Source organism: Myotis myotis, unplaced genomic scaffold (assembly GCF_014108235.1).
Source record: "Myotis myotis isolate mMyoMyo1 unplaced genomic scaffold, mMyoMyo1.p scaffold_m19_p_17, whole genome shotgun sequence".
Lineage (NCBI taxonomy): Eukaryota > Metazoa > Chordata > Mammalia > Chiroptera > Vespertilionidae > Myotis > Myotis myotis.
The window spans coordinates 7,920,928-8,061,159 of NW_023416321.1; the positions used below are offsets into that span (position 1 = coordinate 7,920,928).

Sequence of the window (140,232 nt, forward strand, 5' to 3'; positions counted from 1 at the left end):
GGCACATACAAAAATCAGCCAATGGATGCATAAATAATTAGAACAATAACTCAATGTCTCTCTGTCTCTGTCTCTCAAATTAATAAATAAAAAATAAAATAAATTAACGTTATGGGAAGCCTAAACACACACTGGACATGAATGCACTTTGGGGCCTACATAGTACAAATGTTTGCTATGAAAAGAAAGCACTGCTATCTTTCACTAAGCACCTAAGGCAATGCCAAGTACCATGCCCCTGGAACGGGGGCTCTGGGAGAAAAGCGACTCACCTCGTTCACCGCTGACTCCCCTGAAACAGTGCCTGGCACACATCAGGCCTCCTACAGCAAGTGTTTGTGAGGAGCTTTGCCATATGTTATCTCATTGGATCTTGACAGCACGACCTAAGTACTATTATTTATCCTCCTCTGTTGGCTATGGAACTATGGGTTAGGTAATTAAGTCAATGTCCCAGTTTCCAACCATAGTAAGTGGTGAAGTGAGATTTGAAACCAAGCAATCTGGACCCAGACCCATGGTGAGGATGATAAGAATGATGACATTTGGAGCTTATGAAACCAGAGGTTTAGTCCCCTGCCTCCGCCACATGCACCAGGATAGGGTCCCCTGCCCTCCCTTTTGGTGTTTCTGCCAAACTCCTCTTCTCCCCTCAGGGATCAGGTTCCCCGGCCCACCCTGGTGCCCACCTCAGGCTGCTCAGGATGCTGACAAAATCACCACACACACACACACACACCCCTTCTGCCTGGAAGGTGGCACATCTTCCTTGGTCATCTTCCACCTAGAATCTTCCACCAGGACCTCCTTCCTTCCTCCCAAACGATAGCCCTTATTACTTAGTTTCCCCTTTCTGGTGCCGAAAGAATCCTGTTCCACTTGGCTGCCCCACTGGGAGATCGTACAAAAAGAGCCCCACTGAGCTCTAATCTGCTTCTACCACCAGCTTGTTTATGCCTCCAAGCAAGCAAGTCACAAACTCATGTAGGCCTCAGTTCCCCATCTGTGTAATGGGTGAACTCTGGTCTTCCCGGAAGTGACCTTTCCCGGCTTTTAGGCTACAGCCATTTCCCTCTCTCTCTCCATCCCACTCCCACCCGCCACCCTCCTTTCCCCCACCCCACCCCCACACACACCCTCTCCAGCCAAGATACTGCCCTGCTCTCCCCAAAGCTTCTTGTGTGGTCTCTCCTCCCACCCACCTCCCACCCCAGAAATTCAGGCTCTGTCTCCTGGCAGCCTCTGCTCTTCCCCTGCTCTGGACCTTCCCTTTACTTTGGCTTGTGCTGACCCTCTCTTCCTCTACCAGTGCCCCGAGTCCCCCACAGGCCACCAGAGTCCCGCCACAAAGCCACCATCTGCAAATAGCACAACTGGAAGCTGCCCCCCAGTTTGCAGGGCTATCTCCCCTCATTAGAGCCCCAAGAACCTCCGCTGCAGGGGTTTACAAGGCCATTTGAGTGTTAAAGGCAACCCTCCCCACACCCAAAAGAAAAAGTTTCAAAAGCTTTTAAGGTCCACTTACATATAAACCCTTCTGGGCTTATTGCCTGGGACTTGGGACTCACCCACCCCTAAATTCGAAGAAATCTCTTCTGGGGAAGGGTTTTGTTTTTACCACAGCCGCTCCCTCGTCCAGGGCTTTTGGAAGTGGGGGTGGTCACAGGTCCTGGGAGCACAGTTCGGGCTGGCCTGGCCTGACCCTTCAGGCCGCGATCAGGCCAGGGGTCACTGAGCAGTCACATGTCACTTTGAATGAGAAGCCTTGAACTGAGGCTGAGAAATGAAGTTGGGAAACAGCTCAGCCAAAAGCAATTGGGCTTTTTTTTTTCCTCTGCTTTCGTGGGGGAGTGGGGGAGAGCGGGGCGGGGGCGGGGGGGGGGCTCTATTGTCCAACTAACCTTCCACGATGCTGGAAAATTGAATTTATTTCCTGAGCAGTCTGATCCAATTTCCCCTGGGTGGGAGTGAGGTTGGGCTCCCCCCCCCCCTCCCCCCTGCTGCTCCAACTAGAAGCTTCTGGCTCTACTCAGAGACTGGACCCTGAGCCCTGGCCCAGCCAGGCAGCACCCCACCCCCAATCCGATCCCCCCTCCCACTCCTGCATGTGGGGGAAACTTTCTCAGGAGCTTCAAGTTTCCTTGTCCTTCTCACTCAGCACCCAGCTGTCTTGGCCTGTCTCCCACACACTCCAGCTTTCCGTGCATGCCCCTCTGAGTCCCCGGGGCTCCCCCCTCTGCCTCTACCCTCCAGGGCTCCAGGGCAAGCCGATAGAGAGAAGTACAGCTGTAAAGCATTTGTGCTGGCCGCCAGGCTGGCGGGGGAGCCATCTGCAGCGGGGTAGCTGCCAGGCCTGAAATGACGAGAACCTTGGGCCTCAGCCCAGCTCCAGCCAGGCCCCAGCCCTTCCACCCCAACCCTCAGCACAAGAACCTCTGTCTGCCAAGACCAAGGAGGCCAGGGGTGAGGAGAATGACCTGGAGGCCACTCCAGGAGCCAGGGGGCAGGCACAGTCAGCCCCTACTTGGCACCCTGCCGCTGAGCTTCGATGTGGGGGTAAGGAGATTGCCCTAGGCTCCAGGACTGCCCACCCAAGCCCCCAGAACAACTTGTCCTCAACTGGTCCCCACACCACTGCCACCCTCCAAGGTCAAGAGCTCCTCACCACCTCCACTTCCCCTTAGTCTGTACCCCTCCACCCTCCCGGCGAAGGACTCTGAAGGAGTGGACTGCAGAGACAGACCTCCGACCCCATCGGGCCCATCTGGTTCCAATCAGGAGAACAGGTTCCCAGATCATGGAGGGCGCATGGGGGAGGGAGGCCTCACAGCCCCATGGGCACCCCCAGAGCCCTCCCCTGAGTGCAACCCCCTCCCATTGGTCACCTTTCACCTCTCAGATGGGCCGCACACACCTGGGCCTCATACATAGCCACCAGAGGGCTAGGTGAGACAGACTATTCCAACCCAATAGTCTGTCAACATAAGAAACGTCCAAAGCTGTAAGAATTTTTGAGAGGTGTTTGTTTGTTTGTTTGTTTGTGGGTGTTTTTTAGTGAATTTGAGCCAAACTGATGGCAATTGCCGAGAAGCAAAAGCAAAGCAAGGGGGAGAAGGTGTGGAATCTCTGGGATTGGATGAAAAATAAAGCAAACAGACACTCCTTTTACATAGCTGGGTATAGGAGAGTTAACTCTGACAATTAACATGATAATGTGAGAAATGGCTCACCTGTCCAAATTTTCAAATGACGGACTAGGAAACAGAAGCATGGCGAAAATGCAGGGCGCCCATTTTACAGGAACACATGTGGGTAGACCCTCCTCCGGTTCCTCATTGGCTGAGGACTGTTTGGTCATCTATTTCCTAATAGGTCGCCTTGGCCTTCCTGTCTCCCATTGGGTTACTTTTAAAAAAAAAAAAATAGGCTGGGGCCTTCTCTAGTTGCCTACACCTCCCTTTGGCTCTAGGGCAGTGGTTCTCAACCTGTGGGTCGCGACCCCTTTGGCGGTCGAACGACCCTTTCACAGGGGTCGCCTAAGACCATCCTGCATATCAGATATTTACATGACGGTTCATAACAGTAGCAACATGACAGTGATGAAGTAGCAACGAAAATAATGTTATGGTTGGGTCACAACATGAGGAACTGTATTGAAAGGGCCAGAAGGTTGAGAACCACTGATCTAGGGGAATCTTCCTAGGACATGTGCTATCGGCCCAGATCATGGGCCCATATGGGCGTACATCTCATACCCTCCCCGCCCCACACCCTGTTTGCTCTGGGGAAATTCAGTAATGGCCTGGCCACGTGCTGTTTCTTTTCTATGAAGATAAATCAGAGGCATTTCTTACAATAACAATAACAATGAGGGGACTTGTGGTCTCTGCTCAGGTGCCGAGGTTGCCCATTGAGGGGTCTGGAGAAAAGGAAATTACTTTGATATTCCAAAGGCGTGTTATCAGGTGTGTTATAGTATGTAGATACAAAATATGTAGATCACAAAAAGACAACAGGCTCAGTTAAGGTAAAGATTGATCTTCCTTAGGGAAAAATACTGGCCTAGGACATGACTACCCACCATGAACGGCTTTTAGTTAAAAAGTTTGCATTTCAGACCACCCTCTGTGGTGACTTTCGGTCTCTGAGTTTGTAAGGCTGCCATGCGGGGCTCCCCTGAGCTTGTCGGGGTTAGTATGTCGCCCCTTTTTTGTCCATACGTCTAAGCACAGACCCCAGACATCTGTCGGTAGTTAGATGTCCAGACTGCAGAGGAGAAAAGGGAAACCGAAGGAACAGGGAGGGAGAAGAAGGGCTGCAGAGAAGCAGGGCAAGCAAAGGTCCAGGAAACCACCAGATCCCAGCAGCCCCTTGTTATGAGTGGGGTCCTAATAGCACCACTTCCTGACCTCGGCCCAGGCCCTGTTCACACGCTCTGCCCACTGGTCTTCACTCCATACATAGGAATTACCATCCCCACTTGACAGGTGGGAAAACTGAGGCTCTGACCTCAGTGAAAGTCTTACCTGCCCACCCTCACCCAGCTGGTAAGCACTCACACCCAGCAGGTGTGATTCCAGAGTCTGAGCACCAGGCTGCTCTCTGGGAAGTCAGGGCTGCCTCGGCAGCCCCATGCCCCAGGGTCCCCATCTTGCCTTCTCTGCTGTCTCCAGGCTTGGACCAGGCGGGAGCCCAGTTCTGGAGAAATCTACCCTCCTTGGCCAGGCCCTGCTCTGATTCCCCAACCCTCACCCTCCCAGACCCAACCTCTGCCTCCAGGCCCAGGGAAAAGAATACAAACCTGAAAATATAAGCCTCCCTGGTCCTGGCTTAGCGCCCGAGTTCGAATCCTGGCTCTCAATGAGCTTGGCATCTGGGCCTCAACCTCCCCATCGATAAGATGGACTGAGTTGTCTAAAAGTGGGTCGAACAGCCCAGTTGGTGTGGGCATGGTTTGGTGGTTAGGCGGCAATCTATGAACCAAGAGGTCACAATTCCATTCCAGGTCAATGTACCCTGGGTTTCGGGCTCAATCCCGTGCGGGGCATGCAGGAGGCAGCCAATCAGTGATTCTCTCTCATCATTGATGTTTCTATCTCTCTCTCCCTCTCCCTTTCTCTCTGAAATCAATAAAAATATTTTTTTTAAAATAAAAGTGGGTTGTTCAGTGAATCTGTGATTACCCAACCCCCATTCTTATCCTAAACAAACCTCGAGACTTCCCCTTGGCCTGGGTGGTCTTTACAAAGAACGTTCTGACCCCAATTTCAGAATTTAGAGCTGGCAAGGGGGCCAGGAGAACAGCCCCCGCTCCCCACCCCCTCACTCCCCCCACCCCCCACCAGCCGTGGAAGCAGCTGATCTCCGTTTCTGCCTGAGGGGACTTCACTGCCGCCTCTGCTGAAAGCAATTTGTCATGCCCTGAATTAAGTGGTTCCAAAACGGGTTTAATTTCAGTTTAATGGCTCTGTTTTTATGTGTAATTAAATACCATTGCATGGCGAAAATATGTTGTTTGCACTTCAGAGTGTGTGTGTAAGGGCCTGGGAAGCCAGCCCCACCGGGTTTCTACTCACTCCCAGGCCCCACCAGCCCCTCCCCTGGCCTGGCTGGAATTGTCTAGGTTGTGGGGAAGGGGATTAGAGATGTGGGGAAGACAGGGGGGCAGTGAGGACAGAGGCAGTCCTAGTGGTGCCTGCTGGCTCAGTAGAGCATGTTTCTAATTATCTATAGCACACACACACACCCCTACTCCCCGACCCCTGGGGCCTCAGACATAGAAGGGATAGGTCACTCTGACAGTGAAGATCTAATTAGACCCTTGGCTGGCTGGAGTGGTGTCTGCTCCCCGAGGGTGTGCCCAAAAGTGCCCCATTGTCTCTCCTCTGCTTACTGTTTCCATTAACTCCCCCTCCCCCCTGACCCTTTCCCCTGACTCACAGGCAGGGCCCCTTCGCCTCCCCTCTTCCCTGGGACCACCCAACATTCCAGCCGCCAGCCTACCTCCCAGCTCCATCCAACCACATCATCTTGACTTTCTTTAGGTCAGAGGTGACATTGACATAGGGGTCTAGAATGCAGGGGGCGTTTCTCTGGCTGGGAATGTTCCAGGGCCATTTACCACACAGCCATATCTCCTCTCCCACCCCCACGTCCCCCGACCCCCGTCTCCCCCACTCCCTCAGGACGGGGCGGGGGCAAGCAGGCGCCCCAAGTCCTGCGTGCTTCAGAACATTCCTGGAGCAGCTTGGGGGAATCTGGCCCCGAGAGCGGAGAGGCTGGTCGGAGCAGCCTTTTCCTGGAAGGAGTTGGAGCCTTGGCAGTGGCTGGAACCTTGGGGCCCTGATAGGAGGAGGGGCCGGGAGGCTTGGCCAGCTCTCCTGCAATTTCCCCACCTGAATCCAATACCAGAGTCAGTCCAAGGCTCCATTTTTTTCTTCCTGCTCCCACCCAGCCTTCTTGCCAATGGAAAACCCAGCCCCCCACCTCCAGCCCACATCAGGGCTGGATCTCCACTAATGAGCTGGGAAATGGAAAGCAAATGCCTGATGTGGCTCGGCACCTACCTATGGCCTAATCCTGGCAAGATGGCCCCCATCCTCCTGCTCCAAGCCACAGGGGGGGGGACATTTTTTGGGGGGGAAGGGGGAGCAGGACAGAGCACTGAGGGCTGTGGTTTTAAGTTATCCAGGTATGGTGGCCCCACCAGGACATAATAGTTTGGTCCTTGCCATCTCCTCCTTTCTGCCTCTGCCAGAGATGCTGATGCCCTTGTAGCACCTAGAGTGACCATTTCAAGGGTTTCTGGAATCTAGGGTGGGAGGGCCTAGTGCAAACCAGGCCGGCAAGTCCTCTCTGGAGCCCGCTTCTCCCACAGTGACACTGCCCAAACCATTCACTTTGTCCAGGGGAGTGTCCCCGTGGACACTGAGCTGCCCTTATTTCCTCCTTTTTTGACACCTAGGACCTGGCTCTTGGATCATGGGGCGAGCACCAGGGGTTGGGGTGGGGGTGTTTCTGTGAGGTGTGGAACGCCCCCACCCAAGTGCACATCCTCTAGTCTCTGATGCTAGACAGCTCCTCCCAAACCCTGCAGGGGACGCCTAATGAGCGAGGGTCATTCTTTCATAGCCAGGAGGGAAGTACACACCTGAATTTCTTATTCCCTCTCTCCTCACCTCACACACATTCATTCAGATTCATAGAGCAGCCCACATATGGACACACCACACAAATGCACTCATCCATACACACCCAGACCAGGTATATGTGCCCTGTAAAAGCCCACACTCTCACATTTCAGCTATCACTTTGCTATATTCACACACGTGTGCACGCACGCACACGCGCACACACACGCCATCAATATACATGTATCACAGAGGCACACCCCAGGCCATGTATGCAGCTACTTCCCAAGCAGACCCTGCTCTTTCCGGAGGCCCGTGAAAGGAAAAGGACCCCCTACCACCCATGGCCAAGGGTGCGAGGCTGGAGCATTTAAAGAGATACTTCAGGGATCAAAAGAGAAACTTTTCCTGCGTTTGGTTTAGGGACCTAGAACTTGATCGGCAGCCTACACCCACCTTCTACCCCAACATGCCTTGGCCTTGGCCCCACAAATAGGGGACTCTCTGAAAAGTGGTCAGGGGTGGAGAGAACAACCCTCAGCACCTGTCACTTTGTTATCTCCTGCTGCCAGGGGCCCATGGTGCCTCAGGGAGACTAGAAGGCTGAGCTAGAGAGATGAGGGGGGACTGCAGCCCCAGACTCAAAATGCAGACAGCACAGGTGCCAGCACATCAGAGGCCTGGCAGCACCTCTGGAACTGGGGAGGGCCTAGGAATCCAGGAGCTGGCCAGACAGGAGGGTGCGCCCCCAGAGGCCAGATCAGACAGGAGGGCGCTCCCCCAGAGGCCAGATCAGACAGGAGGGCGCTCCCCCAGAGTGCAGCAGCTTGGCGCACAGGGTCCCGGGCTGCCTGTGAACTCCCAGAAAGGGACCTCCACCCAAGAAATCAGTGCCTGGCCCTGGCTGGTTTGGCTCAGTGGATAGCGTGTGGGCCTCCGGACTGAAGGGTCCTGGATTCAATTCTGGCCAGGAGCACATGCCTGGGTTGCGGGCTCGATCCCCAGTGGGGGGTGTGCAGGAGGCAGCTGATCTATGATTCTCTCATCGTTGATGTTTCTCTCTCTCTCTCTCCCTTCCTCTCTGGAATCAATAAAATATATTTTTTAAAAAAGAAATCAGTGCCTGGCACAGAGGTCCGGGAGGGGAGGGACATTAGGAAATGACCAGGAATCCAATCGTATCACAAGGGCACACATTTGGGGGCTGCCACCAAAAGTCCACAGCCTGGTGTGCCCAGGACAGCAAGATCAAAGATGCCCCCACTCTTGACCCCTCGACCCATCAGAATCAAATCTCAGCACAACCCCCAATCAGGAATCCAGGCAGGCAAAGCTGTGGAATGTGGTGGAAAGTTTACCCCTTTCCCAAGCTTCAGGTCAGCGCCTCCCCCGCCCCCAAATTAATAAATCAAATCCAGATGCAAACCCAACCGGCCTGATGCCCTAGGAAATGCCCCAGTTTCACACACCAGCTGATCCCAGGAATAGTTCTGGCCCAGCAGGGCTGTCCGGCTCCCTCCCTCTGTTTGGAAGCCAGTATTTCCTCACCAGGAGTCTGAGCACAGAGCACAGACTTGAGGGGCAGGGAGGCCCCTTGGGAAGAGGCTGCAGGGAGAGGATGGTGAATTGGCTGAGTCTTAGCGTCTTTCTACCATGTAGGATAGTCCTCCCATCCCTGGTACACCCCTGTCTCTAATTTAAATAAACAAGCAAAACACAATTGTATTGTTTTTTGTTTTGTTTTGTTAAAAAAAAAAAAAAAAGAAAGACATCATGGCCAACTGGTAGGTCCCTAAGTCTCCTTCCATCCAGCAAGCCAGAAAATGCCCAGGGGGCAGGGTATGGGGCGGGAGCTGTAGGGAAGGAGGTGTGGAGCAGGAGGCAGAGGCCAAGCTGTGAGCCAGATGGAGTCATCCTGGTGATTTCACGGCTCTGACTACGAATGGAAGGAAACAGGACCCCAGGCAAGTCCCTCACTCCCCACAATCCCATTATGCTGGTCCTTTTCTCCATCAGGCACACACATTCCAATTACACATTCTTTCCTCCCACCCTGACTGCGCAGACAGGGGCCCCACCACCCCACCCCTCTGTCTTGCAGGCCTTCCTAGGACCCTCTTACCTACTCCACAGCAGGGATCCGCTGCCAAGCAATCAAGCAGATGGCATTACCCCCAACCCCCAAAATAGGCTTGTCTTGGAGGGCCTGGGGGCGAAGAGAAGAGGAGCCTGGCAGCCCTTAGCTTTGGGCCTGGTCTCCTGACCATTGAGCCATCTGCTACCCCACACCTTCCCTGTGGCCTCTGCTCTACCACTAGATTGAGGGAGGGACAATGGTCAAGGTACATGTCTACTTTCCTCCTCAGATTATGGGCATGAACTTCTCTTCTCCCACAGACTTGTGTTCACCTTGTAGGAGGTGGGCCCAATGTCCAAATCAGAGGAAGTCAGAATAAGGGTGCCCCCACCCCGGGCTGAGAACTAGAGCTGGCATGTAATATGTAGCCAGTAAATGTGTTTAGATGGCTGAATGAATAAAAGAATGAATGAATCCAGGGTCAATTTGGAAACACACCAGGGCTCCCCATTGCCACTCTGACCTCTTAGGCTATCTAAGCCCAAAGAGGACACCCCTAGGCTCCGGCTCACCCCAAGGGTACATCCATGCTCATCAACACACACACACCACACACATGCTGAGGAAAACTTCTGGGCCAGAGACAGAGCCAGGACTCAGGTCCAGGCTCCAGGTCAGCTCTGTAGCCTCCAGGGGAAGGGGGAGCAGGGGGCAGGGAGCCCCCTGCCTGCTGGTAGGGCTCACTCGTGGAAGCTGTCAGCCAACTGGTGGCAGTCCAGCTCCTCCTTCGGCTCCAGGCCCCCCGGAAGCTTCACTCCTGTCTTCCGGTCCACACACCAGCACTTGCCACGCTGCCCATCCAGGGCTGGGTGGCACTGTCAAGACAAGGGCATGAGAGGTCAGTCAGCTGGGCCCCAATCCCAGCCTGGTCCCCAAATCAGACAATTGCTCCAAGATGACCCCTGAGGCCAGACGCTCTCTCATGAGCACATATCTTCTGAGCTCGCTGGAGTAGAGAGATAACTTGGCCAAGAAGGAAAGGTCCAGAGAGTTTTCAAAGGCAGGGCCCTGAGGAAGTTCTATGGCCTTCCCAGCGGGGAGACTGGATCCATAGGATTTCGAGGTGAAGCTGGATTTGAAAGACTAAGGTACAGGTCGGAGATGTTTTGAGTGTGTTCCCATTAGGTTGGGACTTTTAAGAATGGGATTAAAGCCCGGCTAGTGTGGATCAGTGGTTGAGCATCAACCTATGAACCCGGAGTTCATGGGGTTCGATTCTTGGTCAGGGCACATGCCCAGGTTGCGGGCACCATCCCTGGTGGGGGCGTGCGGAAGGCAGCCAATCAATGATTCTCTCTCATCATTGATGTTTCTATCTCTCTCTCCTCTCCTTCCTTTCTGAAATCAATAAAAATATGTATTTTTTAAAAAGAGTAGGATTATGGGTAATAGCGGGATCCAAGTTGAAGTTAAGGTAGCATTAGGATATGAATTGCAGTTGAACTGGGAATTAGAACTAAAACTTGAGTTGGGTGAGTCTCAGAGCCCAGGTCAGAAATAGAGTTGGGATAAAGATAGAGGTCAAAGTTAGGACAACTAAAGCAGTTGGGCTCAAGTTTGGGTCAGGATTAGAACAGGAAGCGGAGGGGGGGGGGCGGGGGTGGATAGGGAAGGCAGGGGGCAAAGGTGTATTTAAGAGTCGGGATTAAAGTTGAAGTGAAGGTCATCTCAAGGGTCAGATTTAGTCTGTGGATCAAGGGTAAAGGGTCAGAACTTTCAGTAGGAAAAATAATTAGGGGAAGAAAACCCATAGAACTGTCGACACAACGAATGAAACCTAATGTAAACTATGGATTAGTTACTAATAATGTATCAGTATTAGTTCCTCAATTATAACAAATGTACCACACTAATGCAAGAGAATAATAGGGGAAACTGGGTGTGGGGGAGTAGATGAGAATTCTGCACTTCCTGCTCAATTTTCTGTAAACCTAAAACTTCTCTAACAGAGTTTATGACCGCTTTTTTAGTTAGGGAAAAAAAGATTTTAAAAATTGGGACCAAAAAACATTGGTGTTGGGGGAAAAAGATTGGAGATAGGTTTGGCATTGGTTTAAGGGGGGCCTCATTGATTCCCAACTCACGGCACACCACTCATAACATCCTCAGGCCATCCTGGGATGTGCAGACTCAGGGGCAGCCTTTCTTCTAGCGAGGCCTCTGCTGGCTGCATGGCAGTCCACTTTGAGGATTTGTCATAGAGCGTGAAGCGTGAGGATGTGTGTGTCTATGCCCACAAGGGGCTGGAGAAGGAGATCCAGGCCAGGGCTCCCCAGGGAACACCCAACACGAGGCACCCCCGTGCTCTGCCAAGATATGCCACCCTTCCATATGGGCCCAACTCTGACAGGCCAGAGATGGGGCTGGAGCAGGCCAGCCTTCTTGAACATCCTAGCTTCCTGGTGGCTTGTCAGAGGAACCCATGTTCCAAGGGTATGAGGGGCACAGAGGTTTCTACATTCATGTCTTCTCTTCTGCCTACCTCCTTCCTCTGCTTCCACCTGAAGCCCCTAACTCCAGCTGTCAGATCTGGCATCATCTCCATCCTGGCGGTACCCCAAATGGTTTGGCTACTCAACTTGGGGTAAGGGTCAGGCTGTTTCCTCCTTTCCTAACCCCTCATGACTTAGTCCCTCCATTTCCAGGGGAGACAGACATTCGAGGACGAAGGAGAACTACTCATAGGAAGGGAGTAGGGCGAGTGAGAAAGTGATGGGAGGCAGAGCTTGGCAGGAACACCAGGTGAACGTCTCAGATTGTAATCAAGAGATGAAAATAGTCCTGGATGGGGAAGCAGGATAGTTAGTCTGCCATTAACTTGTTCTGTGACTTTGGGCCTCAGCCTCCTCATCCCAAAATGAGTGATGTGGGCAAATGAGCTGAGGTCCTAAAGCTGGGGGGAAGGTTTGGGGAGGATCCTAGGGTTTGGGGACCCTCCCCTTCCTGAGACATTTATCATGCATGACCCTGTCTAATGCCCCTGGAGCTGAGGCCAGAGCCCAGCAGGAGAGAGATGGTGACCCACCTGCTTGGGGTGGAAGTTGCCGTTGCGGTCGCAGTTGGGGATGGGGATGATGTAGAGGTCCTCGTGGGTGCGGCTCTGGGAGGCGGCCAGCCGCTCCAGGGCCCGGTGCAGCTCACTCTGGCAGGCGCCCTGGGGCTGGAGGAGAGAGGGAGGATGAAACTGCTCAGCAGAAGAGAAGAGGGGCAGGAGAACCAGGAATGGGGGTCATCTCAGGACTGAAGGCCTTGAAAGGAGGGTCAAAGCCCAGAGGTCAGGGTCAGGGCCCAGGGAGGTGAAGGGAATGGCTTGGGTTCTGGAGACATTGGTGGGAAGAGTAGAGGGACATTGAAGACAGGATCTTGGGCCAAAGAGCTTCTACAAAGGAGAGGTGTGAAGTGAAGGAACCCTGGGGGGAAGGAGCTGTAGAAACCTATGGAGGAGGCCTGGAAGGGGGTGATGTCTAAGCAGGAGGGATGAATGAAATCATGCAATCAACAACTTGTAAGATCCAGGAACGGAGCCATCAGAACCATCCGTCAGACAGGACATTTGCCAGACTCCGGAACAGGGTCCCAAGGCCCCCTGCTCTGGCCAGCATTAACCCTTTAGAGATTGAGAAGGTCTCGGGTGGAGAATCCCAGAGAAGGGTCAAGAAATATCAGGAAGCTTGGGGCAACCATGAGTTACCAACCAGGATAGAAGTATTTCAGTATTTAAAAACCACTTCAGCTGTACCAATATAGAGAACTACCGAGCAGGAATGGAATTTTAAGGAAAGGAATGAGGACCCTCTGGATCCTGACAATGTATACTCTACCCCGTAGGCATCCAAAGAATGTTTACTGGATAAACATAGGCCAAGATGTGGTGGTGGTGGTGGTGGTGGTGGGGTGTCTGTGAACATGTGCATTTGAGGTCAGAGGTCCTCACCATAGGCCGGACTTCCTCCCGGGGAGCCCCGATGACCTTCATCTTGCCCCCATTGGTGTTGCGGTCTCGAATTTTGGCGAAGTGCTTCTGCAGGCACTTGCGGTCATGCGCGCTGCAGGGGCTGAAGCTGTTGTTGGGGTGGTCACCCTCATCCTTGTCTGCAATCAGGCCAATTTGGGGAGAGGTCAGCACTGGGAAAAGACCGAGCAGCACACCAACCCAGCCTCCCACCTGCTTTCTGCTTCTTGGGGGTTCTCCAGCCTGACACGGGAAGTGTGGGGGTCTAGGAACAGGAAAACATCAAGACAGCACTCCCCTCTCCTCCCCACTCCCCTGGAACTCCTCAGGACACTATTCTTCTTTAAGTCCTTGACTTGCCCCTCACCCCACCCAGTCCGGCACTCAGATGAGTCACCAGCTGCAGCTGCCCAGACAAGAGGTTCCCCTGGGCTCTGCTGGGAGGTCTGAGGCAGGCAGGGGGGCCCCCCCACCAGATCTTTTCTCCTTCTAGTCAGCTCCTCCTACCACCCCCCTTTCCATCTGCTCTCTCTTCCTGTCTCCTTTCCTGCTCTTTTCAGCGTCTGGCTGAGCCAGCCACAGGATCCCGAGGGCTGTCAGCCCTGCTGACCCTCTTGCAAATGGCCAGAATCAAAGTTTCCATGAGTGATGAGAAATCCAACCCAACAAGCTCTCCCCATTGGCTGGACGGGAGAAAAGTGAGAGTGGGTGTGTGTATGCCTGCGTGTGCAAGTGTGTGTACACTTGTGTAATGCTCTGTGTGGCCCTAGGACCAAGAGAATACCTTCCCCATCCCTTCAATCCCCTACCCTTAGACTTCAGACCCCATCCAAAGGCCATGTCTGTTGCCCAGTCAGGGCACTGGGGATCTGGAGATGGGGGTGGAAAGGCTGGGCCTGCACCCCTCCTTGGGATCTCATGAAAAGACTCTATCTGAACTCAAGAAAAACCCAATTGCAACTGCTGCTTCTCCCTCCAGGCAGCCAAATCCAGACAACAGGGCTGAGCTGGAGAAAGGGGTTACAGATCAGAGCCTCCTCCGAAATGCTCGGCTTGGCAACTCTCGGCTGGCCTGAGTGCAAAGCCCCTGCCAGCATTCCAGATGTTGGTGACCAGACAGACGGTTACATCTGGTTTGTGTCAGGATTTCTTTTCTTTTCTTTTCTTCTGAGGAGTTAGCAGGTTCCTCCAAGTATGGCAGTGGTCCCAGAGCTGCCTCTGGGTCAAATGGTATTTTTCTGCCTGGCCAGAGTGAGTCGGGGATAGAAGGGGGAGGCCAGCTCTCTTTTTATTCTCCTAGTCCTGGGAGTGTGGGGAGAGACATGCGGATAAAGGAAAACCAAGCAAGGAAGAATCGAGACCCTCAGAAAGTCTTTGTCAAGATTCCACACCAACGGCTATTTATAAAATTGAGTCACCAAGGATGGAAAGAAGGCTCTGTCACGAGTAGAGGGCTGGCTTAGAAAGAGGAATCGGAGGGAAGAAATAAATAGAGCAGAGAGATATACCCCATCCTCCAGCATTCTTAACATCCCAAGAAGGGCAGTCCAGAGGGGACTCGTTTGTAACACCAACTCGAGTGCCCTTCCAACCTGGAAGGGTTTTATTGTCTTTGCAATGATACTTATTCCGCTTGGTAAATGGGCAGAATGTTCTTAGGTTCAAGGGGGCAAGGAAGAGTTTTCTATGAATGAGGCTGTCTCAGGAGGTAGAGAGCCCCACGGCCCTAAGGTGTGGAGCGTCTGAGTGGTTGAGGCCTCAAGAATCTAGAGACATCTGGAGTAGAAGTTCAACTGCAACCAGCCTTTCCAATGCTGAAATTCTGTGAGTCGAAGTCCACCAATGACCAATGCTTGAGGGTTATTAGTGGATATTTGGAAATGTGTATACCTTAACTTGAGCGGTATCATTAAGGACAACTGGGTCCACTCACTGAAAGCTGGGGCTGCGTGGAGCCTAGAAGCATGGCTTATGTTCTTGTGTTGGGAGGGCCCCATGTCACATAGAGGTTACCTGGGGAAGATGGGCAGGCAGCATGCCTGGTCTCCCCATTTTTTGTTTCCCCACCACCCAGCACACGTGTGCCTAGCTTGTGTGTAAGCTTAGAGAAGAACACACCAAGACAGGGAGAGTAGCTCCTTAGTGTCTTTCATGGGGACATAGGTACCTGGACTATGTCCCTATCTGCCCACTCAGACACAGAGAGGCCGGAACTCAAGAATTACAAACATATGCAAACAATCACGTGTCTAGACACACACTTGTCCACGTGTGCACACCTACATGCACTCAGGCACTCTGACCCAGCCTGGACAGACACAGGCCTAGGGCAGGGCACACTGGCTATACCCGAACTTGTTGACTTTTCATTTCATCTGTAACTTTTCCTTGCCCATCACACCAAGGACCACCCCAGGGCCCACCCCAAGGCACCTGGCTTGGGAGGGTGAGTGTCATGGCGTTGAGTCTCTGAAAAAACGTGAACCGTCAAACCTCCAAAACTGGCCACCTGGCGCTGCTCACCCAGGTGGTGCCATCTGGAAAACCCCAATCCTGGTGGGCTCCCCCTCTGAGCAAGGGCTGGAGTCAGACCTAGCCCCCTGAAAGATCTGACCTCCTGAATTCCTGAAGGCTTGCTTGGGAGATGGGGTTTCCAAGGTAGACTAGGTCATGTCCTCCAGCTCCTGTTGGAGCGAGGCCAATGACACACAGCCACAGGGGAAACCTTGGTTTTTGCTCCAGCAACAGAGGAAGGGAAAGCACCCTTCCTCTGAAGAAGAGGCTTCACAGCTTTGGCACTACTGGCTGCAATGTTCATGGTCAAAGCTAGAGGATTTCCTCTTTCTTGCTGCCTGATTTCATCCCCATGATTCCTCCTCAACTCCAGCCCCTGCCCCACTCAAGACACCCAGAGTGAGACTGTGAGGTGGGTGGGCTCCAGGCATGACCTGGAAGGTCCCCCACCTGCCCTGGAAGCCCTTTTCCTTCTTCCCCTGGACTCTGGCTGGAGAAGTCAAGACCGCCATGTTGGGTACCAAACCCTTTCTTTGAGTTCTGGCTCAAGGGGTGTCTCCCTCACTGTTGTGACACACTGCTGGCCTCAAGAGTCAGAGACAAGGACAGCTGGCCTGTTCCTCCCTTGTTTACAGCAGGAAAAGGCATCAAAATCTGCCCTACCTCTCAACTCCTCTGCATGTCCCCCAGCTTTATTCCGTTGCCTACTGTCCCTCAAAATCCCAACATCAGAGGAAGATTTAAGCTTCAGGTTAAATCCATTCAGCGTCCTCTTCATCACCATCTTCATCACTGCTCCACTTTACTGAGCTCTTACTCCACGCCAGACATCCCACCCTGTGAGGCAGGTCCTATTGTAGACTGGGTGGGAGGGAAGGAGGAGGGGTTTATCTCTACTGCTCCTATGTCTTTAAACAGAAAGACTCCTGGTACCCAAGGCACCAATAATTCTCGCTTTCCCAATACTAAAAAAAAGTAATCATATTTAGCAGCTACGCTCCTCCTCCCTCCCTCCCACAAAGGCACAGAATTTCTGGGAAGGCCCTGTTCCCATGACACCACTGGGTTCCCAGTACTGCAGTAGGGGGGACAGTGTTTGCTGTGTTGACTAAAAATTAACCTGGCCTGCATGTTCCCTAACCCTGTCCCAGAGGAACTCCCCAATCCAAACGCCGATGCCACTGTCCACTCCTCCCGATTCCATGAATCCAGGGTCAGCGCTCTTATGTGGAATTGTGGATTTCTGACACACCTGTCCACCCCATCCCCACTTCTGGTGGCCTGAGTGGATTTAACCCACAACCTGTTCTGGCTCAAAAAGCTAGGACAGGAAGGTGGGGGAGCCTGGAGGTGGAGGGGGGCCTGCCCCGGGGCAAATAGTAAGCAACTGGGCCATAGTGACTGCCCTCCCTCAGTCACTTGCTGAAGCTCAGCCCCAAGAGGAAAAGGCAGAGAGAAGAGGCTTAGGTCCCCAAGCCTTGGGACCTAGGAGGGACAGTGGCCTATTGCCAGTGGGAAGCTAAAGAGAATAGTAGAGACAGGGGCCAAGCCCTGAACACATTGTCTCGCCAGAGACCTTGCAGGGCTGCTGCACAACTCTAGGGGGCGCCTTTCCCGTGGTTCTGTGCGGCCCAGGCTGTGGCAGAGGGTACTTCTGTGATGACTGGGAGGTAAGAGGGCAGGGACACAGCTTGCCAAGAAGGTGCCTAGTTTCCCCAGGGTCCCCCAGACTTAGCCTGTCCCTCTCCGGATCGTGCATGCACTGCACGGGTGGAGGACAGGCAAGGAAGGAGGGGTGGGGGTGTTAGAGACCTGGGCCCTGTAATCCAAAGGGGACCTAAAACCCTGGAAGGCGGGTTTGCATAATAGCCACAGGACAATTACACTGCTCATGCCTCTCCAAAGCTCCCAGGGACATGGGTTTTTCTCCACTACAGGATGGGGTGTTCCTTCCCAGCCAAGGAAAATGGGTGCCCAAGACCCTCTGAGGGTTCTTCTGCCCCCTGTTCAAGTTGGTGAGAGAGGAGGAGGCTACCACCCATCCTCATCAGTTGCCAGATAGCCGCTGGCTGGTGGAGGAGGGAGACACAAAGAGAATGTGGTCCTGTTAGACTCAGGGAGCCCAAGGGCTCAGCCCTCACTCCCACTCTGGTCTGGTACCAGCACCCCTCCTCTCCCACTGGCACTGGCATCTCTGCCCCCATGATCAGCGACGTATTCCCCCAAGGACTGCCCCCCTTCCCAGATGTGCTGGGTGCCAGGCTGGCATTTCTCCTAGAATGTTTTCTGCTGACCCATCTCTTTGTTGCCCAGGGGCAGGAAGGGCAGCGAGGCCTGAAGCCCAGACCCCTGGGGTCCACCTCCTTCCTGTTTTCCCTGCATCCTGCTCTCCTCCAGCTAACAAGCTGCAGAGGATTGAGGAAGTGGAGCGGTCTGGGACCCAGGGCAGGAAGTTTGGGGCCAGAGTCCCAGCATCCGGACTGCAACAATGGGAGCTTCAAACACCAGGAAAAGAGACAGACAGACAGACAGAGCGGCACAGGGAGAGCAAAACAGAGTCAGAGAGGGAACAAGATACAAAAGCAGACATACGGAAAGGCAGGCCGAGAGAGAGATTCCAAAAGTAACAGAAAGACAGGAACAAAGAAAGAGAGACAGGGACACAGGGACACAGAAAGAGGCTGAGATGAGAGTGAGAGAAGCAGGGCAACGGAAACAGAAAAGGGTAAGAAGACAGAGAATGAGAAAGAAACTGATGGTGGGCAGAAGATACTGGGGGAAGGAGAACCCCAGAAGGCTGCCTGTGAAACTAGAGCTGAAAGACACAGCAGGAAAGAACAAAGAGAAAGAAGGAAAAGAGCCTGAGAAAGATCAGAAGGAGCAACTGAGAGGCTCACTGAGAAATGGAAAAGAGAAAGGATAAGAAAGAGTTTAAGGCAAAGGGCCTCTAAGTCTGTCTCCCTCTCTCTCTTCTTTACCCTCTAGCCCACACCCGTTAGGTTTCTGCAGCTCTGGGCTGGGAGCCCAGACTTGCTTCTTTCTGCCACCTCAGATGGCACCTGCCAAGAGAAAAAAGAGGGATGCCTGTGGACCAGGGCAAGAAGAGGTGCCCAGGCCCGGCAGAGAGACCCCTGTCTTCCCAGTACCCCCCAAACGGCTAGGTGAGCTGGCCGGGGGCTTTGGGGAAGGGCAACTCCGCTGCCCCTCACCACCAAAGCCCCTCTCGTATGCATGTCGCAGTCCTCCCACCTCAATGTCAAAAGTCCAAGCTCTGGCTTTTCAGACCCCTGGGGTTTTCACCTGTGGTGAGGAGATCAGCAGCAGGAAGCTCCCCGACCCCCACCCCCACCCCGACCCCGACCCCCACCCCCATCCTCCAGTTATCTGGCTCATTTGCAGGCTGTGGGCTGGCCCAGGTCACTTAATTTTCCACTCTTGCACCAGCAGCCAAGACTACTCTTCCCAAGTAGGCATCCTTGGGAGGTTTGAGATGGAGGGATGGGACAGAGTCCTCCTTGACAGTGGCAACAGGCTGCTAGAGACTGGATAGCGGTTGGCTTGGCTGAGCCTGTCCCATGCCAGGAGGGCCCTGCCACGTACCTGCCTTCTCCTCAACTCCCGGGGGATTTTCAAGGACCTCCCGGGCCAGCCTTATTGGGAAAGGGGTTTCTGGGAGGGCCGCACACCAGGGAGGACGTGCAAGGGCCGAGGCACCTTACCGGTGGGCTGCAGGCTTTCCTGGATGGCCTCGATCTCCGCCTGTTCCATGCACACGCCTTGCCCGTGCATCAGGGTGTGCAGGGGCTTCTCCACGCCCCGGGGCGGGTAGCAGCGTAGGCCCGAGCCGCAGCGGGGGGTGTACACCCCGCAGGGCATCCCCTTGCCCAGGGCGCAAGTGGCACAACAGCCGCAGCCGGGCTCACGCACCAGCTCCTCGCAGCCCACGGGGGGGCGGCAGCGAGCCAGCTTCTCCTCGGAGCAGGTTGGGCAGTGGATGGCTTCGTCTCCCAGGCTCGGCCCGGGCCAGGCGGCCAGCAGCAGCGCGGCCACGAGGCAAAGGGGCAGCATGATCGGGCGAGGACGGGGCGCCGGCGCCAGGTGCGAGCAGAGAGCGCGGGCGCGCGGGCGGGCAGCGGGGGGCACACGGAAACAGCGCCTGAAGGGCCGGACCGGGAGAGCGTGGGGAGACGGGGCGGCCCCGCTGGCGGACAGAGAAGGAGCCGGGGAAGTTAGCAAGCGGGCTGGAGAGGAGCGATCCTGGCCACCGAGGCGCTGCGCCGCATCCTCGGCCGGGTCCAGAAGGCGGGGGGTAAGGGACAGAGCGGCGGCCTGGGACGGCTACCCCGGACTTTATAGCAGCCTCTGGCCACACCCCCAGCGCCTTCCCAGAGGTGGGGGGTCGGGCGAGGGAGGGAGGGCGAGGGGGAGCGGGAGAGGCGGCCGTTAGGGGGAGGGGGCGCTCTCCTGAGTCCCCGCCGCCGCCTCGGCTGCAGCTGAAAGTCCTTTTCTGCCCAAGAAGGAAGCGGCGCAGTTGGGAAGCCCTGATAGGCGCCGCCGAGACCGCCGCCGAACCAGAGCCCGGGAGGGGAGAGGAGGGAGATGGAGAAGCGAAGAGGCCCCCTCCCCCAACCTTGGAGGATTCATCCCGACCCACAGAGGTGGCCCCAGGCCCCCCACTGAGAGCACACCCTTGGACTCCGACTCCGGGTGGGCCCCGCGGATTCCGTCTCCCTGGCCAGTCCTTCCCACCCTACCCCAGTGCTTCCAGTCTCGACCAGTCGGGTGAGGTGAGGAGAGAGTACAGGCACACAACGAGGGGCCTAGAAGGGCCTCGTGGCCCTAAGACGTTAGTAGACTCTATTCACACTTGCCCCTTCCAACACCCTTCCTCTGCCAGTCTCCCAAGGTTCATGTGGGTGGGTCCTGGTCCCCTCTGCCTTCCCCAGTGGAATCACTGAACTGGGGAGGGAGGTGCCAGCCTCTTCCTCCCTCCCGGATATTTGCTTTTACTGCCCAGACCCACTCCTGGGAGGAGGGGTGGGAGGAGGGGCTTGGGAGATTGCCACTCTGTGTGCATACAAGTTGTGCAATGCACAACCCCAGAGGGCACCATTTCTCTTGCAGTCTTTGTAGATTTGTATAGGGTTTTGAGGAAGGGGCGCCTTTTTCTCATTCATCCAGTGTTGCTATTTGGGGTTGGCTAGGCCCTGTGTGTGATCCTATTGGTGCCTGTGTCCCTCACCCTTGCCTCAATCCTGCTGATTGGGAGGTCCACCAGGGTAACATTTGGAGCAGGGGCCCATCTCCTAGGTTCTCTCTCAGGTCCCCTGGTACTTCCCCCCACCCAACCCCCCAAACGATTCTGCTCTCTTGGAGCTGGCTTCAGGATAAGGCTCCTGCCCAAGCATAATCGGTGACCCACTGTGGATTTTTTTATTATTATTATTATTATTATTATTATTATTATTATTATTGTTAGGTCGGAGAGAGCCCAGGATCGGATACATGCAGACATGACAAGATAATGGACTTCCCCTGGAATTTCTCACAGATCAAGGTGCCAGACACAGATACCAGCTTCTTCTCCCTGAATTCACATACCCCCACACAGATAAGAACTTCGTCCTGAATATTCCGCCCATTCCCTGCAGCAGAGAATTCCTCAGCTCATGTCCCCGCCCCTCACCCAACCGCAGTATAAAAAAGCGCCCCCCTCCCTGTTGGTGTGAATCCACGTGCCCTGTCCTTGGGGTACGTGGGTCTCCCGGGGACGCAGAATAAACCTTTTCCTTTCCTTTCTTTTCTGATTCACTGGACTCTATTTCTTGCGCCGCCTCCTGAGCCACCTAACCTAACAATTATTATTATAACAGTGGGGCCTTGACTTACGAGTTCAATTCGTTCTGAGACCGAGCTCGTTAAGGAGCTCGTTAACTCAAATTTCTCTATCAACTCAATGCAAAAAATCGTAGGAGAGACAGCTGGTATCTCAAAAAACTCGTTAGTCGGGACACTCGTAAGTCAAGGCCCCACTGTATTATTCTTTTGCCTAGAAAGCTGCAGGGGCAGCCAAGCTGAAATGCAAATCAGAGACCCTCTTCCTGCTTCCTCTCCCAGAACGGGGGTCTTTCTCATGGGGATTGCACCCTCTCCTACTTGGTGCAAGTGCAGACTGTCCAGGTGATAGGAGGGAGAGAGCAACTGGAAGCTGGAACTGTAGGACAGAACCAAAAGTTGCAAACTGTCGGCACCTACTGGCAACCATCAAGACTGCAGAAGGCCTGGTGAGTTCTGGCCAGGGGCAAGAGTCTAGGAGTCTCCATTGTAATTGAAAAATAAAAATTAAAAAACAAAAAAAGCCCTAGCTGGTTTGGCTCAGTGGATAGAGCGTTGTCTATGAACTGAAGGGTCCCAGGTTTGATTCCGGCCAAGGGCACATGCCTGGGTTGCAGGCTGAACCCCCGGTTGGGGTGTGCAGGAGGCAGCCGATCAATGATTCTCTCCCATCATTGATGCTTCTATCTCTCCCTCCCTCTCCCTTCCTCTCTGAAATCAATAAAAATCTATTTTTTAAAAAAAGGTTCTAGGATTCTCTCCATGCCATTTCACAGACCAGCTGGGGTCTCTTGTGTCCCAGAGCCAGGTCCCTCAAGTCCTGGGGGGAAGCCCAGCCTGTCCCTGATTCAGAAAACTGCCCTCAGCCCTGTTCCCCTCCTACATCACACTGGGCCCAGTTCTGCCATCAACTTACTGTATGAACTTGGACACCAGCCTCCTGGAGCTTGAAAGTCCTGTAAAATGAAGACAGGCCACTTCCACTTACTCTACCTCTTAAGCGCTTATGAGAATAAAATGGGACCAGAAGGGATGGTTCTGATCGCAATGCCGGACTTGTCCTCTAGACAGCAAAGGTGCTGGGAAAGATGGCGCTGCTGAACATGAGGAAGGCGTGCAGGAGAGACTGGAGCGAGCCCAGAGAAATGCCTGGGGATGAAGCATGAGTGTGGGGGAACTGGAAAGGTTTCAGGTGAGACAGATGTTCACACCAGCCCCACCCCTCAATCCATCCTCTGATGCCCCCCTATCACTGTCTGGGATAATTCCAAGGAGGCAGGAAAATGGCCATGAGACTTTCCGATCACCTCCCATCATTCATGCAACACATATTTATCAAACAGCCATTGTGCACGGACTTTGTGCTCTATTCAGGACGTACAGGGGACTCAGAGATGGCCGTGATCACTCCTTGCTCTCAAGGAGCTCAGTGCCTAGTGAAGGGAGACAGGTACATAAATAAGTCTAAGAAGTGTGCAGGTGCCCTGGGGGCATTTCTGTGGGGCACGATGGGGACCCAGAGGCACAAGAGGTTAGTTCCACATCCAGGACATGGAGAGACTTCATGGAGGAGGTGAACTTGAGCCAAGGTGACATGGTCTTCCATGTTAGCATAAGGTGACCTGGATTCTAATCCCAGCTTTGCCACTGGACTCACTGGGGAACCTAAAACAAGTTACTTATGCTCTCTGAGCATCACAGTCCTAACCTGGAAGATGGGACTTTGCAATAAGAGAGAAAGAAGGATGGAGAGGGGAGAGAAATAGTGGCCTGGGCAAGTTACCCAGCACACAGTAGGCACTGAGCATTTGTTCCCTCCTACCCCTCTCTTCTAGAAATTCTAACTTCTCCACATGGCTGGAGATCCCTTGGTAGCAGGACTTGTGTCTCCCCCACTGGACTGAAAGCTCCTGGAGGACTGGTTTCGTGCCTTTCCCCCACCCAGGCCTGCTGGTGTCTGGGAGATGTTGTATACAAGGGCCATGGGATTTGGAGTCACAGGACCTAGGTTCAAGGTACATATGCTGGACATGGTTCTGAGTGCTTCACTCATATGCACGTCACAACAACCTCATGGAGTAAGTGCTTTTTAAGATGGAGAAATGGAGACACAGAGAGGTATGTAAGTTAACTCAAGGTCACACAGCAAGTAAGTGGAAGAGCAGGGATGGGAACCCAGGCAGAGTCTGTATGATTAGCCTCTATGTTTTACTGCCTTCCAAAATAGCTGTCATAAGCATTCCAAACAAATGCCAAGGATGAAAGACTATGGTACAGAAGCAAGCTGGCTGTAGGGGGTCAGAGCAGAGGTAGCATTAACGTGAAGGACTGGGTCCCAGGCCTCCCCATAACTTTGGCTTCCCAGCCCCTCCCTGGCTTCCCTGGACTGCCCCCTGTGCCCACACTGAAGTAGGGACCTCAGCTTCCCTCCATGTCAGCTGATATGTAGGCCCCAGGTATGGCATCCTCCAGTCAGCCCAGGTGTGTGGGCTGGACAGTGACACATTAGTACGGCTGCCTCCTTGGCCAGCAGGGCCCCACTCTTGGAGAGACCATATCAGGAGAGTGAGGATCTCCACAGAGACCCACAGAGGAATTCTGGTTCAGAGGACAGAGCCTGAGTCCTTCCCTTAGGACATTCAGCTCAAGAAGTGGACACCCAGGCAGGGGAAGGGTGGGGAGAGGAGAGTCCATCTGCAGTTGGGTTGGCCAGGATCCAGTTTCATATCTCCAGTCCCACCAGCTCTGCTCCTTGCCAGCTTTGTGGCCACTTCCCCTGCCTGAGCTTCCGTCTTACCATCTGTAAACTAGGGGAGGGGAACTCACTGAATTGTGAAGATCCTTCCAGCTTGGGCAGTTGAGGAATCTAGGTCTTCTGGAGTCCTTTTGCATGGTCCTAGGCCCCAAACCAAGATGTGGAGTAAGGAGGCTGTCATACAGAAAACAAATTTGTACAACTACTTGGAAACAACCAACCATTCCACCCCCAGGTATACACATACACCCAATAGAAATGTGTGTGTGCGTGTGTGTGTGTGTGTGTGTGTGTGTGTGTGTGTTTAAAAACAGGCAAAACTAATTTATGATTTTAGAAATCAGTATAAAGTTTACTCTTAAGGAAAAGGGTGGGAGTCGTTACTGAAAGGGGTCTTATGGGATACAGGTAATGTTTACATTTAGTTACATAGCATATTCACATAAGTGAACATTCATTAAGCTAAATATTACTTATTTCTGTACTTTTCTGTATGTTATACTTTAATTTTTTAAAGAAAAAACTTTTTGGTTTATTTTTTTAACGAGTGCTGGCTCTCATGTTTGCTCTCAAGTCACCCTGCCTGGACTAGACTCCTGGCTGTAGATTTAGGACAGGTTAGCACACTCCCTGTGCCTGAGTATCCTCATCTTTCATTTAAGTGACTATTATATAGGATGCCTGTAATGATTAAATGAATGAATCTGTATAAAAGGCTTACGATGATCCTTACTACATATTAAGTGCCCAATAAGTGTTAGTTATTAGCCATAATCAGAAAAATGAGATTAAGAGCCTGGAGTCAAAACGCCTGTACTGAATTCTGGATTTGCCATTTACTAGCTCTGTGACTTTAGCCAAGTGACATCCTCCCTCTTGTCCTTACAAGCCTTCGGTTGTAAAAGAGGGATAATGCTGCCCTGGCCAGTTTACTCCGTGGTTAGAGTGTCGGCCTGCAGACCCAAGGGTCTTGGGTTCAATTCCCAGTCAAGGGCATCTACCTCAGTTGCAGGCTTGATCCCTGGCCCTGTTGGGGTATGTGCAGGAGGCAACTAATTCATGTCTCTCTCTCACATAAATGTGTGTCTCTCTCTCCCCCTCTCTCCTCTCCCTAAAATAGAAAAAAAAAATCAATGGAAAAAAATATCCTCTGGTGAGGATTTAAAATAAATAAATAATAAAAGAGGGATAATGCCAGCTCAGTCTGATAGGGCTGTTTGAGAAACTACAGAGACAATGTGTGTAAGGCACTCAGCACAGTGCCTGGCACAGAGTAAGGCTCAATACCCATTAGTCATTATGATTACTGATCACCATGGTAACTCTACAAATACACTTTTAGATGGGACTCCAGGTAGTAAAAAGACTGGCTTCAGGTCACAAGCAACTGGGATTTAAACCCATTTGTGGGAAGACACAGAGCCTGTGCCCAGGCCCCCACTGGCACACCTTCCAACCCAGAAGTGTCTCATCCTGGGAGGTTTGTCCAAACTTAGACAGTGCCTCTTCCTCCAGCCAGGCTGCCCTTGTCAGGATTCTGTGCACCAAGAAGCTATTGTACCCTCCCTGCCTGCCCAGCTCTAGTTGTGGGAAGAGAAGGTCAAAGAGAGAAGCCACAGTGCCCCCAGCTTTCCATGCCAGGGACCCCTTGTATTGCTGTCCTAAAGGAGTAGGGGCAGTCCTAAAGACAGCTGGTGAGGGCTGGGCGAATTTGAGGGCAAAGAGACAGGGCTGAGTAGGCCCAGGAACAAGGCCCATACCGGGAGCCCCTAATCCACATAGCCCCCATCCTCTTCTCTCCTGAAGCCTGGATTCTTCCCATCCTCACCCCCTCAGCCCTTTTGGTTTCCAGAGGCTTGATGCTTGGAGCCAGTAATGCTCAGGATCTGTGTGCAGTCTGTTCCTCACCCCGACCCAGGCATGATAATCTAAAGAGCAGCAGAGGCTGGCCCCAAGCCAGCAGCCACAGTTGGGAAGAGCTTTGCCCTCAGGTTGGGGTACACAGGCTGTGGTGCAGAAGGCTGTTACAGTCAGAGCCAAGGATTCAAATCCAAGCTCTGCCTGATTAATCGTGCACTGTGGGCTTGTATATTCACCATGATGGACCTCAGTTTCTTCATCTGTAAAATGGGGAGCCAGTATCTACTTCACCCTGTTAAGGAGGATCAAATGAGCCATATAAGTGAAAGAACATACATCCCAAAAAGCCGGTTACAAATTGTAACCTTTTTTGACTCTAAAATTCTACAAATAATTTGAGGTGGAAGGAAAGAGAGAAGAGGAGAGGGTACTAGCAAAGTGATCATGAGAGGAAGAGACGAAACATGGAACACGCAGAGAAATGGAAAGGAGGAGAAGATGGATAGATATGAAATAAAGAACTTGGAAAGATAGGAGAGATTTACAGATGGAACATGAAACCAAAGCTCCCATCCAGTCTCCCCCTACGTATTCATTCTTTAGAGGAAGTAACTGCCAGGCTGGACCAGGTCTCGGAGCCTGCATCTACCCACCAGGCCTGCTCCCAGCAGCATCCAAGGCCCTCTGAAGGCAATGGACTGGAGGATGGGTCTCTGCAGCTCCAGATAGCCTCTTCCCCAATCAGACCCCTGGGCTCACAGGCCAAGGTCAGAGCTGGGGAAGCAGCTAGCTACCAGGAACGCAGTCCCCTCCCCTACTCCCACCAGGACTCTCATTAAGGAATGGGAGCTCTCCCCCAGGCTCTGGCAGATCACACAGACACCTGAGCCTCTACTCAGGTTCTCTCCACCAGCATAAAAGTAAGCAAACGTAGAGTGAGGAAGGGGAGGGGCGAGAGCCCAGAGATGACATCACCGGGACACAGATGGATGCAGGTAGAGGCACACAGCATCCCACTCCAGCCAATTCCTTTCTTTCTGGGGCCCACCCTAAAGCTTCCTTCAATTCTGACCCCAATTCTGATGTGCGGGTTTCCCAACACGATCATGTATTTCTCCAACACCAGCTGGTGTCCTACAATTTAACTCAGTTCTGACACTAACTCCCTGGAGTTGCCATCAGATTCCACAGGTTTAGGGCTCAGTCCTACAAGACTGCCCCCCACCCTTCAGATGCCAGTGGAAAGTCCAGGTTGTCACCCGGGCTTCTGACTGACCTGCTACCATTGGGAGGTTCCAATGACCCCTTCCTTGGGTTCTATTAATTTGCTAGAGTGGCTCAGAGAAACATTTTATTTACTAGATTATTGGTTTATTATAAAAGGATATAACTCAGGAACAGCCAGGTGGAAGAGCGCCATAGGACAAGGTATGGGGGAAGGGCACAGAACTTCCCTGCCCTCTCCCAGTGAGCCACTCTCCCTGCACCTCCAACCCAGCAACTCTCCGAACCTGTCCTTTTGCAGTTTTATGGGGCTTCAGTACATAGAGGCATGATTGATTAAATCATTAGCTATTGGTGATCGAACTCAATCTCCAGACCCTCTCCCTTCCTGGAGATCGGAAATCGATGGGTAAGGCCAAAATTCCAGCCGACTATTCTCTTGATGGGTTCCCTTGGCAACCAGCCCCCATCCTTAATTACCTAAGAAGGGCTTTCCAAAACTCACCATTAACATAACAAAAGAACCTTCATTGCATTCACCACTTAGGAAATTCCAAGGGTTTTAGGAGCCCCCTGTGCCAGGAATGTGGAAGAATACCAAATATGTTTCTTATTATAAATCCCAACATCACAACGCCCAAGGAGCTTATCTGGGATTTCTTCCCACTTGAGAGCTGGGGAGAAAGTGACAGGTCCTGGTAACCCCATTCCTCACACCACATTAGGGGACATTGCTGGCTTTTCTCTCTCTCTCGTTTGATACCCCATTGCAATCACCTGCAGTTACACCTCTCTCTCTGGAACTAGTTCTAATCTCTCTCTTCCATGGCAATCCAACCCTGCTCTTCACCCACCTTCTGGGTCTGCCTGCCCTGCTGAGCCTCCTGAATGTCACCTAAGTACCATTCTGGGTGAGAAATTTCAGGGACTTTGGGACCCTCTGGGGTGGCAGTGGAAGTGGGGTGGGGAACAGAAGGAAGACTGAAGAGTTGGAGTGAGACAGAAAGCCCTTCCGTCCTGGTTTGTATGTCTACGCATACCTTGTCGGCTCCAACAGGGAGAACAGGGAAGGGGAGGACCCCAGGACTGAGCCCCTGGCTTTCCTGGAGAGAAGGGACTTGTGGGGAATCCCAGGAGCCCCAGGGATCCCTGGCCTCTCAGCCCACCAGCCTCACCTTTGGAAGGAGCAGTCAGACCAGACGTGAGGGGTGGATAGCGTGTTGTTGATGGGAGGTTGATGGTAAGTAAATGTTGGGTGGCCCTAGCCGGTTTGGCTCAGTGGATAAAGCTAAGGCCTGCGGACTGAAGGGTCTTAGGTTTGATTCTGGTCAAAGGCACATGCCGGGTTGTGGGCTCGATCCCCAATAGGGGGCGTACAGGAGGGATGGATCAATGATTCTCTCTCATCATTGATATTTCTCTCTCCCTCTCCCTTCCTCTCTGAAATTAATAAAAATATATTTTTTAAAACTATTTAAATGTTGGCTGGATGAATAGGTGAATGATGGGTGGATGACATAAGGACAGCATTCTTTGGGTAGAAGGGTGGCTGAGGGTCCTCTGGGCCAGGGGTCTGGGGTAAAGGTGGCAATGGGAGTCTCAAACTAAGAACCCAGATTCCTCCTGAGGCAACTTCTATATCTATACTCAAGCACTGCAGGCTCCCCCCATATACTGAAAATCTATCTCTTTTAGAAGAAGAAAAAAAAAGCACTAAATCCCAATTGTCAGGCCAGCCTGAGGAAAATGCCTGCTTCCTGACTGATACTGTTAGCCTACTATTCTAAATGCCTTACATTTACTTCAGGTAATCCTCATACAACTTTGAGGAAATACTATTATTTTATTCCCCCTTTTTAGCAGAGGAAACAAAAGCATCATGAAGCCACCTCCATCAAGACCACATCATGGCCCGTTACCCTGCTCGGACTGAAACTCAGGGAATGCTGATTGGAAGGAGGTGGTGGCTCAGGTGGAATTAGTAGTCAGACAACTTTTTCATCCTTTTCACATTGTGGATTGACAGGAAAAAAGAAATTCACTCAAATACTTTTATATCAGAGTAATAAAAATCTCTGGTCTTTGACATTTCCACTGCACACTCCAGGGAACTTGACACAGAAGGGAGCCTCCTACTGGTAGGCTGAGCAAAAAATTAAAATAAATAAAAAATCAGCAGGTCCGCGTGGCTCAGTGGTTGAGCATAGACCTATGAATCAGGAGGTCACGGTTCGATTCCCAGGAGGGTTGCTGGCTTGAACCCCAGTGTGGGGCGTGCAGGAGGCAGCCAATCAATGATTCTCTCTCATTATTGATGTTTTTCTCTCCCTTCCTCTCTGAACTCAATAAAAGTATATATCTTTAAGTCAGCCCTAGAATGACCCCTAAACCATCCTCAGCTCCTGCGGTGGTAACTATAAATTATTCAATTGCTCAGTTGCAGCCCAATGCTGCTCTCTCTCTCGCGTGGCCTCGCTACACCCTTTCATTACATGAAAACCAAGAACCACGACTGAGGCACTTTTGTTTCTTTACAAATAAATTCTTGTAGGGAGCGTTGAGGCAGACGCCAGAACCTGCGTTGCTTAATGAAATCGCCAGGCTGCCTGTCCACCAAGCCGGCATTCGGTCCCCCTCAAGAAAATGCGGAAAGTTTCCTCAGGAAAATGGAGCTCGGATACTTCCCCTTTCGCTAAAAAAAAGACTTCGGACAGAGGGCGGATTCTAGGTTTTCGGGCCCTGAAAGAAATGAGCCGCTCCTAGGAGATGAATATACTCCTCTCTCTTCCCACCCCAGTCTGCCCCTCAGAAAATCCCTTCACGCTTCCACCGCGCGACTCCTCAGAGGTTTCTGCACAGAGAGGACAGAAGAGCCCTCCTCATTGGCCAGACACCCTGTCTGTCTCTCCTTTACGCTTCAACAAGTGCCGCCTTTGGACCATCCCCTAGTCCCGGATCCCTTACCTAATTGGTGCATTCAAACAGACCCCCGACCAACGCCGCCTTTCATTGGTAGATATAAAAAGACCAGCTACGATTGGTTTCTCAGACGAAACCTGTGAGAACGAGTCGGGATTGGCTCATCTGGTCTGGGCGGGCTAGAGGAGAGTTCAAATCGAAGCGGCGCTGCTCTCCTAACGGACGAGCGTCTGTGGAGAAGCCGCTAGCTCCGCGGTTGTCTCGTGGGTCCCGCCGGTTCAGTCGCTTGCAGGGTTCTCGAGCCCTTTCACGACCGTCACCATGGAGGTGTCACCATTGCAGGTACAGCTCGCGGAGGAGACGGGTTGTGGAGTCTGAGCGCGGCCCGCTATCTCCCTGGCTGCCGGTCAGGGGTGAGGCTCTCGGGCTGGGTTTCCTCCCGCCCCCACGGGCTGGGAGCCTGTATTCTGTGTGGAGCCCAGTCTCCTGGCTGCGTGTGATCGTGGAAAGGGGGAGACCCTTTGTGGTGCCGATACTGAAGTGTTACCGGCCGAACTGGCTTCTAGGGTGTTGTGTTTTGTGTGGTTACGGTGTCTAGGCACAGGATGCAATGGGCCCCATAGTCGCTCCGTGTTATAATGGCCCGCTTGCGACTTTCCACAGAACTAGTGGTGTTCTCTCCTACCCTCCCGTTGAAAATGGGATTGAATGGCCCTGACCTTGAAAGGTGCAGAGCAGGGCACGGTGGCCCCCCTGGGGAGCCGGCAGGCCCCGGTTGTTCAAAATGTGCCCTTCCTGTGCTCACGACGTTAACGCGGCCAGCCGATGGCCTCCCACACGGATGCTGCCGAGCCGGCATCGATTGTGCGCCTGGGACCTAGTAGGCGCTCAGTTACTATTTGCGGAGTCGATGCAAGAAGTGGGTGTATTTCATTGATAACATTTAAAACATGGGACATAGTTCCGTGTCAGATACACGTAGTGAGGTAATCCATCCATGAAAACGGACGGACACCTAGGGATGAGGTAATAAATACATCCATGAAAAAAACGGACGGACACCTAGGGATGAGGTAATAGATCCGTGAAAACGGACGGACACCTAGGGATGAGGTAATAAATACATCCGTGAAAACGGACAGACACCTAGCGATAAGGTAATACATCCGTGAAAACGGACGGACACCCAGGGATGAGGTAATACATCCATGAAAACTGACAGACACCTAGGGATGAGGTAATACATCCGTGAAAACGGACGGACACCTAGGGATGAGGTAATACATCCGTGAAAACTGACAGACACCTAGGGATGAGGTAATACATCCGTGAAAACTGACAGACACCTAGGGATGAGGTAATAAATACATCCATGAAAACGGACGGACACCTAGGGATGAGGTAATAAATACATCCATGAAAACGGACGGACACCTAGGGATGAGGTAATACATCCGTGAAAACAGACGGACACCTAGGAACCCGGCCTCAGTGACCTTAAATCGCCATGTCTGTGCAAAGAGATGTAAACTCCACCCAGGCCCACCGGAAGATTGCGATTTGTTACAGTGTGCTTAGGCATGTGGCGGTAGACGTGTTTTGTTTATAGTTTCTGATAAACCTATAATTAAACTTCACCATTTTTTTAAATTGCTAGCCTGTAAATGAGAATATGCAAATCAACAAAAAGAAAAATGAAGATGCTAAAAAAAGACTGTCTATTGAAAGAATCTATCAAAAGAAAACGCAACTGGAACATATTTTGCTCCGTCCAGACACCTACATTGGCTCCGTGGAATTAGTGACCCAGGTACAGCCAAGCCCCTTAAACGCAGTGACTACGTAGTTAAAATGTGTGCTTTTCCTGGTTAATTTTCTATACTTTCGTGTGCTTTGAGTGTCCACTGGAATTAGCCTAAAGTATTATATATGTGTGTATGTGTGTATATGTTTTTTAATCCAGAAGACCTTATAGTAATCATGATGATGAGACAGAATAAATATAGGGTAAAAATAACTATATCCCTTTGCCTTATTTCTAGCAAATGTGGGTTTACGATGAAGATATTGGCATTAACTATAGGGAAGTCACTTTTGTTCCTGGTTTGTACAAGATCTTTGATGAGATTCTAGGTGAGTAAATTCATGTATGTAAAGATCTGCTGATCAAATCCTTTATAAGAAGTTTCATTCCTAGCAAACCCTCTGTAGCCAGAGCTGTCATTTCAGTTGTTGGGAGAAGTGATGCAGTGATGTTGAATTCTTTCCTAGAAACAGTACTATGAGTAAAAATTGCTGAATTAACACCTTGTTGATGCTACTCTTTGCTTGAGATTTTTCTTTCTATATCTTATAGTTAAGGAATTTTTTAAAATAATTTTTTACAAATGTGTATTTTATTTTCTTTTAGTCAATGCTGCAGACAACAAACAAAGGGACCCAAAAATGTCTTGTATTAGAGTCACAATTGACCCGTAAGTCTCTTGTTATTAGTCTTTTGTTTCTTACAGTTCATTGTTACTGTTAGTTGTATTTTCTTGGAATTTAGTAAAGTTGACTTATTATTTATTAATCCTCACCTGAGAATATGTTTTTACTGATTTTAGAGAGGGAGGGGGGAGAGAGATGGATGGATCCACTGCCTCCCACACATGCCCTGACCGGGATCGAACCCGCAACCAGGGCATATGCCCTGAACAGGAGGTCCTGCCACGGCAGGCTGGGAGCCTGTGTTCTGCAACCTTTTTGATGTACAGGATGATACCCAACCAACTGAGCCACCCAGTTGGGGCATAAAGTTGAATTTTTAAAATAAAAGTTTCAAGAAAAAAAAAAAAATAGGACAGAATGCTAAAATGAACAACCTCTAATACCTACTATCTAGATCCAACAGTTATCAACACTGTGCCATATTTGCTTCATCTATATTTTTTCCAAATTTAAATATCAATTACAAACACTATGATGCTTCATCCCTAAATACTTCCATAACATCTCCAATAATTGCCTGAAGTATTCTGGAGTCTAGAGCTTTTGAATTTTTTCCTCCACATAATGCTATTCGAATAATAAACCAGCAGGTGGTGGTAGAGATCTAACATTTCTGATTATAAATGTTGGGTGTCTGTGGGTGGTCAGAATGCTTGTTTCACTTATTTATTTTTATCCTCACCCAAGGACACGTTTTTATTGATTTTAGAGAGAGAGGAAGGCAGGGGGAGAGAGAGAAACATGGATGTGAGAGTGAATCGATTGGTTGCCTCCACCCGGGATTGAAGTGCAACCTGGGTATATGCCCTGACCAGGAATCGAACGTTCGATCTTTTGCTGTATGGGATAATGCTCCAACCAATTGAGCCTCATTGGCCAGGGCTTCACCTTTTTATTAGCCTATTCAAAGTCCAAATAAATTCTTAGCATTTTATTGGCAAGCAGGGAAATTTACAATTGAAGTTTTTCCCTTTCATATTTGTTTTACAATGAGATTTGTTGGGTGGGAAAGCTAAGAGAGCTAGGATAGTACAGAGGATCCTCTTAAAAGCAGTATGAAAAAACAAAACAAAAACACAAAGATTTGACTTTGGGGGGTGGGCACACAGTGCAATAGACAGATCTTGTAACAGAAACCCACACCTGAAACCTGTGTGATCATATTAATCAATGTCACCCAGTAAATTTAATTTTTTTAAAAAAGAAAAAGGCAATATAGTAAGTTTCCAAATTTTGTTCTGTTCTTTCCATTGAGCATAAGTCATTTCCCTTTGTCTATCCTAACATTTTAAAATTTCATATTTTTTCAACATTATCAGTGTCAGCCCAGGTGTTGGAACAGGTTTAAATTTTTATTTTCCTCTTGGCTCCTATTTCAGGAGTATCAGGAATTAAGCACAGTGAGAAAGAGAGTTCATGCTACATTTCAGAAGAAATATATGTACAAGAGCCATAAAGAAATTAAGACTGAATTTTAGAAATAAAGGTATTTAAATATAAAACATATTTAAGCACTAGCTTAACAACCAAATTCCAATCTTCTTTTCTTAGGGAAAACAATTTAATTAGTATATGGAATAATGGAAAAGGTATTCCTGTTGTTGAACACAAAGTAGAGAAGATGTATGTCCCAGCTCTCATCTTTGGACAGCTCTTAACTTCTAGTAACTATGATGATGATGAAAAGAAAGTAACAGGTAGGGAAAAAATAAACACTGTTGCTAAAAAGCAAAACAAAATAAAATATCTTAAATGACTATCTGTGGCATAAAGTTTTAAAATCTTCATAATTGCATCACTTTACCAGTGATTAAGAAATGAAGCTGTTCATGAGATAACAAATAGTATTTATTTATTTGCCCAGGTGGTCGAAATGGCTATGGAGCCAAATTGTGTAACATATTCAGTACCAAATTTACTGTGGAAACAGCCAGTAGAGAATACAAGAAAATGTTCAAACAGGCAAGTAAATAGTTGTATATTGTACTATAGCAATTTGTGTTATTTAGTTCTAGTTTATTTGTAAGGTGACTCGAATTTTTCATCTTTTCTATTTTTTACTTCTATAGACATGGATGGATAACATGGGGAGAGCCGGTGAGATGGAACTCAAGCCCTTTAATGGAGAAGATTATACATGTATTACCTTCCAGCCCGATTTGTCTAAATTTAAAATGCAAAGCCTAGACAAAGACATTGTTGCACTAATGGTTAGAAGAGCATATGATATTGCTGGATCCACTAAAGATGTCAAAGTCTTTCTCAATGGAAATAAGCTGCCAGTAAGTGTTTTCTGGTCACGAGGCAATGTGTGGTCATTGTCAAAGGCAAAATTGGTTTTCATTCAATAACCATTTCATTCGTTTTGAAAAAATCTTTTTTTTTTTTTTTAAATATATTTTATTGATTTTTTACAGAGAGGAAGGGAGAGAGATAGAGAGTTAGAAACATCGATGAGAGAGAAACATCGATCAGCTGCCTCCTGCACATCCCCCACTGGGGAAGTGCCTGCAACCCAGGTACATGCCCTTGGCCGGAATCGAACCTGGGACCTTTCAGTCCGCAGGCCGACGCTCTATCCACTGAGCCAAACCGGTTTCGGCTTGAAAAAATCTTAGTCTATTCTTCAGTCTAATTTTTTTTTATACCATTTTAATTACTATACAGGTGAAAGGATTCCGTAGCTATGTGGATATGTATTTGAAGGATAAGGTAGATGAAACTGGCAATCCATTGAAAGTTATCCATGAACAAGTAAACCACAGGTGGGAAGTATGTTTAACAATGAGTGAAAAAGGCTTTCAACAAATTAGCTTTGTCAACAGCATTGCTACTTCCAAGGTAATTTTATTCTTGAATTATTATGATTCATATTTTCATACGTGTTCTTATTTTTAATATATATAAAATGAACTCGGATATTTGGCTACCTTGGTATAAAATAAGCTAAATTAGACTTTTATGTTTATTATAATTTTGAGGATACTGAGCTTTACAGTCTATTATTTTTCCTCATTAGGGTGGCAGACATGTTGATTATGTAACTGATCAGATTGTGACTAAACTTGTTGATGTTGTGAAGAAGAAGAACAAGGGCGGTGTTGCAGTAAAAGCACATCAGGTATTGTATTTTATCGGTTTTCTTTTTCCAAATGCAAGGAAGAAAAGACAGGCTATAAATAAAATATGAGTATGTTTTTAGTGATTTAATATCAACTTTTACTGCAGGTGAAAAATCACATGTGGATTTTTGTGAATGCCTTAATTGAAAACCCAACCTTTGACTCTCAGACAAAAGAAAACATGACTTTACAAGCCAAGAGTTTTGGATCAACATGCCAATTAAGTGAAAAATTCATCAAAGCTGTGAGTACATAGAGGGAAATAAAATAATAGAAATACCTTGCTTTATTTTCCATTACCCTTTTCAGCTCTGCAGATGATTGATAGGGAGAGAGAGAGAGATAGCATTTCATATCACCACTCAGTTTAGATCACTCCTGAATTCAGCCCATCTGCTTTCCAAACATTGAATGCCTAAAGTTGCTCTCAATCACACATTCAAAACTTAATTCCTTCTCACCATATTCAGTTTATCTCCATATAAGGAAATCCCCCACCCCAAAAAACTAAAACTATTTCCTATCTTAATAAAAAGGCCCCAACCAACCACTAGGTTGCATAAACAAGAAAGCTGGGAGCCTTCTCTTTATCTCCCCTCTCTCATCCATCAGAATTATCTCTTGGCCCTGGCCAGTGTTGTTCAGTGGTTGGAGCATTGGCCTGTGCAATGAAGGATTGTGGGTTCGATTCCCAGTCAAGGGCACATACCTCACTTATGGGTTTACTCCTCCATCCCCAGTCGGGGCTTGTGTGCAGGGCAACCAGTTGATGTTTCTCTCTCTCTCTCTCTCTCTCTCTCTCTCTCTCTCTCTCTCTCTCTCTCTCTCTCTCTCTCTCCCTCTCTCCCTCCCTCCCTCCCTCCCTCTCTCCCACACCCCCTTCCCTTCTCTCTCTGAAAAAACAGTGGAAAAATATCCTCAAGTGAGGATCATTTCTTAGATATCTCAATAGCCTTCTATTATCATTTCTTTTCTTAATAGGTTCTTAACATTCATACAATTTTAGTCATTTCTTTGTAATGCTTTTGAGTAATCTTTTATGTTAAAGCACACGTTTTGTCTTCACTCTCTTTTGGAAGTCTTTGAGTGATTTTCACTCTTAGAAAAAGTCCAAATTGCTTAATTTGGTCTACAAGACCCTGCCGTGTCCAGCCTCATCTCAGGGCACTTTTTCCTATGGCTTTAAATTACTGAAAAACTAAAACTCTTCTCCTCCTTATAACTTTTTCACATGCTTTTCTCTCTCCTTGGAATGCTTTAAATCTAGTTAACTACTTTAGGTCTTCAATGTCATTTCCTCAGGAAAGCCTTTACTTTCTACACTTCTCCCCTACTAAGTTTGTCCAGTATAACACTGACATACACTATTATATGTAGCACATTTTTTTTTCATTTATTCATAACATTCATTACACTTGTGATTTCTCATTTTATTTGTCTCTTGTCTTTGTTGTATATTAAACTCCATGAAGACAGGGACCAGTTCTAATTTTTTTAACTGCTAGATTTTCAACATGTAGCTCAGTGTCTGGCACAATATAAGTGTGTAGTCAATAAGTATTTATTGAATAAATGAACCCAGTGGAACCAGCTTCTTCAGTAGTGATAAACTGAGACAGGAAGACCTGCCACCCTCTATCCAGAAATCGTATTTCTATCTCTTTTCAATATATATATTTTTAAGTATACTTTTTTTTTTATTGATTTCAGAGAAGAAGGGAGAGAGATAGAAACATCAATGATGAGAGAATCATTGATTGGCTGCCTCCTGCATGCCCCCTACTGGGGATGAAGCCCACAACAGGGGCATGTGCCCTTGACAGGAATCAAACCCAGGACCCTTCAGTTCACAGGCTGACGCTCTATCCACTGAGCAAAACCAGCAAGGGCTCTTTTCAATCTTTAAATTATTTTTAGGGGGAGCTCATTTATATTCTACATTTATGACTGAAATCTTCTTCCTTAACATGAATCTTCTTGTTTTCAGGCAATTGGCTGTGGTATTGTAGAAAGCATACTAAACTGGGTGAAGTTTAAGGCTCAAGTCCAGTTAAACAAGAAGTGTTCAGCTGTAAAACATAACAGAATCAAGGGAATTCCCAAACTTGATGATGCCAATGATGCAGGTACACATTTAATGTTTCCAAATTTTAAATCTTATAGTTGTTATTTGTTTTATTCATTAACAGCATACCATGAGTAGTTTTTCCTTGGCAGTTAATATCAAGAGACTATTTTTACTCTTAAAAATCAATGGATTCCCTTTTATTAAACATTTAGGTAATTTCCAATTAAAATAATGTCGAGATGATTATTTTGGGATATAGAACAAGAAAGTTCCATATTGATCTATAGGAAAGGGAAAAGTTTACTTCGACTCTCTTAGGTCCCTGGCTTGGTCTGAAAATTAAACTAACAAAGACAGATTAACAGGAGGAAAGCGTACAGATTAATTTAATGTAAACTTTACATGACACAGGAGGAAATGAAGCCCCAAAAAAATAATTAAACCTAGGTATTTTTATGCCAGGTTTGATGAAGAGTAGAAAGTCATGAAAAGATATGATAAGTAAAGAGTATGAGCTAAGTGCAGTAAACTTGGGGAAGCTCAATGAGGCCTGTTTATTCAGATTCTTCTCAGTGTCCCTCAGTCCTGAAGTTAAGAATGCTCCTTTCCTCTGGGTATATGGAGGGCCCTTCTCACAATGAGAGTCTTATGACCTGCTTCAAGAGGGGTGAGGTCAGAGAAATCTTCCTACTTCTACCATTTTCTAAAATTCCTTCAGCTTAAAATATATGCCAAGATACCATATTTTGGAGTAGCATGTAATAAACACAATCGTTAACAAATATTTTTCATGTAATATGATCAAATGAATGTTCAACAGTAGCATAAAATGAAAAATTAGCCTAAGAAACTAAGACTTTTATTTACTATGAACTTTAGCTAAAATATATATCTAACTAGAGGCCCGATACATGAAGTTTGTACAAGAGTAGGCCTTCCTTCCCCCAGCTGCCGACACCAGCTTCCCTCTGGTACCCGGGACCCAGGCTTCCTTCACAGCCCCGGCTTCATCCGGAATGACATCTGGTCTAATTAGCATATTATGCTTTTATTATAAATTATTACCTCCATTTTACTCCTAAGCCACTTGTTATAAACTATAAATTACTAGAGTTTTATCACAAAGTTATTAACAGCATGTGTGAATTAATATTTGAGGTTGAACTAAATGTGCCAATAATTTGTGTATTTTTATTTTAGGGAGCCGAAATTCTACTGACTGCACACTTATTCTGACTGAAGGAGACTCAGCTAAAACCTTGGCTGTTTCAGGCCTAGGTGTGGTTGGGAGAGACAAGTACGGGGTTTTCCCTCTTAGAGGAAAAATACTCAATGTTCGAGAAGCTTCTCATAAACAGGTAGGATATAAAACTATCTTTAGAATTGCTATCTAGTTTTATAATGCAGGACTTGGTGCTTGTGTTTCATTCCCTCATTGGGCGTTTTAAAATGTATTTTAGATAGTTTTTGTTATTTTAAGAAATTGGATACATAGAACCTACAACCTATGTGTGTTCTCTGACAGGGAATTGAACCGATAACCTTTTGGTGTGTGGACAATGCTCCAACCAACTGAGCCACCTGGCCAGGGCTATATCACGTCTTTTTTTTTTTTCTTTTTTTCTTTTATATATATTTTATTGATTTTTCACAGAGAGGAAGGGAGAGGGATAGAGAGTTGGAAACATCAATGAAAGAGAAACATTGATCAGCTGCCTCCTGCACACCCCCTACTGGAGATGTGCCCGCAACCAAGGTACATGCCCTTGGCCAGAATCGAACCTGGGACCTTTCAGTCCGCAGGCCGACGCTCTATCCACTGAGCGAAACCGGTTAGGGCTATATCACGTCTTAACAGATCTTTCTGATTACTAAAGTATGGGCTAATAATAACTTAAAATACCAGAGCTCAAGAAAATCCAGGCAACATACACTGTTGTATTTTTGTTCTTTTCACATTTATAAACAATATATGTCCATTTCAGATAATGGAAAATGCTGAAATTAACAATATCATAAAGATTGTGGGTCTTCAGTACAAGAAAAACTATGAAGATGAAGATTCACTGAAGACTCTTCGTTATGGGAAGATAATGATTATGACAGATCAGGTCAGATTTGCTTTTCAGATACTTTAGATTGTTATAGTAAATTAAACATACCTTATTGTTGCATTTCTTTCCTGCAATGAAAGGAAATTACTTAACTTGGAGCTCTGGTCATTATCTCTGATCAGTATCTAAGCAGATATAGTATTATGTTTATATCATATGTACACTACATATACAGGTTAATAGTCTGGATTTGAATAGTCTTCGAATATTTTAATAGCCTTTTTTTATTAATCCCCATAGAACAGTGGTTCTCAACCTTCCTAATGCTGCAACCCTTTAATGCAGTTCCTCATGTTGTGGTGACCCCCAATTTCATTGTTACAAATTGAACATAATTAAAGCATAGTGATTAATCACAAAAAACAATATGTAATTATATATGTGTTTTCCAATGGTCTTAGGCGACCCCTGTGAAAGGGTCGTTCGACCTCCAAAGGGGTCGCAACCCACAGGTTGAGAACCGCTGCCATAGAAGAAAAAATTTGAGAAATTACCCAATATGTCAATCATAATTTTTTGAGTTCCTAAACAGTTCTATGTTTGGCCTTCCAAATATTTCTAGGACCAAGATGGTTCCCATATCAAAGGTTTGCTGATTAATTTTATCCATCACAACTGGCCCTCTCTTCTGCGACATCGTTTTCTGGAGGAATTTATCACTCCCATTGTAAAGGTATATTAACTTCTAAGATACCATAAAGGATATTTGAAGGCCCTACTTCTCAAACCTATATACACACATAACCCCAATGAAGTGTGGTGGTATGTAGGAGTACCAGCACTGTGCAAAGCCACAGCAATGTGTACTTTCCCACAGGTGTCTAAAAACAAGCAAGAAATGTCTTTCTATAGTCTTCCTGAATTTGAAGAATGGAAGAATTCTACACCAAATCATAAAAAATGGAAAGTCAAGTATTACAAAGGTTTGTAATGAAACTCATAGAATTCTCATTTTGTAATATACCATTCTATAAAAGATTATAGGGGGTAACTTGATATTCTTGGTTATGTAGGTTTGGGCACCAGCACATCAAAAGAAGCTAAAGAATACTTTGCAGATATGAAAAGACACCGTATCCAATTCAAATATTCTGGTCCTGAAGATGATGCTGCGATCAGCCTGGTGAGTTTGAATTGTATTTCATACATACATTCTAGTTTTATAAATCACTGCTTTAGCTAGTCAATTGAAACATTTTTGTACAATAGCATGTTTTCAGAAAGCATATCCCAGAGAAAGGAACCAGATATTTTTAAAAAACTGAGTTTTTGTTGTTTTAGTTTTTATACAAGAGATATTTTGGAACCTAGTAGTCCAATGACATCTTTTTCATCTCCTAATTTATAGGCCTTTAGCAAAAAACAGACAGATGATCGAAAGGAATGGTTAACTCATTTCATGGAGGACAGAAGACAACGGAAGTTACTTGGCCTTCCTGAGGTAAAAATTTTAAATATATTTAAATAAATAGTACACAAAATGTACTATTTACTGAACTTTTAGGATTGATACAACAAATTTAAGTTACTGAGTAGCTATTTCAGTAAAAAGTGTAGTAATCGATAGTTATATAAGTATTCTTATTTAGAATGCTGCATAAATGTATTGGGCATAAAAGAAATTACAAAGACAGTGCACTTTTTTTCTAATTGTGCAGCAGTTAAATTTGCTTTATCTTTAAAACAAAATTACTTCTGCCCTGCCTGGTATGGCTCAGTTGGTTGAGTGTCATCCTGTGTGCCAAAAGGTCACCGTTTCTATGCCCAGTCAGGGCACATACTCAGGTTGTGGATTCACTCTCCTGTCAGGGTGCGTATGGGAGGCGACCAATCAATGTTTCTCCCTCTCTCTCTCTCTCTCTCCCAAAAATCAATAAAAATCTATTTAAAAAACAAAATACTTCTGAAAAATATTTTTAAATACTTCTGAATTTTTAAGGGGCTTAATAACTATCCTAAAAATACTGAGAGGTTTCTTTGTTTTATTATTTTAAACTAGATCATGTAATACTCTCTTTGGTCCCTCAGGATTACTTGTATGGGCAAACTACCACATATCTGACATACAACGACTTCATAAACAAGGAACTTATCCTATTCTCAAATTCTGATAACGAGAGATCTATCCCATCTATGGTGGATGGTGAGTTCCAATTTTTTAGTCTGTTTTTGTCATAACATAGAAATCAGTGCCCAGAAATGGTTAAATTGAGGATACTAATATTTGCACTTCTTTCCTTTTGAAGGTTTGAAACCAGGTCAGAGAAAGGTTTTGTTTACGTGTTTCAAACGGAATGACAAGCGAGAGGTGAAGGTTGCTCAATTAGCTGGGTCAGTGGCTGAGATGTCTTCTTATCATCATGGTGAGGTAAACACACGATCTATGTTTCTGGAAAGCATTATAGTAGAAATACCTGCAAAATTATTCTCCAAACACTTAGTGAAAATATAAGCCTGGTACATTTGTAGTAGAGAACAATTTAGTGAAATCTGCCAGACTAGATATGTGCTTACACTTTGGCCTAACAAATCTATTTCTGAAAATATTCCTATAAGGATATCATAAATCTGCAAGGATCTGTGTTCAAAGATGTTTATTATAACTTTGATGTTTAATTTAGACATCAAAAGTGTCCAATGACTGGGAAATTGTTATAAATTGTGACACATCTATGCATAGAACCATTGATATAACTGAAGTAAACCTGTCTATACTAACATTGAAGAATGTCTGTGTCCTGTTGTCAGCTGGGGAAAAAAGAGGCAGAACAATACTTAAAGCAAAACATCTAGAACAATATATTCCAAATTATTGACTTTTATTATCCCTGGAAATTAAAAAGGGCAATATTCCAATTTGTTATATATATCTGAATTGTTTGACTTTACACAAACATACATTCATTTTTTATTTTGTAATTGAATTGCTTTTTTAAAGAACTAGATTGCCATAAGTTTCTAGAACTTCAAATGTAATGCTTGTCTTACTTGTTGCTTTCATTAAAATATAGTGGTAGCCTTGGCCAGTGTGGCTTAAGTTGGTTGGGCGTTGTCCCGTGCACTGAGGTTGCTGGTTTGAGTCTGGTAGGGGCACATACCTGGGTTGTGGGCTCCATCCCCGGTAGGGGGCATGCAGGAGGCAGCTGATTGATGTTAGGCTCTCACGTCAATGTTTCTTCTCCCTTCCTCTCCCTAAAAATCAATAAAACTATTATTTTAAAAAAATAAAATATAGTGGGTACCTAGTAAATGATCGTGATTTGTTAAATGCTTACCATGCACCAGGTACAAAAGATAAGACAAATATGTATCTTACTTCAAGGTATAATCACAGTTTAACCAAGAAGGATAACACACACACACACAACTATAGAATAAAGTTATACATGCTAGAGTAGAAATGAGCGAAATATTGTAACTTGAAGAAGTAATTCTTTATTCTGCTCTGAGTGAAGAAAGGAGCTATGCCTTTTTTTATTGAAATTATTGGAAGGCAAGAGCCCTGAACTTGGAGTCCTAAGTCTGGGGTTAAAGCACTACATCTGCCATGTACACTTATCTGGGAAAAATCAGTAAACATCTATATCTCATAAACCCTTACAGGATTATAGTAAGGCTTAGGCATAATAATGGATATGTATTATTAAAAGTCTACAGATCAGATTAATGAATCTTTTCCTTCCCCAGATGTCACTAATGATGACGATTATCAATTTGGCTCAGAATTTTGTGGGTAGCAATAATCTGAACCTCTTGCAGCCCATTGGTCAGTTTGGTACCAGGCTGCATGGTGGCAAGGATTCTGCTAGTCCTCGATACATCTTCACAATGCTCAGGTGGGTAATGCTTTCAATTTCTAGTGAATTGCCATTTCCAATTTTGAAATAATATGAGATTTAGTAGACAAAAATAAATAAAAATTCAATCAGAAAATATACTTGTGATGCAGATGCTTAGAATATTAATTTTTTAAAAACTACTCATTAAAGCTTAATTATGCTATTTTTTGTAATGAGCAGAAAGACAAAATATTCTATTTCAGTTTGATAGCCATACCCTTTGTATCCTTAGAAGTATTATTTCCTTGTGAAAATATAAATGTTTTTACTTCCATTTCTTATATTTTCTTTTCTTTATATAGAGAGTGGTTCTCAACCAGGAGATATTTTGCCACCCAGGTGACACGTAGCAATGTCTGGATACATTTTTGATTGTCATAACTAGGAGAGCCACGCTACTGGCACCTAGTGGGCAGCGGCTAAGAATACTACTAAACACCCTCCAAAGCACAGGACAGCCCCCCACAACAAAGAATTATCTGACCCAAAATCTCAGTAGTGCCAAGTTTGAGAGACCCTGCTGCAGAATTTGCGTCAGAGTAAAGGGCTTGATTCTTCCTAAATACCACAGCTGAAATCGTACTTCCTTTACAATTCTATGGAAAGTCTACTATGAATGGTCAGTTTTCAGCTATCATCATATTTAACCTTTCAGCAACACTTAATAGAGTTAATCACTCCATCATCCTTAAAACTCTTTATTTTGGCCTCCAAAACACCAGACTTGTTTCTCCTCCTTATTAGTCTTCTCTTTGTTGGGTGTTCTACTCATCTTCCCAACCTCTAGATGCTGGCCTGCCTCAAAGCTCCATCAGATCTTTTTCCATTAGCTATTCTCAGTTCCCATCCATAATGATACCTCATCCATACAGTCTCATAACTCCAGCCCTGAATTTTAAACTTTTCTATGTCCAATTATCTGCTTATCATTTATCACTTGGATATCTAGCAAGTATCTCAAACACAAGTTCAAAACAAAATCCTGTCTCAATAAATAGAATGCCATCCTTCTAATTTTCAGGCTAAAAACCTTGAAGTCACTTAGGGAAGCCAATTTTTTAAAAATAGGTCACTGGTGCAGAACCTTCCAACTGCTTCATTTAGAGTAAAATCTAAAGCCCTATCAGTGGTCAGCAAACTGCAGCTCAGCAAACCGCAGCTCACGAGCCACATGGAACTCTCTGGCCCCTTGAGTGTGGCTCTTCCACAAAATACCGACTTCTGCGCAAGGGCCACGAAGTTTCCATTGCACTGTACGTGCGTGCCCGCACGTGGTATTTTGTGAAAGAGCCACAGTCAAGGGGCCAAAGAGCCGCATGTGGCTCGCGAGCCGCGGTTTGCCGACTACAGCCCTAGTTTATTTTTAACTAACCAGACCTCACATGATCTATGCACCCACTCCCCATAGCTTTTTACTCCATCTCATATTATCTCTGCTTAAAACACCTGGCTCTTTGTCTATACATGCCAGGCATACTCCCTCTTTCAGGGCCTTTTGCTTTACTGGTCCATCTTGCTGGCAATACTCTTTCTGCAGATAACCTCCGGGCTGATTCTCTCGATTTCTTTTCTTCTCAAACATTATCCTATCAGAAAGTGCCTACCATTTCTTAGCACCCCTTCAGTCACTCTTACCTACTTTATTTTTCTTCTTAGCATTTATTGCACCCCTGACAAAGTCTAAGTTCATGTCTAGCTCCTATATTAGAATGTGAGCTCCTTGGAAGCTGAGGCTTAAGTCTATAGTGCCTGGCACAAAGAAAGTGCTCAATAAATATTGTTAAGCGAACATTAGCAAGTAAAGCTGAGGTAAATCCATGTATTGATATGAGATAACATATGTCCTTTTCATGAAGTTAAATATCAAAGCCAGTATTTTTGTAAAATAACATTCTTTGATTGTTTCCTTTAGTCCTTTGGCTCGGTTGTTATTTCCACCAAAAGATGATCACACATTAAAGTTCTTATATGATGACAACCAACGTGTGGAGCCTGAATGGTATATTCCTATCATACCCATGGTGCTGATAAATGGTGCTGAAGGAATTGGTACTGGGTGGTCCTGCAAAATCCCCAACTTTGATATTCGTGAAGTTGTGAATAACATCAGGCGTTTGATGGATGGAGAAGAACCTTTGCCAATGGTAACTATTTTGTATATATTAGGAACATTAATTTTCTTCTGGTTTCAATTCAGTAGACTATATGGTTAAAGAGGCTATAAGTATACAATTTATTTCGCACTTAAATGTTAGATTTATTGTTTGATGCTACTGTGATTTCTGTTTTTAGTGTCACATTTAGAAAACATTCTTTTTTTAAATACCAATTTAGCTTCCAAGTTATAAGAACTTCAAGGGTACTATTGAAGAGCTGGCTTCAAATCAATATGTGATTAGTGGTGAAGTGGCTATTCTTAATTCCACAACCATTGAAATCTCAGAGCTTCCCATCAGAACATGGACCCAGGTAAGTAATGGGGGAGTGGTGTGTGTATGTGTGTGGATCAGCCAAAACACTTTTTGTAATGCTTGTTAACTATTCAGGAGCCAGTGTTTCAGATACTTACAAAAGGATTATTTCTTTAGACATACAAAGAACAAGTGCTAGAACCCATGTTGAATGGCACTGAGAAGACGCCACCTCTCATAACAGATTATAGGGAATATCATACAGATACCACTGTGAAGTTTGTTGTGAAGATGACTGAAGAAAAACTGGCTGAGGCTGAGAGAGTTGGACTACACAAAGTCTTCAAACTCCAAACTAGTCTCACATGCAACTCTATGGTATGTCTTATCTCATACAATTTATACTAAGAAGATAATATAAATTTTAAATGGAAATCATAGGCTACTTTTATATTTTGAAAGAATAAAGTCATTTCTCTAAAACCATTGAAGTTTAGCCAACTTAGCTATTCTTGGCTCTACTCTTGTTTGTTTTTTTCCAGGTGCTTTTTGACCATGTAGGCTGTCTAAAGAAATATGACACGGTGCTTGATATTCTAAGAGACTTCTATGAACTCAGGCTTAAATATTATGGATTAAGAAAAGAATGGCTTCTAGGAATGCTTGGTGCTGAATCTGCTAAACTGAACAATCAGGCCCGCTTTATCTTAGAGAAAATAGATGGCAAAATAATCATTGGTATGTTTTTTGGATAATGACTGTCTGTACTAAACTACAATTGTGCCAAACTTACTTTAAACATTTTTGGAGAAAGTAATGGTGGGGAGGGAAGGCAAATCCATTTAGTTCAGTTGGCTACTTAAATGAGCATTTCTTTGAAATACTTAATTAGGTATCTTATAGTTTGAAAGACATAGTTTTTACTAGATTGACCATCTTGAGAAATCAAAATTTAGTTGACATTTAGATAGAAAAGAGCTAGAAGAGGTTCCTATATAAACTACTTGATCAAGAGAAAAGTCTTATAGGAAACTGGAGGCCCGGTGCATGAAATTTGTGCATTGGGGGGTGGGGGAGGGTCCCTTAGCCTGGCAGTTGGACATCCCTCTCGCAGTCTGGGACCCCTCGCTCCTTACCACCCACCTGCTTGCTGCTCCTTAGCGCTGCCTCAGAGGTGGGAGAGGCTCCTGCCACTGCTACTGTGCTTGCCAGCTGTAAGCCTGGCTTCTGGCTGAGCAGTGCTCCCCCTGTGGAAGTGCACTGACCACCAGGGGGAAGCTCCTGCATTGAGCATCTGCCCACTAGTGGTCAGTACACATCATAGCAACCAGTTGTTCCACTGTTCGGTTGATTTGCATATTAGGCTTTTTTTATTATCTACTAGAGGCCCAGTGCACAAAATTTGTGCGGGGCGGGGGGGGGGGTCCCCTCAGCCTGGCCTGCACCCTCTCCAATCCAGGATTGAGCCTAAACGGGCAGTTGGACATCCCTTTCGCAATCTGGGACCGCTGGCTCCTAACCGCTCACCTGCCTGTCTGATTGCCCCTAACTGCTCTCCCCTGCTGGCCTGATCCACCTAACTGCTCTCCCTTGCTGGCCTGATCCCCTTAACTGCTCTCCCCTGCTGGCCTGATCACCCCTAACCGCTTCTGCCTCGGCCCCCACCACAGTGGCTTTGTCCGGAAGATGTCTGGTCTAATTAGTATATTACCCTTTTATTAGTATAGATAATAATAAAAGCATAATATGCTAATTCAACCAGACGTCCTTCCAGACGACCTTTTGGATGAAACTGGGACTGTGAGGGAAGCCCAGGTCCCGGGTGCCAGAGGGAAGCCGGTGCCAGCAGCCGGGGGAAGGAAATCCTACTCTTGCATGAATTTCATGCATCGGGACTCTAGTATAGGATAAAGGGCTTTTGAAGTAAGATTATAAATGGCTTCTATTGTAAGTAAATTGTGTACTTAAGCCTGAAAGGTCATGTCTTAGGGATTTTTTAAAAGACATTCTAGCTCTGGCTGGTGTGGCTCAGTTGAAGCATCGTCCCCTACACCAAAAGGCGACAGATTCATGGCACATACCCAGACTGCAGGGTCCACCCCTAGTCGGGGCACATGCAGGAGGCAATGGATCAGTTCTCTCTGTTCCTCTCTCAATTAAAAAAAAAATTGAAGCAGGGGGTGGGGGGTTTCACTGACCAAAAAGTTTGGAATAAAAGGAAGGTGGGCTAGAGCTATCCAGGCTCAGCCACCTGGTGTACGGATGATCGAATAAATTTGTAATAACTCACACACACACAAAAAAAAGAAGGTGAAAAGAGATAGCTTAGTTCTGACCAAAGCTAACTAGAAAAGCTGGGCAACTAACTCATGCTACTAGGTTATAGTAGCAAATCCCTGAAATATGACAACACGAATTCCTAGTGATCACAGGAAATTTTTCTGGTGGTACACAAAAATGTTTAATTTGTTATATCTTCCATTTCATGAATATTTTAAAAAATAATAACACTAGTATATCAACCCCTTAATTTCACAGCTATTATTACTTAAAACAAGGCCTAAAATAAGTAATATTAGACATGACTCAAAAACGAAAAGTAAAGGTTGTATTGACTACTGTAAACATTGGAAGAAAGGTTCTATAGGAAAGGGGAATGAGCCCTGGCTGGGTAGCTCAGGTGGTTAGAGTGTCATCCTGATATGCCAAGGTTGCAGGTTTGAGCTCCAGTCAAGGCACGTACAAGAATCAACCAATGAATGCATGGATAGGTGGAACACAGAGCACTGTTTCTCTCTCAAATCAGTAAACTAAAAAAAAAAAAAAATTGGGGGGTAAGAAAAGGGGAACAGCCGAAACCGGTTTGGCTCAGTGGATAGAGCGTCAGCCTGCGGACTGAAGGGTCCCAGGTTCGATTCCGGTCAAGGGCATGTACCTGGGTTGCGAGCACATCCCCAGTGGGAGATGTGCAGGAGGCAGCTGATCGATGTTTCTCTCTCATCGATGTTTCTAGCTCTCTATCTCTCTCCCTTCCTCTCTGTAAAAAATCAATAAAATATATAAAAAAAAGGGGGGGGGGGGACAAAGGCAACATGGAAAACTCAGTATTTGGGTGGTGGCACTAAAAACTTGCCTGATCATATATTGAAATTTTTAAAAACCAGGGTCTGTAATTGAGGTAGAGACCAAAAATAAAGATTTGGATTATCTTTTGTTAAAGTTATGATTAGATCATAACCTCATATGATTTGACTGCCCTCTTGTGGTAATTTACATTTGTCAGTATTTTAGGGCAGTGATTTTCCACTGGTGTGCTGCAAGAATTTTTTAAAATGCAATACCTGACTATTTAGTCAGGGGCACTGACCTCTTTCCCTTAGGTTGTCAAATTAAAAAATGACAGCAGCCAACACAATAGCTGTCTGGTGTGAATGAATTACACCTATTTTTTGGTTAGGTCAGCAAAAATTTTTTTTTATGTGCAGTAGAATTTTAGTAATTAGTTTATGTGTGCCATGAAATGAAAAAGGTGTAAAATCACTGGTTTTAAGAAGAATACTTAACTTCAGCTGACCCTTGATCAACATGGGATTTTTTTTTTTTCCCCTTTGGTGTCTTTTTTTTAACCCTCACCCAAGGATACATTTTTATTGAATTTTTTAAAGCGAGAGGAGGAGAAAGAAAGAGAGAAACATTAATGTGAGAGGGAAACAACATCCATAGTTTGCGTCCTGTATACATCCTGACCAGGAATCAAACCCACAACCTTTTTGGTGTACGGGATGACACTCCAACCAACTGAGCCACCTGGCCAGGGTGACCCACACAAATTTGAACTGTGTGGGTACACTAATTTTTTAAATAAATATTTTGGAAAATTCTGGAAGGTTTGTGACAATTTGAAAAAAACAGATGAACCTTGTGATTTTCTTTTTTTTTTTTTTTTAATATATTTTATTGATTTTTTACAGAGAGGAAGGGAGAGAGATAGAGAGTTAGAAACATCGATGAGAGAGAAACATCGATCAGCTGCCTCCTGCACAACCCCCACTGGGGAAGTGCCTGCAACCCAGGTACATGCCCTTGACCGGAATCGAACCTGGGACCCTTCAGTCCGCAGGCTGACGCTCTATCCGCTGAGCCAAACCGGCTTTGGCGTGATTTTCTTAATATTTTATTTTTTCTAGCTTTATTGTAAGAATACAGTATATAATACATATAACACAGAAAATGTGTTAATTGACTGTTGATGTTATTGGTAAGGCTTCCAGTCAACAGTAGACTATTAGTAGTTAAGTTTTAGGGGAATCAAATTATATGGAGATTTTCAACTGTTCAAGAGATTGGTGCCCCTAATCCCTACATTGTTCAAGGGTCAGCTATATATATCAGAATGTACAAATTTATGCAAGATAAAAACAGTTTACTAGTTTCTAGTCCTAATCTTTTGAATTACTATGGTAAAATCTTATTACTTTCCTAAAATATTACTCAAAACCAACTATTACCTCTGTTTATATTTTTTTAATAGAAAATAAGCCCAAAAAAGAATTAATTAAAGTTTTGATTCAGAGAGGATATGATTCGGATCCTGTGAAGGCTTGGAAAGAAGCCCAGCAAAAGGTAATTTCTTGGTTAATATTTTTCTATATTATTAAGACTCTGCCCTAATCAGTTTGGCTCAGTGGATAGAGCGTCAGCCTGGCGACTGAAGGGTCCCAGGTTTGATTCCGTTCAGGGGCATGTACCTTGGTTGTGGGCACATCCCCACTAGGGGGTGTGCAGGAGGCAGCTGATCGATGTTTCTCTCTCTTCGATGTTTCTAACTCTATCCCTCTCCCTTCCTCTCTGTAAAAAATCAATATAATATTAAAAAAAAAAGGCAGTGTGCTGTATAATTTTTTAAAAAAAGACTGTATAACCTAATGTCTGTGTTTCATATTTCCTATTAAAACTACATTTTAATTCTTCCCATAGGTTACAGAAGAAGAAGAAAATGAAGAGAGTGACAATGAAAAGGAAACTGAAAAAAGTGACTCTGCAACTGGACCAACTTTCAACTACCTTCTTGATATGCCACTTTGGTATCTAACTAAAGAAAAGAAAGATGAACTGTGTAAACAAAGAAATGAAAAAGTGAGTAGTTGATGAATTATACATTTTGCTTAGTTATATTCTGTGAAAGTAAAAATGTGTGCTTCATGAAAATACTGTTTATGCATATAAATTAACTCTAAATTTGCTGACTATCTTACCAAGGAACAAGAGCTGGAAACATTAAAGAGAAAGAGTCCATCAGATTTGTGGAAAGAAGACTTGGCTGCTTTTATTGAAGAGCTGGAGGTGTGTAGCTTATAATATCCATTTTAGAATTTTTACTAATGAAATAATAGGTTCTATCAATATACCTTTTTATCAAGAAAATTCACAATTGGCAGTAGAAAGAATATGGAGGCAAAAGGAAATATTACAAGATAACACATAAAAGGACAAACTGTTTTAAACTAGTTAGAATAAAGTAAATGATGCCAGGAAACATACTAACCTGGAAGTTTCTAGACAAAGAGGAAAAGGGAAGGAGGACAAGAGTTGATTTTTGACCTATTGGGACTAAGAAGATAAGAATTTAAATGTGAAAGAAGACCAACCCAACCCAGTCCTCCAAATCAACCTAAAAGGACAGAAACAGTTTATCTTCAGGGCTAGCTAATTAGTAGTTTCGATGGTCCTGTTAATTTCACTGTTCGATTTTCCTACATTTTGACATAAGGAAAAGCATTTCACAAATGAAGCTAAAAGGATTACCATGCAAATTTATATTATTGCATTCAGTACGATGTGCAGCTTACAATCAGTTGATTGTATAAGAATACATTACTAGAATTACATCCTTATTTTTTGAGTTTACAAATATGTATATATGTATTTTACCCCTAACCTACTTTGCCCTTTTTATCCTCAGAAAGATTCAGTGGTAAAATCAAGAGTAGAACCCAATCTTCTATCCCCACACTGTTCAAAGTGTGTCTTAATTATATTTTCACTGTTGTGGTGGTATACTTAGATATGGAACAGGTTGTCACAAATTTATTTTAAGATATAACTAGTTGAAACCTGTTTAACACATTAAACGCCCTGTCAGTCACCGGTGACTGACACTATACTTTCCGTCTGGAAAATACGACAGGCTGGGCGCTTAACGTGTTAATTTTTGCCTTTTATGCTATCCCTATAAAGTAATAAAGATGTTATAATGCCTTTGTTAGCTTATAAACTTGCTTTCTTCTGTCCCTCTTTTAGGCTGTTGAAGCCAAGGAAAAACAAGATGAACAAGTAGGACTTCCTGGGAAAGGGGGGAAAGGAAAAGGGAAAAAAACACAAATGGCTGAAGTTCTGCCTTCTCCAAGTGGAAAAAGAGTCGTCCCCCGGGTGACCATAGAGATGAAAGCAGAGGCAGAAAAGAAAATTAAAAGGAAAATTAAGGTAATACTCTTGAAAACATTATACATTAAATACTTTAAGCTTATTTTCACATAAAATTGAACAAATTATACGTTTTCTACTCCCATAGTTTGGAATTTACCCTATATCTAGTCATAACATTCCTTTTTTTAAAAAAGAAATTATTAGTTGATTTTAGAGAGAGAGAGAGACATTGATTTGTTCCACTTACTTATGCATTCATTGGTTGATTCTTGTATGTGCCCTGACCAAGGATTAAACCCACAACCTTGGCATATCAGGATGACACTCTTTAGCAACTGAGCTGCCTGGCCAGGGTATAACATTCCTTTCTTATGAGCCTGATTTTTTTAATGTTTAAATATCTTGAAAAAGTCATACCTTTATTTGTACCTTTATTCAGAGTTCTTAATCAGACCCAAAGAAAAAAAATCACTTTGACCGGATATAGATGTGTATACTTAACCTTATATTATTCCAAGTACAGTAAACCCTTGATTTTTGCAGACCTCAATTTAATGGACAAAATTTCTAGTCTGTATGTCACATGTGAAAATTAACACCTTGTTAACTTTTAAATGCTTTTAACCAAGATTTGCTTATAATTAAGTTAACAGGTTATATTTTTTGTTATTAATTCATTGTTATTTTTAACAAATTTTAGGGAATAGGCTATATGTTGGAAAAAACACTAGTGATTTTGCCGACATAAAGATCACATATCTATAACTATAGTCTACATATTTAACTCAAAGTGTCATTGCTCATATACAATGTCCAGTGATTAGCACGTGTTCACACTGCATTTGTTACAAGGTAATTGATTCTCTTGTCAGTGGCATGACTTTCTGCAGTAGTTTTAATACATGCTAAGTCAGTGTTCTGACGTGCTAAGGCATGCTCCCAGCAGTGTGCATTTGTTTACTGTGAAGTGACTGGTGAATGCACGCATTTATTAGACCTATTCAATATGTAAACTTTTCTGTGAAATTAAACTTCTAACTACACAAACGTGTCTACATAAGTGAAAACAGGTAAACTCACTAATTTGTCAATTTTTAAACATGCACATTCAGAAAACCTACTTTGGTATATATATAATGGACTTTCAGCTTTAACGGGCACCCCCTCTCCCAAATTAATCTGTTATATCGAGGTTTTAGTGTAATAAAATTTGGCAGAGCTTGACCTTTTTCATCTTACTATCTTTTAGAATGAAAATACTGAAGGAAGCCCTCAAGAGGACAGTGCGGAACCAGAAAGCCTAAAGCAAAGATTAGAGAAGAAACAGAAAAGAGAACCAGGTATTAAAACATTTTAAGGAAAATGGTAGAGTTGAGATAAAATTATGTTTGTTACCTAGCACATTCCACATAGATATTCAATAAATTCTTAGTGCGTAACATGAAGGAGAGCTAAATCTGAAGTAGTTTGAATCTCACTAATAATTGTCTTTGGGATTTGATTTGAGTAGAGATCATTTTGTAATGAAATATTTGTTAATTTGACAATTTGGATTCCTCAGTTGGGATCCAAAGAAAACAAACTCAGTTAATTAGATTTCTCCTTCTAGCCAGTTAAAAGCTTGAGTACAGTGACCACATCTTAGTCATGTTTATATTATCCCTACAGATTAAGATTAATGCCTTTATTGAGTATCTACTTTGTTTAACTTCCTCATTGAGTTACTGACATACCAAATTCATGCTGTAAAGTGGACCAGTTAATGGTTCTGGTATTCTCCAAAGTTTAGAACAATTAATTGCTCCCACAAAAGAAACACTGTTCTCATTGAAGGTCGCTCCCCATTTCCTCCCAACTCCTCCTCCCATTAGGCAACCACTAATCTAATTCTGTCTCTAGATTTACCTATTCTAGACGTTTCATATAAATAGAAATCATATAATACATAGTCTTTTGTGTCTGGCTTCTTTCACTTGCATAATGTTTTCCAGGGTCATCCATGTAGTAAACATGTATCAATACTTCCTTCATTTTTATTGCCAAATAATATTTCATTGTAAAGATACTATATTTTGTTTTGTTCATCAGTTGATAGGAATTTGGATTGTTTCATTGGGAGGAATTGACCTCCAGGCCAAACTGGCTGTAAGGACCAGCTATGGCTACAGTGGGAGAGCTGCTGTGCAGAAACACCCCTATGGAGCAGGACTTGCTTCAGTGGGACTTTGGTGCTCACTGAGTCTGCCCCATGAATGTGTTGCTAATGGATGTATAGAGATATAATCTGCTATGGTCTGAAGATGTCCACTGGGAGCATTGCCTCTAGGGCCTCCAGGGAGGTGCAGTCAGCCACTGCCTGGGGGCACCCTGCAGGAGCTATTTGTATTGGGTATGGAGGTGCCCAGGCAAGGTGCAGCTGTGAAGCAAGTTAGGCTCATGCTCCAGCAGGGTCTTGCGCCTTTTATTGCTAAACCCCGCTGCAGCTTGTTTGCACTATTTTAGCACAGTCTGAAGCCTGAGCAAGGACAAGCCGCTGCAAAGAGGTTGGGTGGGGTTGCAAATTAGATGGGGCAGGGTCTCAGGGAATAACCAGGATGGAGCAAACAGGTAAGGCTGCCAGTCATCCCTGCAACTGGGGAGGTCCCAGCACAGGAACCCCTGTGAGAACCCAGGTCTGGGAGAAAGCTGCTCCCAAGTTCCTGCCCCGATGCCAGGCAATCCAGTTCCTCCCCTTATGTGTCTGGGTCCCCCGGAGCCTCATCCTGACGCTGCAGCTCAGAGGAAGCAGGACATTCAGTTCAGCTCCTGCACCAGCCCTTTAAAAGGAACACCTGAGTCTCCAGCAGTCTCCGTGTCACTGAGCCCCAATCCCTGCTGCTTTTTACAGCCTGTAGTTATGGGGGCATCTGGTATAGGGCTGGGACCCCTTGCTCCTCACAGGCAGCCTCCACAGAGACCGTCTCTCTCCCTATTAAAAAAGCAGCACACGTGGGTGCCAGTCCAGCCCGTTCAGCGCCTCTGCCCCTCCTACCAGTCTCAGTATGCTTTCTTCTTTACTTCTCTAGTTGTCAGACTTCCATTCAGCCCCCTTTTAGGCGGTTCTGAATGATAGTTGTTCTGTATTTTAGTTGTAATTTTGATGTGGCTGTAGGAGGCTGCGAGTACAGGCGATTTACCTACACCGCCATCTGTTTTCTGCAACACATATTATGGGATTCATTGACTAAGCTATATGCTCCATGAGAAGAGACTTCTGTTTCTGTTCACCATTGTATTCCAATACTAGCCCAGAGCTCAAGAAATATTTGAAGGATGGATGATAGAGAAAAGTGGGTCTAAGAATATGTAAAGTTGGTTAATCTCCCTTCTAGGTAACAAAGCAAAGAAACAAACCACATTGCCATTTAAACCAATCCAAAAAGGAAAGAAGAGAAACCCCTGGTCTGATTCGGAATCAGATATGAGCGGTAATGAAAGTGATTTTGATGTTCCTCCACGAGAAGTAGAGCCACGAAGAGCAGCAAGTAAGAAAAACTGACGAATATGTAGACACACTAAGATTTTAATGGCCAATATATATTTCAGGGCACTTAATCTCAGAAATTGTTCTATCTTAGAGCAGTAATTATATTTAAAAATTTTTAAACTAAAGCATCTTTTAGGAAATTAAACTGAAGCTGAAATCTTCATGAAATGTTATATCAATCTGTGGATCAAATAGATTATTTGTATATGTATGTTTTTAATAGCAAAAGCCAAATTCACAGTGGATTTGGATTCAGATGAAGATTTCTCAGATATTGATAAAAAAAGTGAAGATGAAGATTTTGTCCCATCAGATGCTAGTCCAGTTAAGACCAAAACTTCCCCAAAGTAAGTATCTTTTCTAATATGGGTTTTATCATGATTTTTTTTAATATATTTTATTGATTTTTTTTATAGAGAGGAAGGGAGAGAGATAGAGTTAGAAACATCGATGAGAGAGAAACATCAATCAGCTGCCTCCTGCACACCCACTACTGGGGATGTGCCCGCAACCAAGGTACATGCCCTTGACCGGAATCAAACCTGGGACCTTTCAGTCCACAGGCCGACGCTCTATCCACTGAGCCAAACTGTGTAGGGCTGTCATGATTATTTTTAATAGCTGATGATGTATTCTTTGTTGTTTGACACATTTAGAATTGGTTCTCAGGATGTAATTTTTTTCTTCTAGACATACGAACAAAGAACTGAAGCCACAGAAGAGCGCCACATCAGGTGTGTACTAAGTAAAAAGAGGGAGCTGTCTGCTTTCCTGGGGTGCTCAGATCCACCTGGGTTCTAATGCAGACTACATTAGCCAAGCCCTGCCTTTGAAAATAAATGTGGGTTCTCATTAGCATTACACTGATGTTGTTCATTAGGTTTAATTTTGCAAATAAAGAGGTTCTACATTTAATGTGCTGCCCAGCTGGCATGCCTCAGTGGTTGAAAGTCGACCTATGAACCAGGAGGTCACGTGACAGTAAAGAAAACAGCGGCAAAAAGCCTGTCTTAGAGATGTGTTAATAATATTGGGATTAGAGAGCAACTAAGATGGCGGCATAGGTAAACACCGGGAAATTATCGCCTCACACAACAATTGAAAATTACCGCAAAGGACTGAGCAAACATCATCCAGAACAACAGGAAGGCTGGCTGAGTGTAAATTCCACAACTAGAAGGAAAGAAAAGCACGCTGAGAGCCAGAGGCGCTGCGGAGGTGAAGTGCAGAGGTACGGCGGTGCGCGCGCGAGGAAAGGGGGTAGCACCTGAGGACGCGGCGGACTTTTTGAGTCACGGGCTCCTGACTGCTCTGAACTCCGGTTCCAGGAAGTCTCTGGGGACCCAGGACTCATACGGGGAGAGGCTGGTCTATCCGGCAGCGAGCGAACTTGAGGGCGGCTTTCCCTCAGAGGTGCTTGCAGCCGTTACCGGAACACTGAGACGCGCGACTCCAGGCGGAGAATCGGCCATGGCTGCTTTCTCCGCCCTCTGACTCCCTGAGACCCCGCCCCACCCAGGCTGCGGCAGAGGCTTTTGCATGTGAATGTACCTAACTGCAGCCGAACCAGGCAGACCTGGAGCTTCCAGGAGAAGGCCCAAGGCCCCGCAGCGGCTTGCATTGCTTCACAGCTGAGCCTCTTCGTGGCTCCTGCTGTGTGGCCTCAGGCAGAGGCTGAATTAGCACCTCCTTAGAACCAGGAGCCACTGTACCCAGTGGTCAGAGGGGGTCCATCCAGACTGCAACTCCTCAGATCCATAAGGGACGCACTCAGGGAGCAGACTCAGTGAGCACCAAAGCCCCACTGAAGCAAGTCTTGCCCCAGAAGGGTGTCTTCAGCACAGAAGTTCTCCCACTTTAGACACAGCTGATTCTCACAGCCAATTGGCCTGGAGGTCAATTCCTCCCAGTGATTCTACAACAACCAAGGCACCAAGAGTGCACCAAGAGTGTCCACCCCAGGTAACTGGGGAGGCTGAGCTACTGGGCCCTACAGGACACCTGGCGCACAGGGCCACTCTATCAACACAGGGAAGCTGCCAAAATGCGGAGACAAAGAAACAGGTCACAAATGGCAGAAATGGAGGAAAGCAAACGATTGGATATAGAGTTTAAGGCCACGGTTATAAGGTTTTTCAAGAATTTTATGGAAACCGCCGATAAATTTAATGAATCCCTCAATAAGTATAGGGAGACCATGGAGGACATGAAAAAGGACCAACTAGAAATTAAGCATACACTGACTGAAATAAAGAATAATTTACAGAGATCCAGCAGCAGAAAAGAGGATCCCAAGAATCAAGTCAAAGATTTGAAATACAAAGAAACAAAAAATACCCAACCAAAAAAGAAAAGAGATTCCAAAAATATGAAGATAGTGTAAGGAACCTCTGGGACAACTTCAAGCGTACCAACATCAGAATTATAGGGGTACCAGAAGGAGAGAGAGGGCAAGATATTGAAAACCTTTTTGAAGAAATAATGACAGAAAACTTCCCCTACCTGGTGAAAGAAATGGACCTACAAGTCCAGGAAGCGCAGAGAACCCCAAACAAAAGGAATCCAAGGAGGACCACACCAAGACACATCATAATTAAAATGCCAAGAGCAAAAGATAAAGAGAGAATCTTAAAAGCAGCAAGAGAAAGACAGTCAGTTACCTACAAGGGAGTACCCATACGACTGTCAGCTGATTTCTCAACAGAAACCATGCAGGCCAGAAGAGACTGGCAAGAAATATTCAAAGTGATGAATAGCAAGAACCTGCAACCAAGATTACTTTATCCAGCAAAGCTATCATTCAGAATAGAAGGTCAGATAAAGAGCTTCACGGATAAGAAAAAGCTAAAGGAGTTCATCACCACCAAACCAGCATTATATGAAATGCTGAAAGGTATTCTTTAAGAAGAGGAAGAAGAAAAAGGAACTCTTACCATTTGCCACAGCAGGGATGGAACTTGAGAGCGGATAAATACCACAGGATCTCACTCATTTGTGGAATATAATGAACAACATAAGCTGATGAACAAGGACTGATCCAGAGACGGAGAGGCATTGATTGGACTGTCGGGACTTGGAGGGAAGGTAGGGGAGGGTGGGGGTAAGGGGGAAAGATCAACCAAAGGACTTATATGCAAGCATATAGGCCTAATCAATGGACATGGACAACGGGGGGTGAGGGCATGAGCGGGGGTGGGGGGGGTGGGGGGTAGAGGGTAACGTGGGGACAAGGACACATATGTAATATCTTAATCAATAAAAAAATATATATAAAAAAAAATAATATTGGGATTAACTAATATTGGTTGCCACAAGTCAATCTTAATTTTTTATTCCCAAAGTTTACTACTGATATTAAAATTAAGTCTTTTCCAAATGAAAGCAAATCTAATCTTTAGATGTTTATAATAAAAAATGGTGGTTAAAAGTTCTAAGATTAGCATGTTTCTCAAAATGCCAGGCATTATCTAGCTCATTGCTATGACCAGGACAGGATTTATCCACAGTTGCAAATGTTAGAGTGGCCACGATGAATGCTTGTGTTGACTTGCAGGTCAGTCTTCCACCTCCACTACAGGTGCCAAAAAAAGGGCTGCACCAAAAGGAACTAAAAAGGATCCAAGCTTGACTTCTGATGTCCCTCAAAAGCCAGATCCCCCCAAAACCAAGATTCGCCGCAAAAGGAAGGCATCCTCTTCTGATGATTCCGACTCTAATTTTGAGAAAATGATTTCTAAAGCAGTCACAAGCAAGGTGGGTGTTTATCCTAATTCTTTGCTGTAGGTGGATTTTGTTTTGGGTGTGTGTGTGTGTGTGTGTGTGTGAATCCTCAACCAAAGAATATTTTTCCATGGAATTTTAGAGAGAGTGGAAGAGAAAGGGAAAGACAGAGAGAAATATCGATGTGAGAGAAATATATCGATTGGTTGCCTCCTGCAGGAGCCCTGATCAGGGCCCAGGCTGGGGAGGAGCCTGCAACTGAGGTACGTGCCCTTGACCGGAATCAAACCCAGGACCCTTCAGTCCTCAGGCAGACACTCTATCCACTGAGCTAAACTGGTTAGGGCTGCTGTAGGTGTTTTAAAACATAACCAAGCTTTGCTCTTAATAATTTAGCACATTTATAAGAAAATTTAAATCCCAATTCATTAGCTTTTACTGTATTTAGTTTAGTAACAAAGTTACATACCTCTTAGTCCATGGGAGAGTTGTCTTAGACTTAGATTACATATTTTTTACATTGAAATTCTGCTGTCAGGTTAACATGTGCAAATTACTTTGGCTTTTCTCTTAGAAATCCAAGGGGGAGAGTGATGACTTCCATGTGGACTTGGACTCAGCTGTGGCTCCTCGGGTAAAATCTGGACGGACAAAGAAACCTATTAAGTACCTTGAAGAATCAGATGAAGATCTGTTTTAAAATGTGAGGTGACTATTTTAAGTATGATCTTATTGAGCTGAAGACTGGTTTTAAAGTTACCTCAATATTTTTTTTTTTCATTTCCTCCCCTATGAATTTAGTTTGGGGAAGATAGTTTTAATCTGGAACCATCAAAGTGAAGTGTGTAGACCGCAGTGTCCCTTACCTCTTTATAACACCATCTAAAGGGCGGTCCATCTCACGGGCATTGTTTTCTTCTCTGCTTTGTCTATGTTTTTAGTCTGTTTTGTCTTTAAAATCTGATTTTACTTCTGGACTCTAGAGATAGTTATGCAGTAGTCACTTCAGCATAATGTAGTTTATTGGCCATATATTAAGCTAGAATTGGAGTCTATCTACTGTACCTCCTTTCCTACTTTCATAAATATGAGATAAAGCATGATTCTGTTTTCTCTTTGTGGTATAGGTAATTTTCCATCAGATAGAATTTTGTAGTTTTAGTACAAAATATACTCCCCAGTCAGCCTTTTTTGAATTTTTGTTCAAGTAATGAGAAGTTGCTTATATTCTTCATATTCTTCAGAATATCAGCAGAAGCTGAAGAAAAAACACCCTGGCAGTTTAACCTCAATACAGACATTAGGATGAAGGAAATTATACCCTAAGTTATGTGACTATCTCAACTTTTCACTTTTCTCCTCTTGCTGCCTCTGAGTCTGAATTTCCCAAAAACAAATTTCTATAGAGTGTTGGATTGCAGAAGAGTGAGCTCAATATTTACTCAAAGATATTACATATTTTATTGATTCCATACTCAGCAATTAGTTGTTATATCCATTTTAGGAAATCTCTGTAATTTTCAACTTGCAAACTTGTTAAGACCTTTCTGCCTTTTACATGTGTGTGACTTCAGTGGTGTTATCAATGTTGTAAATATTTACTATGTATTTCTATTTAGCTTAATTCCAACAATTTTGTACTTCAATAAAACATTCTAAACATTGCAACCCATTGATTGTCCTTTTTTCTCCCTGCATTATACCTTTTTCTTATTGTAAAATCCCTCTTCAAAACATTTAGACACTTTTTTTCTTCACTTCCTTTTGAGAACTATTCTGATCATATTATAATGATCCTGACTGCCCCTGGCCATAGTGGTGAGTCTAGGAGATAGGCACCATGACCTAATTGAGGCCAATCAGGTTTTTTCTCTAGGAATTTTATACGTGGGTACTGCATTTTTCTTCACACTCAAAAGGCCTTAGCCCTACATCAGTAAAGCATTTTAAATATGTGTGTATATTTTTAAACAATTCCCTACTTCAACAACTTTTTTTCTTTTTCATTTGTCAACAACTATTTTAATAAACCTAGTCAACTACTTGATATCAGTAAATTATATTGGGGCAACTGGCTAATTGAAAAAACAACTCTTAGATAAATCCAACCCCTCCTCACATCTTACACCAAAGTTAAGTGTAAATATACTAAATATTTAAATGTCAAAAATAAAACTATTTTTAGCCCTAGCTGGTTTGGCTCAGTAGGTAGAGCATCGGCCTGCTAACTAAAGGGTCCCATGTTCGATTCTGGTCAAGGGCACATACCCAGGCTGTGGGCTTGAGCCCCAGTAGGGGGTGTGCAGGAGGCAGCCAATCAATGATTCTCATCATTGATGTTTCTATCTCTCCCTTCCTCTCTGAAATAAATATATATGTATAAAAGCCTAAGCGACCTTTGTGACCAGGCGACCGTCCAGTAGCTATGATGCGCACTGACCACCAGGGGGCAGACACTCAATACAGGAGCTGCCCCCTGGTGGTCAGTCCCTCCCCCTGGCTGGGTGGTCAGTGAACTCCCACAGCCAACCTCCCGCAGTACCTCCACCTGGCCAACCAGCCCCAATTGGCTGAGAGGGACCCTATCCGTGTAGGAATTTGTGCACCGGGCCTCTAGTATATTAAATAAAATAAAACTATTTTTTTAAAGGTACTAGAAGAAAAGTAAATGAGTTAGAGGGATAAGCTAAACATATCCCCAAGGGTACTGTTGATTTAAAAAAATGAAAAGGCCCTAACTGGTTTGGCTCATGGTCCCAGGTTCTATTCTGGTCAAGGCCATGTACTTTTGGTTGTGGGCTCAATCCCCAGTGGGGGGGCATGCAGAAGGCAGCTGATCGATGTTTCTGACTATCCCTCTCCCTTCCTCTGTAAAATCAATAAAATATATTTTAAAAGGAAAAATGAGTCCTTTCATCAGAATCTGGACAAAAAGGCCACACTCTGTCCCAGCAATTCTCACTTTAAGAAATTTAGTTCAAGAAAAGAATTGGACATGCAAAAAACTAAGTAAAAACACACTAATGCAAGTTCTAGTAACACAGAAAACAATATTGTAGTTAAGATGATAATTGTACTTTCCATTGGGGAAAGTGGGATAAGTGTATAAGGCATTTCTGTATTTCTCCCAACTATGTGTAAATCTACAATTATCTCCCAAAAAGCCATATACAAAATATTGACATTTCTTTAATAATAAAATTAAAAGTAACCTAAATTTTAAATTATGGTACAATGAAGAATACCAGTTACTCATTAAGAATTATTGTGGCTCAGTAGTTGAGCAGCATCCTATGAACCAGGAGGTCATGGTTCGATTCCCAGTCAGAGCACATACCCAGGGGTGTGCAGGAGGCAGCCGATCAATAAAAATATTTTTTTTAAATAGAAAGCAGTTTACAAATCAAAGGTGAAACCCCTGTCCGGTGAGTACGCATTTGTTTGCAAAATAAATAGTGGACGAAAAGCATATGCACCCTCTTTAGAAAGAAAAATAATCAGAAACATTTCCCTTTAGAAAGTAGAAGTTTGCCCCTGATCATTAAAGCACTTGCTACCTAAAAAGACACGAAAGGCCCAACTGGCGTGGCTCAGTGGTTGAGCATCAACCTATAAACCAGGAGGTCACAGTTTGATTCCTGGTCAGGGCACATGCCCAGGTTGCGGGCTCGATCCCCAGTGTGGGACGTGTAGGAGGTGGCCAACCAATAATTCTCATCATTGATGTTTCTCTCCCTCTCCCTCTCTGAAATCAATAAAAATGTTTTTTTTTTAAAAAAATAAATAAAAAAGACTCCAAGGGAATAATACATCCCTTGACTCTTCGTTCCTTAAGCCACTGACATCTTAGGAGATTAAAATTCTGGTGCTAATAAATTGAAGTGATTGTACACATTTAGACCCTTTATAAAATGTATTTTTTTTTAAATATATTTTTTTATTTTTTACAGAGAGGGAGAGAGATAGAGAGTTAGAAACATCGATGAGAGAGAAACATCGATCAGCCGCCTCCTGCACATCTCCTACTGGGGATGTGCCCGCAACCCAGGTACATGCCCTTGACCAGAATCGAACCTGGGACCTTTCAGTCCGCAGGCCGACGCTCTATCCACTGAGCCAAACTGGTTTTGGCATGTATTTATTTTTATATATAAATATGAAACATTGCTTAAATAAGTAGGTATTACATCAATTACAAGTTATAAAAATGGTTGAGAAAATAAGGGATTCAAAAATTGTATTAGTAGACAAATTTGTTCTGATGCAATGGGACTTCAGTGATTTCTGGCCATTTTTCCTGAAATCCAAGCACATAGAAAACTATTTTTTTTTTTAATATATTTCTTTATTGATTTCAGAGAGGAAGGGAGAGGGAGAGATAGAAACACCAATGATGAGGGAGAATCATTGATCGGCTGCCTCCTGCACACCCCCTACTGGGGATCGAGCCCGCAACCCAGGCATGTGCCCTTGGCCGGAATCGAACCTGGGACCCTTCAGTCCGCAGGCTGACACTCTATCCACGGAGCCAAGTCGGCTAGGGCAGAAAACCTTTTAACTCACTTTTTCTTCAAGTGTAATGGATATCTGTTCTTGTCTGCCCAATATCCCTTTCCTCAGTAATTCCACCTTCGGGAAATTATTCTGAAAATTTAAAAGCAAAAAGTTTGAGTCCAAAAGCATTATTTACACTGGGAAGAGCACAGATGTCCTGCATTAGAGAATTGGTTAAAACTAGTACATCCCTATTACCATGTAATATACAGTCATTAAAAGTCATGTTTTCCCAGAACTTTTTATTTTTTAAATCCTCACCCATGGATGTGTTTTTATTGATTTGAGAGGGAGGGAGAGAAACATCGGTCGGTTGTCTCCCATATGTGCCCCCATCAAGGGCTGAACCTACAACCTGGAAAAATAATAAATGTTACATGTTTTCTTTAAAAATGAAAATATTTTTTTTCCTGTTCATAAATGTTATGTACAGGTTCTAGTTCTAATGTGATGCTGAACTGCTACCACTCCAGGAATCAAACTCAGGCGCTTTTCTCATTCACTCACGTGCTGCACATTGCAAACCTGAGCGGGATGTCTGCAGGCTGTGTTGAAAACATTGTGATGGCTCATTGTTATGTGTCAGCTTGCGTGGCTAAGGGATGCCCAGACCGCTGGTAATGTTTTTCTGAGTCTGTCTGTAACAATGTCTCCAGAAGAACTTAGCTGACAATGATTCTCATCATTGATGTTTCTCTCTCTCTCTTCCTCTGAAATCAATAAAAAATATACATATTAAAATACACATATATATGTACTAGAGGCCTGGTGCACAGATTCGTACACCGGTGGGCTCCCACGGCCTGGCCTGCGGGGATCTGGCCGATGTTCAACATCCCCCGAGGGGTCCCGGAGTGCGCAAGGGCACTCTGCAAAGTTGCTGTCGCTAGGCAGCTCCTGTGTTGAGTGTCTGCCCCTGGTGGTCAGTGCACATCATAGCTACTGGATGGTCAGCCGGTCAGTCGCTTAGGCTTTAATATATATAAGTATAGATATAGATATAGATATATAGATATGTATTTTAAAATAAATAAAATAAACTGAGCAAAGATTACCCTCATCAATGTGGGTGGGCATCATCCAAAATGCTGAGGACCTAAACAGCAAATTCGCCCGTCCTCCTTTTCCTATCTCTAAGCTGAGACATCCCATCTGCCTTTAAGACCTTGGTGCTCCTGATGCTTGGGGCTTGGGACTCAGATTTACATCACCGACCTGGTGTTCAGGCTCAGGAATTATACCACCTATCATCATCTTAACGATGATGAGGACTTAACGTGAGGACTTAACTGTAGATCCTATTGGTTCTCCTTCTCTGGAAAACTCGGACTAATACAAAGTCCATTTTGGTTCTCCTTCTCTGGAAAACTCGGACTAATACAAAGTCCATTTTGGTACCTAAAGAACCCAGGATCACCTGGGACAGTAGATATGCCAGCCTCGGTTCTGGACGCTGCAAATACGTTCACGTGGAGTTTATTTTTCCTTAGGAAGCAGTCACTAGGTCCTCTTTCATTAGAAAGTCTAACTTTTCCGCTCTGGTTCTAAAGACATTAATAGAATACAGTCACATTAATATGCCGTGTCTTTGCCGGACCAGGAAAAGCTTTAACAAAGAGCAGTTCCTTACTGGCATAGTGTTTGCTGTTGGATTCCCTTGTCATAAGGTGATTCTTGCAACGTGTGGTTCTTATTTCAGGCCATGCTCATGGGTGAAGTAGCGACAGTAGATACATTCCCACGCAGGGGGTGTTGGTGTCACTACAGTGCCTTATCGATAAGAGTGACATGCACATACAGTAACTTGGCAATAAATGGCCACACTGTAGAGCAGTTTTATGAAACAATGGGCTTCCTACAAGTAGATGTGTTGCAACAATGTCAAACATACTTAATAAGAAATAATAAATGATAGTGCCATCTGGCTCTCGCTTCTACAGTGTTCGGACAGAACAGACCCAGGGAGGTTCCTTCTCCAACCACTCTCCAGCATCCTATCCAGTCACCACCTTCAGAACCCCCTCCGAGACCAGCCAACACACCGGGGGTTTTTCTACTTTACTCCTGATTGCCGAACAACCATGAGCTCCCAAATTCGTCGGAATTATCCCACTGAGGTGGAAGCTGCGGTCAACCGCCTGGCCAACCTGCATCTGTGGGCGCCACACCTACCTCTCTCGGGGCTTCTATTTTGAAGGCAATGATGTGGCTCTCAAGGGCATGGGCCACTTCTTCCGAGAGAGTTGTGGGAGAAGCGTGAGGCACTGAGCGTCTCTTAAAGTTGTGAAACCAGCGCGGCGGCCACATTCTCTCCCAGGACGTGCTGAAGCCTCCCCAAGATGAGTGGGAAAAACTCAGGGCCCTGGAAGCCGCCCCGGCCTTGGAGAGGAACCTGACCCAGGCCCTGGGTCAGGAGCTGCAGGCCCTGGGTTCTACCTTCGCAGACCCTCAGCTCTGTGACTTCCTGGAGAACCACTTCCGGGTGAGGAGGTAAAACTCATCAAGAAGATGGGCTACACCTGACTCACCTCCGCAGGCTGCCGGCCCCCATACTGGGCTGGGCGAGTATCTCTTCGAAAGACTCACCCTCAAGCACTACTAGGAGCCTTTGGAGGCCAGAGGCCTTTGAAGGGCCCCTCTGCTTCCCCCTGGTGTCTAGCTTTTGCCTGAGCCTCTCCCCGGAACTACTAGCCATTCTTTTAACCTAAAGCCCTCTCCCATGCTTTGGGCCAAATGGAAACAATAAAGCTTGTTGCAGAAAAAAGAAAGAAATAAGAAATGCAAAGAATTGTTGAGTTGTGCCTATTCAGTTGTGAGGATTAAAAATGCTAAGCTTGGTGGGCACAATTTCACTTCTGGGTGCCACCAGAAAGCTTTCATTCAGCCACCACCTGACAATTTACCTGTGGGAACAGTTTGCAAAGCTGCTGAGCTGTGTTCAACCCAGAATCGCCTTCACAATATTTGTCAACCACATTAAAGTGGGTGCTGTTGGGGTGACTAAAGAGAGGATAACCCCCATCAAAGCATCTTTTGAAGAGCCTTTTTAGTCTTTTCTGTTTATACAACCCTCAGATACAAAAAGGTTCACAGGTGATTTAAAGCGCAGCCCCCCAGCTCATTTGCAAAAGGTTGGCCAGCTGTAACTCCTGATGATGACATCTCTAGAGCAGGAGGTCAAGTTGCTCTTGAAAACTAGACACTATTTGTTTAGTCAATTACATGTTGACTTCTTTGCAGTGGGCTACACTCATTGGTTGAGTTCATCCTGTTTACAGCTGGTCTGCAAAATACTGTGCTACATCTCAAATTTAGCAAGAGTAACATTTACTAAGAATGGCCCAGACCCTGAGATCCTTGTCACATCTAACAGACAGTGAAGGAAGACGAGGACAGAAGCCTGCCCAGAGAGGTGGACAGAGAAGTGTGTAACCATGACTTAGAGACAGTCTTATTCTCTCTCATCACCTCAAAAGAGGTGCAGTACAGACCAACATTACTTTTTTCTTTTTAAAGCAACTTTATTGGGGTATAATTTACATGCATAAAATGTACCCCTCTAAATGTACAGACTGATGACTTTTGACAGATGTAAATACCTACATAACCACCATCACAATCAAGACAAAATATTTCCACCTCCCAAAAAAAGTCCTTATGTGTCTCTCCAACCCCAACCCCAGACTAGGATTGATCAGAATCTTACTATTATAGGTTAGTTTTACCTATTCTAGAACTTCATATAAATGGAATCATTCAGTATGTATGCTTTTGTGTCTGGGTTCTTCCATTTGGCATTATGCTTTTGAAATTCATCCATGTTGTTGCTTGTATCAATAGTTCCCCCTTGCCCTAGCCCAGTGGTCGGCAATCTGCGGCCCCTTGAGTGTGGCTCTTCCACAAAATACCACGTGGGGCGCGCACATACAGTGCGATCGAAACTTCATGGCCACACTCAAGGGGCCAAAGAGCCGCATGTGGCTCAAAAGCCGCAGTTTGCCGACCACCGCCCTAGCCGGTTTGCTCAGTGGCTAGAGTGCCGGCCTCAGGACTGAAGGGTCTCAGGTTCGATTCCGGTCACATGTGAGGCAACCAATCGATGTTTCCCTCTCTCTGTCTCTACCCAGTCTCTTCTAAAAAATCAGTGGAAAAAACATCCTCAGATGAGGGTTAACCAAAAAACAAAACAAATGTTTCCTCCTATTTTATTTTATTTATTTTTAGAGGGGCAGGAAGGGAGAGAAACATAAATCAGTTGCCTCCCGCACACGCCCTGACCTGGGATTGAACCTGCAACCTAGGCATGTGCCCCGAACTGGTGACCTCCAGGTGCACAGGGTGATGCTCCAACCAGCTGAGCCACACAGGCCTCGGCTAGTTCCCTGGATGTTTTTGAAATTGCTGAATATTATTCCATCGTATGGATAGTTTATCTTTTCACCTGTTGATAGACACTGAGTTGTTTCCAGTTTGGCCCTATTATAAATAAAGCTGTTAGGAACATTAGCATGTTTTTTACAGACATATTTTCTCATCTCTCTTAGGTAAATACTCAACTTGGAATTGTTGGGTCATTGTAAAGGTGTAGGTTTACCTTTATAAGAAACTGCCAACCCTTTTCAAAGAGGTTGTATCATTTTACATTCCCCCTTACATTTGTCCTCAGTACTTTCTGAAGTCAGATTTGTTTCCTTTCAGTCAGACAGTATCTTCATTGGCCTCCAAGTGGCCCAATACATCCTGATGAATGCAAAAAGATATAGCAGTAAGTGTTATTTTAGCAGGAGGAAAGGAAGCCCAATCCATGAGTGACTTTGTCTTCTGACTCTGGTAACTTCCTGTGACTTTCCAGAGCCTGGCCAAGGTCAGGCCTTAAGACCCAGGAGTATTGCTTTTAGGGAGGGACTTGTGCCCATCAGTTGACCTCGAGTTAATTTGATCCCACTTCTGCCCCTGGGCTGTTGGAGAGAAAGAAGGTCGAGGACCCAAGGCTGCAGGAAGAGATTGTGGTTGCTTATACCACCTGGCACTTACAAACAGGGGCCATTCAGAGCTGCATGGAGGGAAAGGGACTTCGAAAAATGCCTCTTGACAATTCAGATCCTTACACTTTCCCCAACCCAGTCCCAAGGCTGTTTCTCTCATCTGTCAGTTCACTCACTCCAGGCTTTCAAGGAAAGGAGAGAGGGACTCCCAAGTCCCGTGGTCGCTCAGAGAGCCGCCGGCCGGTCCCAGCCACTGCCAGGCCCACGTACTGTCCTCTCTGAGCAAAGCTGCTACAGGTACAACCTAGAAATGGGTGAAACGGGGAAAAGAGACCAGGTGGGGGCCTCCCGTTGGCAGTCATGACTTCTCTGCTCAAGAACAAGAAGGGATGGGACTTGGGGAGACACAGAAAGGCAGGCCCGGAGGGGCCTGGGGACAAGATGACAAGCAAGACGGGGAAGGCTTCCCTTGGGGGAAACTGAGTTCCTCTGACCCCCCCAAGGCGGAGTGGAGGGCCAAGACCAGAAACAGATTTGTGACAATGAAGGCTAATTCTCCCATCTCGGGTGCAAGGCTACCGAGAATAAAGACTACATCTCCCAGCTTCCTGTGGACGGTCATCCCAGCCAATGATATGCAAGCGGGTCAGTTAGGGTGGCTTCCTGGGGCCTTTACAAGCTAGAGGTGTCCTTGCATCTTTTGTTTAGCACTTTTGTGCTACAGCTGAAACTAATCTTAAGTAGAGCCAAGGAAGGAGGTAAGGCCTCAGGCCAGGCCGGTCCCTGTTACGGCTGAGGGCCAGGGGAGAAGCGAGAGGCGCAGGGGGAACCCGTGAGCAGAAGGCGGTGGGATCCAGAGGGCGTGCAGGCCTGGGGAGAGTTTGAAGGGCCAGAAACTGTGCAGCCAGGTGGGGGCGGGGGGCGGAGGACTAGGAGAAGTAACCAGGAACCAGCCATGCCCACAGCCTTCACACCCGCACCTTCCACACGCGTGCTGAGCTGGGGCAGGAGGACTTTACCATCACTCCATCTTGGAGTTTTCATTTCTGCCCCGGACTGGACATCCCGATTGGCCGCTCCAGTGATCACAAGCCCTAGAGCAGCGGTTCTCAACCTGTGGGTCGCGACCCCTTTGGCGGTCGAACGACCCTTTCACAGGGGTCGCCTAAGACCATCCTGCATATCAGATATTTACATGACGATTCATAACAGTAGCAACATGACAGTTATGAAGTAGCAACGAAAATAACTTTATGGGTCACAGCATGAGGAACTGTATTTAAAGGGCCAGAAGGTTGAGAACCACTGCTCTAGAGGACACCAGAACAAGCGACCGAGGCGTGGGACCCACCGCGGTTCGCATCATTTGAGGCAAAGAAGATCCGCACCCTCTGTAACCTCCCACCCCACTTCATTCACGCATCTGCCTGACTGATATTTAGTGAGCACCTACACCTGCCAGAAGCTGTTCTGGGTGCTGGAGACAGGACAGGGGATAAAGCACTAATCGCCCATGCCCTCCTGGAGCTCACGTGATAGTGGGAGAGATGGATGCTACACGGGATAAATAAGAAAAAGCATGCAATGTAGTGATCAGTGCAAAGAAAATAAAGCTGAGAAAAGGGCTAGGAAGTAGGGGGGTAAATCCCACTCAGGGTGGTTGTGAAGGCCTCACTAGAAGGCAACGTTTCTGTAAAGACTTTTAGACATGTCAGAGGGGCACAGGGAAGAGAAAATACAATCGTTTCCTGATCCTGGCACTTACTGGGTACAAACAATGACATGCCTGCATGCGTGTGTCCATGTGTGGCAGACATGGGAAATGGCTCCACAGCCAGGCAGGGCAGGGCGAGTGTCTGGGGCAGGGACTGAACGTGCACAGGGCAGGACGGGCCCCGGGCTGCAAGTATGGCCAAGAATGGAGCCAATGCCGCCAGCCCTGGTTAGCATCAGCAACACCTCCTCCCAGGCTGGACAGCGCTATCTGGGAAGGAAGACGGGCCGTGATTGCAGAGTCTCCTGTGTCTGGCCTGTGGCAGCAGGGGCTGGGGACACTGCAGGGTGACCATGGGCTCTCCGCCTCCCGCCCCACCCTAGCCCACCACCACCTCAGCCACTTTCCACCCCCCGCAGGCAAGTAGGTCTGATGGGTTTTTCCAGGCTGGCCCAGTGGGCTGACCCGGCAGGGTGCAAGGGGACAGGGCAGGGACCATTCCTGGACAGTCGGGGGCGATGAGGTGTGTCCCTGAGCCCCATGCTTGTGGACGGAAGTTGGGGGTTGGAAAGCAGCTTTGCCAGAAGCAGGAGGAGGTCATGGGGTGAGGTCTGCAGTGCCCCCACCCCACTTCCTGTTTTGGGGGGTGTGGCCCCAGCATGTGCTTTCCCTTGGACTTCATCCAGGACCGTCTCTCCCCACCCAGGCCCATTCCCAAGGGAACCCTGCACGGGGGTGGAAAGAGTTGGGGTTTTTCCAGGCGGGGCTGGGCCCCTGAGCCAGAGGGGATGAAGGGCACCTTTCCCACCCCTTCCTGAAACCAACCCCGGGGTCCCTGTCAACATGGAAAACCACACAGACCCCCAGGGCTGAAGGGGAAAGGCAAAGCCACTGAGCAGGTGAGTCCTGGCACCCTTCCCGCACAGGAAGGGGTAGCAAGGCCCACCCCTGTGCCTGTGCCTGTGCCTGTGCCTGTGCCTGTGCCTGTGCCCACCAGCCCAGTCAAAGCCCTGGACTGTCGGGCCCTGGGTGTCGACACCACCTGGGAAGGCAGCCAGGCTCGACGGAGGACAGTTCCATGATGGGCTTTGGAGTATGAACTCAGAACCAGGAGGGTCAGGCCTGAGGCTGGGACCTGCTATGTGACGGTGGCTTAGATCCTTTGAGTCTCAGACTCCCTGCTACCAAGGTTCCAGTCCTCTAACCGGTGCGATGCGCTCCGCACAGGGCCTGGCCCAGGGCAGGTGCATCCGTGAGGGAGGGGCCTGGTGTGCAGGTTGGGAAAACTCCTAGAAAGACAGCGTCCCCTCCCTGGCTGCTCAGGTCACCAGGGTCATCCTATGGGGCAGCTTCTCTTGCCACCTAGAGCCGTAGGAGGTGATCCAATTCAGAGCCTATGGGAGGGAGCCTTTCTGTCTATTTCCCACGTTATAAGATAACATGCTCACCAGAGGAAGTCTGGGACTTACAGAAAGCAGGAAGTAACAGCTTTTCTTTAACTACCCAAGGCAGGCGCTCTCGATACCTAAGTGTTTTTCCGTGCGGGAGTTTTCTGGCCCGTGTTTTGTCCTCTGTAACCGGTTGGACCTCAGCATTAAGACGCGGAGCTGGAAGGAAACGGGAGGGTCGGCTGCAGTCGCCTCAGGTGACCAACCAGGGGACTCTGGCCCAGAAGAGCTCAGTGACTTGTCCAAGGTCAGTAGCAGAGCTGGAACCAGAGCTACCGGCTTTGCTGCCTCTTAAATGCCGGTGCCCCCAACACCAGCACCAAGCCGCCCTCCAGCCCCGAAGACCGCCTTTAAAGGGATAGTTAGTCGATAGCGGATCTAGGCCTTCCAGTTTGGGGGAGTCTGCCCGGGACCGGCTTCCATAAAGTTTCCTCAATAAGGGGTGCAGCCTCCTCCCCCCCCCCCCAGTTTCCAGATGGAGACACAGCTGTGGAATGGGGGGGAGGGGGTGGGAAAGGGAGGGCTGGCAGAATCCAGTAAGGGGTGTGTCCCTATGTCTGTTCCCAAGGGTGGACCCAGCCAACAGGGTCACCCTGTCCCTTTAAGAGAGGGGGGCGAGCTAGCCCCTCTCGGCCATCCTGTCCTGTCATCCATCCCGGCCAAATCTGAAAGGGAAAATGAAAGAGGGACCAGGAGGAACAGGTCCCGGACATCTCCCAAGATCCCTCGCTCAACTTTAACACCTCAGCTCCAGGAACAGGGTGAGTGGGGTCCACTGAGGGTCTGGGGGTGTCCGGAGCCTGTGGGGCCCGTGTGAGTGTGTGTTGGGGAGCCTCTCTCAGGAGATGTGGGAGACTGGAAGCCCAGGGGCGCCAGGGGGAAGAGGGGAGAGGCCTGGGCCGCATTCCTGCCTCATTGGGGTCGGAGGGCAGGGGATACCCAGGACAAAGGGTCCTGATAGCTTATGGAGTAGGACTCCTTTTGTGTCACCCCACAATCCAGAGAGAAACTCACTGCAGGGGAAAGGGCAGAGGAAGAAAAAGGTGGGGTACCAAATTGGGTCTGGAGTCCTGGGTTCGAGGCACCACTCTGGCCGCGGAAAGCAGCCTTGAGCACATAGGGCGCAGCTGGGTTCTGCTTCTCAAGTGCAGTCAGGGCGGCCCTGATGGTCTCCAAGGCGCCGCCTGCGAATCTAGGCTCTGGAGGAACCTAAGGCCCAACGGAGCCGGCCCAGGGGTCAGGCTGGAGCACCAGGCAGGGGCTCCTCCCAGCACCCACCGGCCCCAGGGAGAGGGACACCCCTAGTTGAGACTCACCAAACCCCTCCTGCCCCCGCCCCCCTTGCTAACTTCTTTGTTCCCATAAAATCCCTGCTAAACCCAGACCTCGCTGACCCCCGACTCACCAGGAGGTTAGAGGAGGTCCCACTGGGCCCACTCCCGGGGGCATGGGTGGGGGGGCCCTGCCTGCGGCCGCTGACGCCCCCCCCCCCCGCCCCCAGCGCCATGGGGGAGTGGGCGTTCCTCAGCTCGCTGCTGGACGCCGTGCAGCTGCAGTCGCCGCTGGTGGGCCGCCTGTGGCTGGTGGTCATGCTGATCTTCCGCATCCTGGTGCTGGCCACCGTGGGCGGCGCGGTGTTCGAGGACGAGCAGGAGGAGTTCGTGTGCAACACGCTGCAGCCCGGCTGCCGCCAGACCTGCTACGACCGCGCCTTCCCCGTCTCGCACTACCGCTTCTGGCTCTTCCACATCCTGCTGCTCTCGGCGCCGCCCGTGCTGTTCGCCATCTACTCCATGCACCAGGCCAGCAAGGAGCCGGGCGGCGCGGCCGCCGACGAGGGGAAGCCGGGCGGCCGGGGGCCCCCCGAGGGCGCCCGCCGCGCCCGCCGCGCGCGCCGCTGCTACCTGCTGAGCGTGGCGCTGCGCCTGGGCGCCGAGCTGGCCTTCCTGGCCGGCCAGACGCTGCTCTACGGCTTCCGCGTGGCCCCGCACTTCGCGTGCGCCGGCCCGCCCTGCCCGCACACCGTGGACTGCTTCGTGAGCCGGCCCACCGAGAAGACCGTCTTCGTGGTCTTCTACTTCGCCGTGGGGCTGCTCTCGGCGCTGCTCAGCGTGGCCGAGCTGGGCCACCTGCTCTGGAAGGGCCGCCCGCGCCCCGCGGCCGAGCGCGACAACCGCCGCAACCGGGCGCACGAGGAGGCGCAGAAGCTGCTCCCGCCGCCGCCGCCGCCGCCGCCAGCGCTGTCCCCGCGGCGGGCCGGGCCCGACCCCGACGCCCCGCCCGCCTATGCGCACCGGGCGCCCGCCGGCGGCGACAGCGAGGGCGGCAGCGGCCGCAGCAAGGCGTCACTGGCCACGGTCCGCCAGGACCTGACCATCTAGGGCCGCCTGGTGCACGGAGCCCAGGGCGAGCGCAGCGGCGGAACCCCGCCCCGCAGCCCAAGCAAGAAGCGGCTTCTGCTCGACCCGTTCCCAGGACCTGCCCGCGGGGGCGCGTCTCGCCTGGGGTGGCGGCCCAGCAGCCTCCGTTCGCACCTCCCTCGTGCTCCCAGCCGAGCTGGGACGTAGAATGAACTGAGGCAGGTCCAGATGCCGCGATCCAGGTGGAAAGGAGGGCGCCCGCGGGAGGGGAGCCGAGGGAAAGTGGGCGAGCAACGCGTAAAGTGGGGTTCAGGTGGTGACCTGCTTGTTTCGCTGGGGACAAAAACAACTGCGGCACCAGCATCCCGAGGCCCTCGTTCAGACACGTGTGGCCTCTGCGTGGGCTCCCTGTGTATGTGCACACAGGTACACACGTACACAGTGGAGGTGTGTGCATGTGCACACGTAAAACCTCTGTGAGCCCTCTTGTGTGTGCACGCAGGTGTAATCCTGTGGCAACTCTGTGTGCACGTGTGATTACACATGCACATCCGGCGTGGGCATGTGTGTGCCCTGTGTCAGCTGTGTGGGGGGAATCTCTGATATGCACTGTGGATGATCAGGGTCGGTGCCAGCAGCAGCCATAGTGGCTCCCTCCCTACCTGCAAGGGCATCACAGGAAGGCAGGGGAGGAGGTGCCCTGCACCTGGGCAGGCCTCCGTCTGGTCGGCTCCTGGGCACCATCCACAGGTGGGCCCGGTGGCAGGGCCCTCCTCCTGGAGGTAGAATGGGGTTGAGCAGTGGATCAGAGGGGGAGACTTTTCACTTCTAGCTCCACCCTCCTTGCCTGCTGCTCTGTTCCCCAGCTCACAAACACGGCTGCGTCCCTTTCATACTCAGAAGAAATCTCCCCAAGACAGGCTCCCGGCCCTGCATTTTCTTGCAGCCACCACCCTCTCCCCTCCTGGAGGAATAGGAAGAGCTGTGGACAGGCTGCCTCCTGTCCTCCTGTCTCTCCTCTGCCGTCTGTCTTTCTCCTTTACTGCCCCAGTGGGGCTGGTTTCCAGAGGATCACCCAGGACCCACGTGACACCCAGGGGCCACCCTCTGACTGCACCCTCAGGCCTGCTGCAGGCTGCCATGACTCTCTCTGCCCCATTTTCTCCCCCTTCCCTGGCCCTCCCCTCTCTGGCCCTCCCCTCTCCATGCTCCTTCCAGCCTCCTCCTGGGCTCTCCTGCACAGACTACTCCACACAGCAGCCTGAGGGCACTTTCTAAATAGCCCTCCCTCTGCCCGAGGGGCTCCCCTGTTCTCAGAGTAAGTCCAGCACCCTGCCCTCCTGCCCCCATCCCCACCCCCACCCCCACACACCCAGGCCCTGCTTCTGAGGCTGCCAGCCCATCGCTCTGGCTTCCCAGGGTGTCCGTGCTCCAGTCCACACCGAAGTTGCTCTTCCTACCCCCACAGTGACCAGTTTTGCTTCCAAGGGGCAGAGGCCACGGTTGCTGCTAAACATCCTACAATGCATAGGACAGCCCCTGAGCACAAGATGCCACTTGTGCTGTGGCTGAGACACTGCCTGACAGCGATGATCTGTGAGCCACTGTGGGCAACCTCAGGCTCTGGAGGGTCCCAGCAGCAAAGGTACGACCCCGGGGGCGGGGGGCACCTTGTAAATGTAGGGGCCATGGCTCTAGTCACAGGAGGGGGAGGACCCTGTTGGCTCAGAATGCCAAGAGGTGCTCCCCACTAAAGAAGTTCCCACTGAACATTTTCATAGTGAAAACCTGTTTTCCATACAGACCATTAAGGGTTTCACGGGGGGGGGGGGGGGGGGGGCAGGGGGATTCGCATGGTTTTGTCATACGCTGTCAGTTTTAATTGCAACGTCCAACCAACCATTCCCTTTAACTTTCCTGTGCTTCACCTACACCAGTGATGGCGAACCTGTGACACGCGTGTCAGAGGTGACACGCGAACTCATTTTTTTGGTTGATTTTTCTTTGTTAAATGGCATTTAAATATATAAAATAAATATCAAAAATGTAAGTCTTCGTTTTACTATGGTTGCAAATATCAAAAAATTTCTATATGTGACACGGCACCAGAGTTAAGTGAGGGTTTTTCAAGATGCTGACACGCCGAGCTCAAGAGGTTCGCCATCACTGCCCTACACGGTGGCTTCTGACCTTCTTACTTCCTTTAAATCCCAATGTGTTCATTAAAAACAGAAGCAAACCTGGGACTATGTCGTATCTGCCCGTGGTTGGGCCCAAGCATTTACACACTGAAATGCCTACCTACTGTGTAGGTATATTGTGTTAAATTTCATTTCCGTTTCACAAGGAAAATGTGAGAAAATATTAGAGGAAGAGAGCCCCTGGCCCACGCCCACGCCAGCCACGGCCGATGGTGAGATAAGCGAGGCGCTGCCGCCACCTGGTGGCGGACGTAGAAACGGCAGGCGGGCCCCAGGGGAAGAAACGCCTTCCCGCCCAGGAATCTTCCTGCCCAACCTGGCTGCTAACTGTTCCAAACACGCCTTCCGCTGCCACCTCCCAGACCCCCCAGAGCTCGGTGTTTGACGCTTCCTTCGGGGCTGCAGAGATCCAGGCAAGAGCCCTGGCTGAGAGGTGGGAGCCCTGAGTACTGGCCCCCCGTCTGCCACTAACTTGCTGTGTGGCCCTGGACAGGGGCACTGCCCTCTCCGAGGCTTGCTGTGTGGGGTGAGGCAGAATTGGTCTCCGAGGACCCTTGAGGGCTGCCACACTCAGCCCTCTCACCCAGGAGCAGCCAGGTTCTCCTGCAACCTGTCCTCTGTGCCCCCTGCTCACGGGGCCACCTCCTGGGGGCCGAGGGATGACAGGCTGGCCTCGTGAGCTTCTACCCAATCCCGTGTTCTTGTAAGGCTGCCATGAGCCCCCGATCCAGGTCCCCATACCAACTACCCGCTCTGCCGTGAAGGTCAAGTCCGTATTCACTCCAAAAATAGAACTCTTTTCTTTTTAAATTGGTGTTGGGGGGTGGGGGGAGAAACATTGATGAGAGAGAGCATCAATTGGCTGCCTCCTACACAGCCCCTACTGGGGATCAGGCCTCAACCAGCCATGTGCCTGGACCCGGAATCAAACCACCGTCCTCTTGGTGCATGGGTCAGTGCTCAACCACTGAGCCACACGGGCCAGGCAAACTCCTCTGCTATTAAACAAGCCCCAGACCCAATCTTCCCAAGGGCTAGGAGCTCCGAGGGCAGTGCCGGCTTCCTCTCTCCTTGGGACTCCCTGGGAGCTGGGACTGGCACCCTTCCTGATGGGTGATTCCCTGAAGGTGGGGGGCAGTTTCTCCCCCTCTCCCTTCCCCACCTCCAGACTGGGGCTCCCTGACACAGACCAAGGGCTTCCTCAGAGCAGACCTGTCTCCGGCCACAGGGTCTCAAGGACCACAGCACAAGAGGCCCCCAGGACTCACATCGGACCCCCCAGCCCCAGCCCCCTGCCCAGATGCTGAGGGAAGGCAGTGAGGCAGCAAGGCTGAGGCATGTGTAGAATAAATATAACTTTATTCTTTATCCAGTAGATCTCAGTGGAAAGTCCCACAGTAACAGGTGCACCAGCGGGCTCTGGGGGGGGTAAGACCCCAACCCTGGGGCAAGGGGGGGCAGGGCAGAGCCAGCTCCCCCAGCCCAGGGGTGCAGGGGATGAGGAGAGGGGACCCCCTTAGGCCCGTCCTGCGGGGCAAGGAGGGAGCACGGGTGTGGGGTGGGGGTTGGGGGGCAGGCCGGGGAAATGGAGGAATTCAGGCCAAGAGTATCTGTCGGCGTGTGTGTGTGTGTGTGTGTGTGTGTGTGTGTGTGTGTGTGTCTGGGGGGCCCTGTGGGTGGTGCTGGTGGCTGTGAGGCTGGGGGGCAGGGACAGCTCAAACCCCTCGGCCAGCCCCTTCACAGTGGGGGGTAGGAGGGCTGAGATCATGTGGGCCCGGATGGGGGGCAGCTCAGCGAAGGACGCGGATTAGGAACACGTACATGTATGTTCTGCGGGCCCCCCTTGCGTGGCCTGACCCGTCTCTGGTGGTGGGCACCCTCCTCCTAGGGGCCGCCTGAACTGTCCACACCCAGTGGTTAGGCCGAGAGGGAGACGGGGGGAGAGGGGGCTGACTGCTTCCCCAACACAAAGGAGGGGAGTGCAGGCCTCGGAAAGCCAGTACTTCACAGTTTGAAAGAGAAAACTGAGGAGAAAAGGGCTGGGGAGAGGGCCAGGGGGACACAGGGACATGGAGAGAGAGAGTGGGAGCCCCTCTGAGCCGCTGCCCACCCCCAGGACCCACCCCCTCCAGCTCTGGATCCAGCTCCCCCCAATACACAGCACAGATTCCTTCAGTATAAATGTGCTTAAAATGAAAATTCTTATTAAAAAAAATCAAAACCAAAAAAATTAAAATAAAAACAAAACCAGCGGTAATACCTGGGGGTTGGTATGGCAGGGTATGTACAGGGGGAGCCCCCCACCCCTGGCCCACCCCCTCTGTCACCAACCAAGGCAAGGGGGGGGTTCCCCAACCGGGGGGCAATGGCTTGCAAGTTCTGAGGATGGAGGGGCCAGGTCCTGGCCTTTGCTGGTGATGAAGATGTGGCGAGGTGGGCGGACGGGTGTCTTGATGAACACAGGCCCCCAGGCCCCATCCTGAGGCCCAGGACCAGGGGTCCTCACGCAGTTCGTGACCTCGCCCCCGACCACCCAGGCCGCAGAGTAACAGTCCACAGCACCCGGGCCTCTGTCCAAGGAGTCGCCACCTCCTCCCTCCTGCCTCCTGTCCCCGGAAGGGAGACAGGGAGGGGCAGGGCTGGCTGGGGTCGCGCGGTTGGTAGAAAGGCAGAGAAAAGCCGGGCGAGGGGCAAGGGCTGTGTCCACGGGGCGCGGGTGGTCACGGGGAGTGGGTGGCCGGGCTGCTTCTGTTGGAGCTGGGGCTGAGGCTGGGGCTACAGCTGCGGGGTGGGGGAGCCAGGCCACTCCCCTCCCGCCCCCCGCCCCCCGGCTGTCCGCTCAGAGTGTCCAGGCCCTCTGAGTTCTCCAGCATTTCCTGGATGAGGGGCGGCATGGAGCCTGGGATCTCCATCTTCAGCGTGATCACCCGCTCAGCCCCTGCAGGAGAGGAGGGCAGAGGTCAGCACACGCCCCCACGGCCCAGCCCCGCAAACCCGGGTGCAAGCCTGGCTCCCGGAGGACCAGCCCCTCCAGGCTCAGCATCCACCGTGCCCTGACTCGGGCCCCAGCTCTCTTAGTTCCCAAGTCGGGGGGCCGCGGGGAGAGTGGTTCTTAACGCCAGCCACCTGGTCTGACACCGGGCCCTTCCTATGTGCTCTGTGCCGTGGCTTCCCCTGCTGACACCTCGACACAACCACCCTGTCAACACCGTCACTGTCCTCGCCCCTCAGAAGGTTCCGAGCTGCTCAGTGACCTGCTCAAGGGCACGCGCCCCTGCCATCTGGTCCGATCCATGCCCGTCACCACCAAGCACAGGTGGCACTGCCGCCTTCGCGCTCACAGGCAGGAGGTCCCCGGGGCCTGGGGGGGCCCCCGGGGGACGTGGCCTAGATGGAGGAGGACAGCTTGGGTGGGGGCCTCACCCTTAGCGCTGATGCTTCGAAGGTCCGTGATCTTCATGAGCATCTTGGGGAACATGTGGGGCCGGCTGGGCCTCCGCTTCCGCACGTAGACCTTCAGCGCCTCCAGCAGCGGCTCCTGCAGCATGTCCACCCTGTCCGGCTGCTCCAGGTCCTGCCGGTCTGAGGAAGGAGGAGCCCCCTGAGCCACGGCCCTGGCCAAGCTGGGAACGCCGCTGTGCTCCCAGCCGTGGCCACTGGGGGGCGCGCCTGCCCCGGCCACAAGCTGGGCTTCCGCTCCTGGGGCCTCGCCACACAGGGCAGTGGAGGGGTCGGTGTGCTCTGACACAGGCTCTTATGGAAGCAGAGGCGCGGAGGCTGTGCTGGCCCAGAGCGGCCCTGACAGCCCAGCTCGTGGGGCTGGGACCCAGCAGAGGAAGATGCCCAGGCAGGTCTCTGGCTCCCACCCACCACGGACACCAGAACGATACGGCAGAGCCGGTAACAGGAAAACAGCGACAGCAGCCAACGTGTACGAGTCTTCCTCTGGGCACAGTGTGCCCTCGTTATGAACGACCACCTTCCTCGGCCCATTATGGCCTCATCTTGCAGACATGGGGCTCCGAGACTTTGGCAACCTGCTCAAGCGCAGAGCTGGCCAGGATATGAGCCTGGGTGGTCTGACCAGGGAGGGAACCAGAATTCAGGTCTCCACTGCCACACCCGTGCTGTGTGGCCACAGACCAGACTCTACCCCTCTGGGACTCGATTCCCCCTCTGAACAGGACCTGACAGGGGCCAAGGTCCCTTCCTGAGCTGATGATCCCTGGACATCCTGGTGAGGGGCTCCCCGACCACCCTGGGCCGAGCCCCGGGACCCCCGGCCCCGGCCCACCTCCACAGATAAGGCAGATGGCGCTGAGCAGCCCAGTCTCAGCGTCATCCATCTCCAGGGGCAACAGCTGGTTGGCGAAGGCGAAGACCAGGTCTGTGAGGGGGCCGAAGCCGGCGTTGTGCATCTGGGTTCGGTTCAGCGTCAGCCCGTCCGAGAAGGTCATTGTGTCCTGCTCGGGCGTGTACCTCGTGCAGATCCTCAGGATCTGGGTGCAGAGGAGGCACGAGTTTAGGGACGCAGCCCATCCCCCAGCACCTCCAGCACCAGCAGCCATCCCCACAGGCCCACCTGGCAGGCAGCCATGCCAGTGCAGCCCGATAGAATCTCCTACAATAATGAAAACCATCTAGGTCTGCACCACCCAGACACGAGCCGCCAGCCACAGTGTGGCCATCGAACACTGAAAACCATGCTAGTGCCCCTGAGGAACTGATTGGATTTCATTTTAGTTCATTTAAATAGCCACGCATGGCAAGCGGCTTCTGTATTGGCCTGGTTCTGGGTCGGCCTCCTGTCTGTCTCCATGCAGAAAATTTAGAGTTCTTTAGAAACTAGAATTTCCAGGCAAGAATCATAGCAAATTTATGTCCACGGTTCCCAGGACAGGGTACGCAGCAGGAGCTCAATAAATGTGCATCGGCTTCAACTGTGTCAAACCCTGATCCTGCCTCTTGCACCCAGGGCCTGGGTGGGGAGGGGAGGCGGCACACACTGCACCTGCCCACTCCTACCAGGAAGTTCCCCAGCCTGGAGGTGGGCAAGAGGGCGGAGCTGGTCAGGATGAATGACAGGGAGGAGAGTTCTGTCAGTGGAGGCTTTGGCATCCCCACCGCCCCCAATCCTGCCTCCAGCCCAGCCCACCTTCTGGGCCCCGCCAGTCCTGCTCCAGCTGGACGCCCAGCAGCAGGCCTTGCACATCCTGTCCTCCGTCAGGGCCGCCCTCTCCCATGCCCCCTCCACACCCCAGGTGTCAGTCTCCTCTGAATGTCTTCCCTGGGGCCCAGCAGCTGGAGCTCTCTCGTCTGCAGGGAGGGAGAACATCCCTTCCCCATCTCTAGCCAGCTCTTATCACGGCTCGCAACCTCTGTTTGCAGATCTGTCGCCTCCAAAACCAGGAGGTTTTCAAGGGAGGGGATAGTGTTGTGTTCATCTCTGCTCCTGACACCCAGCTCAAGGCCTGCCCACACAGGTCCCAGGCGAATCTTTATTACCGACTGAACAGATGGGACGATGGCTTAATAGAAAGATGGGGTGAGGGTGGATGAATGTGTGCGGGTGAGTGGGTGAGCCCGTGTACATCCAGGTGCTGTGTGGCTAAGTGGCCAGGTAGACAGGTAGACAAGTGGGCAAATGGACACAGCGGGGAGGGAAAGGGCTGCTGTTTGGGTGGGCGGGGCATTTGGATGCGTCCATTCCAGACGGATGTTTAAGAAGGTGGTTATCTGAGTGGCAGGACATCCTCCAAGGACATGGGGCAGGGCCCAGACCCTCACCAGGATGTCCAGGCAGGCAGCCTTGAGAAGGGTGATCTGGTCAGCAATGGTGAGCGTGGTGAAGCCAGGCAGTTGCTTGGCGAACTCCACAGTCTTAATGATGCACTTGGTGGAGAGTTCACTGAACTTGTCCCAGAGGTCGATGTCCAGAGAGACACGTTGTTCTGAGCTGTTGTTCTGAGAGGACGGGGGAGAGTGAGGGCCTTCTCCCCAAGGCCCCCCTCCTTGGCCTGGCTCCACCAGCCCCCACAGGCCTGCCCCAAACCCGCCTTCGCTTCCTGAGCACTCGGAGGAGGAGGAAGCAGGAGGAGGGGGCGGAGGGGGAGGGAGGATGGGAGGCCTGGGCAGGGGGAGGGCGAGCCAGCCTGGCAGAAGGGGCACTCGTGAGGGGCCAGGGGAAGCCGTACCGTAGTGTATTTGCCCAGCTGGCAGAGGGCAGGGAAGGTCTCCTGGTGCGCTTTGCGCACTTTCTCAATGAGCTCCCCCACCTCTGGCGTCAGCGTGTAGCTCTCCGAGCATTCAGGCTTGGGTGCCTCCTTCTTCTTCTTGTTCCGGTCGTTCCTCACGGCTGTGGAGGGTGAGGCCGTGGTTAGAGAGCAGGTGCAGGCCGTGGTCCATCCACAGGTCCCGGTCCCTCCCCAGCCCAAGCTCCTCCCACCAGAGCTGCTGGCTGCAGGAGTCATTACCCGCTGGGCGCACACACAGCAGTGCACACAACAATGTGCACACACAGACACACATACAATGCACACACAGACGCACATACAATGTGCACGCAGAGACGCACATACAATGTGCACACACACAGACTCACAGACACACAAGTGCGCAGGCAGACAAGGTGTCAACTCACGCTCCACCCCTCCATGCCCACAGCCATGTCTGCCCGAGGGCCCGAGGACCACGGCACCAGCCCGCTGTGCCCTTACTCCCAAGCGCTTACTCCAGCCACACTCCAGAAACGTGGGGTCCCAGTCCGAAAGCAAGTGAGCAGTGCCCCACCTTCGCGCTCTGCCTGCCTGTCCCCCACTCCCTCTGCTCCCAAGAACAAGCAGCCTCCACTGGCCCGTCCTCCAGCCAGCAGTCTCCCGGGGGTCCCTGTGATTGGCTTGTGGAGGAAGCAGCTCCTCTCCTGGGGCAGGGGCGGTGTAGGGCTCCCCAGCCTGAGAGTGGGGGGCCGGATGGGAGAATCTCTCGGCCCATTAGCTGGGGGAGCTGACAAATCACCGGGGGCGCTGAGCCGCACACACCACTCGGCTTTAAAGAAGCGATGGGGTCGTTACCAGCCGATTATCCCAGACACACAATCACTCACAGGGCCAGTGGTGGCGGCTGCTGACGCTGGAGGAAGAGAGGTGGGGGTGGGGGCCCCAGGAGGGGGCAGTGGGCTGGGGGGGGGAGCTGGCATAATTTGGAGATCACTCATGTCGATTCTGCAAATTCAATAAAGTGCAAGGGAAAGAAGGGAGAGGGAGAGTGGGGGGATAATTTGGGAAGAGAAAATTGCAGCTGTGACAAGACGTTTATCATTCGGAAGCTTTAATTCTATTGAAATGGCAGCTGCTCAGCTCCGGGGCACAGAGCAGCCAGAGGGAGGGAGGGAAAGGGGGAGATGCGGTGGGAGGGAGAGGGGTCCCCACCCTGGTCCTTCTGCACCGGAAAGCTCTGGGAGTGGAAGGTGGCAGGAGCAGAGGGAGGAGGCAGTGCTGGGCCCTGAAGGTCCCCAGGTGTCACCCCAATGCAGCATGGAGCCGTCACATCCTGGGCTCCTCACGAGGCAGCCCCTGCCTCCTGTGGCGGGAGGTGGCAGTGTGATGCAGGACCCCTCGGTCTCCCCACACCCCTTCCCCACTTTCTTCTTCTACTGCCCAACCTACAAAGGGCTAGGGGGTCCTGCAACCCCCTCCCCCACCCCATCCCCCAAGGCTCAGGCTCCATGGCAACGGCCACGCAGACAAGGAGGCGTCTGTCAGCGTCATTTATCTCTGACATCATCAATCACTGGTCACCACGGCAACACTCATGATTCAACACAAGAGGGTCTCCCTGTCCAGCCCTCCCGCCTCCCTCCATCCAGCCTCAGCTGAGCCCAAACTGGAAACCCCCATCCCTCAGGGATCTGAGACGTTCTGATTCTCTCTTGAAACCCTAGGGCCCAGGCTCTATCACCGGACAATGGCTTTTAGATCCCTGTGCCAGCCGCACGCCCAACACACACACACACATACACACACACCCTCAGTACAGGCCCTTCCCTAAGATGTACAATCAGAAGGGACTTGGGGATGCTTCTGAGCCCTGCCCCAAAGCCCAGCAGGGCCTGGAAGCCAACTGGCCTGCAGCAGACACACGAGCACACACAGCCAGCCGTGTGCAAACAGGAACAGGAACGGTGTCTGCAATGGACACAGCTAGATGTACAGACAGACAGGTCCTTGCAGCTATTCACAAACCACCCTTAGCCATGAGCCCACACACCGTACCATGGGTGTGCGAGTTCACATCCCTACACACACACCCACACGCCGCCACCCGCTCCCCTACCTTTAGGACACCACAGGCCTGTCTAGCGGGTGGCCTGGCCCCTGCCCCGGGCCCCGGGCCCCTGGCACTCACACTCTTTGGACATGCCCACTTCGAAGCACTTCTGCAGCCGGCAGTACTGGCAGCGGTTGCGGGTCACCTTGTTGATGATGCAGTTCTTGTCCCGGTGACACGTGTACACCATGTTCTTCTGGATGCTGCGGCGGAAGAAGCCCTGAGTATGGAGGGGAGGGAGTCAGATCAGCCACACCCACCGTGGGAGCCATACCAGCCTGGGGCCTTCGCCTACCTGAGCGGGGCAGATAAGGTGGGAGAAGGGCTCACCTACTAGGATGCCCCCAAAACAACTGACAGGCCTGCCCCTATACTGCAAGCTCCCAGAGGTCTTCCCCCAACCCACACCCACACACCCTGCTTCCTTCCTCCTTGGGAAAAGGAACTCAGGGCTGCCAGTGAGTCAGGAAAAGGGGAAGATGGGCCTAGAGAGGAGAGAGGCAGAGCTCTGGAACCCTCAGCCCTGAGCTCAGAGCACAGGAAGAGAACGCAAGCAGGAGGAGGCATGCGGGGACACACACGGGCTGGCAAGAAGGATGAGACGCACACACTCTCCCTGGCCAACCGGGGAGATGTGTACAGCCTGATCACGGGTGAACCGGGCTGGTCAGGGGCTCCACACACAGGCTAACCAGAGACATGACAGACCAGGGACAGGCAGGACAGGCAGACACACACACCCTGAGGCCGGCTGCTTTGCCCTTGATCTTGGCCCCACACCTGGGGACAGCTACTCCAGGATGAGAGGCAGTCTGGAGCCCAAGCCCCTAAAACTGTACCGCCTCTGAGCCCCAACCTCTGGGGCAGAAACAGGTACAGAGGCTCAGGACCTGGGAGGTGAGGAGAGGCCATGCCCACAGCCGCTGGGAAGGTGGCAACCACATCTGTACCCTGGAGCCTAGCGTGGGCGCAGGGACATGCAGCGAGACACGGGGGAGCCCACAGCCTGAGCATCTGAAGGAGAGGCCAAGGCAAGGCGCCTGCTCCTGGCTGCCTCCTGCCAGGCCGCCATGGGGAGGTTCAGGCAGGGCCACTGGGGGCAGGCCTCCTGGGTCCTCAGCCAAGAGCCAGTCGGCAGCCAGCTCACCATGGCAACCTGGGCAGCCGTGGCAGAGCAGATCTACGCCCTGCCAGCAGGAGGATGGAGACAGGGAGAGGAGCTCGGGCAGGAGGGGACCTATTTGGTTTGGGGGAACCCCTGCTCATCCCTGGGGGGGTTCTATTGTAGGCTTCCTCCCCTCCTCCAAGGCTGCTGTGACCTGCCACATAGGAACAAGTGCAGAAGCTTCAGGGGCACCCCCCTACACCCCCCGACAGCATACTCCCAGGACATGGCAGTGGGGACAGTCCATTTATCTCATCAGGATTGCCTTTCCCAATGACTCAACTCACCTTGCAGCCCTCACAGGCGCTGACCCCATAGTGGTAGCCTGAGGATTTGTCTTGGCAGACAAAGCAAGGCTTGTAGATGCGGGGGAGGGGGGGCGGCGAGGGAGGGCTGGGCACTATCTCTTCGGAACTGCTGCTCTGGGTCTCAATGGCTAGAGAGAGAAGAGGGAGGGGCAGTTAGAGACCCAGGTTGCCATCCTTAATACCGTGCCCGCCCACCCTGCCTCCAGACCCCTCCCAGGAGCCCCTCCCAGCCTCACCACAGCTGCCAGAATTCAAACTCAGGGGCAGGAACACCGTCTCAGGAGAGCTGGGGCTCCCCAGCCAGACGTGGGGAATGCGGCTGCCAATGAACCCATCAGCACCCCATCACTCCTATCTACTGCCCAGGACCCCACCTTCACACCCAGCAAGGTCAGATGACAACCCATCTGATTTGTACGTGGACATGGCTACACCTGGGCAGCGGGGGTGGGAGGCCGCCTGGTGCTAAAGCCTGGCATCTGGGCGGCCGGGACCCGTCTCCCCAGTTAGGAAGGAGTTAAGGCCCGCGAGGAAGGAGGGAAGAGGACACAAAGCTAGGGGCAGAGGAAACTGGGGTCAACAGGATATTCAAAGGCGGCCACTCCCCCGCCCCCTCGGCTTCCGCTCCCCCTCCTCTCACAGCCACAGCCCCTCCCCCACCCAAACAATCCCAGGCCAGGCACTCCAGGCGAGGCGAGCAAAGAAAAGTTGCAAATGTTGGGGCGAAGCAGGCGGGGACTCCTGATAAGCAGGGGGGACTCCCTGGAGACAAGGAGAGGAGTCCCTAGGGGCCCCGGAAGCCCCTTGCTCTGGGTGCCCAGTCTCGGGGGAGCAGCATGACAATGGGGGTCTGTTCCCATCAATGCTCTGTCTGTCTGGCCTCAATACTACGTCCGGGTTACTCCCCCCTCCCCTCCTGCTATTCAGCTCCAATAGGGCAGCCAGGAGGGTTGACCCAGCCAGCAGGGCAGCCCTCACTAGCCAAACCCTCCCCAGTGCTTGGCCCCATGCCCATCACCCCAGGCAGGACAGGGTTGGTCTGGGTGGGGGCTGTCTGTGCCTAAAGCCAGGGCAGCCGGGGGTACACTGTGCTGGATGGAGAACTGTGACCAAAGCAACCCCAGACTCCCAAGGGACCACCCAGCATCCTCCTGAGGCCTTGCCAAGTCCACTTGTCCAAACTCAAGGATGCCTCCCCAATAGGTAGATCCCTACCTCCTCCCACACCCCAGAAGCCTACCTCGCCTCACCCCAAACTCCAGCACACAAGGCTATAACAAGGCTCTGGCATTCAGGAGGGCCCAGAGCTCCTGGCCCAAGCACCTTACAGCCATGAGTCACCTGGCCCTACAGTCCAGGCACAGAGAAAAGCAGCGCCTGGACACTGGGGGCTGGCTGCATGCTCCCACCCGCCCCCGTACCTGCAGACACACCACGGATGGCCAGGAGGTTGATGACAGGGAACCAGGCCAACAACCTTGGCAGGGCTTTCCTGGCTCTTAGTAGGGCCTGGGCACCACTTCCCTGGTCAGCCTGGCTGACCAGCACTGCTGTGACCCCCTGCCCCGTGCCTGCCCAGAGACCAGCCCACAGCAAAGCCGTGGACGCCCATACCCGCATCAGCCCACAGCCTCTTCACGGCCCTCACCTCCCTGCCCTCACCCAACACCAAACTGCCCCAGCCTGGTCTGCCCCACCTCACTCTCCTGGAGGCCAGACAAGCAAATCAGTCGGGCAAGAGGCCTGAGAACAGCTGCTGGGGTGGGGGGCAGGGTTGGGGGGCCTGGGTGAGGCCAGGAGGCAGAGGGGTGAGCGACAAAGGAGCCCTTTGTTGTGCTAACTTTTTCCAAGACGTAAAAGGAGTAACAATAGACAATCCAGACTGGTGTGGGGGGTGTCAAGGACACGGGGATGTGGTGGAGGGGCTGCGGCCTAGAATCCCAGTCCACGTTCCAAGGAACTGACCTGCCTCCCCTCCCCATCGGCCCTTAGCCCCCCTCTGAAATGGACCCGGGTGGAGGGGGGAAAGGACAGGGGAGGGGAAGCTCTGGAGTCCAGCGTGGGATGGAGGAGGGGAGGCGGAGCACGGGGAGACACACAGGATACCAGGATGAGAGGCAGCTCTCAGGTCAGAGTCAAACTAGCGGGGCAAAGGTCTGTAGAAATTTGGAGCTCAGGCAAAGTCCGGAGGTGTTTGCGGAGCTGAAAGACTGTGCTTTAGGGGAGACGGCGGCGGGCGTGGGGCTACAGTTTGGTCTGCGTGAGGCCTCCTCCCCACCCACCAGGCAGCAGGCTGGCTGCCTTTGAGGCTGTAACATGGTCTGTACCCCCACCTCCAGCACACCCCACCTGTCACCCAGGTAACAGCTCAGGTTTCCAAGTGTGCCCTTTGAACCCAGAATCCGGGCCCAGTGCCCACCTGCTCAGGCCTCCAGCCAGCAGCCTGGGCAGGCGCGGGGCGCTCTAAGGACACAGCTTTACCTCCATCCACACAACCCCTGGGGGAAGGACGGCCATGCCTGGCCCCTCCCCGCTCACCTCCCTCCCCAGGGGCCCCAGCCCACAAATGTCTCTCCAGCAGGAACACCAGGCTGCAGGAGCACCACACCTTCTGAGCTCAAAGTTCCAGCGCCCAGCGCAGGGCTGGCACCGGCCCAGGAAGCCTGGCCCCGCCGGCCCGCGCAGCCAGGGAGCCCCTCCCCCGCCTCCCCTCCCCTCCCCTCCCCTCCCCGCGGGCCGGAGGCGCAGAGCGCTCCGGACTCCCCACGCCCCAGAGCCGTTCGCAGGCTCGCACAAGGGGCCGGTTTCCTGGAGGAGATCAGGAGGAAATCAGCCGGGCCCCCGGCCAGCAGCTCCCCTCCCCATCCAGCTGGCGCCCGCTCCTCCGCGGCTCCCCCTGCAGCCCCTGGAGGGCTGGGCAGGGGACGCAGGGCCCTCGGGGCTGCCCTTCCTCCGGGGGTGGGGGGCTCGGGTGCAGGCAGCTCCGAGGAAGAAGGCCACAGGCCCGCGGCCACCGATAAGCATCTCTCCCCTCCCCCCGCGCGGGGCCACGTGCTTCACATTCTTGGACGTCTGGGAGCGGGCGGAGGCGTGAGCAGCGGCGATTGGTGGGGGACAGATGGGGAACCACATCCTGTGTCCCCCTTGTCTTCTAGTGCCCCCAAACAGGAGCTCTGGGGAGGATGGCAACGTCCCCAGGGCCCTGCAGGGCTGAGCCGGTCTCCTCTCGAAGCAGCCGCCGCTGTCGCTTCCCACCTTGGGTGGCGGAGGCACAGGGCTCCTGTCACCAACGGGCCTCCCCACACACCAAGGCAGGGCGCTGCCCCCTGGACCAGGCGGGCTACTCGCCACGTCCAGCCTCCAGGTCTCTCCAGTGCCTCAGAGCACCCCTCCCAGCTCCCAGCCCCGGAGCTGAGCCCTGACACCCCACCCACATACAGGCACCTACATGGTCTACAGGACAGGGGCCCAGGCTGGAGCTCTACCCAGACAGGGTGTGGGGGACAGGCCTCCACTTCTCGATCACCTGCCTCCGAGCCCCCCAGACTGCTGGACTCCTCGCTCCCCCCTCCCCCTTCGTTGGGACCAGGAAGAGCTGAGCTGCCCCAGAGCTAAGGAAGAGCTGGGGCTGGAGCCCAAGGCGCTCTCCTCCCTGCTTCACCCCCAGTTCCCTGGAAAGGCAGCCAGGGTAGTGAGGGGGTAACCCTGGCAGCCTGGCCCCAATTATCCAATTGGGGGGTTGGGGGTACCTCCCTTCAGCTCTGGGAGGATGGGAAGAAGGGTCCTGGTGTCATACTTCTCACCTCTGTTTTTTGCCAAAGTCAACCCAAGCTCACACCCCTGTCCCGCCCACAGTCTTCAGCCTGCGGCCTCCCAGCCAATCTGCACCGCCACCCCCCAGGCAAAGGTCAAGGGACAGGACAAAAGCAAAGGCTGAGGTTAAGGTGGCTCTCGGAGAGGCAGAGGTGGGGTGTCTCTCGGTCTCTCTCCGAGAGCAAAGGAGCTGGGGGTTGCCCTTCAACCCTCTCCAATCTGCCAGGCCACCAGAGACCTACTCCACCCTCAGGAGGGAGACAGCAGGTTCAGGAGGATGGGAGAAGCTCCTGGGAAGAGTTGAGCCCCGAGGAGAGTGGGGAAGAAACCCGAGCCTTGTAACAGTAACCACCCCCAGAGGAGTGCCAGCTCCCACCCACCCAGGTACTACACCGCGTGCACAGCTGGGTCTGAACACACCCAGATGTGCACCCCAGGCGCTCACAGCTCCCCTAGTGCACAGAGCCCCCTCCCCACCAGGGGCCCCTGAACCCAGACACGGGGCAGTGAGCAGAGAAGGTGAGCAGCCTGCCAAAACTCCAGGGTTCTCATCAGCACCTCTGAGGAAGGGACCGTCCAGTACCTGCCCCCGTCCCCAAGTGAGCACAGGGTAACAAAAGGATGTGGCTGGGTGGGGAAGGGATGTATTCACGTCCAGAGTAGCCCCCGACCTACGCCGACAAACATGCTCATCCCCAGAGCAGCTCTCCCCTGCATTCCTGGGACAGAGCCCTCCAAGGTGCCAGCCAAGAGCCGAGGGCCAGGACTCCACTCAGATGGGCAGGTGCCCTCCCCAAGATGGAAGGGTCACTTGACATGGCACAGGGGTGTCTGATGAAGCTGCCCCTCCTGCCACACCCCACTGCCAACGCCTCCCTGACACCCCTCTAAGGACACAAGGACAAGGGCTGGGATCCGGGGAGGAGGCCCCTCCTCTTCAGGGCAGACAAGCCCACAAATGGGACCCTGACCCCACCCTCCAGGGGGGGAAAGGACCGCTCTGTTGCGAAGCTGTTGGGTTCCAAGCAAGAAGACCCGACGTGGGGCCAGGGGCTGCGTTTCCCCTCCACGAAGTGGCGGATAAATGAACAAATGTTTCCTGAAGGGAGGAGCCCCCAAAGTTCCTTGGCCCTAATGTACCAGGACAGAAACGGGGCCTAGGGTGATCCCGGGAGTCGAATTGTCCAGCAAAGACACCAGGGTTTCAGCAAGAGAGACAAGGGACAGCGAAGGGCAGAGCCAAGACCCCACCACGCCCCCAGGCTCGCCTCCCCCGGGGAGCGAAGCCCACGGCCCACCCCCACCCTCACAATGGAGAGGGGCGGCTGGTACCTACAGTGGTTTGAGCCATTCCAAAGCGGAGTCCGGAGCGGGGTGGAGTAGGGCCCGGGGGCGGGGAGTCCCTTCTCCGGGAGCAAACAGGCCCGGTTCTGGTTATAGAAATCCACCACCAGGAAGGGGCTGGGGGTGGGGGTGAGCCCCCCCACTTCCACACTCTCGTACATCTCCGCAGAGACCAGCGGGCCGGGCGGGGAGGTCCTGAGAGCCGGCTCCCTCACTCAGACGACGGCGCCATCCTTGGAAGCGGGGCGAGGGGCGCGTCCCCCGCCCCGACTGGCCGCCCGCGCGGGGGGCCGCCCGCTGCCCGGAGTCCTGCGTCCGAGTCGGCCCGCCGCTCCGCCAGCTCCAGGTGGAACGCGGGGAAGTTGTGTGTGCGGGCGGCGGGGGGGGCGGGGGCCCCTCGACTCCCCCGGGGACGCCAGGCCGAGCCCGGGACCTCGGCCGCTTCCCCTCGAGGGGGCTCCCGTCCGGAGTCTCACGGTGCTGGACGCGGCGCCCCGAGTGCGCCGGGCGGGGGCGGGGGCGGGATCCGCGCGGGAGGCGGGGAGCCCCGAGCACTTCCTCCTCCCCGCCGGGGCGCCCGGGCTTCTCCGGGGCCGGGACACCGGGTGGGGTGGGGACCCCGCGCGGCCCCGCCTCCCGGCCCGTCGCTGGGGCTCCGGCGGTGCGCGCCGCCGCCCCCACCCCACCCCCACCCGAGCCCCCGCCCGGGACCCCACCTCCTTCCCTCCGCCCCGCGCCCAGGCGCCGCCCCTCGGCTTAACCCTTTCCCGCGGGGCCGCGGCGGCGGGAGGGACGCCGGGACCGAGAGGGGCGGGCCGTGCACGGGCGAGCGGGGAGCCTGGAAGGGGAGGCGCAGGGAGCAGCGAGGAACGGGCACCGGGAGGAGCGGCCGAGCGCAGACGGCGGCCGGGACGCCGAGAGGAGGGGGCTGCGCGGGGCGAGGACGGAGGAGGGGCGGGCGGCTCCCCCGCCCCGGTTCCGGCTCCCGGCCTCCCCCGAGGCTAGGTCAGACCCGGAGCCGGCGGTGCCCCGGCGGGGAAGTGTGGGTGCGGGGAGGCGGGGGGTGGTCCCGGTGTCCCCCGCACCCCCCACCCGCCCGGCCTCATTTGCCTAATGCCATGCGGCTGAACTCTCGCTGAACTCGCCTGGCGGCGCCTCACCTCCGGGTGACCCACCCGCCGCGGCCCGTGACATCACCCGCTCGCCAGCCCGCCCGTGGGCTCGCCGGCCGGGCCCCCGGTCCAGCCGGGCCGGGCCGGCTCCCCCGGAGGCGCGGAGAGTGGCCGCGGCGGCGAGGGGCCGGGGGTGTGCGGCCAAGCGTTGGCCCCACGCGCAGCACGCGGCGCGCCGGGTGTCCCGGGGGTGACATTGTGCCGCTCAGCCGCGGTGTCGGATTGAGACACCGGCTGGTGTCATTGTCTGACATCATGTGTGACTGGCCGCCCGCCCGCTGCCGGAACCGACGCCGTGCGGGTGCCTGGGCACATCTGCGCGCAGCGGGGACCCTCCTCCCGCCGCCCTGCGGGCTTCCGGTGAGCACAGCGCGGCCCCGGGTGTCTCCACCTCGGAACCAGGACGGGCCCCGGTTGCACCGCCCAGCCCTGGAGGGATCCAAGGACGGGCCGGTGCTCTGCAGCTGACCACTTCCTCTGCAGCCTTCGGGGCCTGTTCACTGGAGAAAGGCCGGGTTGGGTAGGTCCGTGAAGGAGGGCATGTTCCTGGAGGAGCGGGTGTCCCAGGGCTCCCTCTAACCCTTCCCTCCTGCACCCCCAAAGGGGACAGGAATCCACCTGCTTCCCAAGGATAGCCTTCTAGGAGCCAGGTTCTTAACCCCCGCAGACGTGTATTGTCACTGAATCCTCACAGCTACTCCAAGAGAAAAGCGGGCATTATTCCTGTTTCCCAGCAAGGCTAGGTGGGTAGCCCAAGTTCACACTGCCAATAAAGGGTGGTGTATTTGAACTTTCTGCTGACAAAGCCCATATTCCTACCATGCCAGGCCAATTCAAGAAATAAAAATGTATTTTGGGGGGCACCTCCTTTGTGGACACTCCGTTGAGCCTGCCCTTGCAGTCCTTATGGAGCAACAGCCATTAAGCAAGTATTTGTGATTATACGTGTGTGTGTTTGTGTGTGTGTGTGTGTGTGTGTTTGCAAACTGAGATAATTGGTAGTATGACACAAGTATAGCGTGCTTTGAAGAATTAATGTAGGTACTGATGGGTCAGGGAGGACCTCAAAGCAGAGACCTAGTTAGGCAAAGAGTAGGAAGAAGTGCAGTCTCAGAAAAAGAAAGAGCGTGTGCAAAGGTCCTGGGGTTACAGAAGTTGGTGAGTTCATTCAAGGAACTGGCAGAGGAATAGGGTAGATGGCGCATAAAATTCAAGAGGAAAGGGGGCACAAGACCAGGCTGGAGAGGTGTGCTGAGGCCAGGCCACATGGGCTTGTTAGCTTCATTTAGACTTTTGGATTTTATCCTAAATGCAAGGAGAACCCACAGGAAAATCCCAAGCAGAGGAGCGGCAAGATCTGAGTTATAGCATTATGAGATCCTTCTAGCAGATATGTGAAGAATGGATTGTAGGAGGGCAAGGGAGACCAGTTAAAAGCTACTGCAGTCGTCTGGACAGCACACAACGGTAGTGCAGTCTAGGAAACTGGTTGTGTTGATAGACAGAGGAAGGTGGATTCTGGAAACTTTTTTTTAAAAGCTCACCTGAGAACATTATTCCATTGACATTTAGAGAGAGTGGAAGGGAAGGAGGGGTGAGGAGAGAGAGAGAAACATCAATGTGAGAGAGACATAGATTGGCTGCCTCGGGTATGCCCCACAACCAAGGCAGGGGTGGAACCTGCAACCCAGGTATGTGCCCTTGACCAGGAGTCGAACCCACAACCCTTTGGTGCCCAGGCTGACGCTCTAACCACTGAACAACACAAGTCAGGGTTTGAAACTTTTTGAGGGTAGAATCGGGGGCGGGGGGGCGGTGAGTGGGACTAGGAAAGGAGATAGCAAAGAGGACTCATGTGTGGCCTGTGCACCCGCAAAGTTCCTGAGACTGAAACGTAGAGAAGCCTCCTGGGCTGGGGAACAGGTGGGTGTGGGGCTCAGTGTGAGATCTCACCTCCGTGAGGTTTGGGCTGCAGGTGGAGCGCCGGGGTCCCGGGCACGAATGCCAGCCTTGGCAGCGAATGAGATCGCTGGGGAAGAAGACAGATGCTTCCTCGGCCCTTGGTGTCTTTCCTCCCAAATGACGTAGCTCCTGGCACCAGTTATGTTCTAGGCTCTGTGTCACCACGGGAGGTACTAAGGGAGCTGAGACTGACCCTGCCATCAAAGGCCTAGGGATACGGAAGACATCGCCTAAATGATGCCAGCTCACAGCAGGAGCTGGGTGGGGAGAAGTCACTTCATGGCAGAGATGAGTGTCGTCAGAGAAAAAAATAAAGACCCACAGGCGCTCAAAGGAGGGCGAAAGAGTGTAGCAAGTTCCGGGGAACAGCTCTGAAGGACGGATAGGATTTCTGGAGCTGACGAAGGGGAGCAGTTGGGGGTGAGATGCCGGTTCTGGGCAACAGCAAGGTCATGGGACAGGTCAGAGCCGAACAGTGTCCTGGGGCAGAGAGAGAAGAGGGGGAAAGGAAGGCCAGCCCACTGGTGGGTGCTGGCAGCTGCAGGCCTGGGGTCCTCCTCTGCAGCAGCCCCCACAGCTCCCCCGGGGCTGTGTGCTTAGCAGGCCCTCAGCGGTTGTGGGCTCAACTGAACTGGCCCCCACTTGTGCCAGGCAGGGCTCCCTCCTGTCCCCAACCCCATCTGGAGAGGATAATAAACAGGAAATCATGAGGCTCTGAACCAGACGGACATCAGGTCCCAGTCCAGGGTGGCCATCCCCCAAGACAATTCCTGGCTCTACCCGCCCCGCAGCATCACTGCTCATCACTCCCAGGGCACTGGAAGCTCACCCAAGCCTGCACCAGCAAGCAGGTCACCGTGGCCTCACAGCAACTCGCCCAGCCAGAGACGGATGAGGAGTGTTGCTTTAAAGAGGAGGAAACAGACAGCGTTTGGGTGACCTGCCCAAGGCCAGACAGGAAGAGCCCTCCTGTAAGACTGCTGCCCACAAGAGCCTTGGTCTGTGGGCTGTTTGAGGTTCCCAGCACCCAGTCGTCAAAATGGGGAGGGGGCCTCTATTTCTGATCTGGTGAGGGCTGAGGGCCTCCAGTCCGCCCTGGGAGACCCAGCTCCACTGGCTGTCCACCCGCTCCACGAAGGAGGAAGAGGAGGAGGAAGAAGGCGGGGTGGGCCCCACCCCAAAGTCATTTGCAGAAGGGAAACCTCTTCCTCTTTCTACATAGGCTACCCCTGAAGAGTAGTCAGGCCTTCGCTGGCACATCCCCACGGGCGCACGGCCCTTACCGTGTCCCAGGTCTTGGCCAGTCTAAGAGGGCAGGCGTCCTTCCCGGAGTCCCTCCCCCAACCCTCGCTGGGATCCTGCCCAGAGGGGGTCTGTGCATTATTAATGCGGCCACATGAAAGGTGAGGGGCCCCCTTTTCATTCAAAATCCCATCCAACTGTCTTGGCTGACTCTACATTTTGGATCCCAGGAAAGGCATCGCTAGTGTACCCCCTCCCCCTGTCCAGGGCTGCCCCTCCTTATTGTCCAGGGAAAGAGCAGGCAGGAGGGAGGAAGGGAGGACGCAGCCTGTGATGGGGAGAGAGTGGCAGAGGAGACAAAGGGGGGCAGGGCACACCCCTTCCTCTGACTCCCCAGGGTCCCAGGCCCTAGGGCCATGCCCCGGTCTCTAGGCGCACACAGCGAACACAGGGACAGAAAGGAAAAGACGGAGCCGATCTTTCGGGGCTCCCATTTCCGGCTCCTCTACTGACTGCTTCCAACTTCCCTGCCCCCACCCCACACATTGAAACAAAATAAGAATATGAACTGTGGTTTTTACACTCTGTTCCTACGGTGTCTGTCTGGAGATGGGGGAAGGCTGCCTGCTGAGCTCTGCAAACTCCCGCGGGCGGCAGTGGGTAGACTCGGGGGGGGTGGGGATGGGTGTGAACAGATTGTATCCGCTGCTTCCAGGACAGGATGGAGATCTGGCCCAGGCCTCTTATCGCTCTTTCCCTCCAGCCTTCAGAATCCAAAACAGAGAGAGAGAGGGTGAGGCTTGGGGGTGCTGCCTTCGCCCCCTACCGGGGAAAGGCGGGAGTTCCGAAGGCAGAAGAAGGGCCTCAGCCATGGGGGGATTTCGGCACAGCCACTGCCCCCTCTGGGCTTCCCACACCCAGGAGTGCCCCTCAAAATACCCTCTCCCGCAGCTGCCAATCCAGTTATTGGAAAACAGCCCAACTTTCCCGGCCACTGAACCCAGTCACAGCCTCCACCAGAGCTGCTTCCTCATGGGTAAATGGAGACAGTGTCCCTCTCCCAGGGTTGTGAGGACTAAGATTGTAGACCAGAGATAAAGTCCCACACACAGTAGGTTAGCAGCCCACCTACGGAGGGCCCAGGGCCCTTCTCACTGTCACAACAGCTGTGCGACCACAACCAGACCAATGACCACCTGGCCTGATCTCAGCCCTCTCAGGGAGCTCTGGTGATACCCCTGCTTTACGGCCCAGGCAGCATGCTCAGAGAGGTTATCAGATCAGCTAGTGACAAAGCCTGCACCCAAACGACCCTACCCCACCGAGGAATTTCTGGGGGAGCAACAAAAACGGCAGGTTAGTCTCCCCTCCAGCCTAGATGATAAGAATTAGAGGCCTTCCCCTCCCCAAACACAGCATAATCCACAGACCACTCCCCCTGAAACCCTCTACGCCCTAAATCAAGGCCCCTCCAGCACACAAGCTGTGATACCCCTTCCCCAGCTCCCCCGACTGGATTTCCCCAAAACACACTCAACTCTGTGACCCTCTCACCCAATACACATAAACCATTAACTCCCTTCCCAACACACACCCAACCCTGACCCCACCAATCCCTTAAGCACACACAGCCCTGACCCTCACCACAATGCACACAGAATCCAGCCCTCCACAGTAAATACCAGTCCTCGCAGGAGACGAGCCCCAGGGCTGGTTTGGGGTAGAGAATCCTGTACCATCTCGGGGACCTTCCTGAGAGACTAGCAGGGCAAATACCCCAAGAATATTTATGTCCTTCCATAGGCCACCAGGTCTCTGAAGGAGACACCCAAGGCACCCAAGGCCCAGCCTCCTCTTGGGGAGAAGGATGGGAGGGGGGGAGGGAAGGTCCCAACACCTTTGTTGGTGGAAAGTGGGAGGAGGGAGCCTCATCAGCGAGGTTTCCTACAGAAGGGTGGCGAGGGCCAGAGCCCGGCAGTGCTCCCTGCAGGAATGGGGCAGCAGGGAAGGCGGGGCTGCCCCACGCATGGGAATTTTGATCTGTCAGGCTGCCATGCCCGGAGCTGAGAGCCAGGCCCCCAGCTCTGCATAAGAAGGTCCCAGAAGGGGGGAAGGTTAGGGAGAAGCTCGGAAGCAGGGGGTCTGGGTAGGAAGAGTCACTGTTGTTGTTGTTGAGGAGGAGGAGAAGGAGGGGGAGAGGAGCTGGGAAAGCCACAGGCTCCCGCAGGGAGGGGGCAGGAGGGGCATTGCCTAACCTGGGTGGAGAAAGCCAGAGAAGCCTTTACTTGCCTGAAATGTGGGCACCCCACCCTGGGGGGGAAAGGTTACCAGGGTGGGAAGTGGGGACCCGGAAGCCCTCCCCACCCACCTCTGAGAAAGAGGAAGAAGCTTGCAACATTCAGAGGAGGACAAAGAATGCACTCCCCTGGCACAGGGCAGGGCAGGGCCAGCAGCAGGCCCCCTCCCACCCTCAGTGCGGCCAGGCCCCCGGGGAGCAGTGTCGGGACTCTGCTCCCATCACCTGGGGAAGGACAAGTTGTCCACAGACACCAGTTTACAGCCCCCGACTTCTTCCCTAAAGAAACCCCACCCTGCAGGAAGCAGACGCTCCTTATCCGAGGTGGAAACATGAGCCCCAGTCCCTGTAGACACAACAACTACCCAGCAACTACCCCATACGGATACTGGGAACCACAGCCACACCCACCCACTCCCTGGCAACCCTGAACCCAAGAATTGGCCTCGCCATCACCTGGCACCCACTGGAAGGCCAGGCCAGAATCGGTTCCCGACTCCCAGGTCACTGTGCCACCCGCCTCGCATCCTATGTGAGGAAGAGAGGAGAGAGGAAGGAAACAGAAGACAGAGGTGTGACCAGGGGTGGTGGTGGAAACTGAGGCAGTATCTGACTGCCCCCTGCCCCAGGGCTTAAAGGGGCACAGGCATAGAGCTCCTACTCCCAGCGGCTGGTGGGGCCTGGGAGGAAGGGGGCCATGGCGGAGCCAGAGGCAGCCACCAGGAAGCGGTGGTGGTGGGCACTGGGCCAGTGCGGGCAGTGAGGCGCCCAGCCAGGGCCTGCCCCAGGGACAAAGAGACTCCCTGGCTCTGGGGAGAGCGCACTGCCCCCGCACCGAGAAGGAGGCACTGACCCCGCCAGGCCAGGCTCACAGGGCAGTGATGCCAGGCAGCTTGCCAGTGGCTGCGGGAGGGGCAGTGGGTGCCCGGGGCAGGGTGTTCAGTCCCTGCCCGCCAGGAGAGGTGGGACACATTTCCCAGGTCAGCGACTGACCCGCCAGCCTGCTGGTCCCTGCCGGTCCACGGTCTGTTCTGCTGCTTCCACCCCTCCTCCAGCCCCAGGCCAGGCCCCGGCTCTAGTCCCTCCTCCCCCCCAGCCCTGGCCTGGCGCCCAGCTGGGCCCTGGGGGCCAGAGTTACTGTAAGCGGCCTGGCAGGCCCTAGGCCTGGACTCTGCCAGCTGGCCGTAGCCGCCGCCACCTCCCACTACCTGGCTCGGCCAGCCAGGGAAGGGCACTGAGACCCCCGTCCAGCTAACAGGCAGCCCCCATGGCAGAGGGCGGAGGCAGAGAGAAAACACAGGCCCTGCCAAGACCACGCATGTGTCCACCGCCAGCGGCCAAGCCCAGCGCCCCTCCTGGGACACTCGCCCTATCCCCCAGGCTGCTCCTGGGTTCCTCCCTCTCTCCCTCCCCACGGGGCGGAGCTGGCCCTGGGAGGGGGTTGCAGCAGCCTGCCCCTCTCTACTCCTTCAAGCCCTTTCCCTCAGAGACGCTGGATGGGGTGGGGAGTAGGTGGGTGCCCTCTCAGTAGAGCTGCCATTTCCACCAAATGTCGAGAGGTTTGTTTACTCGCCTGCAGGCTGTGTGTCCAGTCCTTGGAGCTATTTATAAGGTCCTCAAAGACTCGGCACAGAAGAGGGCTGGGGGGCACCGCAGAACAACACTGTTTCATCTCTCCCTCCACGGCCCCAACATCAAACAACCACGTGATCAGCCTACAAGCCTTTCCTCCCGGAGCCCCCCAAACAATGGATGTGTCCCTTGTCCGCAGAAGACCTCGCTGCTGCAGCAGGACAGATGTACCCACAGGCCAACCCCCAGGCCTGCTCCCTCCAGGGCTCCCCCACCCAGCCTCCCATCACCCCACTTACTGGCTGGGGAGGGTGTGCTGTAGCCACTAACTGGAAGCTGGTGCTGGAGAGTGGTCAGAGCGCCTGGCGGGGAGAGTCCACCCAGCATCGGGGGGAAGAAGAAGGCGTAGGGGGGCACCGGGTACCCATTGAGGTGCCCTCCCCCAGGTGTCGGACAGGAACTGCTGTTGCTGGCCATGCCAAGCAGCCACAGTCAGGAGGCAGGCAGACAGTCTGGCGGAAGGCTCCGGCGGGCTTCAGGCCGCCCCTCCTCGGGGCATGGGGCCTGGGCCCGAAGGGGGCTGGGGTGGTCAGCCCACCCCCCCTTCTGTCCTGGGGCTGCTGTCCAAGGCTAGCGGACTAATCTCAGCCGCCTGGAGCCCCCACGCTAGCTGGGGGCCAGGGCTTCGGGGACGTCCCAAGAGCTGGTCCTTTGGTCAAGCAGTTCTGCAAGCGGGCACTTTCCTGGGGAGGTCCAGAGCTGGCCTTCAGGGCGCCGAAGAGGATGCCTCTCCTAGGTGGGCCCCAGCTAGGCAGCTGGGGGGGCCATGTCCTGTGACGCTGCAGAGAGAGGAAAGACAGGTGAGTGGGCACAGAGGAGCGGGCACACGGGCATTCCCCGTGGAGCTCCCCAACCTGGGCGGCCGGAGATTTTCCTGTGGCACCCGGCTGAGCAGACAGCTGGCACCATGCCTGGCTGGCAGAGACAGCCTGGGAGCAGGGCCCAGACGCTGCTGGGGGTGGCAGGACAGCACAGCCAGGCTGGGGAGACAGGGGCAGAGCTCAGAGCCGCAGAAGGCCTCTCACCCACAATCCTGAGGGTAAAGGGTCTACGGTGCCACCCCAAAGGTTCCCTGTAGCAGAGGCAGGCGGCTGAGCGCCTTCCCCCAGCGTGGGTTACCTGAGGTCAAGATGCAGAGAATGAGGGCTGGAGGGGAGCAGGGAGGGGGAGGAAAAGCCGCTTCCCTAAAGCACTGGCACTTCTCAGAAAAATGACTCCTAAGCCAGGGGCCCCTCTTACACCACTTCCCCCCCCCAAATCCAAGCCCCAGCACCCCAGATGGGTTTGTCCCACAGGCCAGGGGAGGAGGCCTGTTTACATACGTGAAAATAGGGAAACGCGAACTGAGGGCTCCTGGGCATCACCCCCAGTGCCTAACCTAACAGAAGGATGGGCTGGGTGGGCAGTGGGTCAGGAGGGCGGGGCCTACACTGAAGGGGTGAGGGAGGCTGATCTCAGAGTTCACCCACAAACTCTGTCTGCAGAAGCAACATCCCTGGAGGGGGCGAGGGGTGGGCCACAGATGAAAGGCCAGATGTCCCCCACCAGTGTGTACACAGATCCACACCCTGTTTGAACAGCTGGGGCCAGAGGACACGCATAGATAACGCCATGGGGGAGAGAGAGACAGAGATGAACCCAGAGGCTCCGTGACACAGACAGACAGCAAAGAGCGAAAAAGAGAACAGATCCACAGCAGAGACTTCCCATCCACTCGGGCTCTATAGGACCTACATACCTGAATACACATACGTGCATGTCTATATACATACATGTGTAGTACATACATGAAAGACAAGAGAAAAGACAGATACACACACACACAAAGAACAGCCAATCAAAAGCACAATGAGATGCCACTTCACATCTACTAAGACGGCGATAATAAAAAGGACTGATAATAGCCAGTGTTGGCAAGGATGTGGGAAACTGGAGCCCTCAGACATTGCGGGTGGGAATGTAACGTAGCACGGCTGCTCTGGAAAACAGTATGGCCGCTCCCCAAAGGTTACACAGCGTTAGCATCCTATAACAGTGATGGTGAACCTTTTGAGCTCGGCGTGTCAGCATTTTGAAAAACTCTAACTTAACTCTGGTGCTGTGTCACATATAGAAATTTTTTACCTTTGCAACCATAGTAAAACAAAGACTTACACTTTTGATATTTATTTTACATATTTAAATGCCATTTAACAAAGAAAAACCAACCAAAAAAATGAGTTCGCGTGTCATCTCTGACACGCGTGTCATAGGTTCGCCATCACTGTCCTATAATGACCCAACCATTTCACTCTGAGGTATCTACCCACGAGAGATGAAAACATCAGCCCACACAAAAACTTATACATGGATGTTCATCACAGCATTGTTCCTAACAGCCAGAAAGTTAACCCAAATGTCCATCAACTGATGAATGAAGAAATGACACACAGATCCATACAATGGAATATTACTCTGCCATAAAAAAGGATTAAAGCATGGATATACATTCCAATATGGATACACCTTAAAAGCATTCACCTGGTTCCAAAAGACCGTATAGTGTTTGATTCCATTTACATAACAGGTCCAGAATAGGCGATTTATAAAGACATAAAGTAGATTGTGGTTTACCAGGGGCTGGGTGTGGGTTTGAGGAAAATGGGAAGTGACTGCTGAGAGTACGGGACCTCTGTTCGCAGTGATGAAAAATTTCTAAAATTGATTGTGGTGGTTGCACAACTCTGAAAATACTGAAACCATTCAACTGTATACTTTAATGGGTGAATGTTATGGTTTATGAATTACATCTCAATAAAGCTGTTAAGAAGAAAGAGAGAAGGGAGGAAGGGAAAGGAAAAGACCCAAAATAAGGACTGCCTCCCTTTCCAACCCCGTCCCCCCAAGCTCGAGCCGTCCCAGGTTCCAAGCTCCAGGCTCCCCAGCTCAGACCTGGTGTCCAGTGGACAAGCACATGGCCAGCATTTGGCTGAGGACCATGCCTGGGAAGGGGAGTTCCTGCCAAGGCCACTGTGGGCGAGGCCAGGGCTTCTGGGCCCAGCTGGGCCAGGCAGCCTGCGCCAGGAGGGGGAAGTGGGGACAGGTACGTGCTAGGGAGGGGGCAGCTCTCCTAGGCGTGAAATCTGGACCTTGTTTTTTTGTTTTTGTTAATCCTCATCCCAGGATATTTTTCCATTGATTTTTAGGGAGAGTAGGAGAGAGAGAGAAAGACAGAGAGCCCTGACTAGGACCCCGAGGTCTGCGCCGGGGGGGGGGGGGGGGGGGGGAGCCTACAACAGAGGTATGTGCCCTTGACCAGAATTGAACCGGGGACCCTTTGGTCTGCAGAGCGACGCTCTAGCCACTGAGCCAAACCGGCTAGGGCTGGACCTTGTTAATGACCATGATTTTTACTGTTATTAATGACGACGACCATCGGGCTCTGTTCTTACTCCTGAAGGAGGTGTCCCTTCCCCCGTAGGCCCCTACAGATTCCCTCCCGGGTTGAGAGGGCTGACGTCAGAGGAACAAGGGCCCCACCCATTGGGCAAACTGCCACCCCAGGCCCCCCACACCCTTGTGGGGCCCCACACAACGGAACTCAGGCAAGGGAAGGAGGGGTTGGCTGGGCCTCATCAGCACTGACAGTCAGACTAAGACACACACACACACACACACACACACCCCACACTTGCAGAAACTCGTGCACGCAGGGCTATGGGGAGCATACGGGTGGGCAAGAGCACGTTCGCACACCGGCCTGTGTGTGTGTGGGCACGCACGGGAGAAGAGGGGACCTGGAGATACCATCTCTCCACACTGGGGCTCCACCACACAATGAACATGGTTCCGGGCTGGCGTGCCCAGCCCCAGGACACAGCTCCCCGCAGACACACACCACAGCCCCCGTTTCCCCTGGCCCTCCCCCAGCCAGGCTGGCCTCTGTACCCGCCTCCCTGGGGTCCAGGCCCCCAGCACACACCGCGCTCCATGAACACACAGAGGTGCACCCCTCGGAAATACTCAGGAGGATTCACATCCACGCTGGGGCTGCCTCCCTGAGGGGAGGCCCCGGGGGGCTGAGGCCCAGAAAGCCAGTCGCTTCAGACTCCAGGCGTCCTGACCCAGCTTTGGGGGCTTGGGGGTGGACCCCCTCTGGAACCCCCCATTGCCCCCACAGGAGAGAGAACTACAGTCACCTTAATGCCTCCACTCCTCTGCCCCAGAGGAGTCTGAAACTGAACCAAACTTCAAACTCCCCCACAGATACACACCCCAGGGAGAGGCTGCAAGGCCTCCCCACCCCGATCTGAGCTTCAAACTTCAGTGCAGTCACTCAGCCCCTTGGGGAGGGCCTTTAGCAGCCGGAGGGGGTAAAGATCACAGACACCGGGCCAAGGGCCAGGCTGGTGAGGGAACAGGGATGGGCAAGGGCACGGATGATGGGGACAGAGCCAGAGCGCACAGGCTCTGCCTCAGAAGTTCCCTCTGCAGCCATGACCCTCCAGGAGACACCTGGGCCCGGGCCCCTGCACCCAGGGGTGGAGAAGACACAGTCACAGAATCGAAACCAGCACCAAAGAAAGGGAAAACAAACTACCCACATCCAACCTCCACCCTGTGCCCGCCACCTCCACGGCCCACGGGCACCCTCCCTCGAGGGATAGAAACCGCAGGCCCACACCTCCCATACGCTGAGCCAAGACTCAGCACGGCTGAAAGAGGGGTGGGGGCTAGAGCGCCTGCCACCAGCCACACGCCCTTGCCCATGGCCCCCCCCCCCTCACCACGGTGCCAGAACCCCTGCTCAGGGTCAGGTGCCCCAGGGTCACACACCTAGAGGAAAAGGCAGGAGCTGGCTGCGCCTTGAAGATGGTAGGAAAAAACAGAGGTTTGAAGGGTCAAATCTCAGCTCTGCCACTCTGGGTGACCTTAGGCAAGTCATTTAACCTCTCCGAGCATCTGTTTACTCGCCTGTGCACCGTCTACCTCAACAACTGGTTGTGTGATTTAAGAGATAAAAGTCCTGGAAAGCACCCAGCACCGCGCCTGGCACCCAGGAGGTGCTGGGCAACTGCCCCCCTCCCCCCTTCCCCAGCCTCCCCACGCCTCTCAGCACCACCCAGGGCCTCCCTGGGCGGTGTCTGCTCTCCCTTCCTCTCCCCGACCACGGTGAGCATCTGTGGACAGAGCTGGGCAAGAGAATTACCCACTTTCCAGGGTCTGCTTCCCCCAGACTGAGGAGAGGGATGTGGGGAGAGGGACATTCGGGGTGTGGGTGGAGGCCCGACCACAACCCTTTCCCAAATTCCCTTCTTTCATTTCACAAACCAAAAAAGGGAAACCTTTGGATTTGGGGAGGGGAGGAGGGGAAGAGAAATTGACCATTTCCTCCCTGTTGTCAGGGGAGAGGAGCCAGGGGTCCCCAAGCCCAGCTGGCCCAGCCCCCCCCCCCTTCATTCACTCTCTCCTCTCCCCTCCCCAGGCTCTCCTGAAACAATGGTTCCCCATGAACAGAAGTCAGGCAGTCCTGGAGGGGCTCAGAGGAGGAAACCAGGATTGGGGAGCTTAACAGAAGGGGGCACAGGGGGTTTCCTAACAATTCTAGACAGTCAATGAATCATATGCAAATGACACCCGAAGCTCAAGCTCAACTGGAGGGGGTGGCACGGCGATGGGAACTCCAGCCCTGGCAGAGGCAACACCTGGCCCCTTTGGACCCCCTCCCCTGCCAGGAGCAGGGCAGGGCGGGACAGGGCAGATTTCAAACCCCAGCAGTGGGCTGGATCTATTGACAAACTCTCCAGGAAAGGACACGCACACGCACACACAAAGCCACAACCCCCGCTTCCCCCATGCTCCTCAGATCTGCCGGCAAGGGTTGGGGAACCGTGATGACCACTACCCCCTTTTTCCAGGGGTCCCTCTCCTCCCCAGCAAGCCCACACTCTGGCCACTCTGGTCCTTGGTGACCAGGGTCTGGGCTGCAGGCAGGAGAGAGACCCCCCAGGAGTGTGTGCGAAGGATCACCTGGGACAGGTGGAGGGCAGCTCTTCCCCACCGGCCCCTCAGAGCCCCAGGCCTGCCCCGCTGGGGCTAGGACTTGTTTGAAAACCTGCTCCAAGCATGTGAAGGCCCTGAGCACATCCTTGGAGGGGCCAGGGGAGGGCTGAAACCCAGTGTCTTCCCCTGGAGGCTGCCACTGCCCCACTGTTTCAAGACGAGCGAGCGCCGGGTTCAAGAAGGGTGGGTCTGAGGCCTCCCCCACCTGTGCCCGACCTGGCCCCAGTTCTGCCCGTATGCAGGGCTACCTGGCCTCCACTGCCACGCTCTCAGCAGCGACTGAGTCACAGGCAGAAAGAGCAACTGGACAAGCCCATGCCCATGACAGGCCAAGTTCTTGGAGGAGGAAATGGGGGGTCTCAGATGGGCGGGGCGGTGCCCCCAACTCCTGCCCACCCAGGGACCCCATCCCAGAGCCCCTGGGAGCTGTGCTCGGGACCTTCAAAGGCCCGGGTGAAGCCGGGCGACTCTCAGCGCAGAGAGTAGGTGAAAGGGCAGGGGGCAGCCCAGGCCTCGAGGAGGGAGCAGCCTGGGGAAGGCAGAAACAGGAAGAGGAAGAGATGAGCCAGCCCAGGCCACAGCCAGACCACAGGAGTGAGTGGCCCAAACAAAGGCGGCTCTGTCCGGGGAGGGGGCCCAAAGGGGCACAGACAAAAGGGGACCCCCCAGCTTGGAAACCACCGTCCTCACACCCATCCTGGCATGGGGCTTTCCCCACCCTCACCTTGGCAGCTGCCCCCTCACCAGCGTCTCCCAACCTCCACAGTGTAGGCAGCACAACCCTCTCACGATGGGCACGCTGGGAGGATGGAGCACACAGGAGGCGTGTGTGTGTGTGTGTGTGTGTGTGTGTGTGTGTGTGCGTGCATGCGTGTGTGTAAGGTTACAGCCATGCCCCCATCCCCTCAGCTCTGCCCCAACCCAGAAACTACCCCAATTCTGAGTCCCAGGGCAGACAGGCTGTCAGCTGGACTCAGTGCTACCAGCCCCCTCCCAGCCAGCATCCCTCCCTGGGGACCCAGGCTGCAGGGAAGCCGGGAACGCCCCCCCTCCCCACTGCTTCAGGATATCCTTTTGGCTCTGACCCCAGACTAGGACTGAGTCAGACTCTGCCCTGCCCCATAACCCCCCTCTTCCATCAACCCCCCAGGAACTTCCTACTCCACGCCTACTCAGTTGGGGCTAAAACTTGGGGGAATCTCTTCCCCTCTCCATTTCCAGTGAACAGAGCAGAGAAGCCCAGGAGGGGGTGGGGAGAATGGGTCACAGAGTCCAATGGCTTGCCCCTTAAGCACAAGGCCTTGGGGTCAGGGAGAAGCTGGTGCAGGCTGTGTGGGAGGGGCACCACTCTCCCCACCCCCCAAAGAAAATACAGGACCAGGGATCTTGCCCAGAGCCCCACCCCACTCCAGCCTGGACCCCAAGAAGTCACAGAAACTCCCTAGGAAGGGTCGTTTCCATGAGAACACAGGATGGGAGAAGGTGACAAAAGTAAAAAGAGACACGAACTGGCATTTTTATAAGGCAGCCAGGACCCAGGCTGGAGGGGACAGGGTCTGCACAGCCAGACTCACATCGCCAGCCAGTCAAGCACAGCCACATGCGGTCGCAGCTCCCCAACACTCATCTGGGTAGATAACTGTGACTCCTTCCCGTAGACAGAAGTCTGGGGGGTCCTGGGGGATCTGGGACATCTGAGACCACACACACTCAGCCTGACACGGCCCCCAAGGCAGCCCCCCCCAGACTGCCCCCCCCAATTGTGGGTCTAGGGGGAGGGGGCATTTTCCTCCCCACAAGAACCAGGGTAAAGCCTACAGCGGCCATCTCCATGGTAACCAACAACAAACATCCCAGGAACCACAGTGGGACAGGAAGTGACAGTCACATGACAGGAAGACTTTTTTTTCCCAGCGTGGGGAGGGTGATGAGGATGGTTAGCAGCCCCTGGGAAATCAGCTGTTCCCGAGGTTGGCCCCACTTGGAGCTGGAGGGAAGAGGGGGTGGCTGGGAGGTTGGCCGCCCCCTCCCACAGCGTTCAAGGTTGGCCCTCCCTCCACGCCTGCCACTCAGGTCCCCTCCTCGGTCCCCCTCCCCTCCACTTCCTGCCGTGACTGGAGATCAGAGAACTACCCACCGCAGCTTCCCCTTCTCAAGTCTCGATTCCTGGGCTGAAGGTTTCGCTGTGGGGCAAGGGACAAAAGGAAGGAGGGCTGGGAACCTGCAGTAGGACCCAGGGGACGAGGCTCTGGGGGAGGGAGGTGTGTACACACCAGCACACAGCGAGCGGGCGCGGTGACACCAGCCGGGCGCAGTGACACACGGAGGCATCTCGGAGGGCAGGCGAGCAGAGCCCTTCGCTCCAGCCCGCCTTGCGCCCCACTCCTGCCGGCAGGCGCTGTCCTGAGCCTCTGGGTTCACCCCATCCTTCCACTGGCCTCCAGACCGGTGAGGTCTCCCCTGTGCCCAGCCCCCACCCACCTCTCCCCTGCCTTTTGTGCTGAAGAATCCCCTTTCCTGCTCCAAGGTGCCCGCCCAGAGAGGGCACCTTGGCCAGAGGTGGGGGGAATGGAAGCTCCCTCTGCCCCCCTCCCCTTCTCTGCAGATGTCCCAGACTATATTTAGCCCAAACCGGGAGGCCAGCCAGACCGACTCCCCACTGGCCCAGAGCTGAGCTCCCAGTTTTTATGCAATTAAAACATTAACAGAAAACCAGCCCCATCCACACGCCCCTCCCCCCCCCCGCGCCCCCCGCAGCCCTGCCAGAGCAGCAGAGCTCAGAACACGTGAACAAGGGCAGCCCCGCTCTGCAGCTAGTGGGGGTCACTGTGCAAATAGCAATAAGCTCATACCCTTCCCCACTCCCAGGCCCCGCCCCCATCGGCAGGAGGGACATCGGCCATGCGATCAGGTTGACACTGGGAGGGGGCACAGGCTTTCCTCGTTCTGGGAAGGGACAGGCCTATCCAGTGGGTTGAGGGGGGGTTGCCTGGTTGCAGAAATTCCACCTGTCATTTTGCAGCCCACTCCCAGCCAGCTCCAGTTACAGGGCTGGGGGTTGGCAACAGGTGCTGGCCAGGCTGGCAGCAGTCTAATCCCCCCACCCCCCTCCCAGGCTGACAGTGGTGCCTGGAGGTCCCCGCAGGGGCCCAGGCGGGCAGGATGCTGGGTGGAAGCAAGAGGCCTCGCTTCCATTTAGTGGGTGTGGGGGCGGCCATGCCCCTTCTGTAAAACCTGCCCCCCTACTCGGTGATGTGTGTCGGAGGGTCTGGGGCAGCCAAGGAAACCTTAGTTCCATAGCGCCTATTTCATTTCCCTGTGATGCCAGGCGGGCAGGCGAGAGTGTGGGAGGTCTGTCTGCCTGCCTCTTCCTCCTCCTCCTCTCCAAATTCCAGGAAGGAGCAAGGGAGGCTCCAGTTGCGGAGAGAGAGGGAGAGCGAGCAGGCGGTCCCAGCTGGGGAAGGAGGGGGGGCGGGGACTGGAGCGGGAGGCAAGATCCAGACGGAGCAAGAGACACCCACACCCGAGCCAGACTGGGACAGACGCACCAACCCTGACACATTCTCACACTCTGGGCCTGGTCCCCGCACACCGCCCACCCTGCGGGGACACCCAGACACCCTCAGCCAATCCTGCCAATCCCCAGTACACTCCCTGGACACACACAGAGATCCAGGCCCTCACCCCCCACAAACCGTGTGGGCTCCAGACAGCAGCCAGAGGGCGGAGAGGGGAACGGAGGGAAGAAAGACAGCAGGCAGCAGAGGATGTGCAGCCAAAGCCCTGGAAGCTGGAGTCGGGTTGCCACACTCCTTTCCCAAAACCCAGTTAAGTCAAGACAACCCTGGTCATCTTGCCAGGGGCCCTGCCAGCTTCCCACACTCCCCAAACCACCACCATCGGAAAGGGGTGTGGGGTGCTGGGCAAGTGAAGATAACCCTGTGTATTCATCACAGGGTAGGGTTACCTTCCCCAGATGGCCCTCACCCAGACCGCAGACAGTGCTCACAAACAGACCCCAAGACGCCCAGCCTAGGTCCTGCCTGGCCATGCCACCCAGAGGACAGCGGCTGGGCACTGAGGTTTGTGTTTGGGGGCAGGCCGCACCCTCATGTCACACCGTTCTGAGGAGCACCCCACTGAAGACCCTAGAGTCTGAGCAAGGAGTGGCTTGGGGGGAAAGGTGCCAGAGGGCACAGCCAACTTCGAACCTCCTCAGAAACTTGACCAAATGATTTAGGGGAAGGAAAATGAATTAACAGGAGCGTGGGTCAGTACCCCCCAAGGAGACCCGAAGGGCCACTCAGATGATGTCCTCTCCCCCACACTAGACAGGGTGGCAGGAACCACGTCATGGCACATGTGGGTGACTGTGCCCAACGGGGAATGCATGGGGGTGATCAGGCTGGTGCTGCCCACAGCTAGCTTCCTGCCAGGCTGCCACATGGTTGGGGAGTAGGAGGGGGGACCAGAGAGGTGTCCTACAGTAGCAGGGGCATTTAGGGTAAAACTGAAGGGCAGAGATTTAGGGGCTGTAGGAGGAGGTGCCCAGGATTAAGCCATTCCAAGCCCAGGGTCTTCGCAGAACTGCCAGTGCCTCAAGCCGCCCTCACCAGTCTGGCGGGGAAACTCCTGCAAAGACACTGCATCGCACTCATTCACACCCGCAAAATCCCGCAAAATCCAACATCCGCGGCTCCCAGGGGCCTACCCGAGTCTGATCTTAGTAACCGCTGTCTCAGGGCCCACATGGTCCAGATTCCCAGGCAGAACTATGTCCCAGCCCCTCCCAGTGCACCAACATCTTTCACAGCCACAAACTCCCTGACTCCACAACCCCCACACCCTCCCACACACACCCACCCCCACACACCCACCTTCTTCCTCCAGCTCCAAATACTCTCTCTTGTTCCCACCCCCAGACTCATCTCCACCCCCCTCTCCACAGGGGAAGCCCCAAGGCTCCAAGCCATCCCTACTCCAACCTGGGGCTTCCCCCACCAGCCTCCCCATCAAGCACAAGGCCCTGGAGGAGTTTAAGGCTGGAGCCCATTTCCTAGTAAGACCTGGTATTCTTGGTGAATCGCTTCCCCAGAACAACCCTGCCCTATGACCACCGCCGTCAGGGAAGGGGACAGCGACATGCCCGAATCCCCTGGCCAGGAAACTGGAGTAGAGGGTGGTGGTGGGCAGTAGAAGTGAGGGTGGCGGGTATGCAGCAGGGGTGGGGGGTGGGGAAGTGTTCTCGGGAACAAGTCCCTTGGAGAACATATATCTACACACATGTGCACACAGCCCGCGGGCAGAAGGCAAGCTGGTTACAGAAGAGGAAGCCCACACCAGGTGGGTGCCCTATCCCAGACTGAATCGATGGGAAAGAAGTCTCCAAGGCTGGGGAGGGGGGGGGTGCTTTTTGGTATGATTTCCATATGAGCTGGTGCACATCCCCAGCCTGGCACGCTGGTGGCCCGACCCCCTTCCCACGGAGCAGCCTGACAGGAGGACAGTGCCCAGAGAGGGGGCACAGCCAAGCCGATTTTCCAGTGCCCCCCTCCCACACACACATCTGGCTAGCAGCTTCCCCGCCTCGTGGGTGGCACCATGTCCCAGACACCCTCGGCAGAGCAAAGACGGCCAGTCTATTCCGTCCTCTTCTCACCCAAAGAGCTGCCACCACCCCATGGTAACACCAGACCCAGTCGTCCCTTTCCCGACGGTCCTGGTCCCCCCACCCGATGCCGACGGCTCCCCTCTCTCCACGGGGCACACCAGCTGAGCGGGCCCCGCCCCCCAGGCCGGCTGCCGCCGGTGGGGGTGGGCCCCCGGGCCGCTTCTCCCCAAACCACAGAGCAGCTCAGATAACAGGCGGGGAAGAAGGAGGGGGCTCGTCCGTTGGGCATCCGATCTCTCCCCAAACAGGTTTGAAAGTCTTTTTTGTTTTGCTCGTTTCTGAAGAGAAAGGAGAGAGAGAGCTGGAGTTCCCAGCGGCGGCTCTGCCCCAGCCCGGCGCCGGGGACACGCACGGCAAGGCGGCTTCGGACGCCTCCCGGCTGCGCGCGAAGACACGGGCGCAGACAGACGCACAGACGGGGCTCCCCCGCCCCGGGCACGGCGGCAGCGGGTTGGGAAGCCCAGGAAACCCCGGGCTCCCGTCAGCACCCGCCCGGCTCCCGGTCCCCATCCGCAGCTCCCATCGGGAGCGGAGCAAGGGTCCCCGCTGCCGGTGCGAGCCGGGGGCTCTCCACGATCCCCGGGGTAGAGGTTACCTCGCAGCGGGGGGACGCAATCCGTCCGTGCGCCCACGGGCGCGGCGTCTGCCCTGCCCCTGCGCCTCGGGACAGCTCGGCGTCAGGGCTGCGGGGTCCCGGGAGAGGAGCCGTCCGGGGGACCGAGCTCAGCAGCGCGGGCCGAAGGCAGCGGCCATGGCGAGTCACGTGCGGAGGCTGAAACTTTACCCGGAGCCCCAGACTTGGGGGGCGGAGGGTACGGAGCTGGGGGAGGCCCTCGCCCTCGGCCCCGCCCCTGCCCGCCCACTGACCAATCACCAGCCAGAGGCGGGCCCACAGGATCACGCCCCACTCTCCTCGCCTTAATAGACCCGAGACTGGGCGAGTCTTAAAGGAGCCGCGCCTAGCAGAAGGCTGGACCGTGGGAATCTGTGAGAATCCCTCCCTCTGCCCCAAAAGGACAGCTTCGGAGCGAGGAGCTGAAGTTCTGCGGGAAGAATGGGAAAAGGGCTAGATGGAGAAGGGGCTGCAGTGTGTGGTATCACATTCCCTTCCCCAGACAGACAAACACACACACACACACACACACACACACACACACACGCACACTGAAACCTGGGAAGTGAACTGGGAAGTGAATCCAGTGCCTCTGGCCCCAGCTGTCAAGCCCAGGCTCCCCTAATTATAACCCTCCTCCAGGGACCAGTGGGAGCTGAAAGCTGTGTGACCTTAAACAAGTCGTTTCCTTTCTCTGAATCTTAACTTTCTCATCTAAAAAAAAAAGAAGTGCAAGAGTAGATAGACCTCACTCAAGTGCACTCCTCCCAGTTCCCCCCCAAAACCTCTCCAGCTCGAGTGGGTCATCAGTCAGAAGAACTCTGGCCCACCCCAACCGCTCAGCAGCCCCCCTCTCCCCCCCAAAAGCGCAGTGGCTCTTGGATCTCCCAAAGGCTAAGTCAGGGCGTCAGGACCACACACTCCTACACCCCGCGCCCCCCCCCCCCCAATGTTAGAGAACTCAGCTCCTCCCTCCTGGCCCAGGCTGGGGAGCCACTGAAGCGCGCATTCTTGTTCCAGGTGGGCAGGATCTGATTCACTCTCCCTCTGCAGGACCCCAGTCCCCAACAGTCCCCAACACAGCCCCGTGTCCCGCCCCGCCCCCCGCCCCCCCCCGCCTCTGCTCTTCTCGCAGCCAGGGGAGGGGGGAGCAGAAAGCGGAATCACTAGGGAACCCCCTTTCGCAGTCAGAGAAGTGGCCACGAGTGCCCCCACAGGACTTCCCGCTGGAAGGGGAAGTGCCTCACGCCCCAGCCTCCAGCCCGGGGAGGAGACAGCCCAGCCCGACAGGCAGAGCTCCCAACCCACCGGTCCGACGGCCCCGCTTTCCAGAGGGAAGCCCAGGCCGGAGGAGGACACGGGTTTGGGGCCCCTGTCGCCCTGGTTGCACAGCCAGGTCGAGGCTGGAGGCGTCTGATTGTCTCTCCAGTTCTAGCTCCCAGCCTCGGGGAGGTAAGACAAGCCCCTCCGGGTGTGCGGGGCGCACTGCCCTGCGGTCCTGCGCGGGGGAAGGTGCCCGCACAGCGCCTGGCAGCGCCTCCCCGGCCCCTTCCCGCCCGCTGGGCCGGCGGTCTCCCGCTCGCGTCTGGATTTCCGTCCGCCGGTGCGAACCGCCCGCCCCGCCCCTCCCGCCCTGTCCCGTCCAGATCCATCCGCAAACATGCGCTCAGCCGGCAGGAATGCGCCAATGGCTCCCAGATGTGGACGCCAACGCTTAACCCCTTCTCCTCCAACCCCCCCACCCCCACCCCAAAGGCCTTCAGCAGGAGCCCAGCCAGCAGCAGGGGGCGCCACCTGGTGAGGGGCCAGCCTGGGGGGGCGGGGGAGGGGGACTCAGCGTCAGCTACCCACCCCAGCCGGCACAGGCTCCCCCTGGGCCTAGACCTAGACTCTACCAGTCTTCCTTCCAGTTGAGGCCAGGGGTAAGGATTATGGACACAAAAATGGAAGTGTGCATAAACACAGGTATACCGCCTCCCACCCTGCGAGGCCTTCGCATACACCTGCAAGCACAGGGGGTCAGGCGTGCACACTGAGAGTCAGGTGTGCAAATGCAAACTCAGGACACCCACATACACACTCAGAGCACACATGTGTATACCCCCACGTGCATGCCCAGGATACCCATGTATGCACATCCATGAGCACACAGACAGGCATGTGTGCCTTGGCCGGGTAGCTCAGTTGGTTGGAACATCGTCTGAATTGCCAAGGTTACAGGTTTGATCCCCGGTCAGGGCACATATAAGAGTCAATCAATGAATGCATAGATAAGTGGAACAGCAAATCGATGTTTCTCTCTCCCTTTTTCTCTCTTACAAAAGAAAAGCAAGACAGGCATTTGTGCACACAAAGGACATGAGGCAGAGGGTGGGGCACACTCCTGAACAGACATAGCATAGACCCAGGTGCAGATGAGGGAAGAAACTCATGCATCCACAAACCTGCTCCCCACAGGGGTCAGACACACATGCACAGAAGACTGGCACCCAGGTGAACCAGCACACAGCCGGCACGCCTCTGCTGTGCTCCCTCCCTGTCCTGCCTTCCAATATCTAGCCTTCCCCAGGCTTGACTCCCAGAGGCAGGAGAGGTCCCAGGTAGGAGGGAGGCTAGGAGTCCAATCTGCAGCAGCAGCTGCACTCCAGCTGTGCTGGGGCCACAATGGGACTCCTACCCCCGCCCTCCCTACCCCATCCTCTAAGGTCCTTAACACTAGAGGGAGAAGAGTGTAGGAGGCAGCAGGAGTCTAGCAGAGCGGGGGCGGGGGGGGGGGGGGCGTCCCACGGGCCTGGCGACTGACTGCTCGCTCTTCAGGAAAGACTCACCTGGGGGCCTACCTCCCCCCCCCCCCACACACACACACACACAGCACACAGGAAGAGGGCTCAGGGAGGAGTCTGAGCTACTTGTTTCCTAGGGAAACCCAAGAGCCCACATAGGTGCAAGGCCAGTGACAGCCCCCAGCAGTCCAAGGAGATACAAAATAGCTCTGACACCCGCCCCCCAGAAGGCCCTCACTTCCAGCAAAACAAGGCCTCCCTCACAGTCTCTGGGGAGCCCCTAGGGAATCCCATTGCTGGTCATGTAAACAGAGGCTGGGAGGCACTGCAGGCCAAGACTACCAGGACGCAGGTGCGAGGGGAGACGTCTGCTTCAGTGGACTCTTCCCCTCCCCAGCCTCCCAGCTTATCCTCAAAGGCACTCCTCCCACAAACACCCTCATGGCCCCACCCCACTGGATTCTCACAGCCCAGAAGGGTCATATGGGGTGAGGCTCCTGGTTCCATTGTACAGATGAGGAAGCTGAGGCTCAAAAAGGAAACTGTCTTGCCCAAGGTCATACAGCTTGTCAGTGGCAGAGCTAAGATTCAAACCCACAGTCACCTCTTTAACTCACCCCCCTTTACTCCAAATCAAACATTTCCACGCAGATCCTGCCACCTCGTCCCCTCGACAGAGCCCATGGGAGACACACCATCCTTGGCTGGCGCTGCAGGTCTATTCGTGGGGCCAGGACAGACCACAGAGAGATCAGAGAAGACACTGGGACTATGCATATGCCCCCCCCAGCCCCACCCCAAGCTTGGTGCCCACCTGCCCAGCAGGCACAGCCGGGTGACTCAGCTGCATCCGGGGGAGATGCCAGGGCAGTGACTCACCTACCGAGAAGAGAAGAAGAGCTATGGCTGGCACCTTGCCAGCCCCGGGACAGAAGTGACTTAGTCACCGAGACTGTGATGCCCAGCAGGCACAGCCCGGGCACTGGGGACAGAGACAGGCTGTCTCTGTGTCCTTCATGGTTACATGCGCCCCCTGGCGAAGAACAGGAATCTGGGGGGTGAGCTATGGCTGTACCCTCCCCTGCCCCCTCACCATGCCCACCCTCACCACACCAGGCCCTGCTCCAGTGCAGGCAAGTTTTGTGAGACCCCTGGGCTGCCCTGCGCCCCCCTCCACAGCCTGCCCCCTGCCCATCACTCACCACCCACTCTCCCACCAGCCCTACCGCCTCCTGCCACCCAAGTTGTACCCAGGCTAAGAGTCTCCTTTAACATGTCCTGGCAGCACCTCCTGCCCCCACAGCCCCTCTTACCCCCCCCCCCCACATACAACATGCACTCATACACACTCCTGCCAGCCCTGCTCCAGCCAGCAGCTGCTGAAGTTGTTGAGCAGGAGGGGAATTGGGAGGGTGGGGTGCAGGGATTGAGTTACCAGAGGCCGATGGGGTGGGCTGTCACCCAATCCCTTCCCCAGCTAGTCCTCCTCCCTGGGCACCGTCTCACTCACCCACCTGCTTCCCTCCCACCTCTGGCTGGCAGCCTACTGCCCTTTAAGCCCCTCCACCCCCACTCCACCCGAGCTAGAAAAGAGATGTTCACGAGTATTTGTCATGCTAAGACCAGCCCAGGATATGAGAGAAAGAGAGAGACAGAGAGAGAGATGGACAGAAGGAATAATTCCTGTGCCCAGCGCTCTGGCTGCAACCACAAGACCGAGGTGTGTATATCTCTGTGATAAGCCGGAAGGGGACAGAGTAACTCCCCAAGTCCCAGGGGAGTAGATGGGGCCCAAGGGGGGTTGACAGGCTGAACAACCTCAATCCATTTGCACTATTGATTTCTCACACACTGCAGCAGGCCTGATGCGGGGGGGGGGGGGGGCATGATAAATCAGCCCCCCAGAGACAGAACTTGAGTGGAGGGGGGAGGGGCTCCTTCACCACAATTTGCGGCCCAGTGAGATGGACTTGGGGGCAGGGGGTGGGCGGCAGGGGAATAGGTTGAGTGGAAGGAGGCAGGGGTGGGGGAGTGGGTGTTGCATTAAGACCAGTCCCAGCATATCCTTCCAGCTGGATCTGAAGCTGATTGGAAGAAAGAGGGTACATAGGCAGGGCCCCCGAACAACTCCAGGGGGCGCCACTGACACCGTAGTTGATGGAATGGCACCTCCTGCAGCCATGCAACGTGGTGGCCCTAGGAAAGAGGCTGAGGCAGGAGCCTGAATTTGAGGGACCACAATTCTCCACTGTCCTTTCTCCCTGCAGCACCTCAGCCCCCTTCTTCCAGCCTCAAGGTGGGCTCGCTTCTGACTTGGGATTCGGAGCCTCTGATAATCTCCCGGCTCTTCAGCCTGCTCCCCTCCTTTGGTGAGGGGATTGGCAAACAACCGCCATGACGCAGGCGTGGCAGGATGGGGGCTCACAGAGGGGGCTGGAGAGCCTGCAAACCCACATCTGAGATCCTAGTCCTTGGTCTGTCCCCAGCCCATCCCCGCCCGCCGTGGGCAGACCTGTGGCCCTCTCTGGGTCTCTAAATGGAGTTAGACAGGAAGCTCCTCCTCTCAAGTGTCGCCAAGCCCCACAGCTCTCAGCCTGTGAGCCTGTTGGCACCTGCCCAGCACCTCCATTCACACCAGTGGCCACAGGCCACCTAAACAAACCCCAACCCTGACCTCCTTCCAACCTGGATTCAGACTCTCTCCACATGGTGGAGGCTGAGAAACAAGCCCAGCTGGGGTTGACCAGAGACCCCGCGCAAACCAGCAGAAAGGGAGACGGGCCTGGCGCCTGGCCGGGGTCCTCCTCGCTGCAGTAAGGCACAGACAGGTGTGGTGAGCGGCCATGACAAGGGAAAACGGTGCAGGGGCCTGGGCAGCCAATGACCAGCTGGGTGTCCGAGGGCAAGTCACATCCCCTCTCTGTGCCTCAGTTTCCCCCTCTGTAAGGGGAGATATGGCCTGGAAAGCCCCTCTGGTTCCAAGTCCAGTCCAAGTTGGACAGAGTCAACCCTGAGGGATCCCCAGGACTCCTCCGCCCGGCCCGGCCCGGCCCATTGACCTGGGTCAGGACCGCTCCACCAGGTCCCAGCCCTGCCTAATGCATCTCCTTGCTCTATCGGCTGCCCCTCCGGCCCTTCCCGAGGCCTCGGCCTGCCTCCTTACCCTCACCTTGGCCAGCCCCTCTCCCTGCCCCGTGATTTTCTGCACGTCCCTCCTGCCAGGGGACAGACCAACTAAAAATAGTCCCACAGCCTTTCTCGCCCACAGCTGCCCAAAGAGCAGGAAGCGAGGGGGGCAGGGAGCCCATGTCCTGCTCTCCCCCCCATACTCCCGGCTCGGAACCATGTCCAGTACTCCAGCCTGGGACTAGTGCCAATTTGGCCATCTCAGGGGCATCCCACACCCCTTCCCTAGGGGGAGGCCTGCCCATAAGTGCCTACAATCACAGAGCTGTCCCAACCCTGTGAGAGGAAGAGAGAGGAGGCAAGCGGTCTACAGGGAAACCTTCCCAATTTCTGACAAATCAGTGCCAGCCACATTGTGGGCACCGAGAGGGCAGGGTCTGGCTCCAGTGACTGGTCTTTTGAGGGCAGAGGGAATTGGTGTGGGGAAGTTTGTACCGGCTTCCTTCATCCTGGCCCAGCTGGAGGGAAGACGAAATCGTGCCCCGGCCTCAATTATGCTAATCCCAACCTGTGTGGGTGCAGATATAGGGGTTTCAACAGCCACCCCCAGATGCCATGGGGGAAAAGCTGAAAAAGATCTTGGGTACCCACATGTCAAGACGGAAGCCTGGAGGCTAGGACAGGCCCGTGCCGTGCCAGGCTGGGCATGTGCTGCCGCCCCCAAGCTAAGTCAGAGGTCAGAAGGGGCTGTAGCGCCCCCACCCCGGTCCCACCTGGGATTCCTGACCCCTCCCAGCCCTGGGAGAAGGCCCTCCCCACACAGAGGATGGAAACCAGCTCAGCGACTCTCTGGTGGCCTGCAGGGCAGCCCTGCACAGGAGGCAGGCGGGAAACCCAGGAGTCCTGGCGCCCAGCCCAGAGAGTGAGTGAGAGAAATACCTCCAAGCTGAGGAAGCAGCCAGAGAGAGCAGACACACGATGGCCCCAGCAGCTCCCGGCGGTGACCCACCAGGAGGAAATGGCCAAAGGGGCGAGGTGGGAAAGTGAACACATTTCTGACCAAGAAGAGAGAAGAGAGTGAGGCATGGGGATGGAATGAGCCTGGCTCTCACCTGCTGTCCTCTCTTCCCTGTCAGTGTCAGGGATACTGACATGCAGGCCACCAAATCTCAAAGAGGTGTATTTCCTCCTCCCCTCATCTCCAGCCCCCAGCCCCTTCATTCCTGTGCTTCCTCTGGCATACCTTCCCTGGAGCCATGCCAAGCCAGGAGTCAGCAGGCTCCACGTGGTGCCTGGGAGGCCTGGGCAGTGCCAGGGGCAGCCCTCATACCATCCTCCCGCTGGCTTCCCTCCCGCCTGCTCTCAGCCGCCACACATATCTCAGCTGTCCAACCTGATTAGGTCTCTTGCCCAGTGAGCCGGACAAGGAGGCCACCGGGCAGGGGAGAGACAGGGACAAGGACGCTGAGCAGGAATGGCAGAAGGATGGTGGAGACGGGGCTCAGGGGAGAAGGTGTGCAGCCCAGAGGAGGAAAAGCCTGCTGGAGAATGCGTCCTCCCCGACCACAGGCTCTCTGGCCACAGCTACCACCGGTACTGGGGGGATTCTGAGCCCCTGGGGCAACAGCCCTGCCTGGTTCCTCCACCCCCGCCCCCCATGGGCAAGGATGGGGAAGGACACTGGAGGCAGAGAGACTGACCTAGATTTAGGAAGAGAATCCCATCCTGGTACCCTCCCCCAGCCAGGACTACCACTTGCACGGAGCTTTAGGATAAATGGTCTTATGCGGTCTTTACAGCCTCATCCTGTCAGGCCAATTTCACTGATGGGCAATTTCACAAATGAAGAAACTGTACATGCGCGCCGTGAAGTGACCTGGCTGAGTCTCAGGGTCAGGCCTCTGATTCTCAGTTCACTGCTCACACTCAGAATCTCCACTTTCCTTTCTGAGTCAAGAGCAGAACTACGTCTGTATCCACCCTTCCCGCCAACACCAATCCTTAGGGAACCCAGGGAGCGGAGGAGGGCCGCAGAGCACACCTCACACCTGGACATCCGGAGGCCATGCCACCCACCCCCACCACCCAGTGGGGTTTCCCCCAAAGTGTGACCGTCTCTTGCGTCACTTCCCTGCCCAGTCTACCTACGATGCCCAGAGGCGATACTCACACACACGGTTACTCAGACAACTCAGACACCCCTCCTGCAAACCCACCAAACCAGAATGAGATGCCCTAGATCTTCAGAGAGCAGAGCGCATGCTGGAGGGAAAAAGACGCCACTGTAATCAGGGGGTGCCAGGCAGCCCTCTCCCCAGAGCCTGCAGGAGGGAGGAAGCTTGGGGGTAACACGGGAGCTGAGGCTCTGAAAGCCTCCACACCCCCCTCCCCAGCCATCTGGGCTGAGCCTGTTCTGGCTGCACCATCCTCTGGGATCTCTCCCCTTCAATGCACTCGGCCACGTCCAGCCAAAAGCTTGTAGGTCTTACAACCAACCGAACCCCATGGTCTAAACACACACACACACACACACACACACACTCACACACACACACGCAGGGTGGGGGATCTTTGCAGTGGGTGTTGGCAGGCGGGGGGCTCTAAGCTGAAAGAACTTTCCCTAGGAAAGGTCACCAAACTCCCCCTAACCTCCCTCCACTCCCCCCAGCACCGCCTCTGGCCGCCCTAGTGTGAGGTGTGTCTGAAAGGAGACGTGACTTCTCCCTCAAGGTGAGCAGGGAGTGGGGGGCAAAGTCCTGAGCTGGAGGCTGGGAGGCGAAGAGGAAGCCAGCTAGAAATCCCCAGGGAGGCTCCGTCCTGCTCCTGCTCCCTCGGCTCTCCAGCACCCCAGCACCGAGGGGAGGTGGGGGAAGGGGTATTGGGCAATACTGCAAAGGAGGGTGCAAGGGCGTGGGGCCTGGGCAGTCCTTCCCCCCACTCCCTATTCTGAGCTGGAGAAGGGGACTGCCTCGAGGAAGTGCAGGGAGGGCGGCTGGAGGGATGGGGGGTTGCACTGGACGTTCAGACACCCCACCGTTCCCAGGCTCCCCCCTCCCAGGACTACGGTGAGCAGTGGGGGAGGAGGGATGGGGAAAGCCTGCACCGGCGAGAAGGAAACGGCCAGATCAGAAGAGGAGAGGCCCGGCGGAAGGCCACCAAGGGGGAGCGGGGAGGGGGCGCGCGGGGTCCTACCTGCTCAGGTGTGTGCTGGCAGGGGGGCAATGGGGTTCCCAGGAGAACCGGGGAAGCCCTCTCAGCTCGATTCAGGATTCCCCTTGCTTCTGGGTTAGTCTGCTGCAAGAGGCACGGGTTTCCGTTGGGTCCTAAAGCCCACTGACAGCCAGCGGCAAGCCCGCCCTCCGACACCAGGCCAGACTGGGTCAGCGGGTGCAAGGCAGCCGGAGGACCGACGGGGGAGGAACGCGCTGGGAGAAAGACAGGGGTCTGAGTCATGGGCTGGGGACAGGAGCAGCCCCGTCTCCAGTACACAGCACAGGGATGGCTTCCGCTGAGGACGAGGCTGGAGAAAGGAGGCATTTCTTCCTGCCGCCCAGAGAAAATGGATGTGGGCCTGGGTGCTGAAGACGGGGCTAATGTCGCTCCCCTCACCACGCCTGCTAGGCTGCTCAGCTGTTGAGAATTTGGGGAAGGAGGCTTTCACTTTGGGTGGGTCCTCACTGGTACCCTCCCTCACAAACACAGCAGTCTCCCAGCCCTCCCCACCACTCCTAAATGCCCCAGAGGCCACCCCAGCAAGCGAGAGGAACAGTACAACTTGATGTTAGTTGGAAACTGGTAGTTTTTTTTAAAAATATTTTTTATTGATTTCAGAGAGGAAGGGAGAGGGAGAGAAACATCAATGATGAGAATCATTGATCTGCTGCCTCCTGCACGCCCCCTACTGGGCATCGACTGGCAACCCAGGCATATGCCCTTGACCAGAATCCAACCGGGACCCTTCAGTCTGCTGGTCCATGCTCTATTCACTGAGCCAAACCAGCCAGGGCCCCAGTCCTTAATAGGATCCTGAAACTTTCCCAGAGTGAATAAGTGAGAGAGTATTTTCCCAGGTACCATTTGGGATAAATATAGGGGGGCGGGGGAAGTGTCTCTTAACACAAGTACATCAACTTCAAGGTCACAGACTGAGCTTAGGAGCTTAGGGTAGCTGACCTCAGTAGCTCAAAAGGGAGAACCCAGGGTCGGTGGGCCAGGTGGACCAGGGAAAGGTGGATGGGGAGTGTTTAGAGGGCTGGAGGGAGAGCATTTTGCAAGGAGAGTTGCGCATAGCTCCGGCAGCAGAGCTGGGGAAATGTCATGGGGTGAAGGGCCAGGGAAAGTCAAGACAGAAATGAGGGAAGGGGGAAAGCGAGGGCCTCTTCCTAGAAGGGGAGAGGGCAGCAGCACTGCCTCTACTTCTTTCTGTGTGTTGCAGGGAGAAGGGTGGGGGGGCGGCAACTAGACAGTAAGGATGGAGAGCCCCAGGGTGGAGCCCGTTGGGTGAGCTCAGGTCAAGCCTTTCACCCTGATGTGCCTCAGTTCTCTCCCAGCTGTTAAACAGGGCCCTTGGTGCTTCCCAGGGAGTTAATGAGTGTTTACAAAAAGGCTTGGAGATCCTCAGATCTCAGCTGGGCCACCACTACAGTTATGAAGCTCAAGAGGGGCTGAGTGTTATTTGGGGAGGGGGGGGGCGGGAGGAGCAGGGGGAGAGGGAAACAGGCTGCTCTCCGACAAACTCAGGATGAAACCAGCTCGGAGAGCACGAGCCTCAGCTGCCACGGGATACCCTTGTGCCCAGGGATGGAGGTCATGCACCCCCATACCTCTCACCACCACCAAAGCTCACTGTAGTCAGAACCCAGACTAGCAGCTGGTCTTCATTAGCTCTAACGTTTTTCACCCCACACTGTGAACCCACAGCTTCTATAGGCTTAGGCTAGAGGGGGCTGCCCTAGCCCGACCTTGCAGCTGACTCTGGGGTGGGGGGGACACCACACCAAAGGCCAAGTTACCAGCTGAAAATAAAGTTGAAGCAAGACTCCCTTTTCCCACTGGGAGCAAGAAGAGAGGAAAGAAAGGAGTGTGGGGGTGAGAGGGTGGAGGTGGGGGAATTTAGGGCAAACAGCAGGCAGTGAAGTCAGCTGGATTGAGGCCCAGAAACCCCCACACCCTGGGGCCAAGTCTTACTCTCGCTTTGCTTTCAGCTCGAGTCTTGGCTAGGCCCCAAACGAAGGAAGGCCCTGGCTGCCCCCTTCTGCCTCCCCACCCCCACCCTTATTAAATACACATTTTATCTCTCAGCATCTTCATTATCTTAACTGGAGGAGACAAGCAGTGGATGGCGGCAGGAGAGAGCGTCAGGAGAGGGGGGGCGGGTGTGGGGAGCAGGCGCACCCTTGTTATAAAAGTGCTGATCCAGCGCTTTCGGGCAGTGTGGGAAAAAGAGGTGGGATCAAAGGGAGCGAGGCTGATTCAGAACTCAATTAGAGCTTCGTAAAGAAGGAACGAGGTCTCTCCTTTTGCCAGTCTGCAGACAGCCTGCACCCAGGCCTCTTGCGCCCAATTAGTTTCTACTGCCAGTGCCTTGGGGCTGGGGTTGAAAATCAAGGGGAGGCCAGAGGGAACGCCTCCTCCCCCTACGCATCCATCGCACCTTTTCTGAGAAGAGGGAGACCCGCAGCTCTGTGTGGCTTAAAAGAGAATGTCTAGAGGACACCTTTTCAGGAGGGACCTGGGGTTACAACGTTCCCCAAAAGTTAAAAAGGGGGACATCAAAGGTGAGCTCTTCCTTAATCCCTTGCCAGCTAGAGGCACAGCTTCTGGCCAAGGTCTAAAGGGACACTAGGCAACAGCCAGACAGGCACCCCTCTTCCCAGCCTGTAGGGAGGACGCCCTCCACAGCCAAGGCATCCTGGGAGCAAAGTGGAAATTGCTTCAAGCAAAACACCACATCAGAGGGAGCGATTGGAACGTATCTGTGAGGCCAATAAACCTGCACAACTGTGCCAAGACCTATTTTTTTAAGATGAAGCACCTTTCTTTTACTGGGGGAGGGAGGGGGAGAAAGGAGGGTGCCTGCTCCACCTCTGTGTAAAAGCACTAGCAATGTCTATCTCCAGATTAGAACTGTCAAGATGGAGGGAAAGGAAGCATTTTATTTGGTTTATTTATCTGTCCATGGAACACCTACCAGGTACCAGGCACTAAGTATTAGGGACAATACAAATATAAATAAAACCTCAAGCTTGGCTCTTTTGGTCTCCCTCAGTAGGCAATGTGACACCTCTTTACAGATATATACTTTATATATATTTCTTATTGATTTCAGAGAGGAAGAGGGAGAGCTAGAAACATCAATGATGAGAATCACCAATTGGCTGCCTCCCATATGCCCCATACTGAGGATCGAGCCCACAACCCGGGCTTGTGCCCTGACCAGGAATCAAACCATGACCTCCTGGTTCATGGGTCAATGCTCAAGCACCGAGCCACACTGGCTGGGCTACATATATTTTTGAAAATCTGCAAGTCTGGCCCTGGCCAGGTGCTCATCTAGTTGGTTGGAGTGTCGTCTAGCACACCCAAAAATGTGGGTTCGATTCCCCATCAAGGCACATACCTACGTTGTGGATTTGATCACCGGTTGGGGTGCATATGGGAGGCAACTGGTTGATGTTTCTCTCTTTAAAAATCAATAAAAACATACCCTCAGATGAGGATTAAAAAAAAAATCTCCAGGTCTGTCTCATTCCTGCTTCCCAGTTCTTACTGGTGTATCTTAAAAGGGCACTTAATAAAGGCAGGGAGCAACAGCGGGGGGGTGGGGGAGAGAAGAGAGCTTTGCCAACTTTTTTGATCTCTGGGTAGCTTGGACCTCACACACTCTTGCCAGTTATCTAGCCACAGGCAAGTCTTCATTGAGCCAGAAAGATCAGTGGCAGCTCTGGGGTTGAAACTCACACCAACTTTATTGTGTCTGTGTTCTCTCCATGGCAATACCCAACTATGGAAGCTTAATCTGCTTCTTCGAAGGAAAAGAAGTAACTCAGGATATAGACACACACCCCGACCACCTCCACGAGGAAGAATGTAGGTCAGCATCTTTGCTACTACGCTATGTGAAACAGCCTCTGATCCTGGCAAACACCAGTAACCACAAGCCCATCCCATCCCACTCCAAATCCCACTCCTCCCCATAGCTCTCAGAGAAAACCCCGCAAGAAAAGGACTTTCTTTCTTCTCTCAACCTGCTCCCTGGCCGTCTGGATGACGCTGAAGACCTCACTGAGAAACGTGCATCAGCTTTCGCTCCCGCCGAGCAGCAGAAGCCACGCGGGGACTCTAAGTCTGCTTCACGCATCGTTGACAGACCAACCCTGTTCCAACTGCTGAAGCCTTAAGAGCAGCAGTGACCTAGAAATTGACAGTGGGGGGAGAACGGAAGGGAAATAAACCAACAAACCAGCCCACAGAAAACCCTATTTCCAAACATTAGGGGAAAAGGAGAGAAAGAAGGTGGAAGGGAAAGAAATCTGGCCCCTTTGAATCTGCAAATGCAATCCTGGCTCAGTGCCATGGAGGATATATAGCAGCCCCACTGCGAGTCAAGCCATGTTCCTGACTCAGGCCCTGCAGTGAAGAGGAAGGCGCCAAGCCTCAAATACAACGAGGTGGGGAGGCCACTCCTTTTTGGGCAGGATCCTACTGTGGACACAGAACAGACAGCAGCTGCCCACAGTGTGGAAACAAACTGTAAAGCAGTCACGTCTCTTAAGGCTGCAGCATCCAATAAAATGTAATTTAAATCAAGCCTCGCATCTGTTCTCAATCCCATTCAGTCTCTGCTTTCCATCAGCCTTCGGACAATCTTTGCAATTATGCTTGTTAACCCTTATAGCCCCAGACACTTTCCACGCTTCGAGGTATAACACTGCGTTCTCCACTCGCAAATTACCCTCAGAGGGAATGACTTCTCCGCCAAGCGTGTGAGAACATTCAGACTGTAGATTGTGCCCTGCTACACACCCGTGGGTAGTGTTCATTTCAGAGGGCTCTCTGCATGCCCTCCTTCTATCCCGTACCACCTGCTGTAGCCCAGATCACCTTGCAAGGATACAGTGGGCAGCATGAATGAAACAGTGGCCAACAGATCATTTGTACACATATCAGGTTCCCAAACTCAAGTCCATGCTGGAAAGCCAGGAGGCAGAAGAGCTCAGGGAACAGACTTGGTCACTGGTTCTCAGACCATCCATGTCACATATGGTTTGCATTCCAAGGATTTGCTCGAGTTATAAAACTACAGCCATCTCCCAAATGAATCAAACTTAAGTCTCCCCCTTTCTCAAAACGGCAGCCCCATGCCTGCACTGTCAAGGCAGTCAGTGCTGTAATGGTGCCCTCTGGTGTTCCCATCTCAAATTGCCATTTTATGCCACCAGAAAACAAACCCAGGAAAGAGGAGTCTCGAGTAACCATATGAACTAATTTATCTAACACAGCGGTTCTCAACCTGTGGGTCGCGACCCCTTTGGGGGTCGAACGACCCTTTCACAGAGGTCGCCTAAGACCATCGGAAAACACATATATAATTACATATTGTTTTTGTGATGAATCACTATGCTTTAATTACGTTCAATTTGTAACAATGAAAATACATATTGCATATCAGATATTTACATTACGATTCATAACAGTAGCAAAATTAGTTATGAAGTAGCAACGAAAATAATTTTATGGTTGGGGGTCACCACAACATGAGGAACTGTATTAAAGGGTTGCGGCATTAGGAAGGTTGAGAACCACTGTAATTATGTGTTTTCCGATGGTCTTAGGCAACCCCTGTGAAAGGTCATTCGACCCCCAAAGGGTCTTGACCCACAGGTTGAGAACCACTGATAACAAGACTAGAAAAATGAGGTTTAAATAAAAATCCAACCCCAAACGAAGGCATCTTGAGACAAGCAGCTTCATCTGAGGGCGACAAGACTATTGGGACAGTTTAGGGAGGAATTTCCACGACGAAAGCTTGAGTTCTTTGGAAATGTGATTGCTTACAAAGACAAAGAACGCAACTTGAAAATAAATATATTCACAATCTGTAGAGTTACATTCTGCTTACCACCCCCACTCCCTGGGGAGTGCCTAAGGAACTCAAGTGAGTCTTTAAAATGCCACAATGTGGAAGTATCTGCAAGGCAAACACAGGAAACTCCAAAAAGAAAAAGAAATCCTTTGATCACGAAGTGTCCTCCACATCTCCACGAGGACTTGCTTATTTTGCTGGATCACCCTTTTTCATTCTTCTGATTTGAGTGCCAAAGTTCTTTCAAATACACCAATGTTTGAGGGAACAAAGAGGTAAATATACGCACATTCCACAACATAAATCTATATCCTTGCAAGCTTATTAAGTAGTAAATATAATTTAAAAGGATCTACTTGGTAATTTTTAATGCATAAAAGTAATAAGACCCTCATTTTTAATGCATAAAAATAACACTCCCCCAAAAATAATAAAACCCAAAGATGTTATATTCTGTGTAAACATTCTTGAATCTATAAATTAAAATTGATCATTTTCAAGTAAAAAGAGTACTGTTTTCAGACCTGAATATATTAAAGTACTAACACGAAGACTTTATAACATTCTAGATAACACTGGATACTTTCAGGTGGGAAGTATGAAAAATAAAAGATTTTAAGGCAATCCAGTAGCTAAGATATTTCCAATTAAAGTTCTGTCTTTCAGAGCATGCTCTACTTCCTTCTCTTCAATCTTTAAAGACACCTGGAAAAAAGAGAAAAAAGCTTTTCACAGTGGAGAACTCACAAAAGCAAAGTCTGTAGTACATAAAGGCCTACCATGTTAACCCTTCTCACAAGAGGCGAGCACGTTAAACGCTGCTTTTGCAATGGCCCCCACACACAAAAAATCTCACTCATGCCCCAGTCCCATCCTCACAGATCTTAAACTCTACCTAACAAGAAACAAATTGTGTATCTAATTACGGTCATTTTAAACTCTTTACTCTAGCAAAACACAAGTTCTCCAAAACAGGACAATTAAAAGGAATGCCACAAAGAAGCAGTTGGCTGTACCTTTGTGAGGCGGGTTTCCTTGTTTTTCTTTAATTCTAAAATGCCCCTGGCCTCCAAGAGCCCTGAGAGTGACAAACACTCTGACTGGTCCGCAGCTGCCACCTGCTGTTTGCGACAGACGTTACCGTAGGCTTCGTATAACTGGGAGGAAACAAGGGAGAACAAATGTTTAGAAGTCCTATCTCTTGGAACCTATTTATAATCTTTGAAAGAATGTGAGTCTGGGTTTGCAAACAAAAGTTATCTCGGTACCCAGTCCTCCCTCTTTCCAATAGGACCCTTGAACGGGCATCCTGTAGATATCGCCAAACCCTCTACTGTCATGTAGGAAAGGGCTCTATATTTCGTTGAGAGGCAGAAATGAAAGGGGAGAAGATTAATGGTCAATTCTCAACCACAACCCAAGGGAAATAAAGTCAGCTGCCTTTTACATGGTTCCGGTGTTTATTCTGACTGTTAAAAATCCATTTTTAATTCCTGTCAGCTGGAGCGTGATAGGCCTTTTGGAAAATATCTGCTCCGCAAAGCAGATTCCCACCTCTCCCCCAGCTCCATCGGCCGACATTCCCCACTAACCTTCCCCAGAGTGACCTCTTTGGTTTTCAACTGCCTGGTCAAGAGCAGCAAAGAGCAGACCAAGATCTTCTGCTGAAGGGGGAAGGAATCTTGTGCTCCTTCTTGGATCAAAGTCATCCTGTCTCCATCAACTTCTGAAATGACTTGGGATATGTGACTGAGGCCAACCCGCTTCGGAACCAGCGACTCAGAGGATGACTTACCTATAAATACATACATCGAACTTAATTAGATTTTTACAATTGTGTGTATTGCGACAGATGAGACTAAGTTTTAGCTGAAGAAAATTCAAGTGCAGTCATGTCGTGGCAAAGCAGAGGTTCCAGCTCTGTAACTGGAAACGAAAGGATGAGAGACAATGCTGTCCTCACCAAGAGACCAGGGGACCGTGGGTAACTTCAACCAAGGCTTATCCTTTTTCTGGGCAGAATGGTGAGCTGCTGTGCCCTGTAGAACACAATTTAATCTCAGAGAGACAAAAACCCACTTCATAAAAGAATAAAGATCAGACAAAGAACTACTGTCTCCTGCTTGGGGGTTCCTAATATCTCAAAGGTAAAGACAAACAGAACTCTGAAGCAAAGATGCCCAGTTATTAAGAAAAAAGCTGGAAAAATTACCTAATATGTTGACTCAAGCAAGTGGCTAAATGTGGGCAGTACAGTCAATCCTATGTAAGTCTCCGAGAGCCTCCACAAATGACCTTTGAGGTTCGGTTCACTTGCCCACGCTGATCTCTACACTTGAGAAAAGGTCACTGGATATCTTAGCAGATAGCACCATCTCAGAGGCCGGAGGCTGGGAAACAGCCAACAAGCTGCATGGGACTATGGCCTCATTGTTTGGAGATGCATGAATTGCAAGACAGGAGGGGTTTGCTCTGTAACAACCTTTGCCTACAGTTACTTCCTGAGATCATGTGCAGTTGTCCCACAACCATTTGCTTCTATTTCATTACAACAAACGGGATGTTGCAGAGGACGGACAGAAGTGGAGAAACTGGAGATCACTGATCAAGTAGCAGAATCGTGAGGCTGAAAGAATTTTGAGCCTAGTTTTGCTCCCTCACCCCATGGCTGAGCCCTCTAAAACAACCCCCACAAGTGGTCATCTATCCAGCTTTTGTTTGAGCATCTTCAATGCTGGGGAACCCACGATGGGAACCCACTCAGTTAGTGCTGCTTATTAGAAAGTGTCTTACTAGTATATAGGGCGGGGCAAAAGTAGGTTTACAGTTGTGAGTACGCAAAACAGCACTTATTCTTGTATTATTTTTTATTAATTATTGTATCTTTTTTATTGATTTTTAGAGAGAGAAGGGAGAGGGAAAAGGAGACAGAGAAAAACACCAATTTGTTGTTCCACTTATTTATGCATTCATTTGTTGATTCTTTTCTTTTTTAAATGTTTTTGTTGATTTCAGAGGAGAGGGAGAGAAATAGAAATATCAATGATGAGAGAGAAACATTGATCGGCTGCCTCCTGCATGCCCCCTACTGGGGATCAAGACTGCAACCTAGGCATGTGCCCTGACCAGGAATCGAACTGGGACCTCCTGGTTCATGGGTCAGCACTCAACCACTGAGCCACACCGGCCAGGTACTGGTTGCTTCTTGTATGTGCCCTGACCAGGCATCAAGCCTGCAACCTTGGCATATTGGAACAACGTTCCAACCAAGCCACTTGGCTAGGGCTGTATTATTTTTCCATATGAACAACTGTAAACCTATTTTTGCCACACCCTGTATAGAGCTGAAGTCAGTCTCCCTATAGCTTTCTAGAGCCATTAAGAGCTAATCACATATACCAGAGGTCAAGGAATTAGATTAGTCCAACAATTTACACCAGGAACTTATAACCCATTCTAGCTCTGTGTGTGCCGGCAGTGCTCACAGGGGTCGCCGACACATTTGGTAGTGAGAAAAAAAAGGGGACTAATCCTAAGCACTAAGTTTGGCTACTTCTGAAGTATTTTTATTAATTTTCTTTCAACAAGGTGATGAAAAATAGCAAGTGTTCTCTGTGGAAATACAGTGCTAGAAACAATTTTAATAACTTTCAACCAGTGCAGGAATGAAGGAAGAAACAATCAAATCAGGGTGTTCCGCTTCTAAAGACTAACCCTGGATATTAAACACTGCCAAGATATGTCGTTCATGGCCATTTTATATCTGCCACCGCTAAGGAAAAGGAAAATTAATGTTTCCATTTTTGTAACAGCTTGCCGTTTACTGCAGCAATATCATCTTTATACCTCCATCCTCCTAGGCTTGATTAAAGGCCTGAGATATCCCAGGGCAAACTCAGTTCTCTCACTGCCTGCCTCTTATTTAGCGGGCTCTGCTTTTACCTGTACGGAGACCTAAACCGCACACAACTTCAGCACCCAGAGAAGCTGAGCCAGCCTCCTGTTTACAGTTTCCACTCCTAGAGCTTGGAAAGAAAATTTACTCTGTCCCAACCATTTATGTAACACTGTGGATAACTCATTTCCAGTAATGCACGAAATTTAGTACTGCAGGCAAGACTGAAATAAAGCTGACACACAGTCACACACATAAAAACGGGTGTAGATTTAACCATGTTCATTACACCTTTCTAGCTCTTTCCTCAGAAAAGTGAAGCAAGCTTCAAAAAAAAAAAAAAAAAAAGTGAAGCTTCTATTACAAAGGAAGATGGGAAGGAGATAAACTACTTACATTCAGACAGCGGTTTGAGGATAGTCTGGCTTTTGACATCCGACTCTACAATTTCAATAGCTCTCCTATAAAAAAATATTTCTAAAATTAATTTAGGCTGAGCCAAACCAAACACCACACCAAACCACTAAGCTCGAAAACAGACATATTAACAAAAAACATGTTTTATAATTTTAAAGCCCCCAAACAGAACGAGGCTATGTCTCAGCTAAAGGAGACTTAGTTGTCCTGAAATAAATCACAGACCAGGCAATCTGAGAACCTCAACACTACACGCTTTCCTCTCAGAGACGCCAAGTAGGCCATCATACATCGAGCCAATGATAACACCTTCGATGAGGAGAAAACGTCATGGATAGGAGAGAGAATACAGAGTGTGGGCAGTGGACTAAAGACAGCCGGTACCACCCATCCACACCAGACCCGAAAGGGCAGTGCTCCGTTTTCGATACTGCCATTTGTGTAGGCTAAACCGCACCAGCCTCAGACTATTGCTTGGAGCTGGTCTTTCCCAGAGCAGTTTGCTGACTAGGGGAAACTTTCAGATCCAGCCAGGATCCTGCCATCTAGCAGTAGGCAGAGCTTACACTCCCACTGCTCTCTCCGAACTACTTTGCCCACAGGAAGCCAGAAGCCAGACCTGGATCTTCTGTATGGCAGTAGGGGGGAGGTAGGACCAGCAGGCCAGCACAGCAAGTATCATTTTAATGGGCCCAGTGCCCCTACTGGGAAGGAAGAAATTTCATCAGTCAGCACAGAGGCTTTCCCCAGCAGGAGGGACAGAGGGATGGGAAGGGAGAGAGGTCTGGAGTACAACTGTGGGGACCACCAACTGAAGGAAGGGGTGCTCACAAAAAAAAGCAAAGGGAGGAAAAAAATGTCTAAAGGCAAAGATGGTTCAGGTCCATAAATAAACCTGCTTGAGACCAGCTAATGGAAAAGTAAACTGGAGTCTTTTTTAATACAAATGTAATTAACCAATCTATAATCACCACAGGGAGTGCCAGCAACATCTCATTTGTTCCTCCCTCTGTAGGTAATGGACTGATAATGTTTCAGACATTAACACGGTGGAAATGCAGAACTCCCCACTGAGAAACAAGTCCTCTCTCCTGAGCATAAAAAAGTGGCAGAACGGAGCCTCTTAAGCCACATTCACTTGAGTTACACGAGACAATTAAACAGCATTTCTTTTTTTTAATAAAAGCAGCCAACAGAGCCATAACTCACCTGCAAACATCTAGTGCTTTGCGAACGTCTCCAGAAACAGCAGAGACTTTTCGGGCACAGAACTGAATCGCAGCACTGTCCAGGATCTGATCTCTGGATACCTTTGGACAAGACACAGAAGGTGACAGTCTGAACTATGAGTCCCCCACTTTGTAATTTAGATCCCAGGCACAAATATTTTCACATTGAAGTCTAAGTTTGATTGGCCACCCTGTAGGGTCTAAGAGATGCCTTTTCTGCTCGTAAGTAAATGGAGATTTACTTATGAGACTGGCATATATGTCCATAAATGGAAAAAAAGAAAGCAATCAGACCTTAAATTAGCAAAACTAAACTAAAATAAAACCGATTTGGTCATTTCCCAAAGAGAACGTTTTCTCATAGCCCCTATTTTGAAAGGTCTAATTGAAGGGGCATTTGAGGGATTCCTCTCTTATTTTTATTTCAACACGGAGGCACCCAATAAATGGAGCCATGGGTGAAAATCCTTATAAAAATGTTCTCCCTGTGGCCCATAGGAACTCCATGGTTAGTAATGCCACCCAAACAAAATATTTAGAGCTACTGTTAGATTTTTCCAACACAGGTGATCCAAGGAACACGCAATTTGGTAATGGTTATCACTCACCTGATTAAGTCGATCCTGCAAGATAGTGGCTATCTGATTTCTGGTATAAGGTGGGAAGTTCAAAAGCTGTGGCTTGCATTTTTCTCTAGCTTGAAGCCTCGGCAGAATTCTGTCTGTGAGATCCAAGGTATTAGCAATGCCTGCGGAGGAGATAAATAACATTAACCATCAAATCATCCTACAAGGAAAAATAAACCATCTAAAAGCTGAATAAAATTTCTAGCTGTAATCCAGTATTCCAATTGTTGCTTCCCACTTGCTGCCCCCTTGTCCCCGCCCAAAACTCATTAGGTAAGATGTATATTAGGATTGTTCACCGATAAGCAGAATCAGATATTCCAAAAATCAACACTGGGTGTCTCTGAAATGCAGTATTATGTCATTTCTATTCAGACTTAACTGATCTTCCTTAGATTAAAATTACTATTATTTTAGAGTAATGTTCTTATTTTGATAAGAAAGCAGGTTTAAAATAAAGTAATAGGTGATAAATAAACTAAAGAGATTAAAAAAGAATTCTTTACAGTCACCATGTAACGGTAACAACTGGGCACTAACCAATCAGCACCAATCGAGAGTTGCTTAGCCAGGGCCATTCAAACAGTGTGTACAATACATCCTGCCCTTTGCTGTCCAGCTGATCCATCTCGTCCAGCACCAACACACTACATGGAAAGAGAAACAGTTAGTGCCCGCGTTCACTTTCTTAACTCTCCAATCTGTTTGATCTGGGCTGGCTCTGGGCCACATTCCTACGGCAGAGATCGGTTTGAAGATCATAATTTGTCCTGTCTCCAGTCACTGTTACAAATGATCCCCCTCCACCATCATGAAAAAGTACCATTATAGGTTTTTTTTTGTGTTTTTTTTTTAAAATATATTTTATTGATTTTCCACAGAGAGGAAGGGAGAGGGATAGAGTCAGAAACATCGATGAGAGAGAAACATCGATCAGCCGCCTCCTGCACACCCCCCACTGGGGATGTGCCCGCAACCAAGGTACATGCCCTTGACCGGAATCGAACCTGGGACCCTTCAGTCCGCAGGCCGACGCTCCATCCACTGAGCCAAACCGGCTACGGCAATTATAGGTTTTTCAAGCACTTAGTTTAAAAACATTTTTCCAATTTAAAATTAGGTGTCATTTTCCTTTCTTCTTTCCCTTTAAGCTTATGTAACTACCACTCATAGAGCAAATATAGGGAAACTAGAGGCCGGTGCACCGGTGGGGTCCCTTGGGCTGGCCTATGCAGATCAGGCTGAAACTGGCTCTCCGACATCCCCGGAGGGGTCCCGGATTGCGAGAGGGCGCAGGCCAGGCCGAGGGACCCCACCGGTGCACGATTGGGGCCAGGAAGGGACCATGCGAGGGCTCCAGGGTGTGTTGGCCCGTCTCACCCAGTCCCTATTGGCTGGACTCCAGCAGCAAGCTAACCTACCAGTTGGAACGTCTGCCCGCTGGGGGGCAGTGTGCACCATAGTGACTGGATGAACAAACGGTTGGACACTTAGCATATTAGGCTTTTATTACATAGGATGTCTTTTTATAAACCAATAAATTCAAGAGATTAGAATGTGAGTTTGTGGGTGAGAGACCCCGCAGATTCTTAGAGGGCAGCACGCGGCAGAGCAATACTTACACCATGGGGCCCTTCTCTGCAGTGAAATGGTTTTCCAGTTTCTTCATCATGTCCTTCCCAGCTGGCCTGGATACTCCTTCCTGACAAATTTCCTGAGCAATAGCTGGGAATACAGCCTGAGCCCTCCTCAAGGACATGCAATTCAGCATGATAGTTTTAAAACTTTTCAGCTCCTTCTAGAAAAATGCAAACATAGGAGTAATTTTAGCCTTGGATAAAGATTTGATGGAACCTGAAGTGTCTGAGGAGTCAACAGCATACGAAAGAGTAAGCTCTCCTTTCATTTGGAAAGATTTAGACAATGAAATTGAAAACGTCTTTTTTGGGGGAAATGTCACCTAAGACTTCTACTTTTTCTTAACCCTTAATAACTAAGTGCCATTTTAGCAAGAGCATCATAATTCAGACTCTCAAAGTACCTTGAGGTCTTGCAGAATTCGGCTTAAGCAGGCAGTTTTTCCAGTTCCAGGAGCACCAGAAAGATAAAGACTTCCAGCTTTTTTCCCACAGATGTGCTCCCTCAGGAAATTCCTGATGACATCCATCTCCTTTTCCCTGGCAGGGAGCCGATCTGGGACAGCTGTATTCAGGACCAGCTTTGCTTGCTGGTAGCAAGTGCCTGTGCCAGACATGAAAGGACAATTAGATACAACAGAGGCGACTGAGAAGACCCAATGGGTTTCATCTGGACTTGCCAGCCTTGTTTAAAGCTGCAGTAACAGCTGCTGTGAGAGAACGAACCTTCTTGCTTAAACAGCCTCACACAGGCGGATTCTTTCTCCAGTGGACATCTCTGCTCAGAATTTGTTGTGGCCTCTGGACCTTTTTGAACGGAGGAACATATTTTGTTTTGGTGAACTCTGGCCGGTCTTCTTTTGCCTGGAGACTTAACTGTCAGCTGATTGTCAAACACCAGTTTGCGTCCCCTCGGTGTGTGTGAGTGAGGGGGACCGTTCTCCTTCTTGCCCAGCTTTGGTGGAGAACAGGGTGATAAACAGGGAGTGTTGCACTGGTTGTCATCACCTGAAACACATTAAAATCAAAGCATGGTCGTTCGCGGCAGTGATTAGTAAAAGGACTCGCAAAGATCCCTGCCTCCCCCAGAAAGAGGTGAATTCCCACTTCAGCCAAAGCCACCAAAATAAAACGCCTCTCATTTTAGAAGCAAATACTGGCCACCAGGTGGCAACACTGAGTCTCACTATTGTTGGGTAGAAACCAAATGGGTTTGCGTGGGATGAAATTCTAAGATGGTTCTAAAACAGGGTTTCTCAGCGACGGCACCACTAATATATTAGACCAAATAATCCTTGGGCGTGTCCCCTGTTCATGGTAGAATATTTAGCAGCATCCCTGGTCTTTATCCGTATGCCAGAAGCACACCGCAGTGTCAACAACCAAAAATGTCTCCCCATACTACTACCCAACCACCCCTCATTAAAAACAAACGCTCTAACACAGGAAAGGGTTCCCAACGGCCTTTCTAAAACAAGAGCATCACCTGTGTCTCTTAATTTCACACCATTAAGGCAAGTTTCAAAAATACTATACAGTACAGTTAACTGCAAGGTCACTGTTTTAAAAAGTTTATTTTTTATTGTTGACAGTATTACAGATGTCCCCCATCCCCCCCCCCCAGTTCCCACCTCCACCCAGCCCCCTCCCCGCCCCACCCCCAGCCCTCACCCCACTATTGTCTGTGTCCATGGGCTATGCATGCAAGGTCGTTTAAAATAACCAACAGCACTGAGTTCAATGAAGACACAGAAGATCAGGCCTATTAAATACTGCAGAAAGTGATCTTAACTCTGAAATTCAGCGAGAACTCGGCCATCTTCCTGAAAAACCCCCAGAGTGAATAGAGTGGCCTTAACAGAACTTGCCGGCCTCCGAGGACTGGGCATTCTTATCGCTGCGTAAAGGGAGGTGGAGAGCTGCGGGGCGCAGAGGGCTCAGAAGGGGGGGCTTACCCAGACGTTTCCTGGGGCTGAGGGGCAGGCTTTTTGCACAGGGAGTCCGGGGTGTGGCCTGGACCTTGGTCAGCTCCAGTTTGGTGTCACTGCAGCTTTTAGCTTTGTCCACGGTCCGAGACGGCTTCTTTTTTGGAAAAGTGATGGTGGCCTGCGACTGGGATCGGGTCTGAGGCATGATGGCCGCACAGCTGGGCACGGAAAAGAGAACGGGAGAGCCAGTCAACACGTAACACCGAAGGGAAAGACCTCGCACGGAATGCATGCCGACGGTCGGCACTTATCGAGTAAGTAAATGATAACGATATTGGAGCGCCCAGTTCTGCCTCCCACCCCCATCGATGGAATAAGAGCAGAAACTTGTCTACCAACTCTGCGTACGAAGCTGTTCGGAGCAGTTCGGGTATCGCCTCATCTGAGTTTCACAACCAACTGCCTCAGAGGAAGGTACTATTATTAAAATGACCTTGAAGACGAGAAAACTGAGAGCACAGGGGCCCGAAGGCACAGCGAACCAGGCACTCTGGCTCCACGTTCTTACTCGCTGGAGCGATGCAAGAAGTGTATCCTGATGGGTCTCGATCGCACTCCTAATCCCCTCACCCAGCCCCTTCCAGCCTTCCAGCCTCGCCCCACGCACCCCCAGGCCTCACTCAGCACTGTCTCCACCCCGCACAGCTCGCAACCCCACCCGGAACATCTCCCCCTGCATCACCTACACACAACTGCCAGCCAGGCTGCTCGGACAGCGCACACCTCCCCTCCCTTCCCTTCCCCGACCTCTCTCCCGCGATCTGGGCTCCGCTCCGCTCACTTCACCTCGGGCATCACCGGCACCCTTGGGCCTTGTCACTCAGCGCCCCTACTTCTCTGACCCCAGGCGCCCCGGGGTATCCTCTCCTCTCCACCCCACAGGGCTGCGTCACCTCAGTACCGGATTCTTCTCTCCTCTCTCGCGCAAGGCTTCAGGGATTCTTCACAAGCTCCTGGACAAACCGGCAGCAGCCAAGCCCAGACACATTCGCGCCAAATGTGCACAGTTGTAGCTTTCCGGCCTCCCGCCAAAGTCCAGACAGGCTTCTAATTGGCTGTCGCCTGAATGCCGCGCGCCTAGGCCAACGCCCACCCTCCCCAATGAACAACCAATAAGAGAGTCCCAGGTCTCGGAACCCTCTGAAGGCCACGCCTACTGAGCGGAGGGTGCCCATCTACATCCGGGACCTCCGCCGGAAAGACGTGAAGGGAGCGACGCTGGGTAAGGCGAACTGGCCACGCCGCAAAGCTCGATGGGAGATGTAGTCTTTGCCGCACGCGATTCTATTTCCATGCCTTTCTCTCGATGGGAGGTACAAAGATGTGGTTGCTCCTCAGTGCTGCACTTAACCCATTTTCGTTATCCTAATGGGCTACATTTTTAGAGAGCTACTATATAATACCTATCATTTTGGGGACGGTTCTGGGAGTCAGATATGATGCTAGGAGCTTTACTCAACCCTGCAAGGCACAAATCAAATGTGCATAGGGTCAATTAGGGGTCACAGCATCTTGTTGAAGGATCTAGGATCCCAGATTTCCTGACACCCAAACCAATTTTTTTTTTTTTTTTTTTTTTGGTAAAGTTCTACACATGCATAGCGAAATATACTACCCCTCATTATAATATTCCCCTGATTTGTATTTCAAAGGTGAGAAATAAAGCCAGGCCTTTGCTTTTATTTTGTTAAAGGTAAGAATATATTGTGTACCTTCTTATCATTAATCCCATTAATCAACACTTTGTAGGGAGTGGAGAGAATTATGACCCCTTCATTTAAAAAAAATTTTTTTTATGGCTAAACACTAGGGTTTCAGGGCCAGAGAAGATGGCTATAGAAGAAGAGGCAAGCTGAGCTTTTAATGAAAAATATAAATTAGAGCAGTAATTTATAGGCCAGTTTCCAAAGCTAATAACAGCTATGCCTCAGATTCTGTTAAAGGCCAAAACCCAATTCTAGGTGATGGTAAGCATTTATCTTTCATCCTTCAATATCAAATAAAATAGAGCAATAAAGCTGAGAAACAGGAAAGCAATATTACAATCGTCAGTTAATTGTAGTTAGTTCATATAGTAGATAAGAGCCAGTACTGAGTGCTTAAGTGTATGCCAGGGACTGAGTTCAAGCCTTTTACCTATGTCACCTTATTAATTCTCACAAGCACCCCATGAAGTTGGCATTATTTCCATTTTACAAATGAGGAAATGGAATAGAAGGGGTTGAGTAAATTTCACACATTAGTAAGTGGAAGAGCTGGAATTTGAACTGGCAAAGTCTGACAGGAAATCAAACTCTCAACCATTAAACATGGGGGAGGATTAGACAGATGCAGGTTCCACAGTGGCCTTCTAAACAGGGAGAGATGGTTAGGAAGCACGTATCGGGAAGGCTTTCCAGGAGCTGAAAACTGTAAGAGTGAAGAGATTAGGTAGCCATGACTGTAAAAGTGTTATCCTAAAATGGAGGCTTTAAAAAATATACATATATATGTAATTTTTTATTGATTTCAGAGAGGAAGCAACAGGGAGAGATAGAAACATCAATGATGAGAATCA

The 140,232-nt window shown here is 51.5% G+C and overlaps 5 protein-coding genes across 13 annotated transcripts in view; 2 read left to right on the plus strand and 3 right to left on the minus strand.

The window, feature by feature from the left end:
- Positions 1-8,855: 8,855 nt before the first annotated feature.
- IGFBP4 (insulin like growth factor binding protein 4) lies at positions 8,856-20,054 on the minus strand. Its single transcript, XM_036339219.1, has 4 exons — positions 19,453-20,054; positions 13,202-13,359; positions 12,293-12,427; positions 8,856-10,082 (listed from the first exon to the last, which is right to left on the minus strand). Exons 1-4 carry the CDS (start codon positions 19,799-19,801, stop codon positions 9,948-9,950), a joined length of 777 nt encoding a protein of 258 aa, XP_036195112.1. The 5' UTR covers positions 19,802-20,054; the 3' UTR covers positions 8,856-9,947.
- Positions 20,055-30,534: 10,480 nt separating this feature from the next.
- Positions 30,535-61,710, plus strand: TOP2A (DNA topoisomerase II alpha). The gene is made up of 34 exons (XM_036341072.1): positions 30,535-30,668; positions 31,984-32,136; positions 32,369-32,459; positions 32,737-32,800; positions 34,368-34,513; positions 34,681-34,778; positions 34,886-35,098; positions 35,484-35,657; positions 35,836-35,937; positions 36,045-36,182; positions 37,926-38,064; positions 39,207-39,364; positions 39,992-40,117; positions 40,683-40,793; positions 40,938-41,043; positions 41,134-41,243; positions 41,469-41,561; positions 42,149-42,263; positions 42,367-42,488; positions 43,808-43,956; positions 45,872-46,103; positions 46,294-46,428; positions 46,548-46,748; positions 46,913-47,108; positions 50,902-50,993; positions 51,348-51,506; positions 51,630-51,713; positions 52,671-52,853; positions 54,046-54,136; positions 56,168-56,320; positions 56,546-56,669; positions 57,013-57,056; positions 59,876-60,075; positions 60,617-61,710. The coding sequence occupies exons 1-34, from the start codon at positions 30,648-30,650 to the stop codon at positions 60,740-60,742; spliced, it is 4,449 nt and encodes a 1,482-aa protein (XP_036196965.1). The 5' UTR covers positions 30,535-30,647; the 3' UTR covers positions 60,743-61,710.
- An 11,579-nt stretch (positions 61,711-73,289) lies between these two features.
- On the plus strand, positions 73,290-76,910 carry GJD3 (gap junction protein delta 3). Its single transcript, XM_036342132.1, has 2 exons — positions 73,290-73,504; positions 74,245-76,910. The coding sequence occupies exon 2, from the start codon at positions 74,249-74,251 to the stop codon at positions 75,122-75,124; it is 876 nt and encodes a 291-aa protein (XP_036198025.1). The 5' UTR covers positions 73,290-73,504; positions 74,245-74,248; the 3' UTR covers positions 75,125-76,910.
- Positions 76,911-79,488: 2,578 nt separating this feature from the next.
- On the minus strand, positions 79,489-122,118 carry RARA (retinoic acid receptor alpha). Of its 8 annotated transcripts, none has more exons than XM_036339929.1 (10): positions 121,991-122,118; positions 100,803-101,342; positions 97,217-97,399; positions 87,082-87,230; positions 85,708-85,849; positions 83,499-83,659; positions 83,092-83,268; positions 81,599-81,803; positions 80,728-80,886; positions 79,489-80,242 (listed from the first exon to the last, which is right to left on the minus strand). In XM_036339929.1, exons 2-10 carry the CDS (start codon positions 100,978-100,980, stop codon positions 80,025-80,027), a joined length of 1,572 nt encoding a protein of 523 aa, XP_036195822.1. In that variant the 5' UTR covers positions 100,981-101,342; positions 121,991-122,118; the 3' UTR covers positions 79,489-80,024. The 8 variants fall into 8 exon arrangements, with proteins under 8 accessions (XP_036195822.1, XP_036195821.1, XP_036195823.1 ...); XM_036339928.1 differs by lacking the exon at positions 121,991-122,118 and adding an exon at positions 112,872-113,080; XM_036339930.1 differs by lacking the exon at positions 121,991-122,118 and adding an exon at positions 101,418-101,564.
- A 5,750-nt stretch (positions 122,119-127,868) lies between these two features.
- CDC6 (cell division cycle 6) overlaps positions 127,869-140,232 on the minus strand; it is a 12,387-nt gene continuing 23 nt past the window's right edge. Inside the window, exons 1-13 of one of the 2 annotated variants that reach the window (XM_036339065.1) lie at positions 138,569-140,232; positions 137,643-137,833; positions 136,414-136,695; positions 136,092-136,291; positions 135,673-135,848; positions 134,591-134,697; positions 134,033-134,172; positions 133,405-133,505; positions 133,167-133,286; positions 132,175-132,239; positions 129,476-129,678; positions 128,900-129,040; positions 127,869-128,588 (exon numbers count right to left, since the gene is read on the minus strand). The exon at positions 138,569-140,232 is cut by the window's right edge and continues 23 nt beyond it. In XM_036339065.1, coding sequence (XP_036194958.1) covers positions 128,499-128,588; positions 128,900-129,040; positions 129,476-129,678; positions 132,175-132,239; positions 133,167-133,286; positions 133,405-133,505; positions 134,033-134,172; positions 134,591-134,697; positions 135,673-135,848; positions 136,092-136,291; positions 136,414-136,695; positions 137,643-137,820 — 1,803 coding nt within the window. In that variant the 5' untranslated portion in view covers positions 137,821-137,833; positions 138,569-140,232 and the 3' untranslated portion in view covers positions 127,869-128,498. The remainder of the gene's footprint in view (positions 128,589-128,899; positions 129,041-129,475; positions 129,679-132,174; positions 132,240-133,166; positions 133,287-133,404; positions 133,506-134,032; positions 134,173-134,590; positions 134,698-135,672; positions 135,849-136,091; positions 136,292-136,413; positions 136,696-137,642; positions 137,834-138,568) is intronic. The other variant, XM_036339066.1, reaches the window with a different exon arrangement.

What these genes read in the sequence shown, in the direction of transcription:
- RARA (XM_036339929.1), bottom strand. Translation starts at nt 100,980, where the DNA reads ATGGCCAGCAACAGCAGTTCCTGTCCGACACCTGGGGGAGGGCACCTC. An exon ending in GCGCCTGTGAGGGCTGCAAG is followed by an intron (nt 85,850 to 87,081) that starts GTGAGTTGAGTC and finishes CTCCATACTCAG; the next exon opens with GGCTTCTTCCGCCGCAGCAT. An exon ending in AGTGGGCATGTCCAAAGAGT is followed by an intron (nt 83,660 to 85,707) that starts GTGAGTGCCAGG and finishes CACCCTCCACAG; the next exon opens with CCGTGAGGAACGACCGGAAC.
- IGFBP4 (XM_036339219.1), bottom strand. Translation starts at nt 19,801, where the DNA reads ATGCTGCCCCTTTGCCTCGTGGCCGCGCTGCTGCTGGCCGCCTGGCCC. An exon ending in GGAAAGCCTGCAGCCCACCG is followed by an intron (nt 13,360 to 19,452) that starts GTAAGGTGCCTC and finishes GCCTGATTGCAG; the next exon opens with ACAAGGATGAGGGTGACCAC. An exon ending in GCAACTTCCACCCCAAGCAG is followed by an intron (nt 10,083 to 12,292) that starts GTGGGTCACCAT and finishes TTGTCTTGACAG; the next exon opens with TGCCACCCAGCCCTGGATGG.
- GJD3 (XM_036342132.1), top strand. Translation starts at nt 74,249, where the DNA reads ATGGGGGAGTGGGCGTTCCTCAGCTCGCTGCTGGACGCCGTGCAGCTG.
- TOP2A (XM_036341072.1), top strand. Translation starts at nt 30,648, where the DNA reads ATGGAGGTGTCACCATTGCAG. An exon ending in GATCTTTGATGAGATTCTAG is followed by an intron (nt 32,460 to 32,736) that starts GTGAGTAAATTC and finishes ATTTTCTTTTAG; the next exon opens with TCAATGCTGCAGACAACAAA. An exon ending in TTATCACTCCCATTGTAAAG is followed by an intron (nt 40,794 to 40,937) that starts GTATATTAACTT and finishes ACTTTCCCACAG; the next exon opens with GTGTCTAAAAACAAGCAAGA.